Raw genomic sequence first — 126,325 nt, 5'->3', positions numbered from 1 at the left:
GTGCATTAATGTCACCTTTTTCAAAGAACAAAACCAAGACAGTGCATGAACTCACATGAAATGAATCACCTGCAAATCAGTGTGACTTCTGCTGTTGTTATTGAGAGACCAGTGCAGATATGCGTGGCTTCACCTTGGCAAGTGCTCCTCTTATGTTATTTTCACAGCAAAGTCTGTTTCTGTTGTTTTCTACATAGCTTAAAGAAGTGTTCCTTTATTTTTGCCAGTGCCAGGCTAGAGTTGCTCAACTTGACATTGCAAATCCTGCAGAACACTGACTCCCATCACGTTCCGTTATACAGTATATGTAAATTCACGTTGCACATATTCGTCCGACCACTTTCTTTTTTTGCTCAACATAGTTTCTATTAATTAAAATATTAGGAAAGCAATCAGATGTCAATTGGTGATGACATGCTCCCCTTAGCCATCACTGGCTGCAGGTGATCACGTGACACTACATAGATTAGTTTACCTCTGCTACAGGGGATTTTGCGCACTCAGTAGTCGATTTATGCCTGTCATGATGGTACGTCATCTGATTGCTTTCTTAATATTTTAAGAAGAAGAAGAAGAAAGTATGACAGTAGCCGGTGATGGCTAAGGGGGGCGTGTCATCACCAATTGACACAATGTGTCAAACGTACACAGTGATTCGTGTATGTTTGGCAAAAACATACACGAACATCGTGTCGGGTGTTTTGTCTTGACCTCCATCTCCGCCGAACCCCTGAGACCGACTCACCGAAACCCCTAGAGTTCGATCTAACCCAGATTAAGAACCACTGCTCTATAGGTTCCTTTTCTGTCTACTTTCCCTCGTCTCCTTTGTGCTCTGATTCCTTTCCCTACTTAACCTCACATATGTTCATTCCTATTTCCTATTTTTTTCTTCTTTTTATCTTTTCCTTCCTTCCTTCCTTCCTTCCTTCCTTCCTTCCTTCCTTCCTTCCTTCCTTCCTTCCTTCCTTCCTTCCTTCCTTCCTTCCTTCCTTCCTTCCTTCCTTCCTTCCTTCCTTCCTTCCATCCTTCTCAGTTCTCAGATAGCTTCTCCTATCAGCTCCAACACTAGTAGAGAGATTATTCGTCATACATAATGTCAGTACCTTTCTCCAACACTCACCTGCGGGTCCCAGGTTTCAGCGCCATCCTAGAAGGACTAACGAGAGAAGTCGTCCGAGATCAGCCCGAGGACATTCCTGAATATGCCGCACAGTATTTTCAAGCTCTTCTCAAAGAAAGAGAAGACAGTGGCGTTGATGCCGCAGAGTAGGAAGCAAAACTGGAAGATAGATTCTACAACAACAATGCATTCAAGGCTACTGGGACATGTCCTGATGAAGAACTTGGAAAACAAGCAACTTGTCAGAGTGACGAGCAACCTTGTCAAATGTTCCATCAGAAACCAGAAGGATTACAAAGACAGGGAGAGGATGGACCAGAGAAAAAGAAAAGAAACTAGGGAAATTCCAAGAAGTGAAAGGAAAATATTAATAAACTCGGTATATTACTCCTATTCCTCCTTTCATCCTTCCTTCCTTCCTTTCTTCCTACCTTCCTTTCTTATCCATTCTTCCTTTGATTCAAGACCTTTCTAATGTATATTCCTTTATCCGTTGTATTCCAAACTCTGTTCACCTCTTCACTTATTTTTGTTCTTGTCTCTCTTCATTCCTGTCTCGTGCCCTTTATAATTCCTTCAGCCCTGTGTGTGTGTTTTTTGTTTGTGTCTGATGGAAGTAAACTGTACCTTGCAACATTTTCAATGCAGTGAAACAACCAAAACTACAGTAAGACATGACATTTTAAATGTTGTTAGATAATAAAGCACCATGACGACAGCAAGTACCCCCAGGAAAATCTGATTACAGAAGTGCATGGCGTGAAGGAGTCCAGGGATTATCTGTCAAGTTGCTTGTACATACAGCATTTTAATGAGGCTCTTCACTTCTGATCTCTGTTTTCTGATCAGTGAAGCCAAACAGCAAAATTAAACATGATATAATCCAATACTGATTGATTTTAATCAAGATAATGTCCTTACTTGTCTCATTACAGTTTCGGTTGCAGAAAATGTGGATGCTGGATGCCCGTATGAAGAAAAATCACATTCAATAGTGTGAACATAATGGTACTGAATTTGTGTCCTTTTAAACAAAAGATCCACACAGTAAAGTAAAAACAGAGTTAGAATAAGGTCATTATGTTTTGCTCAGTGCTGATGGACAAATGAGTCATTGGTGTGAGACTGAGCATTTTAGCATGAATGAGTTAAAGATTAAGATCAAAGATTCAATCCACTTTATTGATCCTCATGTCTTTACGTACACTCATCATGTACTGTACATTCGCATATATACACTGCATATATATATATACATACATACAGTATATATATACAGTATATCAGTATATATATATATATGTATGTGTGTATGTATGTATATATATATATATATATATATATATATATATATATATATATATATATATATATATATATAAAATCACTGCACACAACGATGTGTACAGGCCCCTGAAACACAACACACTTGGGGCCTGTAGGGATGCAATTAGTAACAGCAGTACAGGGGACTGTCTGGTCATAGGGCGTCTGCTCTACTCCTGAGTTCAGACCCTACAGAGTCTTTACATTTCAAGGATATTCTTCTGGTCTGTCAAGCATCTTTCAGAGTAAGCACAAACGTCATCGCAAAAAGGTTGGAATTCCAGCAACATATTCACTCCGTTTATCTGATTTATGATGCTATAAGTGTTCATATTAGCTACTGCTCTTCATTCAGTATTGTATCAAAATGACAACTTCGTCCACAGTTCTGCATACTAGAGTCTCTTGAGAGGAGGTGAAGCTACTGCTGAGGAAGAATTATGTCTTCAGAAATGGTTCTAGAAATCATGGGGGTTTACATGCCCAATTACGGTGCTTTTTTTTATTTTTAGTGCCTGTATTTTTTTTTATCAGATTTTAATTTGCGGCAGGTGTTGAGAAGGTCCTGAAACAACATTTGGATCATGTTGAGGAATAAATGGGAACATTTTTAGTTATTTATTAGAAAGAAAAATGTAATATTTTCAAATATTTTTCATAGTAATATATTTTTTATTTATGTGTACAAGTAGAGGTCAGTTATGTGTTGAGAGATTAAGAGTAAGATTAAAGGAATAAAGTTTATAAATGATGTGGATGACCAAAACCTGCTTGAAAAAAGGGTTGAAGACCATAGTTTCAGTATATTGTTTTGTGTGCTATGTTTATTTTATAATTAGGTTTAAACATTTTTGAGGCCTCAGTATTTTTTTGAATTGTGACTACAGTACAGCAGCCACTGTGAATGAGAGGAATGAGTCCTGCAGCAAAATCCACAAGTGCATGTGCACTCAAGATGGAAATCTAGGCAAACCATGATCCTGTCTTTGTTCCATGAATAAAAAATGGAACGCCTCTGTATAAAAATAGGATTTTTTTAATTTGATGGTATAGATAAAACAGTGACTATGGAACACTCCTGTAACTATTTTAAATCCAAATGCAAATGGACTTTGTCCTACTGTGCCCTATAAATGCATATATATTTTAAATAAATTTTTACATGAAAAGAAAACATGATTAATTTTTTAAGAAATACTGGTTTAGTTGGTTTAGTTGCACAATTTGAAATAAGAGCCTTCCAGCCTTTGCTAAGATAACTGACACTGACATATTGCTGTGTGTATTAACGTTTGACCTCTTGCACATTCAGTGCCACAGAGAAACTCTGGAGAGAGAAGCTGTTCCATCCAGTCATGATGTCTCTGTTAACTTTTAAACCTGCCTTCCCCATGGCTTCCATCACCTGTCATTTCAGTGCAAAATCACTGCAACACTTTCCCATTCCAATGCCCCCCAGTTCATCACACCCAGTGGATGCTGAATACACCCATGACAGTCTACTTCTCATCACATCCTGTCCCCACCATCACCACAATCATATGCTCCACTGAGGGATTTCCTGGCATCTTCTGCCATCTTGATATATTATGACATCAGGATGGGTTCTAATTGCCTAACAGTCATTTCCATCTTTATTGTGCCAGCAAAAATATCCTTCATTCACTCAGCATGAGGTCTAGCTTGAATGAAATATTATTGTTATTTTCTCCACCACCACGTTTGTGTATCTCAGTTGGGAGATATGGGCTTCCTGCTGTTGCCATGGCAAGGATGAACATTACAGCGCATTTCACGGAGGCAAATTTCACAGACGTGTGTATGTCTATTAATGAGATGTAATCCCCGCAGTCACATATCACATCGGATGTGCTTCCTTTAGTGACCGTAAAAACCACTGTGAGTTACCTGTTCACACAAGTAGGAACAAGCAACAAGATGAAGAATCAACTCAAATATATCAAGTGGCAATAAATGCCTCAGCACATTTTTATTTCAGATATCAAAAAAATATGATTTGTGCTGTCATAGTGTTTGCTGACAAAAATTTATTATCAGGAAGAGTGAGGGATAAATTTCATGATGTTCTCATCTCTCTTGTTCCTCATTTCCTGCCATCTCCACCGTTATTTTTTTTTAAAGACAGAAGGAAAAAGTAGAAGGTCCGCTAAAAATGACGGCAATAACTGGAGTTCTTGTTATGTTTTTTTTGACACATTATGTACACACCTGCAGAAAGAGAGGTATGCCTGTACAATAGCATAATAAAAGACTTTCGGCTGTTAGACTTCCATCAAAATGAGGCCCAAATTATAACTGAATATAGCAAACGATGAAAAATCTGATCACGGACAAAATCTTCTGTGTATCGTTGAGGACTCTGTAACCTTCCCCAAATTAATTATTTTGATCACTTTTGCAAAGGGCACTGTCACTTTAACTCTGCTTTACATTACATGTACCAAACATACTTCCTGTATTCCATCTAACACAGTATTACATCCCACGAAGCTTTGATGCATTGTAATTGTCAGTGTTTGTGTGTTCGTCCGTCCACAAAATATCTTCACAACTGTTGCAGATAGAAAGATAAAACAAAAACCACATTACCCGGGCAACAAAGGGGATGAAAATGAGATGATGACCTTTACAAAACTAGGTCAAGGTCAAATTTCAACTTTTGTACACTCAGGAACCAGATAAGATAGAAAGATGAGGGAGAAGGCCGGTGTTAGTAAGACCATAGAGCAAAGGTAGTGCTTTGATCTGTGATAAGATAGAAAGACGAAACATTCAGGGAGGCAAGGGGATGAAAATTAGATCACAACCTTGACATTGAAAAACTAGGTCAAGGTCACATTTTCACTTTTCTACCATTTAGGCTCACATCTCTGAAACCTCATGACAAATACAATGCACCAACTACATGTTGGATCGTGGGTCTTCTATTACCCGGACCTATGAAAGTAGGTAAAATTTTGAATTCAGGGGTGTCGCTAGATGTTGCAGTCTGCCTAGTTTCTTTGAGTTGTCACCAAAATCATGTAATCATCTCATTCTGCTCTGTCTGGAGTAGCTAATTAAGTGTTATTGAGTCATTTACACAATTTGAATCCAGCACAATGTGTAAATTACACTTTTATTGTATTATTGTATTACACTCTTATTAATGTATTTTCTTTTGTCCAAAACAAATATGATTCCTCAGACTGTCAAATGTCCAGGACCAAATTGATTAGGACTTTCTGACCGTTGTTAAAAAACTTATAAGCAGACACACATGGCACTACATGATTTCTCAAAGATACTCAGAACCATATATTTAATCATAAAATACTTACTCATATAGACGTGATTATTCATTGTATTTGATCTGGGGATAAATAAAACAACTTCCTCCAAACATTTTGCATCCAGGACAAAGGTTCAAATTGAAGCAACAACAAAAAAAACGTAATCAAGAAAGAAGAGCACAGAAAAGAGAATTAGTGAAGACCATCAGACTGTGTCAAATAGCATCTAGCAGACAGCAGAACCTCTACATATGCAACTGGAAATAATGATTCATCTTCAACATTGTCCTCCTCACACCTCATCTTTGTCTGCAGTGAGGCGTTCAGACTATCTGCCATCCCGACCACTGATTGGGACGTTGAGATTTCCGAGCTTCATGTGTGGAAATGGCTGGCTATTTCCATTATACAAAAGGCTCGTGCTTCAGGACTACAAGCTGTCTTGATCAAGCAATTCATCCAGGAGTCAGGGTCCTTGGCTGGAATTGCATTGCTATTTATCAAACAAGACACCCATTGATTGGGCATGTCTTCTGTAGCATATGGAAGCCAGAACTCAGGCATGAGTGAACCCTTGTTATGTCCATCTGACCAGCTAGCACTCACTTTCACTAGGAACTTTAATCAATCCCTGAAACAGTGTAAGATACCCTCCTACTTCAAATGCTCTATCATCATCCCAGTGCCCCAGAAGTCCTCCATCACAGGACTAAAAGATTGCAGACGTCATGCAAAAGTCACTAAAGAACACAGAGATGACAGTGGACTTTAGCAAGATCAGGTCTGCAGAGACGACCATCAGTGCTGACCTTCCCTCCATCCAGGATGTTTACCAGTTTGGGATCAGGAATCAGGCAGCTAACATCTCAGCAGACCTTAAACATCCTGGCTACAACCTCTTTAAACTGCTCCCCTCTCGTCGGCCTTATAGAACCCTCTCAGATAAAACCATTCAACACAGCTTCTTTCCTCAGGCTGCCAGTCTGATGAACTAATAAAGACTTATGGACTGCAACTTTGTGACATAAAACTGTGTAATAACTGCTATGCGCTGTTTTTGCACTTTCCAATCTAAACCGCTGCCAGAACATCATATACCTCACTGCAATACTATTTTTTTAAAGTGCATCATTTATTGCATTTTTTTTATCTTTACTCCATTTTTTGTTATCTTGAAATTCCCAACACCTTACACTTTGTGAGCGAGTTAAACCGGAGCAAATTCCATGACTCTGTCCACAAACCTGGCCTATAAAGCTGATTGCGATTCTGATTCTGATTCTGATGTCAGTTGTGCTTTTCTCCCATCTCCTTCTTTACGATCCAACAGTGTGCCGTTTACATTGATTGTAGTCGTAGCATACTACATGTGAAAATATTATTGGACGTTACTGCTTACAGACATAGCAAAACTCTTCAGCAGTTACCACCCCTGCCAAATGTACATTTAGAGCAATTATGAGGGGGGGGAGGGGTGATGCCATGTCTCATCCAGCAAACAGCCCATTATAGGTCATGGCCAGTCATCCACGTGAGCACTCGAAAGAGACAAACAGCATCAGCCTTTCCCCGTCTCCAGAGATATTAATTTGTCATGTGTCAGAATCCCATTTCTGCAGTGCTTCCAACAAGTGTAAACAAGTGCAGGAACTTACTGGTTCTGTGGAGCAGACCATCGACTTCAATCTGTATAAACTCTTTGTCTTTTGTACTCTAAATATTGTCAAACAAATTGAGAATTGCCCGAGGGAGTCACATATTGCTCCTCTTCCTCTTCTTCCAGGAAAATGAAATAATTTCTTTCCTTCAGGAGGATTTTGGTAAAAGAGAGATTCAGCCGGCTTCTCCCCAGCTCAAAGGTAATGATTACACGTGATTGATAAACAGAGATGTGAAATGTATGATTATCACTTGCATTTGGTGATGCACACAACACATCATGAGTGATGATACATTTGGTAAACAGGAGTTTTAGATCTATCAACTAACAATAAGTTGTGAACCTCCTGAGGCATTCTCTGCTGCGTCTGATGCTCTGGTGGTTTTTCTTTTGCATGCTCCAGTAAAGCCCAGAAGGCTATAAGCTGTTATTACAGCTTGGAGTTTTCTTCTGTGTAAACAACCTTCCACAAACAAACAGTCACCTTGAATATAAAGAAAGATTTCTTTTCTTTATGTCAGTGTATTGTGGATTTCTGTCTTTTATATATCCTGTTTCCTTTTCATATGTATAACATTTTTTTTCATATCAGTCACAACTTTTATGTGAGAATGAAAGTGTTAAAAAATAAAGTTGTAAAAGAAGCGAGAGAAGAATTTTTCATATCGCTCAAAGGCAATATAAATTTTTTTTATCAACATGGGCTCTGCTGTGCTTGTAGCCATTCATTCATTCATCTTTTTCTGCTTTGTCTGCTTTCGCCTCCCCATGAAAAAGGTTCCAGCAAATCCTGAAACCAGGTATCCATAAATGCAGCAACGATGAGCCGTCAAAGCTCAGGACAGCTTTCATGTATTTCTATTGTTGATTAAATGAAGGTCTTCCATCAAAAGAGACGTTTCAACATCTTTCTGTGTCAATCTATGTTTGATTTAGAACACATGCTGGCAGCAGAGGTGCAAAAAATCAGAACACCAAACATGTACATACTTATTATTCCACAAGTATGGTCATGTTTAACAAAAAAAAAAAGCTATTCAAAATGTATTTATTTTTTACCAGAAAATAAGCTGTTCAGTGGCTTTAAGATAGACAACTCTGAGAAAAAAAGATTCATCTCTTGCGTCCCGCTGGAATAGTTATTGTAGATATTGACGTTGTGTTATTACGAGAACAATCATTTATTTTTTAAGGAGTAATAATTTTAAGCTCCATGTATGGCAGACAAAGCTTTTGTCAATATAACAGGTGATGATGTCAATAGGCCAGTCAATGTAGCCTTCAGCAACACAAGTGATTGATTTTTAAGGCCTGATGAGCATCACCATCCAGTCACTGCTCCTCAGTGTAATGAATGAACAATCAAATCTGGTTTTAGCTTCTTTCTAATTGCACCAGCAATTTTTAATATTTCATGAACAACGACTTTTAACAGGTCATGTTATTCAAGAAAAGATTATAACCAACAAGAATGTTTGCTTTGGGACCAAGAAAAGACCAAACAAAACATTGGGAGTAGTTTAGCTTATATTTATAGCAAATAATGAAGTAAAGCGGTTGAACCGAGTGTTCGGTGAGTGGGGGTTGGAAAACCGGCAGGAAGGAGTTGGCTAGTGGAGACAATGAAGCAGGAAAGTTGCTGGAGATAGGTAGAAGACCCTGGAGAACAGAAAAATAGGTGTTAGCAGCAAACAAAGAAGCTGGTGGTGAAAAGTGGATGTTCTGCTCCAGAAAGAGGACAGAAAAACGCTGGAAACACAAGGGATGAAAACACATGTGGATACAACAAAAGAATCATGGGAATGCTGATTACTCTAATTTGGAGTCTGTCCATATTTGTAGCTTTTCACTGCCGCAATTTAAGGTCTTTGAGTCCACTGTAAAATTACTGCAGAATCTCTGCTGCTTTTTTCACCACTTTTCAGCTGGTACTTGGTTCTGCAAATGAATTCTTCTGTTGTGCTTACGCTAGCACTCAGATGGCTATTCAAAACACAGCTTTTAAATCAACAATGAAAACTGGTATTGTAATATAGTTATAATATAAAAATTTATACAAGCTTTGAAAATTCCTAAATCAAACCAGAATTACCACTAGGGTGTTAATTAAAACACATAAAACGGCCCATTAATTCTAACAAATAAAGATAAGACTCTCAGAGGTGGAGAAGCAGCTGAGTGAGACAGGAAACATGTCTGGAATGATCTCAGTTTGGAAGAGCAAATGAATTAAGCAACAATTATTGTTTTTTGCGCCAAATGAAGTGTGAAAATATGTCTGTGAAAAGGCTTATTGTAGTGCTGTAGTCATAAATATCACTAATTGCAATCTTTCTATTAATGTAGCTGTTATATATGTCCGTTTTACTGGATACCCATCTCTCTCTCTCTCTCTCTTTCTCTCTCTCTCTCCCTCTCTCTTTTGCTCTTTTGCTTCCTCTCACTCTTCGAGTAGAGACCTGCTCTTTGCGGGGACAATTATCACATCTTTATTGATTTAGAGCTGCACAAATAAAACTGACATCATGAAACGTCAGAGAGATTGTCACTGTGATCTTGTTGCTGCCCTCAGCAGCAACAACATAAAAATGCCCCCATGGAGACCAGATGCTAGTGGCAGCGGTGACTGATGCCCTGTTGAGAAGAAGAAGAAGAAGTTGGTGAATCTGCAAAGACAGGGCAGTGATGCAAGATAAAGGGTGGGTACGGCACCATCATAAAAGAAATAAAACTACACAGATAATCGTATAAAGACAGCAGCAGAGTAATAGGCCAACAATGGGGATTTGTCACTGAGCTGCTGGATAGATGTGACCAGCTGTTTCATCCAGGCAGACAGACAACACTTGGCAAGTGACTGGACAGCAGGGGTTAAACTAAGGCATTTTCACCGTGACAACGATGCTTCTTCAGGACTCAGGACAGGGATCCTAACAGGGGTGAATTAATTAGTCAGAAAAGGAGAATGCATCATGATTTTCTATGTGAAAAGGGTTTTTTTTTTTGGCCACTGAGATTCTACATAACCTGCAGCTCTGATTGAGGCCACCTTAGCCCAGTGCTATTAAAACACACACTGTCTATAATCAGTTCATATTACTTTAAATACATGGATTACAACTGCCTAAAAAAACACATTTCAATGACTTGATATGATCTCCAAATTTAAAATCAAAAAAGTATGCTAAGGATAAAATCATGCAGCAAATCAGTGTTTAATTTTCATGGTAATATATAAACTGACTTCATTCCACAGCAGTCAGTCACATCGCATGTGCAGAAAAGAAAGCTGCTGAGAATTCAAACCAATAGATTGACAAAATGATGCATGCCACCGTATCAGATTAGATTTATTGCATGATAGAACAACTAACTGAAATTTTCTTGGCACACGTTTTCACTTCATCTCAGTTTTTTGATCCATTTGCAACTATCTTTGTTCCAGGCCACAAACTGTTCACCAACTCCAGTGTGACAAACCCTCCTTTTATATTATCCGCTGATTCACTGAGTTTTTACGAGTATGTCACTCATCTTCTGATGTCTCTTTGAAATCAGCATACCATTTGCTCAAAGCAAATGCTGGGTTTACAGCCAGCTGCCCGCTCAAACTTAATATTGCATCTGCTTTTTACTATTCCCTCAGACGTATAATTATTGTCACTTCATTGCTGTTGTGTAAAATTTCTTTTGTTGCATTTGACTGGAAAATCTGTCTTCAGCATCAGACTGACACTTCTGGCATCCTTGTTCATTTTGTCGCACTTATCACTTGACAGTTCTTGATATGCCATCTGACATTTTCTACACACACACACACACACACACACACACAAACACACGTGCACACACAGATGCAAACTGTACTCAACATGCATCCTGTGTCTCCTCAGATTTTACAGCTTGATGGAATAATGGCTTCTAATTAATAACCTTTAGAACAGTTTGTGTCCTGACATGAAGCCGGACTGTTGCAGAGCAGGAAGGATGTTAATTAAAATGAACTCAGCATTTCATTATATAATTCAGTTTAATGTTTAGGTTGACAACAACAACTCATCACACAGTTCCAGAGGGAGGCCTGTATATCCAGGGTTACGTTCTGAAAATGTTACCCTGAATGGTTTCAGAGGACCGGAACCCTCGATAAGCCTTTTAGTCAAGGACTAATGCAATCTGTGTATTTTTATTCTGGCACACAGCAAATCTTTCTAATGTATTTTGTAACCTTTTTTCAGGAAAAGAAAAAAAATCTTGCCAATTAAATGCACTTAACCCTCTGGCGGAAATACCGCCTGCCTTTTGGCCCTCATTAGGCTAGATTGGATGAGTATTCAAACAAGCCCCCACCATCCTCAAAAAATAGAACTTTGGGAACTTTGCTACAACTTAAACACTTGATTTAACAAATTTATATCAGGAAAAAGTTGGTGAAGACTTGCGCAGTGCACACTTGTCTTTATAAACTTTTCCTTCTTCTTTTTTGTTCACGGTTTAAAGAAGGTCTTTATTTCCATTTAGGGAAAGATTTAAAGGAATAGTTTTAACGGTGAGAAGATTGATATCACTTTCAGTCATTAAAGTGGTATTGATCTTCTCTTCTGATGCCTGCAAGAAAGTGATTAAGCATATTACGTACAAGGTCAAACTACTCCTGGCAGTATTCTGTGGAAACTTTGAAAGACTGGCAGGAAAAACCTCGACTGGATGGAATGATTTGACCTTTTGGGATGTCAGCTGCGCCCTGTCATCACCAAGTCCTCAACCTCAGCATTGCTTCTGTAGCTGAATGGGAGCAAAACCTAATACATACATTAGAGTGGAGAAAGAAGTATAATATCACAATAATTTTTGTTGTGTAATGTTGATACGGTTAAAATGTAAAATCAACATGTTGCATTTAATCTGGTGAAGGTTAGTCAAGTTTTTTTTCATGCTGGGGCCACATATTGAACATTCATGCTCATTTACTATAATGTCCTCCTATGAGCACTTTGTTTTCATTTGCATTCACAAATTGAATTTCCTCCTGAGTCTCGCCACTGACTCCTTTCTATTTACCAAGGTTAAAGAATGATAATAAGCCACCCCTCCCTTTGACGGGAGGTTTGTAAACGTCTCCTCCGAAGCCTATTGCACCCTTGTTGAATCATATGTGTTGAAATTGCCAACACACCTTCTTTCCACTTAGGAACTGACAAGCATCTTTGTTGAGCTGAAACACAAATAACCTTTACTGATGGATGACTTTGCGGGGGAGATAAACTGAGGAAATTGGCAGTTGGGTCTCAGAATCAATTCAGATGATGTACGTAGCTAACGGTCTAAGCGGTCTTAAACATCTCCTCACATCCATGGACTTAGAATATTGAAGTGTTAATGTCACTTAATCTATGATCACTCTATGCCGCTATCATTAAGATTTAGGCGCCGTTTACACCTCTATTATGGCGCTAATGGTATTGCTGCTCCAGGCAGAAAATTCAAACAAATGCCAAACGTGTCCTCTGCACTAAAAAATCATCATCTGTCTCCTGTTTTAGACTGACTGAAATCACAGTACAGTGCGCGTGCATTCGGTCATCAATGCTCGCGACTTCACCTCATTGCGGATTTTTGGTAGTCAGTCACGTGGTACCATGTGCTCATTTTATTGGCCGACGGCATCTGGAAGTGCGCTCAGTTCCGTGAGTCTTGGACTTACGTGAGACACAAAGGTGCTTTAAACAGTTGTTAAGAGTGTGGGAAAAGGTAATACAGATAGAAGGTGGTTTACAATCAGTATGGGGAGGGTCACAAATGTTTAAATTACCGTAAATAATAAGATAAATTGTTTGTTGGTTGATTGCGGAATTCTTTAATCGCGTGTGACTCCTGGAACGCATTAACTGCAAAGAACGAGTGCACACTGTATTGACGTTGGTGGCGATGAATCTGTGGCTGACCTAAAGGTCTTTCTATTTTTCTGGAAATTAAAATTTTCACCACTGAACAACTTCCCACAAACAAACTCCTACAATGAGAACACAATAATGAAACAACTGTGCAACGTCATGCCTCAAATATTGTAACTATAGCGCAGCGATTTAATAAGCCCTTCGATCAAAAATACTGCAGGAGGCTGCAATGAATAAACTTTTATTTAGTAATCCTGCATTGTTTCCGTGCATTATAACCCCCGATGCATCAGTCACAAGTCTGTGCTGCCTTGGTCTTTGCATTAAAGGTAAAGACAAATGATGAATTTCCGTTGCTTTAATATTCGGGTTTATTGGTTGGTATGACAGGGTTAGGGTTCAGTTAATGGGGACAGTGCACATCAAACTCAATTTACAGATCTCCAGAGGCGTTATAATGAGAAGTCTCCTTTCTCCTTTATTTCACAACCATCGACTGTTCCCAATTATGCTGGAATAAATCCACCAGAAATGACTCCTGTGTGAGTTACTGGCTCAGACTATATTTATAGCTTACCAACGATGAGCAGCGATATTGTCCACTTCATACAGATGAATCATTTTAAGTATTTAGACCAAGGCAGATGATGGGCAGTGACCGCAGCAATAAAACTGCTTGGTTTCCAGAAATGTGTCAAAAGGGACAAAATCCAGTTCCCACACTGAAATATTAACATTTGATTTTATGGTTTAGTCTGGTTTAAATTTGACATTTAGAAAATATGCCCATCATATACTGTAGTTTCCCAATACAAAAAATTGAAGGTACTGCAACTTTAGTTAAAACTTTAGCTTCTCATGCTTTTTGTAAAATCTAAGTAAGGGTTATTGTGCTGAAATAAGGCTTAAAAAATCAGCACTTTTTAACTTTCTTCCTCAAACAATTGACTTTATCACAAATTCTTGTTTAGCATGCTGGGATTTAACATTTATGAACTTTTTTCATGTTTAAATTCACACGACATCATGTGTTTAAGACAGTAATGCTTGACATGAAAAAGTTACCCACACCAGTATAGAAAGTTAGTCTGGAGTGGCTTGCTATTGTAAAAGAGCATCATCTCCTCCGGTCTATTGAATTGCTACACAGGTAGCCACATTAGTAGTCCAACAAATATTATTAGTTTCCCCCAAAAGGCACAAACACCACAGCCTGGCTTTATAAGTCAAGGTTACACAAAGCAGACGACCATCTAACTGCCACTCAGATTATCATACCCGTGAGCTGTGCCAGCTGCTGCTGTGGAGAAGCAGCTGCTGTGAATTTAAAACACCTTGCTATAATTTGGCAAATAAAATGTATCACCACACCTGGATTCGTAAAAAATACTCAAATTAGAAAGAAATACATTATTTTAAGATGATGATGTCTGTTTTCCCGATACGAAATATTAATTCTACGAAGCAAAAACAGTTTACCAGCTTGTAAAAACCGCTGAACGCCACTGAGTTATTTCTCATTGAGGTTTGTGCTCCTTCTAACAAAAGCTCCTGATCGCTCCTCAACTTGACTTGCTGTTTTTCTCCACAGTTCTTGAGTTAGATGTAATCAAGGACAAGCAATCAAACCCAAGTAATCAGCCCCCAGAATGGCAGATGTTTTTTTGTGTTTGGGTTGTTTGTTTGTTTTTATGGAGCACAAACTTTAAATGTGAAATAACAGAGTGGAGTCGAGCAGAAGGAGAAGTTCAATGGTGAAGATAAAAAAGATAATGAGACCATCACATCTTAAGAGACAAGGACCTAACCCCGCATGACAAAGAAGTTGGAAAACTTCCAGCAACATAGCTATCAGGAGATGAGGAAGAGGACAGAAGTTGTTCAAAGTTTCAAGAGCAAAACCTGTAAGACTTTCAAGGTGAAATCAAACAATCAAAAGCTATTTTTTGCAGCAGAATGTACGGCAGAAGAAGGGCAGCCAGCAACTCCATCATTGGACGGACAGACGGACGGAAGGACGGACGGACGGATAGACAGACAGATGGAGAAGGAGCTCCACTGTCTGTCCAGTGTGTGGTGGAGAGTGTGATCGGGGTTATCTATGATGGATAACAGATTGTTCAGAGTACTGCTCTCCACCACAGACTCCACAGTGTCCGGTTTACAGCCAATCACAGAGCCAGTCTTCCCGATCAGCTTTTTGAGTCTGTGGGTGTCGCTGGCAGACCATAACAACGAAGACACTAGCCAGACACTACAGACAAGTTTTGCCGGACCAAAACTGTTCTTTGTTGGAAAAAAAAGTCTGGGAGGCAAAGTTCAAAAAGTGCTGTATGAGAAAAACTCAGCTAAGGGATGATAAAAAAAATAAAGAACAGACAGATGTGGGATTGAAATCGAAAAAAAGAAAGTGGAAGCACATAAATAAAGGTTAATTCTAGTCAATACATTCGTGATAAATTATGTATTTAAATCATTTGAAAGGGAAAGGTTATAGGAAAGAAAGAAGATTAAAAAAAAGGTTAAAAAAAAAATCTAAGATCTCCCCCCTATGTGTGATCCTTGGCTTTTAGCATTCACTCCACAGTTTAATTTAAAAAAAAACAAGAATTTAAAGTTCATCAGTTCTGGATCATTACAGTAACTGCTTCTGGTATAAAATGTGCTGGCTGTACATTATGCAGAATTTGTGCTGAGTAAGAGAAATGTTCTTTACAGCTCTGTGACATTTGGGTCAGGTTATAGGCTGAAGCCATCAGGGACAGAGTTATTTTGTTGAAAGCATTGCATTAAATTACAAGGATGCAAAAACAAAGTGAGAAGAAGAGCACGCCATAATCGGTGTTCCAGAGTTCAATGACCTCTGGTACGTCTGGCAGCCAAAACAAAGTCATCTCTATGTGAAAAAAACAACTCCTCATAGTAGTATTGTGTGTACAAACACACACACACACACACACACACACACACACACACACACACACACACACGGTAGATACACATGGATGCACAAAGACTGACTGTGTTCCAGGAATAAAGCTTCAGGGTAACTCCCCTAATCCCCTACACAACCAATTTTGAGACATGAGGGTAATGAACCCCAAAGGATGCTGAATCATTTTATTGATTAACAAACACTCACACACACACACACACACACACACACACATACACACACACACACACATAGATGAACTACTCAACCTCGGTGCCCCTGACCTGTTTTACACGTTTTTTGGTACCTTTTATTTTTGTCTTTATGTACCACATAAAAAATGTTTGACATTTCCATGCTGGGTCTCTTTTTCTTCAGTATAACTTCATCTATATGAAGAGATTTCTCTATAACTTACTTCATTGACATATTGGGCCAAAATATATACAAACAATGAAAGTTGAATTGAAAATTGAATTGTATTTATTTCAATACAAACCACACACATCCTTGCTGAACTGTTTTGGAACTTCAAAAAACTAAATATAGGTTGCTAACATGAATATGTAAAGGTAAAATTGAACAAAAAACAATACTATCTATAAATATTTAAAATAAAAACATATATTTTCATTGGCACTTTTCACACAAATTTTAGCTGCAACTCTTCAAAACAGATTGCAAACTAGTCCAGCTGATGGTGTGGCTGAGCCAGTGGAGATCTGGACCTGCTCTGACACCCTCCCCCCCATGTCCTCTCTGAGTAGGGGGTCCACTCTCCTCATATCTGAATACAGACACATGAAGATAGCATTTGAAAAAAAAAATTGACTGTTGAATTCAAATAGCTTCTCTTCACTTATCATTTCAGCCTTGATATATATAAACCTACATAATACAGGACTAGATAATAAATAAAACGCATGTAAAGTGGGTTTATAAAATTTACAATACAGAATAAACACAAAAAAAAGCTGTAAATATTAATGCTTAGTTTTGTCTTACCACTCATCAATGGCGATTCATCACTCACATCATCTTGTCATGAGGATAAAATCTCAATATCGCCGTCTTCCTTGGCATAAAACAGCTTTAAAAAGCTTTTAAAACACTATGTGATCCGATCACGGCCCCCTGATTATCGGGCTACCCATGATTTAATCTTCTAAGATTTTTGTTTGCTTGCTGATAGGATACACATAAAGGTGTGTAGTACTCATTATCCATAATCCCATTTTGCGTAAAAAAAATAGTTTCATTCCAGGAAAGCTCTCAAAATTATTTCAATTATGATATTTCTGGCAATCAGAGGCTACGAAACCAAAATCTTAAATTTATGATTTATCCAGTCATACTTTTCAGAGAGACAAATGAACCGAGTTGGATGAAGGCACTCATGTGTAACAGTCTTTGAGACTCATCGCAAAGTTGCTGAACATAGTTGAACTTTTTTTCTGACTGATGCAGGTTCTTTTTACAGACTGCAAATTGATCCATTCCCTGGGTTTGAAAGCATCTGTGTTTCTTTCCTTATGTAGATGAATAACAGCCATCAAATGCACTTTGAGGACCTTGTGTACAAAGTGGCTCTTTCCTGATTGGGCCAGTGGGGGTTACCTGCTCCAATGTCTTGTATCTGGCTTCAGTGAGTGATTTGTCATTTTGCAACTTCCTTTGCAGAAACTGTTTCCCTAATGAAGTAGATTTGTACTAAATTAGTTTGTTCTGATATGAAGAGGATACTGTATTGAAAACTAAGGTAGCCACGCTGGTTAAAACCTCAGCCCAGACTCCCAATGGACTTTCAGTCGTTGTGCTGCCAGCAGCCTCCTCACAACTGCCTCTCCTTCCTCTCCCTCTGCTCTGAGTGGGCAGACAGGACTCAGACTCAGATCATCCCTCCGGTTTTAATTAGGCCTTGTAATTATAGCGGAAGTGATTTACACAAAGCTTGCCCTCAGGTGGCTGAAATGGAAGAATAACGGAGCCCCTAACTCAATACCTTGTTCCATTTTGATGAGAACACCGAAGAAGAGTGTTCAATTTCCTCATGGGATGATTGATAAGGTTGTGTGGAGATACCAGTTCCTGTTTTATATAACACCCTTTTCCGAATGAAAATCAAGTAGCATGCCTGAATTGCATCATCGGACTTGCTGATCTCAACCTTTCAAGACCAGTTTGTTCAAACCTTTAATTTTGTTAATGAGTTAGACTTGCTGATCGCTTTGCACAGTCCACATCACCAACATGCATCCCAGTAAAACAGCTCATTTCACCAACAAAAACCCGTCATACATGTTTCAAAGCAAACAAATCAATTCCTTCACAACACTTAAGTTCAGTGTGTTAACAAAGTCACTGCTGACACACTGAACTACACACTAACAACAGAGCTCACTACACAGAAGAAGACATCTATTTTTCTAGATAAATGAGAAATAGGATCTTTTTATACTAAATGAACACACTAAAGTATACTAAATTCAATGTATGTTGTACTCAGGGTGCAAGTTGTTGGGGGATGGGAGGGAGAAAAGCCACGCAGACGTAGGGAGAGAATACAAACTTCGCACAGAAAGGACTCAAACCCAGAACCTTCTTGCTGTGAGATGACAGCACTACCCGCTGCACCACCGCGGCGCCCACTTGACCAATAATTAACATCAAATTGTAAAAAATTCGAAGTTCATCGTGCAGTGATCAAAAACTGTTAATGCCTCTGGCAGAAACATAATCCCTAGTTATACCTGAACATCAAATATCCCCAGGAGACCCAGTGCATCATTTGGCTCCAGAAGTTCACAGAGAGGTGGATGAAAGAAGGATGAAATACAGCAGATGATGCCCCAGCAGGAAAGCTGAAAAGACCACATGAATTCCGACATCAGAGAAAACTGTTCAGGTAGCCTTGTATTTGCTGAGTTATTTCAACATGACTAAGAAATCATAATCTATGGGGTGTTAATGTTCACATTAGGCTAAATCCTCTTTTCATGTTCACGTGATTATCCCTTATCCATGGTCCTGAAGCCCAACTAAGCCATCTTCCATGTTGTGGTTGACACTAAAGCATTAAATGTTTCATGTCTTTTTAAGTTTGGGATAAATATGAATGGTCACAGGTACCTTACCCTTTACCTATAAAAGAATAAGCCTTTAATGATTTTTAAAAACACAAAAAACAAACACCTAATACATAAATAGAATCTTTGTATGTTGAGGAACATCCATACTCATTTTACTCTAGGAAAGAAAGAAAGTATATTTTATTGATTGGCATCACATTTTATGTCTTCTCCGGCAATGCATCATGGGAAGAGTCTTAGACTATCTGATCCCATGGTTCAGGAGAAATATTTCTAAAACCTGCATCAGGGTATCATGGTGTGTCTTCCTCTGTTTCCTCCGTCTGCCAACCTGTCTCCTCTGATTCATATTTAATGAAAACCTTCAGAAGCTGCCCTCTTTTTTCTGCTTGTTACAGTAATGAGGCTAAAACAGGTCACCTCATAGAAGAAGATTTGATTTGATTTTTAAAATCACGTTTATTCACAAAAGCCAAATTACAAGATAATCACATTGACACAAATTCCATCTCAAAAACAGGAGAAGAAGAAGATTTTAGATTTTTACCAAAACACTTTAATTACACCCAAAACATTTTACAATTTTACAATATATGAAGGTGCTAAAGTGCTTCAAAAATACTAAAAGACCCATAAATAAAAATAAATGCAATTTAAAGTGCATTATACTTTAAGTGCATTACATCAGGAAATTTGCAAAAGTGAGTTGATCATCAATTAAAGTGCATAGAAGGAGAAGGAGAAGAAGAAGAAGCTATTTGGGTAGTGTGTAAAGCTTTCTGTCCATATTTTGCTCCTGACAATCATTTCCACAGGTATCTATCATTGTCAGAGGTTCCAGGTAAAGATTGGGAGACCTGCAGCAAGGGATGGGGAGATGTGAGCGAAAGAAGAGGGTAAAAACATAATGGACAGGAAGAGAGGGCTGAGAAAGAGATGTACTAATACGTCCCGCACTGCAGTTGGTAAGACAGACACAAGTATTGCCATGGAAACCAAAAAGAGTATGAGTCATGGGTAAGAGCATTAGGAGAGGGAACAGAGATTGAATGAGAACCAAATGAATATCAGAGGTACTATAAAATGAGTCAGAAGACAACCACAGTCATTTTCTTGTGGCAATAGTCATCTAACAAACTAATGTTTGTTAGATGAAAATATTAAATTATATTATTCACCTTTTATAGGAAGGCAAAAGATTGCCATGGCCGTGAGGTTCGAGGTCAGTCATTTTGTGTTATATTTTGTTGGTTTGGTGTCATATCTTGCATTTCCCATTTCATGTGTTATTTTTTAAAAATCCAATTGGATCCGCTGATTGAGGATATGCTTACAGTTCAGATAATTCTCGTTCTCTCTGGTCATTGATTTTCTGTCTGTTAGTTTACCTCCCTTATGTCTTTTCCCTTGTTTTGCCCTTTAATTCTCCCTCCATCGTGATTTTATGATTTTTTCCACCTGGCCCCTCCCTATGCCACCAGTTTGCCACCATCTCATTTCTCATTGTATTTATGCTGTGTTTTTTTTCCAATTCTGTTCACTTTCAGTTGCACTGAGATGGCTTGTCTTGTCTATTTACCATGGGTTTTTTCCCCCTGAAAGTAACATCCTGCAATTTTGTGTTGTGCTTTGCCTTTGAATTGTAGTTATTTGACCTTTGGGTTTTTTTAGACTTTTTTGACATAAGAAGTTTGATTTCAGTCATTAGATCTCTCAGCTGTAGGTCCCTGCCCTCTCCCCTCATGTGTTCTGCAAGCATTTTACAGATAAAAATATTAATACTCTTTTAATTTATGCATCAAAGTTGACTACCAGACCCTTCTAAGGTTTAAATGATGCAAAAATGGGTAGCTTCACTATGTGATACACCACACCGTTGTAAAATGTTTTTATGCAAGGTGTCCATCACATATCTGAGGGGGCTTCATGCACTGTTCATTCTGATTGTCATGATCCTGAAACCCTGACTATGAGCAGTTAATTTGAAGATCACACTCACAATATTTCTAGTAGTCATTTGTTAAAAATGGGACAAGTAGAAGGTAGATTTTTCATCATTTACTGATATGCTGCAGAGCAGGTTTCACTTCATTTCTCATATTTCTATATGTATTGGCAAACTGTCGAAACCTTTTACACTTCAGAGTGCTACTTTTGTGCCGCAGCTCCAACCAGATGTGTGTGTGTATGCTCACGCATTGACACATGAGCTTTATTCGACATCCCATCTCTCATTTAGGCTCTCAGTCAAGCCTCCTTAAAACTACATTGCATTATTCATCTTCACTGCTGCAAATTCATTATTCATTGGATCTGCCAAACGATAATATTCACCAGCAGTTTTCCAAGTCAATGAGGCCTTCCATCTGCTCATGGCTGATTTCCCAGTTTGGATGATAACCATTAGAGATAAACGTCTCCAGCTTCTCGACTAATTAAAACCCCGATTTCCAGATGCACAACGTGGTGTGGATGTAATGATTTTTTGGCAAATACAGCTTTTGTAAGGTAAACTTGTTTCATTGTGACTCTACAACAATCAAAAACATGGATAGATTACAATTTCTTTCTGTTGTACTGTATCCAGTAATCCTTCGTTACTCACGGTTAATGCGTTCCAGGACCACCCCAGAAAAAAATTAATCTGCGTTATAGCGAATTTAAAACTTTATGAATCCTCGACATACTAATATTAAACCACCTTCTATCTGTATTACCTTTTCCCACACTCTTATAGACTGTTTAAATCACTTTTGTGTTTGACAGAAGTGTGTTGCGTTCCGTGAGTCTCAGAACCTGCGCACTTCTGGATGCTATCAGCCAATAGCTGACAGGATCCGGTAACACATGACTACCTGCTAAAAATCCGCAATGTAGTGAAGCCACACATCTTGAAGTGCAAACAAGCGAGGGATGTCAAAATTTTCAGATGTGGTTCATTCCTGTAAAAAAATACTTATTTCACCACTTACACTGTCATAATTTGGATTCATGAATAGCATTTTATAAGAGGGGAAAATGTATTGTCTTTTATGTGCTAATAGCCCATGAGAATGATTGTCACTCACCTGCTTAAGTTGTGCGAAAAGTACTTGTATATTAACAGGATCTATTTTTGAAGAATTATTTGAAGAATTTCCATATCATAGAAAAAAAAAGAGATGAAGGGAAGCTAAGCTCCTTCACCTCAGAGTCCAGAGATTTGTGAGGATGTGCAGGCAGAGGATTTGACTTGGCTCAAATGGAGTCTAATGACACTTTATAACACTAGGGGAGGTCAGAGCATCAGCTCCAGTCAACAACTCTAGTCAAGCTCCCTGTTTCAAAGAACTCAGGGGAGCCTCAGTGGAGAAGTCTACAGGACACTGTGATCTGTTTAGCATACATCATGCCAGATAACACATTTTAAGCTTTACGTGTTTCACTTAAGTTTTCACATTTGTTTTAGACATACAAGGGAAAGGTACTCCACTCACAAAAACTTTTTTTTGTGACTGTGAACTTTTTCTTTCCTTTTTTTGTTTTTGTTTTTTTTTTCTTTTTACTTTTCCTAAATAGCGGTCACATAGAAGCAGATTAACAACTGATGCCTTTCCAGACCCAACCCTCATGATTCTGGGTTTGGGACACTTCCAACATTCCTTTTCTTGATTATTAGTTTATCTTGATTTATTAGGGTTAAACTCATTGGATGCTCGATCTTTACGGCTCCAAAATCCACATGAGATAAGATAAATAAAAGCTAAATAAATCTGTTATTTACACACCATCTAATAATATGAGACTTCCATTTGGCCCTAGGAACAAATGCTGCTGTGAATGGTAATGTGAGTAAGAGCAGTGTCTTCTATAACATGCTGATTGAACTTCATTGTCTGTGGGAAGATTGTAATGGGTTTTCTGAGAGACTGTAAGTACTATAGACGCAGGTATCCTTGGAGGACTAAAGACGAAGTCTACTGAATTTTAGTTAGGTCAAGATAAAGTGTTTGTTTGGCTCACAAGATGTAAGAAGTGTAGTTCAAGACTGGATGACACAGAGTCATTATTTTAAGGGCTGTTCTCTATGCAGCAAAGGGCTGAGTATGAAAATGTTTTCTTAATGGACTTGAAATGTTGAGAGAAGAGTGGTGTGAAGAGAAGTTTTCAAAAGCATGGAGTCCGTCAACCTCACTAAGGGAAGCACTTCTTCAAGCAAATATGACCCCACTTCTTACCAGCTCTCAAATGCATTTGAGAGCTGGTGACTAATTGTTCATTTGAATATTTCTTTTTAAAATGCACTCATAAGTTTAAAAACACACCACTGTGTTTCATTTGTAAATTTTCTCAGATGGGTGATTTCTTCATAAAACTTCAACCTCAACCTCCTCTGGTACAACCCAAGGGCTGATGCTCTCCTGTGGGAATGTACATCACACTTAAGTCAACCTATGGAGGATTCTCACACTGTCACTGTCAAGTTCTTTTTACAGCTCTGTCATTATAAGGGGTGTCGTAGGTTCTTAATTTATCCAGTGAAGGTGTCACCCCACTCCATGGTTACAGATTCATTTCTTCGTGCCTTGATTACATCTTTGAGGTGAAATGGATGATCCAGACCCAAGTTCTTAGTGAATATTCACCTAAGGCAGCAGTTCTTTGAGGTCAACAACTTGAAAGAATTCAAAGAAATCTAAAGTGTGTTCCAAAGGAAATTTCTCCACAGGACTGAAAATTAGTCTGCTTTGTCACAGACGTCTCATAGTCATGCCAGTATCAAGAACACCCATCATGGTGCAGCCTAGTGACAAGTAATTAGCCATTCAGCCAACTGATGATAGTTGGACCCAATCACCAGCACACCGATACTTCCATCTAAAGTGTATTTCTTTCAGTTTGAGTATACAGTTCAAATTCATTATAAAAATCTTGCATATTTTTAGATGTTGATTTTCAGATGCTCATGTTCTGACAATTTACGATTCATCAAAAAATGTCAACACAAATTGGCAGTGTCATAGATGGGAAGAGCATTACTATATGCCTTTGTGATATTAGCTATTCTACAGCTACAATAATTATGGTTCAATAGTATATTGAAATCATCCCTGTATTATGTTACTGAATCATTTTTAATACACTTTGTGAGGCGAGACAAATGAGGTGTCAAAAAGGATTTGGTCATGATTAGATTTCAGTGGTGTTGTCATGTCACCTGAACACTGTGATTAAACAGTTATTACATTAACCACATTAATTATCTGATGGTTTGAGATCTTATCATGTCCTGTATTTCCAGACTGTAATGTATAGAATTCAAAGCAAATTTTAGCCCAATTCTCACTTACTGCTTGAAAAACTTCCATAGCTATAACCACTTATTTTTTCAAAACATCTTAAAATGGAAATATTATTTTGTCGGGGTAAGGAAGGCATATCCTTGGCTCCCCAAGATAAACAATGGGGGAGCCAGGGATGGCTTCTTCTTTGCCTAATTCCTGCTTACTTAAGAGCCACAGTTGTACAGAATGATTATGCATCTCTTGACCTTTTCATGTGAGAATCAGGGAGACACTTTGATGTATTCAGGAAACCAGAGTTGATCCATGGCATTTCATACCCCTTTTAATGAACCAACAGCAACACGGGTCATACACTTGTTTTCATCCCTATTTATCTAGCAGTAGTTATTCATCCTCCTCATGCAGCTCAGTTTGATTGCTACTTCAAGTGCCAAGGTACTGAACATTTACATGCATGTCTGATGCATGAGGTTCAGAATTTAAATGCATTAACACCTCCAAACCAGGACACATCCATCTAAATACATCCTTTCTGTCATTTGTGGATTTGATGTGCCATTTTAGAAGATCCACTTCGATCATGCAATCATAGGTAGACTTAAAAATATTCTGATTTGTCATTATGCTGTTACTGTGAGTGTGTGTGTTGATGAGTGTGTGTGTGTGTGTGTGTGAGAGAGAGAGAGAGAGAGAGAGAGAGAGAGAGAGAGAGAGAGAGAGGGATGGAGCAGAGTTTGGCTGCCCCCCTGTGTAGGAAATATAGTTTGGAGAAGTTTCTCCTTGTTCATGATGCAGATGCATCCAGAGTGAATCCTTTGATTTTTAAAACTGAGATAGTCAAATACAAAAGTAAATCATTTTTGAGTGTGACGAAGTGAAGAGATCAAATTCAAGACAAAATGGTCTTCCTAACACTCTTCTTTTTCTTTCGGCGTTTCCCTTCATGGGTCGCCACAGCGAATTGATTGCCTCCATCTAACCCTGTCTTCTGCATCTTCCTCTCTCACACCAACTACCTTCATGTCCTCTTTCACTATGGGCTTCCTAACACTAGTGCATACAAATATCTGGTAATGTACTGTATAGCATGAATGGATGGATGGATGGATGGATGGATGGATGGATGGATGGATGGATGGATGGATGGATGGATGATAGAAAGCTAAACACTTAAGTGTTTCACATCATTACTGACATCATTTCAGAGTGAATTCTATAAAATCGTAGGAGTAAACACTCACTTTTCTCCTATGAACCAATCAGACCCCTCAGGTCATGTGGGATAGCTTTTCTTTCTGATCCAGGAATTAAAGTTTTATGTTCTAGCTCAATGAATTGCTTGGTCTACATGTAGAAACAATATTGTAACTCTCATCCAAAGGGAAGAAAATTAATAAAATTGTCTCCAAATATAAAAAACAATCACATGTGGGATTAATTCAATTCTTTGTAAAATTATGTCTTCAAGTGTATTCCTCATTCATGTATTCATTCAGTTTCTGTACCACTTCCTCCAGTTTCGCTGGTCACGGGGGTTGCTGGAGCCTATCCGAGTGGACCTACTGACATGGGAGGAGAGGGGGGGTTCTCCTAACACACTGCCTATGCATAACGGCAATTGTATTCTACTGTATTACAGTGATCTATTGTTACATTGAATGACACAACTCTATCCCTAGAGTACAACCACAGTTGTATTTTTGTATTATTAAATGAAGACAAGTCCAGATGTTCTGGACAGATTTGGCAAGTCCTATTCTTTATTCAAAGTCAAAGTCAGCTTTAGTACCAAATGTACCACATATGCACGACACACAGCACAGATGAAATTGCAGTCCTCTCTGACCCATGGTAAACAGGCAGTACAACAAGCAGTACAACACAGACAGTACATCAGACAGTACAGCAAGAAGTATTAGACGAAACACGAGGGGTGGTAAACATCTCTATACACTTCTTAATTAATAGGGGAAGTGACGTGTGCGGTGTCCCTGAGTTGATGGGGGGAGAGAGAGATAGGTAGTCAGGTGCTGGGGAGAGGGCAGGGCAGTGTGAGGGTAGAGTTCAACATTATTCATACATTTATAATATTTTTGTCAGATCAGAATAGCCTTATGGCTCTAGACCAAGGTCCTTAATACAGCAACAGTAGTCTAAAAGTAAGTGGTAGGAAGGCAGTGTTAAGATATTGAAACTGGCCTGATATGGTTCTGAATGAATTACAGTATTCGGAAAAACATACTCACATAGGACATTAACATACTTTCGGGATAAACAATGGACATCTAAAAAAAAAGGAATATACATTTGAAGAAAAATCTATTTCCATAATTAGGACATTTTTATAACAGGCTCATTTCCCCATATATAGCAGTACAGTATAAAGGTCCTGATGGATGCTTTGGAACGTACTTTACTCTTAACCCGGAGGAGTAACGCGTCCGCATCTCCTCACCAACCTCAGCCGAGAGGCAGCGGCGGCAGCGCGCATGCGCGGTGCATCCAGGGGCTCGGCGGCGTTCGGTGCTGAAGTGGGGCGGATGGCTGAAAAACAGCGTCGATGGACGTTTCACCGCGGGATTCCCCATCAGCGATGCCGTTAGACACGTGTCTGGACATTACATTTTCACATCTATCATCGTAAGAAACTGACAAACCAACAGAAAGGGGTAAGACGCCGATTATTTCTCACAAGCGCTTCACACGGTCCGGCTAACATACGCTAGCACGACGCTAGCTGCTCCTCAGCTGATACCACCTCATCTCGCTGGGAGAGATAGCCGATTCCACACTGGTGGCTAGCGCTAGCAAGCAAAAAGTGGGTGGTATTTGAATTGTGAAAAATGTCGGTGCGGCAGTCGGAGCTCTGCAACTCTTACTCTTAATGGCGTTATCACCCTGTGGTGCCAGCTGAAAGCGGGATCTGCTCTGCTGTGCCCGGAGGGCTGCAGCTGCAGGGCTCAGATGTTTAGGACAGCTGCTAGAGAAACAACTCTAGACAGACAGCCCAGCAGCTAGCCGCGGAGCTAACACCACAGAGAGGCTGGGGACAGAGAGGGTTCCTGTATTTTATCTGACAGTATGATCGGGCCTTCAAGAAGATGCAGCAAATCAACGAATGCATGAACATGCAAACTTCCAACACTTTACAGGTGATCTTGCAGCAGCTTTGAATGATCGTGCTGTTACGAATTGGAGAGATACTTATCATATACACAGCCGAGGTAGCATCCACTCTACAGACTTTCTGTTGCAGCTCTTTTTTTTTTCTTTCTCTTCTGAATATTTCACCTATAAATCTATCTTATAAATCTATATTTAAGAAATTGAATCTCTAGTCTCAACTGTCCAGGAGCAGTTAAACAACATAAAATGATTTCTGATTGCTGTGGTACATTGTCATTACCTTACAACAATGCACAATACTGTAATACTGTATGTCAGAAACCTGCCAGCAGAATGGGGCAAAACAGCAACTCTATTTCCCCTCTTGATGCAGTAGCATTAACAGTTTTCAATGATGAAATCCTCAAATGTTTTATCTTTGACTGTAATTGCAAAACCAAAGGATTTTCCATTTGCAAGTGATATGAAATTAGAAAGAAATCTCAAATGAAAGCTCTAACTAAGTGAACAAGCTGCTTTATTTTTTGGGGAAAAAAAACAACCTCAAAACTTTTTGTCCTTCGTCTGTGACCACCAGGCTTCTTGTTGGATGTCGACCCGTATTTTTGCACACAGCTATGAAAAGTCATTCATTACAGACGAAAGATATTAAAAGAACACTTTTGTTGTAAAACCAGTTTAAACAGGCATAACCAGATATTGAACCGCAGCTGAAGAAGTGAATGGTTTTACATTATTGCAGTATTAATCCTGTGTTCTTTCTTATAAGGGACAGATAGTAAATCCATGTCAGGTCTTAGTTTTGATGTTTGCCACAATTTCTCTCCCATGTTTGAGAAAAAAACTACATTCAATTCTCAAGCAAGGCATCCCAGAAATAAAACAGACTACACTTTCAAATCCATCGCGTGGGACTGTTACATGTGAATGAACGTCTGTTATGTAAAAGCGCACTGCCAAAGGAGTTCACACTGAGCTGAGCAAGCCTATCACCACCAGAGAAGTCCATCTGTATTTCACAGAAAGCCAGAGATCTGGAATCTGGTTTGCTGATGTTCAAAATAAATAAAGCGAAAGCAAGTAACTAAAAGACAAAATGACTGAAATATACCTCTACTTTGAAAGCTACAGGTTTTGTGCCATTATGTCTTCAATTGTGACTATATACTGTATGTATATTTAATGAATTGTATATAATACAGGTAGTCCTCAACATACAAACATTTGGTTTACGAACATTCGGAAATACGAACAAACATGTGCCGCCATATCCAACTACTGTTCTGCAGTTCCCCTTTTTTACCACAGCTCCTGCCAAGCAGCACTGCTGCGTTCACGCATCTCCAGCGCTCAGCTCCCTCTTATTGTTTTTCATTGTCTCTGAGCATCTCAGCACATCAGATTTTGTACCTTGAATAATCTATTTATCATAGATAATAAAGCAAAGTCAAGTGACGATAGTGGTAGTGGTGAAGATCTGTCTGATGACAACTCTGACTCTGACCCACAATAACCCCCCTCCCTCCTATTCCTTCACTCTAAAGGTGTGGTACATGCTAAAGCGCCGTACTGCGGATCAAACAACAGCCGACTCTGGCTGTTGTTTGATGTGCTTAAAAAACTGGTCGAAAGTTCTTTGAAGAGTTTTTTTTTTTCTTCTTGTCTTCAAGGATTCATTTATAAGGAGCAAAAGTTTACCGTGCGTGGATTAATCTGAATTCAAAACAATCAGGTGAAACACGAGTGACGCTTAACGGTAGATGTTGGAACAATGCATACGCATTTTAATCTGATTATATGTTTTTATTCTGATTTATTGTACAGTAACATATTATGTGCCTGTAACGGTTTTCTAGTGATTTTAAGAGTCCAACATTTGTGATAGACCGATGATAAATGGAGTAAAGTGACGTAAACTTGATCATTAGTTTTTGTCTTCTTCTTTTTTTTTAATGACGTATAGTCGAAAACAACTTAATTTGAAATGAAGGGTACTTGTATTTTATTTTTTGTGTTGATTTTAGGTCATGTTATTGTTTTTGGTAATTGTTAGTGTATAGTACGATTGTGTTTAGTGTAGAAATGGCATTTAAATTTCTTCAAATGGTGATTATAGATTGAAATTTTAGAAATAACAACTTACGAACAATTTAACTTAAGAGCAGCCTCTCTGAACCGATTGCGGTTTGTTTGTTTTTTCTCATAGTCCATATTCTCTCCCTCTGTCCATCATCTGAATTCTTTTCATGTGTTCACATTTTGTGGAAGCTTGGATACTTTTTTCACTGCCATCTTGTGGACATAAAAAAGACGCATTGACGTGTGTGGGCATTGAATGTTGGAGCAGACGTGTCTATTTTCACATATGAATGGAGTATAAATAAGCCATAACGTAGCAGCGTCAGTCTGATGTGAAATTGACATTTGACTCAAGCAGTGCTTCATAAATTACAAGATAAGATGTCCAAAATCCTTATTAGAGGTGCACCAATAGCACTATCATTTTTGAATGTTGGTCAAACAACAGGCTCGGTATTTATGAGAAGACCAGTGTTTATGAAATAATAGCCTCATTCAAAATGAAAATAGTTACATCTTAAAGGTCGGATGTTCCTCAGCTCTTGTCATTCACGTGCAAGGAATGTAAGTGAACTGCATAGAACGGTTTCTCTGACATGCTCTAATGGGCATGCATAATGTATAAGAAATAATTTCCATAAAATCACATTACTAGCATAAAAATTATATCAAATTGTACTGTTAGAATAATATATGACATTTTATAGAGAGTTTGTACAGTTTTTCCAGACCTGATAAATTTGATCCAGTTGCAGATTTTTATCTGCATGTGTGACCAAAATGTCATGCGCTGGTGCTGTATAGTTTCTCTAGCTTCCACAAGGGGGAGACAAAGTTCCAAGTCAATGGTTGAGAGGATGAATCTTGTGTGTCTCGTGGAACGTTTTAGCTGTTTACATTCAAAGTTTCACATTTAAGTATGGTAACCTCTTCCTGTCTTCCTTCTCTGGTCAGTACTCAAACTAAACGACCAATCAAAGGAAATAATCAGCCTATCATATCAGAGGTCTGAAAGGTCATCACAAATGTAGGCTGTGCAACCGACGGATGTGTTCTTACGTGTAGAGTTTCCCAGTGTTTAATATGAATTGCTATTCTGGTAATAGACCAGATTGGTTGAGTTGTGATTTTGAATGTAAAATCTTTCTCGTCTGCTCTTCAGATGCTGTACTTGGACCGCTCCCTGTCCTCACAAGCCCACAAATGACCACTTCACCAAAATCCTAGGCGACGACAGCAAGTGAAGCAAAAAGAAGCAGAAAAGTAAAAAGGACAGATGGTGGTAACATTTCTCCTCAGCCTCCAAACTGCTTTGTGTCTGTCGATCAGGGATGGTGAGAACAGAAACCTTTGTTCACTGTGGTGAAAAGAACATTCTTGCCTTGCCCTGCACCTCCAGTGAGCTGAACAGGCGCTCAGACAGTACACCAGTCAGTCATTCCATCAACCAGCCTGCTATCGTCCAGCAACCTATTACCTCACGCCATGACTGCTCATCTGACCGGTTTTTAGGAACTCACTAATTCATGGTATGTTTTGCTTCCAGTATGGCTTTAATGGTTTGTTATGATCTGGTGAAGGCTTTGCCTTTTCCAGTTCACACTATTTAAATAGGATAGGACAAAGACATTTGTAGCTCTGTCCTAATGATGCAACGTATGGCAATGTAAAAACAATTTGGTCAACCTGTCCCCATATAACTCGGATATCTATTGGGTTCTTTTTGGTTACCTTCACTGATGATGATGATGATTGTCATGTTAATGTCCATGGGTCAATGTCAAGGATCACTGGTAACTGTCAGATAGTCTCTGCATGGGACAGGTCATGACTGAAGCTGAAATGTTCGATCCTAAAAATAGGTAAAATGTGTAAACACACACACACAAATTGAAACCGGGACAAACTTTCATCAGGTATGTTTTGAATGGTCGGACTCTGAGCTATCCACAGTATGAAGCACCTCAAAGATTTAAGTGCAAAGCCTAAAGCATCAACGGCAAGCTGAATAAAAACCAATATTGAAGTCATATTCAACCGCAGTTTGAGAATCTGATTGGGCTATTTGTCTCACGTGTTGGAACACAGCCGGCGGCCCCCAGCAGCTGTGTGCTCTGCCATGGTTTATGGTGAACGCCATAATTAGATTTTTAGTCTGTGTGTAGTTACTCTTTCGACGGATGCTTGAAATTATTCACCGGTCGTCCCCTGGCTAATAAACCATTAGTGAAGCCAGGTGGGTTCAGCTTTAGAGAATATACACGATTGGATGAATAGATCGTCTTTCCAACAGCTTTAATATAACGGTCAGTTCTGGAAACGTGGAAAAATGTCATTTGAACACTTCGAATAAACACATTTGCACGGTTTATTTCATTACCTTTGTGTCTTTGTATTTCCACTCCATATTTGCATGTCGTGTAAATGCAGCCTTCGCCTCTGGGTTCAGAACAAAGCCGTACCCTTCCTGGATTTTCCATGGTAGCTGAATAACTGATGGCCACTCCGCTGGTCGGGCAACATCATTTGCATATCAGGCAGGCCGTCTCAGCCTTGCTGTGGATGTCTATCATCATTGTCGTAAATGTGTATGCAGAGTAGAGGGAACCAGAAAGAGGAGAGAAGACTCATCTTTTGGTACACAGTTATTTTTATTTGGAGTTTTTAGTATTTATTGGGTTAAATTTAAACCATGACTCTAGAGGTAAGAGTTCTGCTTCATTCATTGCACTTTTTATTACCAGACTGCATGTCTTAAGTTTATCTTTTTTCACAGTGTTCTTGTGGGAGATAAGACATAGACATCCCAAATTTAAACCCTATTAATTTGTATTATCGCTAGCTTCATGCAGGATCTTATTTCCTGGTGTATGTTTTGGATGCAGCACCTTTCACAGAGCTCTTACAGTGGCAGAAGGACTAGCCAGTCCATTTAGCTCACAATGAGCCAGCCAAGTGCCTTCTATTTTGAGAAAGACGAAAATCGCATTAGCAGACTGTACTCCGTTCAGAAGCGTCGTTTCAGGCAGTTGTAACCTTTTTACCTGCAAGGTCAAAGCCGTTGGTGTATTCACCTTCAAAAGCGTCTCCAAACCCAGTCAATCACTGATGTCGGATCGTCCACCGTCATGGGGTGACAATCAGGGTTTCTCATGAAGGAACTCTTGGAAAGGACAAGTTGTTTTTGCTCTTCTTCCAAATGTCTAAATGTTGGCAGCAGCAGGAGCAGCATAGGAAGCTTTTAATATAATGGGTTCTCTTATGTACTGTCTGGAGTGTAACATCCTGAGTTCACATCACATTAACAGGAGATCTCCTCGTTCAGTAGTCGGTGAGCAGGCTGGTGACGATTCATCAGGGCAGTTCATGAATGAATGACCGAATAGCTAGAGTCCTTTGGCCTGGCTTGGCTTGGCTGGCGTCACCATAGTAGGGTTACTGACTTTGCGTTTAGCACTGCCTGACTCTTTGCGTGACCCATCACTCGGTTCGGTCCAGCTTAATGCATTACGATAGCCGGCTCTTCAACGCCTCGAGCCAAAGCAGATGTAACAGGTCTTGAATAGCCTCTCTGTCCAGCAACTGAACACTTGATTCTATCACTTCCTTTTTCACGTATTCTCCAACAGATAAAGCTTTATAAAGCCACACTACCCTGGTTTAGAACGCAAGTTTCAATGAGGGCTGCACTATCCATGTCCATATTTTTTTATATTAGAGGAGCTGAGTGGAGCTTTATGAAATGACACACAAGTCCATTCTTTTGTGCGCAGATTTTAGTTCAAAAGTTTTTAAAAATTTGAGACAAATTCACATTGTAATTAATGTGTAACTTGATAACTGGTTAATGATTTCATTTCAGTAATTTTTCAAACAAGTAATAGGAGAGTAAATTGAAGACCTGAGTTTGAGGTGAACTAAAAGATTACCCTAATCTCTAAAAGAATTTTAAAAATGTGTATTTATGTGTTTGTTTTTAAATATTTGTTTATCTGTTTATCAAAGGTCTTTCCAATTTAGAATATAGTGTATTTTAATTATGACATCAAGTATGATATTTTGTTAGAACCCACAGGCAATCTAGACTAAAGGAGCACTTGGGTCCAGACGAGTTGCGTCGACGTGAAGTCATTAGGATAAATCATCTGGGAATGAAGAGAATCCAAAGAGCCTTGGATGCTCATAGTCCCCAGAGAATGTATCCTGATTAATTTTAAACTAGCGCTCTTACTGGACATGTTGCATGTGCGTGACTTTGTGTCATTATTACACATGGGCTTCTACAGAAGGCGAAGTGTAGATGCTGTTCTGCCGTCTGTCGAGCCCATGTGTTTCAATCTATAGGACCCTAATGATGAATAATGTAAGAGACTATGGCTGACACTGCATTCACTGGTATATTATTATTCCATCAGCTCTATTTAACTGACTTATTTTTTTCATCTCCGTGTGTCCACTTTGAAGCCCTGGAGTGTGAGTGGAGTGGAGATGAGAAAAAGGCAGGCAGCACATATCGAGGCCCCACCCCAGGCCCCTGGACAGCCCCGACCCAACACCTGCTGCCTCTGCTGGTGCGGCTGCTGCAAGTGTCTTTGGTAAGAAAATACTGTACTATAAAAATATATACTCGGTAGGGACAGCCAGATATCGCCCAGGGTGGTTGTCAGGTGGACTGTAGCTCAGGATAAAAGTCCTCTATTTAAAACAGCCGATGTGGAATAGTCTTTTTTATTTCTAATGATTAGCCTCCGGAGTATATGATCCAAACCAGCTCTATAACAGCACACTGTACACTATATAAGTTATATAAACTAAAAAGAAATTGCTGCATTCCTGCCTATTTAAATCATTACATCATTTCTGTTTTATTTATTATCTGATTCTGAACAATGTTTTTTTGGGGGGAATATTACCGAATGCTCTCTGCTAAATCTGTCTGAGTCATTCTTCAAACATGTCAAGATGCACATGTGTACCTTCTTAAAGCGTCCGCTCTGGCCGGTAACAGAATCCATTACCCCCAAATTGAAACTCCCAAGCTGGCAAAATATTGGTGCCGTGTTATGAGGATGCCGCTAATAAAGCTGTATATACATTGGATTCACATTTATTATTATATTTAGAAAAAAAGAAATTTTTGTGCTGGTTTTGTCGTTTTATTTAGTTGTATTTATCCGCTACAGATGACATTATACGTCAGGAAACCAGACTTCCAGGGTACCAAAACATAGCAGGGTGGGGGGAGTGAATGAATCATTGTATTCAGCTACTGAATGGTGAATGTGCTGTTTCTCTCACCACTCCATCTGAAGTGGCGGCAGCTTGTGGACTTGGCCTGCAGTGAGTGCCCTGCTGTGTGTTTTTCAATCAGATGCTGGTGTCAGATCTCCAGAATGAGCTGTCTCCAGTCTGTGTTTATTTATTTTAGTGTTCAGGATGTAATGGGATGGAGTGGGATTGGGGGGAGAGGGGTTAGGGAGGTCGTTTCAACGCAAGTTAGTTTTGAGTTGCATGTGAATCATTGAACCAATGGGTCAAGCAGTATAGGTGGTGTTTTATGGACGCTGATTAGTTGCTTTCTATTTCCACCCACACATCAAAACAGCTATGAAAAAACCCCAGAATTCTTATCCCATTTCTGCCACACAATAGGGACTTTGACAAGAGACAGCTTGAGGAGGCAAAGTGAAGACATAAAAATAGTCTGCTCAGAGGGGGTGGCATCGTGGGCACACCCAGTTTGACTGGGCTTCATTAAACAGAAAGTCATGAGTGTTTCAGAACGGTTTTAAATAGAGCGGTGTGCTTCTATCACATTTCTAAATGTGACAACATTTCCTATAGACCGTAAATGAAAGCTCACATTGATGCAGCTAGATGGTGGGTGCAAATGGATTGATATGTGGGATGTATTTTCATTACTAATGTACAAGTAAACCTAAACCCTCAGACGTAGCTCTATATTAAAAACCCTTTTTGCCTTAACATCTCACTGTGCTGTATTGAACTGTCTGGCCAAACACCAGCATCCAGGGAAGCTTCGCAGGGACCTTCACACAAGAAAAAAAGAGGTCTTCAGAATCCACTTAGAGACATGTGTGGCTGATGCTTTGTTGGTAAGCATTTCTGAAGTCACAGGATCCTCTGCTAGTTGGGCCGGCTTGCCCCCAAATGCTTCATACTGGTAGTTAAAAACTTAGATCTCCAACAAGAAAATCAGCCAGGCCAGGAGAGGAAAAAAATAGATATCAGAGAGGGGAAAGGGGAAGACAAGAGGAAGAGAAATGGTGGGTCAGACAGAGATGAAGACAAGAAGGTGTAGAGGCCATAGAAAAGCAGTCAAGAAAATAGCTAAATATGGCTATTGTGGTTAAATATGGCTACTTGAAACAGATTTTTTGATTTATTTCCATTTTTAAAGTTAAAGCTGATAATTTTAGGGCAGCATGGTGGTGCAGTGGGTATCACTGTTGCTTCACAACAAGATGGTCCTTGGTTGGATTCCACTTGGTTGAGTGTGAGTGGGGTTTGTCTTTCCGTATGGCCCTCCAAATGAACTGGCGACATGTCCAGGGTGTGCCCTGCCTCTCGTCCGCAGTCAGCTGGGAATCAGATAAGCGGCTTAAGAGGATTTGATTTCTGATTGTCTTGTATTCAAGGAGATGAATGAATGAGAAGTGTCCGTCGCACTAAGGTGACCCCTTTGTTGTTTGTTCCCTCCATTTTGACTGTAACTGATGAATTAATGTGCATCATGTCAGATTGAATTATTGTAACATTGCATCAACCTACTTACATTACATTAATTCTTGTACTATTTACTATGATTAAAAGATTTTTTGTTGAAAAATGTTAACTATGCAATAATTGAAATTCATCTGCTTCTGTTCAATAAGAATAGAAAAAACTGTTTGAGAGAATATTAACGCTGGATAGAAAAAAGTTTCATTGTGACATAGTGACGGAATGTTAGAATTAGAATCGAGTGACCATCCATTTTGCTTTTTTAATATTTAACAATAGAGATGTGGTATATTTAACAAAACTAACCTTTCTATCAAAACTTCATTGTAACATTTAATATAGACATCACTCACAGATCATACATTTATAATATACTGTACATTAACAGAGTTGCTCCATAGCATTAGCTGCCTCTTGCTGGTGAGCCTTGTCATCATTGCTGGTTGGTTCTTCAGTCTACTCAGAGCCTCTTTCAGCTTCATCATAATGACACACAGGACACACATACTGTGACTGAATTTATATGAATTATTAGCATTAAAATGAACTCTATTCTGAAAGCAGGTGTTTTAGACTTAAGTTGCACCATAAGGCTTCATTTACTCAGCAGCATGCTAGTTTTCTGTCTGTTGGATAATCTGACTGCGCTGATACATTCTTTTATTGTTCTTGAGTGCAAAAATAGTTGCAGAATTTTAAAAATGATGCTGTGAACCTTTTGGTCGGTTTTGGCAAAGGCAAATTTTTTTTCCCCCAAAAGGGAATGTGGTGGTAATTTATGCGTGCTCTATAAGTCAGACAAATATAGACAACATCCAGTTACCGTGACCCCTGAGCGTGACGTCTTTAGAGCCATCAGACCCCTGGAGCTCTTCTGGAGCTACAGAAGTCCGGCTACTTCAAACATACAGAATCTCACATACTCTGTATCCTCCATCATGCAACTGCACAGTGTTTAGCATGACTGACATGTAAATTGTGAACAGCTTTACATAAAGTAAATGTGGCTTCAATCACTACTTTCTGCTGTGCGCATTTTGTAAGTTACAGAGTGAAGTTGATTCATCTGAACATTCTTGAGGATTAGCTCCAAACATCCTTAATAATAGAGGAAGTTAGGTACTTGATTACTTATTTTATAATCAATTTATTCTTGTAGTCTCACCTCAAATGTGTAAATAACATTCACTACATTGATTCTGGTTTGACTACAACTCACCCTCTACAAATTCATGTAGTTATCAAAATGATATTAGTTATAAGTACTTGAAATGTAATGTTTATGATAGGTTATTGTTTTTTCTTATCTCCAATGAAGGACTGAAGACAGGCTGGAGAGGAGTGAACGACAGACCTGCACCAAGATGGACAGTATTGAGACTGCAGAAGAACAGTACGCTTGTTTGTGTCATCAATATTTATGCTTATGTGACTATAATCATCCTCAGTCACGTGTATGTCTTTATTTTTTTAGACATCCCAGTCTAGAAGATGTTCTATCGTGGTCACGGAGCTTTGAGTTGATGCTGCGATCGCTGGAGGGCCGAGAGGTCTTCAGGGAGTTCTTGCGCTCGGAGTACAGTGAGGACAATCTCCTCTTCTGGTTGGCCTGTGAAGATCTGAAAAAGGAGACAAATTCTGCGGTGGTGGATGAGAAAGCCAGAATCATATACGAAGATTATGTGTCCATATTATCACCCAAAGAGGTACCCAAAAGTTATTTTTCGCTTCGAGTCTGTGCGTAAAATAAACTGAACGTATCAGTAAATTAACAGAGATACACACAAGACTCACATCCACAAAAATACAACATGCAATAGCCTTGGTAGCAGCGTTGCTCTCAGGATGTCAGCATTAGTGTGACATTCAGGTCTGTGAACCGCTGTGGTTTATAACTTGTATTTGATTTCCTTAACCAGGTCAGTCTGGACTCTCGGGTAAGAGAAGGAATAAACCAGACTATAGCAGAGCCCAGCAACCTGATGTACGAGGAGGCCCAGTTCCAGATCTACACCCTGATGCACCGCGACTCCTTCCCCCGTTTCCTCAACTCCTCTGTTTACAGAGACCTCCTGGCCAACAGGAGGCGCGTCTGCCTCGACACCTAGTCCCTCCACCCTCTGTCATCGCCATCGTACGCCAACAAGACTACTACTTAAACTTCAAATACTACTATGGTGCCAGAAGTTGGGTTTGGTAAATCTCTTTTGATAGAAAAGACTGAATGACATCCAAGATAGCTGGTTGTTTTTTATTTATATTTTTTAAGAAATTTATATCCAGTTCACCACTGGAGCCAGGTCGGCCTTTGCTGGTTGGTTATTGGTCATTTGAAGACCATTAATGCTGGCTGGCAATAGCAAGTAGTGCTATTGGTAACAGCTGACTGGCCAGCCCATGTGTCAGCCAAAGGCAGCCATCCTGATGGCCAGCTGTTGGTTAACTATGGTCAAGGACTTCTCAGGCAGTGAGGACAGAAACAGAGAGAGACAAAAAGGATGAGCCAATAGTTCATGTACTGTAATATTTAGACCTCTACCTTAACTTTAATTTCCGCTGATGTTTCTCATTCTCATTTTCTCACCATTCCACAGATATACTTTATAATGTTTTCCTTTGAGTTTCTTTACTGTGCAAACACAACACCAAGCTGTTTGTGGGAGTTGTGGCATCTGCCCATTGAACTAGTAGAAGAACTGGCTCTGCATGGAACTCTCTCTCTACAGTAGCTAGACGTAAGCTGCAAACTGCAACCGTTTTCAACATCGAGATGCATTAAGACAGGGAAACTGTCTCTCTCTTATTTTCCATGTTCAGAGAAGGGAAAATGTACACTAGTGTCAATTTAAAGCTTACTGCAGTTTTTCTATTATGGCCTCTGAATCAAAAGGCAGTAGGTTTTTACCCATCCATCCAACCTGTCCGTCTATCCGTCCGTCCCGTTCAAGCACTTTTCTTCTTAAGGTTTCTTTAAGTGGGAGAAGTAAGGGCTAGAATTGTGGTTGGGCAGCTACATGTGTTATTATTACGTATGAACTCTACTCTCCACTGAGAAAATCACAATGCCTTTACATGTAAGAAAAGGCAGCACAAGTGCTGGTTTTCTTGAAAGCAACCAGTTTGTCCAACAATCCCCTTCTTCCCATCTTTTTCACAGCCTGACAAGCACAGGTGCCCAGTGTGGTGAAGGGGGGGAGGGGGGTGCCAAAAAACATTACTCAAAATCATCTTCATTTTTTTTTATTTATTTCTTAACAGAAAAAAGAGGGTAAGCCTGCTTGTGTTGGACGATGAAATTTGCGTGGAAAAAAATCACAGGTACAGCCGGCACCAATATCATTTCACCCCTGGCCTCTTTTCTCTACGGTTGTAGCTTAGATGCTGTATTTTATGGTAGATGACAGTCCCTGGTGTGGATATCAAATGTCAATCTGCAATTTTGTGACCTGAGTGCCAAATTCAATGTCAGTGAAGCTGTGAAGAGATAACAACTGTGACTTGTCACCAGACGGTACATTTTGGTACACGTCTATCTCTTCAGCAGACGAAGCTAGGACAGTGTTTGGTAGTTCAGTTTGTTGCCAACCATTGGAAAAGTATTTTATTTATATATTGTTTACCAGAGATAGTGAATGGGGTTGGTCAGATAATGCTAAACAGCAAATGTGATGGGCTAGTAAAGAACTTTGAATTACCACAAGCCAAGCCTTTCTGCGACACTAAGTGTCAGCATGCTGAAGGCAAGTGGTTCGCATGCTAGTGCTGGCCACGCCAATCTGCCCCCGCCACCCCCACCCCCCCACTGCCATCCCTTACACAACTCTGGTTTGTTTTTTTCAAACCTGACTTTGACAGCATGCGATGATAACAGCAATGTGTGTACGTGTTTGGTACAGTTTGGTACACACTTCACTGGCAACAAAAAAAAAAAATGTAAAAAAAATAAAAAAATCAAATGTCCCACTAACATTTCGAAAGCATATAGAAGGACATTTTATGACAGTGTGAACATTTTGAACATGAGTTTTGTTCTTGGATGTGCAGTAGAAAGTGCATGAGTGCAGTGGATGTTTTCTGTTTTAATGAACCGGGCCTCCACGTTTATTCGTTATGTCACATGATAGAAAGAAGACGTCTCGCATTAGGAGTCTTTAAGTGTCAATGAAAGGTGCCGCCACTCATTGATAAATGTAGGCATCATTGTGCCATCTTCTTTAACTTGAAGTAATTGTGCCAAGTTTGGCTCAAATTAAATGGACGAGTAGAGTTTTCAGGATGTCTAGTTAGACTACTGAAGTGCAATTGGATGTCGTCAGTGATTATAGATCCCACTCTGCTAGATTGTTTTTTAATTGTCCGAAGGTTATGTAGTGAATTACTAAACATGGGCACTTTGTGGGATATTAGAAATATTTCAATGCATTTGCAAGTTTTTACAGATTTATTTTCACTTGCAACAAAAAACTAGGTGAAGCTACCAGTTCAAAACCATCAACTCATCAGTAATATGAGTATGTTTGCTTTGTTGGAAATATTCTATCTTAAATCTATGGCAATACAGTTCTCTTCTATAGTTGACATTGACTGGCTGCTTTAATGAAGAGCTGAGCATGCATGCTCTCAGTTAGATCAGAAGCAGAGGAAGACAGGCTAATTATCCAAATCTGGTAGTGAATCATCAATGTCACGCTCGCATTCAATTTCCAGGAAATGCAAGCATTCCAGATGCTGTATTTGAATAACTTTGTTTGATTTATTTGAGTCAATCAAAGAATGCCCGTTTCTCACAAAGGCCCTGTTCCCCTTTGCAGACGAGTCAAGCTGCATCGGGGGGACAGTCACAGTACAGTTGTTTCCTGGATGCTGAGTCTGTACAGACACAAGAATGTTTCACTAAGAACCAGAAGTCATGGTGCGTTTTGAAAAAAAGTTTACATTTATTAATTGTAAGATGTCTTTTACCTTATTAAATACTTGTAACGGTGGAGAGCTAGTTGTCCACAGCTTGAGCAGAGATACCAGCGGGTTTTTTCAGGCTTGTAAGAAACTCTGCCCCTCACACACTCTGTTAGCACTTCACAGGGTTTACAGGACAGACTCACAACCCCCAGTAACAGTGTTTTACAGGGAGGACAGCAATTTGCAGAAGGATTCCCACTTTCATTCTCTCCTATCAATTTATAGTGACTTTGACACAGAGGGGAGGAAAGTCCACATTTGTTTCTTTTTAGTTACTGCATTTAAATTGTGGGGTTTAACATGTGACGATGATGTGAAGTCATGCGGTGTCATCGCTGGGTTTAGATTTTTGTCTTTTAAATTTCAATAGGTACCAAGTGAGTGTGCTGTAGACAATAGCAGTGGTTTTGTTGTCTGAAAACAAGGTTAGAGCTGAAGTTTCTGGGGCAGAGGAGATTTGCGAAGCTCCGGCCTTACTGATGCGGTTTTTTTGTTATTTTATTTATATACATACATATATAATATCAACAACAAACGTCTCTCTAGGCTTTTCACTACCTCTCATGTTGGTTAATTTATTTCACATCTAGTTGTCAATGTTTAAAGTGGTTTTTTTTTTTTTTTTTTTTTGGTTTGTTTGTTTTTATTTAGATGTACTTGAAGCCCTAACACTGTAAACAAAAATGTGCACAGATAAATGACTATGTATACGACAGGAGGAGGGGTTAAAGAGAGCTCATCTTAGTCAAAAAAAATTTTTTGTTTGTATGTGTTTGTTTATAATTGTGTTCAGCTGAACTAGATTTTACATCTCTGTAAAGAATTCAGGAATCCACTGTCTAAGGGCTAATCCCATTTTTGCCTATGCAAATCTGTTACTGTGGGTGAGCTGGGAAAGGGCGAGCTACCGCACCTTTCATCTATTTAAGATGGACTATGGTTTACATTGCCCCTTGCTGATATTCTTCAATCTTATTCAGCAAAAATGTACATTTATTTTTGTTTCTATAGAATATATAGATATATAATTATATATATATATATATATATATATACACACACACACACAAACATGAAAAAATAGCGTATGCCTTCATGATGGTGATAAAGAAACATTGCTGAAAACAAATAAATGTGTTATTTGACATTATGTGGCGTGTGCTGGAGTCTTGGTGAGATGATGTAGGTAATTGAACTGGTGGTTGAACGACAGAAGAAAAATCATTTCTCATGCTACAACACCAGTAGCTCATCCTGTGCAGTATTTCCTTACTGAGGGGATAAAAAAAACAAAAACTTTATTTAAGGAGCAACCACTTTATGATGTTATGCTACACGTATTGTTTTGCAGTCCCAGCCTGTGAGTTAACGAAGGTATCTGAACCACACAGGACTTCTTCTGTCGTCTTTAATTTTGCTGTTCAGTCATTTCAGACAATGTCCCGTAAGACAAACAAAGGCCTTTGTTTCCGCATGTGACAATTAAGGTATAAGAGAAAATGATAAAGCATATAAGAGTAGCACAAGTAGCGCAGAGTGTAGTCATAAAGTCACAAACTTTGGGTTTTTTTTCTTTTCACAGCAAGATGTTTGTTAAATTTGCTGACATGAGCTGCTACAATCTAATAGTCACACCATACCATGTGAAGCAGCAGTGTGACAACATCTGTGAGTAAATGCTTAATAGAGCAAAATTGCATTTTACTGTTAGTTCATTATCACTATTTGTTTTTACAGTCAGAATGTGTTGTTGCTTAATTCAAAAGTTACCGTCTCACTTGAGGGGCTGACTTGAAAACCTGGAAATAACTCAATCACATTTATAAACAATAATTAAAGGTACACTTTCCATGAAGTAGTAAACATGATGATTATATATTTGTGTTACTTGTGAGTGGGCTCTGCACAGCTATTATGAATTTGTAAGCAAATGAGTGCAGAACCATGTAATCGGCATACTGTAGCAACTTCACTTTCTAGTCTTCGACTACTTGTTCAGCGTCCAGTCGAGTTATGACGATGTTAATACAACAGCAGTGATGCAGAATTCATCAGATAAGGGTGTTTTTTTTACAACATGCTACACTCAAATGATGCAGGACGTAAGACCAGTCAGTAATGAGTTAAAAGACCATTCTTTCTCAAGTTTTATGAATTATTTTGCTTTTGTACACAAAAAAAAATCCCCCAAGAATGAGAATAGGAGAGTTGATGTATAGATTTTCTGACAGTTCCTCTTGGTGCATCATGGGTAAAGATACGGGATTATTTACTGATGATGTTTTCAAACCTGCTTTGTGTTTTCTCTCAATATCATTCGGTGCCTCTGCTTCATAACAGACCTCAAGATCACTTTGTGTTGTTGTTCTCTTGGGCTCTCACTTCCTTCTTCTTAACATTGTTAATAGCTGTAAAAAAAAAAAAAAAATCACACTGATGTTCCTGCTACACGAACACTGTCACTCTTATATTATCTCTTCTGAACCACATCCAGAGGTGTTTGTGCTACTTGAGGAAGGAGCTTATGCTTGTTCAGGCACTGGTAAAAGTTGGCTTTCAACAATTTTAGGCAATCACTTTTCTCTTTATTGATTTCGATGCCTAAAACCTCTTGGTTTTTGTCATGCCTTTGTAGACCGGCGTGGAGAGATGAGCCACAAGTGAAAATAAAGAATTTTACTGTCACTTTAGGTGACTAAGAAACTGTCATTTTTTCTATTGAGCATGCTTTTTGCTAAGTAAACTAAATAATTCAGTTATTTGCTATAAACAATACTGTATGAGTATGTATTCAAGTACTGCAGTATGCAGACAATTAAAAATTTTAGAAACTCTTTTGAGAGGTTCCTATTTTTCTCCTAGTACGTGTCTCACTATTATTGACAGATATGATTTCTTACTTGTTTTCAGTGTCTTATTAATTGCCAGAATAACTAAATGACCCTGTTTGTGCTACTAAATATAGACTCTGGTTGGTTATTTCTAAGTGCATGAATTCAGATTCAATTTTACTAGGTCAGTACTCGTTGAATGATTTTTTTAATCAAGAGTATGGACAGTTGGGCTAAACTTTTCACTATTGTTTCCTGGTTGCTCGACAGCTTATAATGTGAGATCCTTACTGTTTTATGAACAAAGAGGCAGTTTAGATTTTAGCTTTTTCTTTCTTTGACGTTTGCCTCAGCAGGGCTCAGTGGCTTTTCTTGCAGAGCGACACGTTTCCACCAAATGTGACCTCTAGTTTTTCAGATCTAGAAAAGACCGCCAAAGTACAGTTGAGCTTCCTCCAATATCTTAGAGCGCTCCTGCCTGCTCAATGATCAGACTGACTTTTCATAACGACTTTGAATAGTGTGCAGGTGGATATTTAATCATTTATCTTTAGGCACTGTCTGAGGTGCCCTGATCTCCAGGAATCCCTCAAGTGTAGCACTGAAAAGACTGTTATTAGTCTTGACGAAACACTGTCCACCACTGTAGAGCACCACAGGGACTCAACTCATCTCATTTTATGGGCATGTGGATCTCTGATTAAAGACAAAACTAGAACAATGGTGAACAGTTTGCTGTTGGCAAATTATCGCTAAAAATATGATTGTGTTTGGGAGTTGTTACATCTGCCATTTTAAGAAATTCTGTAATTCACATTCTAGCCCAGAGTTAGATGAGAGCACTGAGCTAGCTGCTAAGACTAACACAATGGAGTCACTATCAGGATTCCTTTTGCTTTTGAAGCAGATTTATACTGTTTTGTTTTCATGTAAATGTAATACTTTTTTTTTTTTAATTTCACATCAGTCATATGGATTATCATCACTTTCTGATGCAGTTTATAGACATAGGAAGTAGTGGACAGCTGATTGGCTGCTGGCTAAAGCATCATATCTTCAGCTAATTCTCAGCAAATGACTAAGCCGATTTCACACATGTCAAGTGGCCTTTTGAATGAATTATTTCAAATCATTTGTTTTTTGGAAAGAAGTAAATACATTGCTGATAGGAATTAGCCTGGAGGAGTGACCAATGCTACTGAATCACAACAGGGCTTATTTATAGGATAGCATGTGCCAAAATGACCTATCCTACCTTCTGTTTCAGTACAAAGGGGTTAAAAATAAAAAAAAAATTATTTAAAACCACATGTATCATTGAGCTTTGGTTAGCTGTCTCTTCACATTGCTCATCATTGGTTTGTGTCATTTCTCTGAATCATCCATAAACGTCTTTATGATCATGTAACCAACAGACCCGAAGACCTTTCAGGCGGGCACTGAACATTTCTGACCGATGTGGATCACACACCACCACATCAGATCCAACTGAAATTGTAAATTGTCTCACAAAAAAAAAGAAAAAGTTCACCTCTCTACTGTAACGGCAAATTTACTTGAGTCATTATTTTATGTTGAATCTCAACACCTTCGATCCATCAGCATCAACGTTCATGAGTTGCCGTCACCTCAACGACGTGTTCAGTTGTATGTTTTTATCTACAGTTCAGTCTCTGTCTTTGTTTACATGATGACATCTTGTATTGAGATAAAACTCCAATCTGTGTTTACTGCCCTTGGATATCTGTAATTTAAATAGTGCTGCTAGAGGAAGAAATCTAAATGTAACAACTTACAATAAATACTTAATAGATTTTTGCCAGGTGTGTTTTTCTTATCCAGCAGATACACTGTAAATACACTGAAATCCCATAAGTAAAAATAGAAATGTGTCTCTTATTTGGTCAATCAACTATGCCTGGAATATTATTTTTTGGTGAAAACTGCCTCAGACACAAGCATATTAATACACACGATATGCAATGCAGTGTTAACTTACTGAAGTGCACTGGAATGTTAAAGCTAGACTGACCTGACAGGCCAAGTGATTGAGGGTCCCGATACAATCTCAGACATAGGATTGTCTTATCAGCGTCTGAAAATCATCGTGTGAACATTTAGTTTTTCATTACTAATGCACTTCTCACTATGAAGTGTTTTTTATTGAAGAAAAAAAAAAACAGATCACACAGTAAAGAGTCATTATTGATATTATTACTACTACTGTTATCAGTTTTTTTAATAAAACATAAAACAAAACTTCCATTTCCAATTGTTGAAAGTAAAAATATTCCCTTGTGAAATATTTCCAGATCGACTACAATTTGTGCAAACATTTCTTAATTGATGTATAGGCAACCACTGATAGTGGCAATTACCTCTGTTTTTCTTTGAAAGTCACCATCTTTCTGATGTCTTTGTGAAATTTTGGATTTGTCACAATTGCAGTGAATTTGCTTGAGATGTTCTTGTTCCCATCAGAGCTGATCTTTTAACCAGGTTTAAATCATAGCCGTGAACAACTGCAGCCTCCCAAAGCAACAAGCATTGCTTTAGGGTCTTCGTCTTGTTAGCAGACACTTGACAAATGGTGTCAATATGCTGAGAATGACATTCAATAAGGCAGCATAAGCCAGAAATTCTGAATTATGAGATGGCCGGGGCAACTTCCACCACCCTCCAGTTTCAAGCAGTAAAAAATAAAACAATTAAATATGTATGAAGTTTGTTTTTATTTATTCAGTTACCACTTGATGCTTTCTCCCAAACTGAAAGTATGAATAAAAGCTTCTGTCGACTAAGTTTCTAGGTAAATATGAATATTTTATTTGTTTGCTTTAAAGGTAGTCAACTGTAAATAAATTGAGTCTAAAAAACATTAAAACCTTGTAAAATCTCTCCATGTCAACAGGAATGAGCTTAGGAATAAAAATATTTTGCAAATTTGCAAAGGTGGCAAGTAGCTTTCATTCAACGACATCAGCGTTTTGTTGAGCCCAAAAATGTGCAGAAATGTAATGTATGTAGCAACAGTCTCAACATACAGTATGTATGAAGCTGCCGTCAGAAACATTAAACCAAACCTGAACTTCAGAACAAACCAAGAGTACAAAGAGGTGACTTCATTTAAAAATGTTTTTATTTCATCAACTGCGTTTTCAGACTTCTTTTCATTCAGACAACTGAGTGAGACCACAAGAGAACAAGAGGAGGCAGGTCTGTGTTTGTGGGTGTTGTGTGTATAGTCTCATCTGTGTATGTGGATGCATATGGGCACTTTCGTGTATGTGTGGTTGTGTGGGTGTCATGTTTTTTCTTTCAGACAGTCTTCTGATCTGTCACCTCTGGAGCTGCTGAGGCAGATTCTGATTCCTCCTGGGTCTCGTCTAGTCCTTGACTGCAGCCCAGGTCACTGGGCTGTACGGCCTCCTTTACGGAGATGGCGGCGTTGGAACAGGACAGGTCTATGCTCTCGTATGGCTCTGACGTCCACTGTGAGGGATAACCAGAGAGAGGAGGAGGCGCATCAGAAGAGCATTAGCCGACTGCGTATTCCTCATTTTTATTTTCCCATTCTGGATGGATAAAATTATTGATTCTTTTATGTTTGGTGTCTTTTTAAACTCCATTCACATCATATCTGCTGTTTCATAACAAATTCTACTGCTAGATTTGACTAAATTTGACTTCACAGGTGTCATGTCTGAAACTGTCAAGTCTTTTAAGTCTAAATTCTCTCCAGTGTGGCATAAAAGCTACAGCAATGACTAAATCTTGAAGTTGATATTCTCACACTGGATTTATAGAATATTTTGTGTTTATTAGGGCTGCAGATGTACTGTAATTAATCTGTTATTTTATACCCTCTTGCCCTCTCAATTATAAGCTGCAGCAACAATGTGAGCAACAGTGTCATCATGACCTGAGGGGGATGCATAAGGTCAGCTTGTGCTACATCCAAAGTACAGTTTTTAAAACAAAACCACACTGCCAAAACTCATTAGCACAATTTATGTTCTTCGTTTAGGCAATGCGAAAATATAGGCTATTTCTAGGTGTGTGTGTGTGTGTGTGTGTGTGTCTGTGTGTGTGTGTGTGTGTGTTCTTTGGTATCAAAAGTTTTTCAACTCTGAAGTCAAGCTATTAACTTTTAATAAATCTTACCCATTTAAATTCTTAAAGAGTAATTTTAATTTTTATTCATTGTAAATATAAACTTTTTGATTTATTCCTTACTTGTGTAGCCCTGCTGCTGGACCTGTGTGAGGGTCCCATGGCAATGTTGACGCTGGACGATGATTGTGTGTCTGTGGTGTTTCCCCCTTCTGCAGCAGAAAGCCCAGAGATAACCAGGCCACTGGAGAAACTACGTTTCCCAAACAGCAAGCTTAGAGTGGATGAAGAGGAGGAGACCTGGGCAGAGGCACCACAAAAGAAAAAAAAAGTAGTTCTAGCCTACAGTGCTGCTCATTTGAGCAGAAACAACATCCAGCAGTTGTGTCTAAGACTAACTAACCGTCAAAAGCAAAAAGAAAAGGGTATCCATGCAGATGAACTTGCAAACACCACTCTGGATTCCAGCCCTAACCACTCCACCGTGCCATTTACTCCCTAAATCTGCTTGAAATTAAATGTGTTGCAACATGGAAGCAGTATTTTCATTTGATGTGAATGCAACTGTCTGTACATTGTGTTCTTTGACTATAAACTGTGATGTGTTGCCGGCAGAAATTGTGGAAGTGTATCACCTGGCTGGAGCGCTGCTGATGCTGCGACGCCTGCAGCTGTGAGCTGATCCCACCTGCTCCCGAAAGACGAGGGACCTGACGACAGACATCAGTCTTCAAACAAAACACTTACAGATGAGCTGAAAGGGCTGAAAAAGACTGTGTGTCCGTTGGTGTGATTACCTGGGAAAATATGGAGGCAATGGATGTGTTGAAGGACAGCTGACTGTTGGACAGGCGCTGAACAAGCCCATTGGTAGAGCCAGAGTCCAGAATGGGCCCCGACTGGCTGCTGACGGGGGGCCGCTGACTCTGAGGCTGAACTGATCGGCTGCGGTACTCTCTCCTGGCTGGAGAAACACACCCAGTAATACAAATGTTAGCAACGCAATATTAAAATAGAAACAATTCCAATTAAATTGCAAGACTTAACGTCTGTCCGCAACAAATACTGCAATCATGAGCTCTTTAGAAAACTGTTAAAAAGTACATAATATCATGTTACCGTCAATAAAAACATACGATATCAATCATGCCAGTGTTTTGAATTCAGATGAGTTGACTCTATATGCTATATTAAAAAATAAAATGTACTTGGTTGTAAACTTAAAATAGATTTAAATTAATCACATATTATTGAAAACGAATTCATAAATAAAGTACACAACAGAATGGGGAATGGCTACTTATGGTTTACACAAACACACACACAGTATGTGTTTTTAAGGCTGGAGAATGTTGTACAATTAAAAATAAAATTACATGATTGCTGTTTAACTTCACTTATACCGTACGCAATTATCTTTTTAGTTTCTGTATTCTTACCAATCATTGGATGTGATATTACCATTTTTTTTTGTATTATTGGAGGTTTATTTAATCTGATAAATTAAACTGTGTATACTGGACCTGTGTTGTGGTGTCTGTGGCTGTGTGTCCTGGCTCTGCGCTGGTAGAGGCTCAGGCTGTTGGATGTGACGGAAGATGGGCGGTTGTGGCTCAGTGAGGACGACCCTCCGGCGCCGCAGTCCACGTCGTCCATGTTCACGCCGCTGTTACAGCTGGTCAGGTTGTCCTTACGCACCCTGAAGAACACACACACGGATGCATTCATTCATGCCCTCATCAGAGCAAGAGACAATAATTCAGATTTGTGACTGAGAGCAGCTTACACACACACACACACACACACACAAACACACACACACACACACACACACACACACACACACATACAGACACACACACATTAGCTGGACTGCAAAGGTTAATGTAAAGCATGTAGAATAAGCTAAACTAGGGGTAACGTATACCGGAGAGACTGAGAGACAAAACGAAGGAATAGAGGGAGATACAGGAAGCAAGTGGAGGATGCGAACTGAGCCAGAGGTACCACCGTGTGTGCTCTCCACCCCCTCTGTATTTGAGAGTGTATTAAATTGGCAGAGGAAATATTTCCAGAGCACGACTACCACAGAGTCAATATTGTTAAATCCACAGAGCGGTGTTTGCTGAGCAGACAGAGCATTGAACCACTGTGTGAACATCATCCAGAGTGAATGATCCCAAACATGACCATGAATACAGGAACATTTAGGCTTTACCATCATTATCACAATGAACCATCACAATATCAATGATGCATTTGAGCAGCTTTGGAATATATTTAAAATATACAATTACACTGTGAAGTCATCTCTCGACACGTGCCATTTTGTCTATCCTGATATGTCTCCATCAAGCCAATAACCCTGAGCTTAAATTAATTAAAACCATAGCATCCGAGGCTAGATGACTGTAAGTCGTCTTTACGGTAAGTGTACACTCTAAACATAGCCAAACAAATTAAACTTATCCATCAGAGGTTGATGGTTGTTCCAGGAATTGAACCCACAATCTTCCTTTTACAGTAACACCATTTTACAGACTGAAACTACATAAAAAGTAGTGAGATAGTCTCTTTTTTTTCTCTCGGTGAAGATTTTAATTTGAAGGTCGCTTGGTGAGTTTGTTACACTGGAGGAAATTGAAAATGACAGCAATGGGCAGCGGTGTTGATCGAGGTGTCAAAAACAAGTTTTTTCAAATGGCTAACAAGATCATTTATTGTCAACTGACCGTAACCACTTAGAGCAGAGCCAAGAACGAATGACATCCAGGCTTAAAGCCCCTCCTCCAATGCTGCGGAGTGTCCGGTGTGTTCCTGCATACGATGTCGTTAGAGGTGACACATACCTACGAAACAGGGATATATACGTTAATATTTAATGTCGATTCTTGTCCCTCTCTATGCATGCAGCGAATGACGTACATGGGGTAGCCCAGCGGCTGGTCGCAGGATGAGTTCACCATGTTCCTCAGTGCTTGCTTTGAGTTCTGGATGCTGCCACGTTCAGGGTTCCGGTTCCTTAAAAACACCAACTCTTGCTGCTGGCCTGCCCACAGTCCTCGAACGCACTCCTTATTTATCTGCAGTGATACCAAAGAAGACCTTAGTATCAGAGAATATTGAATAATTCATGTTTTACACAAAATGTACATACATACAAACATAAACACACATTTCAGCCCCCAAAAAAACAGATAGAGAAGTCCTCTGACCTTGATGACCTTGAAGCTGAGGTGGCGTTTGTACAGCATGATGATCTTGTACTCGTCCGTGCCATCATCAATCATGTGTCTGAGCGTGAGCAGCGTGTCACGGCTGGATAGCACCGCCTTACGCCAGGCCGGGTCACTCTCGTGGCAGATCACCAGGCTGCTGCGGTAGTTTGTGATGGCTTCGTACAAGATAGACGCCTCCTCAGTCTCCTCCAGGCAGGTGAAATGATCCTGAGAGGGCAGGAAAGATCGGGTTTCATTTCACAAAGTCACTGTGTATATATTGCTAACTAACATTATCAAATAAATACATTTGATTCAAAAGTATTAAACATATAAACACAAAGTCTGTCAAACTTGGAGAAGGGGGAAAAAGGATATCAAAAGACTTACAAGACTAGATTTAGAGAAAACTGCATTTAAAACCACACGAGTTGTATTAAAAAATTAAAAAAACCTGAATATTTATGAGCAAGAGAGGAAACAAGGACGCATATGGGAACAGAATGTGAGGACACATGCTCTACCTGGTGCAATCTGAGGCTCATTCTGACTGCAGGGGCCACCACCTTCTGCAGGAGGTCCAGGTCTGCAAAAACCCACTCATCTTTGGTGGCGATGCGAAAGTCGCCTTTAAACAGGGTGTTGAAACCATACAGAAATGATTCCAGGCTTAGTCGTAGAGGCCATGAAATAGATGGATAAAAAGGCAGATGTAAGAAAAAGAAATGACTTTCGAATATAAAGCACTCAAAACAAAACTGAAATCTGAAGGGAGCGCAGTTAAAGATTCAGGGTACTGATGCCCCCTGCTGGTACATCTGTCAAACTGCAGGACAGTTTTTACTGAATGTTTTTTTCAGTACAATAACAAACACTAAAAGCGTACGATAAACTGTAATTCTGCATTGATAGGAATAAACAAACACTAAACTTTTCTGAACGCTTGAAATTCACATTTTAGATAAACAGTGAAGGCTGATTTCCTTTTAGCGCATTAGATAATTGATACTTAGACGGGAAAAATTCCAGAAATGAAAAACACAACATTTATATACAGAAAATAGATCATGTTGATCACTTAGACTTCATAATAAATTAGAAAACATCATTTTAAAGCACACTCGATAGCATTCAAGGAACACAAACCTCCATCGAGGCCACTCAGTGGTCCTATTATGTTAAAATAGTCCAATGACAGTTTGAGTGGTACTCAGCTCAGAAAATATTTCAACCAATTTCAGCCATATTCCCTAAATCTCCTTTAGTTGCTCTTTGGTTTGAACAACATTTAGTACCTGTTAGACATGTTGTGTGATGCCGTGCCAAGAGATCTCCGACCAAGGACAGAGAGTGCGTAACAAAGGGTCACCAGAGGAGAGTCTTCATCACTGTCCACAGGCTGCACACAAAATACAAACACAGACAAGGACAAAATGACGAGGCTGATAGAACTAATATACAAATAATTACAAACATAACACGATGCATTCACAGTGATAAAAGCATGTGCTCTACTTGTGGCTGTATGACAGTTTGAGTCAGAATTAAAGTTTAATTTTTTTTGTATTGCAACGTTTGTTTTTCATTTAAATTTACTCAATAAATACTAACAGTGGAACTGAAATGTAGCCCAAAACAAAGTCAATGATCAGTTCATTAGTCAAGCAGTCACACTGTTCTAGAATCTCAATGTGACACTAAACTGAGTATTTTCAGTCTTTGTGCAATTAAGAGGCAGTGTGAATGTGAAATTGAAATTGCAATAAACAGCAGATCATGATCTCTCATGTACCGTCTCCTGTTTCCCGGCACAGTACTGGATCCACTCCAGGTAGACATTACAAAAGCTGGCTCGAGTCACCCCCTGCAGGCAGTGCACGTAGTCTTCATCGATCTTCACGCTGAACACCTGAGGGTCACGCTCAATGTGGTGCCACTTGGTGTAGGACTGCAGCGTCTCCTGGATGGTGGCATCCTTGAGCCAGGTGGACAGTTTGGGGGAGTGAACCAGGTAGTAGATGATGCTCTGAGGAGGAAGGAAAGAAACAAAGAAAGAAAAAGAAAGAAATTACAGCGTTCTAGTTAGTAGCACACATTGAGGTCACTGCTGGCAAGATACCATTTGTAATGATCATTAATTCATGATACTCTTCATCTGAAGTTCAAAACATTTAACCTTTTGAATGGAAAATCTTTAGGGCCATATGACACAAGATGATTATTTTTAGTTTTCTGGAAAATAAAGGACAGATTGTGCACCAGGTGTATTTCCATGCTAAAAGCTCTTACTGTCAACCTGCTAAACACTTTTCAGACACACCAAAAATACAGATTGTGATCTCAGGAAAGATTGTGTTGCTGTTTGTTTAAAAACTAGATGAAATCGGTCCAGGTTTCCCTGGAATTAGTGACAATTTGGAGTTCTCCGGCGTGAGAAATGCCTCTTAGTCAATGCTAACAGCAGAAAATGGAAGTTTTTCTCTAGGCTACAAAATATACAGACATTTTTCCACTCTGTAGACTAAACAGAGTGGGGTATTTTCACAATAAAATCTTTATCTTTTTTTACCTTTTTATTTATTTTTTGTTGACATATTATTCAAAAACGTGCTCATAATTTTAAAGAAACACAAAAACTAATCCAGAATTCACATCCAAAGGAGTCAGTCAAAGGAATAAAATAAATAGCTTTGAATACTTTAATATCATTTACTCAAAAGTGAATACTTGTTTAAATTGCTCACAAAAAAAATATAAAATTTCATAAAATAATAAATAAAAAAAGGAGCTTACCTTCAGATAGTAGGTGATGAGTAGCTTTCTTAGATCGTACACCTGGAGCATTGTGGCAGCGTTGTTCTCACTGATGCTGTAACCCTCCAGCAGGTATTTAGTGGCCATCACTTCCCAGGCCAGCCAGCGCAGGTTGAAGGCCGCATTGCATGACAGCATGTGAGGCAGGTGACCCGGCTCGCAGCAACAGCATGCATCGTCTTCCTCTACGCCCTCGGTGATGGCCTCCACCTCTCGCTGCTGACAGTAAGTGCCTGAGAGAGATAGAGAAGAAGGGTCAGACATAAAAGCAGCTGGTCTTGCATTCAAAGGAAGGAACAGTCAGTCAAACTGTACCTCTAAACTCCAAACCCCTCAGCTGGAAAGTGACCAACCCATTACCAATCTCGATCAGGTGGACCAGAGCATTGAGGTAGTCAGAAGCTAGAATGAAACAGTCTCCGGCGCTGTAGTTGCCCCATCGGCCCAGCATGAGATCACCACAGAGTGAATGTTGCAGTGAGCGAGTTAGGTACTCATAAAAGATGGAGTTTAGGTTGCTGTCATCACACCCTGCGTGGGAAAGAGAGCAGGAAAGAGTAGAGACGGAACAACGGATGTCGAGAAAGAACAGGAATTCTAATTTCTTCCCTTATTGATTTGAACCAAAAGAAGTAGGCTTCTATGTTTTGAGTGTATATGAGCATTTCCAGTATAACTACAATATATCCAACATATATTAGTCTGTAAATGATGGCAGCAAATAACTCACCTGTCTCCTTGTCCACTTGGGACACTAATCTGCTGTTAGAGTTGTCGATGCGTTTTGTGCTAGAGAAGATAGGAGACAGTCAAAACCACATGTTCAGACCAAGTCAAGACGTACCCTTTATGCTGTGATGATGTGCTCCCAAGCGTTTGGTAGATGAAACAGAGTTTGAGTGCTTCCATCTAACAGCTAACAGCATGTTGCAGTAATAGCTTAGAACAGAGGTGTCAAACTCATTTTAACCAAGGGGCCACATCAGAATAATGGCTGTCATCAAAGGGCCAGATGTAACTTATAAATGTAACTAATGTAATTCAATGCAATGTAAAATAAATGTAACTACTCCTTAATATTAAATAACTCTGAATTTATTACTTATTCAAGTTACTAACATTAAAGTCGCACAGATTTTTTTTTTGTTTGTTTCTCTGTTATAACATAAATCCTTTTAATTTGTCAGGTTATGTGGACACCCACATAAGTCCATCAATCAAGGATCAAACTATCCCACAATTAATGCATTGTGGGAAATATAGTGTTGCTCAAAGAACACTTTTGACTCTGACCCTTTATGCTCTTGCGGGCCACATAAAATGATGTGGCGGGCCACATTTGGCCCCCGGGCCTTGAGTTTGACACGTGTGGCTTAGAAGGAACAGAGGGTCAAGTTTTGTAAGAGTGAAATAGATCAAGAATACATGCATGTCTGTTTTTGTTTTCTAAAGAAACAATTCAACCATTTCCTAAACCATCTGGACACAACAGTACTTTGTAAATGTAACTCAAACATGATGAACTTCACATGTTTAGGACTGTTTTCAGACATGGATTAACATATACAGTATTTGATGCTCTAGTCAGTATTTACACTGACTACAATTTGGCTTTATCGCACAGATGAACAATACAAAGCTAACTGACAACCCCGTCTTACTTGTAGTTACGCTCCCAAAACTTGATGGGCCGAGGGTAGGAGGAAATGAAGATGGCACTTCCCAAAAAGGGAGCCAGTGGCGTATAGAAGACAGTGGTGAGCAGAGTCTGGAGGAGCAGCATGGCCGAATCTGGAAGCACGCAAGACAGTCAAGGAAATAACATCAATAGCTGTCAATCACACACGTGGACCGGTACCCAAAGCTTTGAGGAAGGATACGAGGTACAGCGAAAGGCTGAGCAAAGGCATGAAAGGCACTGCCCCAGGCGATCTGCCAGGGAGCGATGTAAACAAGGATGAAATGGAGCTTCAGCAACAGCTCACGCATCTGAAACATCACAGCGAGTCACAGCAGAATGAAGAGTTCTCTGTCGCATCTCTTCACTACAACTAAGTCCTGTAAGTTAAATCTCTTTCCACTAAGTATAAAGTGACACATCTACGAAACAGAAAGAGAACGAGGAAACACTACACTTTGTTTTCATTGATGGAGTATAAATGCAAGTATAAAGAGACAGTTGTGAGTAAAGTTGCAGAAGACTGAGTTTTAATTTTCCCTCATAGTTGCAATTCTCATTTGTGCCATGAATAAATACTGAAATTTTAAAAAATGCTAAAAATTCTCAAGTATCAAAAGTTGTTCTATAGTTTGAAAGAATTGTAACCTTGGCAATGACAAAATTCAAAAAGCCAAAGTCACACCAGTTTTTTTTGGTAAGCTAATATATTACTATTAGCTCTCTCACATTAAGTCTCCGGATATGATCAAACTCTGTTGTCTGACCTTGTGAAAGACAATAGACATGACAAAGAAGTCCAGCAAGAAGCTCTCTGAGGCGTGGGGGCAGTCGAAGTGGAAAAACACAAGTGTGAAGAGCAGAGTGAGGAACTGGAAGCTGGGGTCGCAAAAAGAGGAACGCAGGAGCTTCAGTCCAGCGATGGTCGTCAGGAAAACGTCACAGCTGGAGGAGCAAATGAACATTTAGACCATCGAGAAAAGATTCTCCAAACACGCATGCACAGTAATGAACAGGCGCCACTCACTGGATTCCCAGCTTCTTGCGATGACTGAGGTCAAAGCCATCATTAGTGAGTGCACTCAGCACGATGGCAGGATACACCACGTATTTCTCAAAGCACAGGAGGCCCACATATAGTCGCTCAAACCACATCAGCACAGCGTCCTCTGAAACACCAGAACGGAAAAAAAACAACAAAACTTGACGATGAAAACTCGATATACGACTGAAATGACTGATAAATCTGCAGGTTTGCTGACCTCTTGGTTCAAACTGATGATATTCCTTCGTCTTGAGGACCGGATGGGAGATCCACAACCAAGGATGATGTTTTCTCAGCTGGGGGATCAGGTAGTGAGTTACAAACCCCACCGTCCCCGCCAGAGCGTACAGCACGATGGTCACAAAGGGCTAGGAACATCACCGGAGTTAGCAATCCCACAGAATGTGATCAGAAGCCAATGGCAGCATTTAGTAAAAAGAAAAGAGGTGAGAATTTCACCTTGAGAGACAGGAACACAGTACTCGCAGTGATGGCGAAGGTGAGGATGTAGGCGAGGGAGCACACAACGAGATCCGACAGCAGGATCTCCTTCTGCGGGGCGGGGAAAAAAAATGGAGAGTGGCAATCGTGAATAAGCAGCACTGACAGGAAACACATTTATTCATCAGCCGTATTTGTTTGCGAGATTACTACATCTAATCATTTTCAGGGTCAAAGCAGCGTGAGAAGATTTAGGATTCACAACTACCATTAAGGTGATAAACATAGTGGGAGGCATGTTTTCACTGATGGATAATTATGTATAATCACAGATAATTCCACCTCTGAGGTATTCAAAGTGTAATGTGTGTTGATTATCTGATAATAATTATTGTGAGCTGCGATTGAGAAAAATAAAAAGCTTTTTGATTTATGCCACTAAGGCTGTTAATATCCTACAACATTACTTATCTTTTCTCATCATGATCCAACTGAACTATTATTTGAGATTATTTCTGTGCAATCCTCTTTAGTCACCATAGAGTTCTGCAACTTGGCAGGCAGCGGGTCCTTACTCTCCGAGTCGTCCTCCTCCTCTTCCTCAGTCTGTACCAAAGTGGGCATGATCTTTGATCTGATCAGAGACCTGCCAATAAAAATGTCACACATGTAGGATGAGAGGGTCTTATAAAGTAAAAAAAAAAAAAATCCAAAAAGATGAAAATGGAAAAATTTACCAGTTAACTAAAATGTGTTATTTCCTTACTGCAAAAACACGTGACTAATGGAGATCATCATTAACAAATGTTATTTCAACTGCTTGAGCAGAAGGAATCGGGCTGAAAAGGAAAATATATGATGATTTATTTCTACTCTTTGTTCATATTAAAATAAGAAGTATTAAAAAACAGGGGGTTCTTTGTCCTCCCATGAATATACGTATCTCTTTCTTCCATGTATTGTTCCAAAAGTTACGCGCATGCTAATACAAATATGCTCAAACACACATGCACACACACACACACACACACACACAGACACACACAGACACACACAAACAGGTGCTCACATTAGCACACAGGGGTCGCTGCTCTGTCGACTGAGGTGGTAGGAGAAGACAACCAACAGGCCACAGAAGCCAGAGAACAAAGCTGGGGTGTGCTGCTCATCCCACGGCTCCTGCACACACACACACGCACGCACGCACGCACACACACACACACACACACACACACACACACACACACACACACACACACACACCAGTGAGCCAACCAGAATGTGGTGTGTTAGGTTTTTCGTAATCTAAGCCCTTCTTCCTCCGGCTGTGATCTAGGACCTGTTCAAAGATGATGAGCAACAATATTAAAGATATTTTGCAAAACCTATAAGCTGTTTATTTCTTTTGTAGACTTCCTACCTTTTCTGTTTTGTTTTACATCAGTTCATTTGTACCTTGAGCGCTCCGAAGCAGAAGCCGTAGAGCAGAGACAAAGCCAACAGACTGCGTAGGATGCTGTAGATTGCAGAGATGAGACTCGTCGCCGCTGATACACACACATTAGAGAGATGATGGGTGCATGTCAAACAAAGAAAAACTCATTAATTCACCAGCTCTTAAAGGTGTTGAAAACTTATTTTGACAATCTGATTCATGGTTATAATGACACCTTCTGCAAAGGCTGAAATGTTTACAGACATTCCACATGAGAGATTTCCTCATCTCTCATTTCTCTGGGCTTTGTTGCAGAAAGTCCCATCATGCTTTAATTACAATCGTGATAACTAGTTACATAACTCAAATTAGATCAAACCACACTCTCAAGTCTGGAAAAGCAGGTGAGCTGATTTTCAGAATCCTCAATACCTAATGAGTCACATTTCAATTTTGTGATGAATATTTAATTTTTAATATTGACAGACACGTTTTCAAGAATTTAAACCACAAATAAGGGCTTATGGGGGAAAAAAAACAACATTTAAATGAGCTTCTACCCAAGATCAAGATTTGCTGATGAGGTCAAAATGATATAAAGAGTTTCACTGACCTGTCCCTCCAAAAAGGTGTATGTCGATCTGCTCCAGCAGGTAGATGGTGAAGGTGTTGATCTGAGGGAAAAGGCCAACCAGGAATGTGATTGGGAAGCAGTAGGTAAAACCTGTTCAATGTATTAAACAAAAGAACATTTCTCAGCAAATTCATGTTTTAAAATGGGTGAAAATATTCAATAGCTGAAAAAAAAATGTTGGCATCTGGATGTTAACCATCTGTACCCACCCACTAGAAGGTCTCGTGTCAAGAGCAGTACATCGTGGCAGACGATGGTGATGCCGTACAGAGTGGAGACCGGTAGGTCCTTCATCCTCAGCAGTTGCTCTAGGAGCCAGATCAGAGTACAGAAGATGCAGAAGTAGGCAGCTCGGCTGTAGGCCACCAGCTGGTTGTGGCCCTGGAGACACGCATACGAACACACACGCTGGTCACGATGATCAATGAACCATTACAGGTCCACATGAGTGAAGTCAATATGTTGTTGAAGTAACATCTGGTCAAACATGTGATATCCCTCTAATATTGAGAACAGCAGCATACAACCTAAGAGTTCTGGAGTTAGTTTTGTCTTTAATTGGTAATATAGCTGCAGTAACTGTGACGATACACTCACATGTGTTGGTGAGGCAGCATCTGGTTGAACGCTCTGGGGAAAAAAAATCACAGTCATCAAAATTCATGAATCATAATTTCTGAGTAAATATGACAAAAATACAAACAGTTGTGTGGCGTCTTCAGCAGAGGGGAAGAGCGTGAGAACTGTCTGCAATCACTCCATCACTGCTACATATTGTGAGCTGGCATGGCATCCAGACTTATAGAGATTTTTTTTAATGATAGGTCGAGTTACTTGTGATATCCTTCAGAAGAGAGTTCCTTACCTTCAGTAATGAATATTGGCAGCTGGCAATTACAAGGCAGAACTGGAAGACCCAGAAGTCTTTGAAGCAGCCGTGGTTGAGAAGCACAAATCCCAGAAAGGCAACCAGGAAAGCCATGAACACCGCCAGTAGGTTCTCCAGAACATCCTGGTTCCTAGATGAAAGCAGTATAAACAGTTTATAGCACATAAAGTGACTTATAGTACACGATTTCACACAAAGGGCATCATAGCCATACAAAAGAGATAGCATTAAAGAGAATGAGGCTTGAACCAGAAAAACAGCTCCTAAAACAACAAAAAATTACCAAAGATTCCACTGATTTGAGTGATAATTGTCCAAATAAATCAGGTGATATTGATTAATATTGATTCTGAAAAAAACAACAACAACAAAACACAAAACCCAGAGGGATAAAATGAAATTATTAAATAGTCTATAAATCTAAAACACACCACGGTCTAAATGAAAGAGTGTGATATAGGTGAGAGTGTGATAATGATTTATATTACCTGTCCAAGAGGGCGAGCAGTGTGAGCCGGTCATATAAAATGTTGATCCACCTCCCTGGATAAAGTTTGAGTTTGTAATAAATTTTCCTGGTCGGTTTCTCCTGAGTGGAAGTCTCAGATGACTCATCCAAAGAGTCCTCTTCCTGACATACAAACATGCACACACACACAGAGAAAAAAATTCTTGTAGCAACAGGAAAGTGAATACACTAACACAAGAAACCGATGTCAGGTGTTGTATGTAAATATGATTTCCCATGAGGGATAATTCAACACCCTTCCAGGATCCTTTTAAATACAGTCACAACATGTTTTTGTGATGTGTCTGCTTTCAGAAAGTGGAGCATTAATGATTCAGCAGAGAGGTTGTTTCAGCTTCGGTGACCGGGGTAGCTTATGTCACCCCTGCTGGTCTGCATTCAGCAACTATGTTCACTAATTCAGGACGGATCAGCAGGCGACTGCTTCACATCAACAAGGTTTTCTCCCTACCATATAGTTTGATGGAAATGAAACACTGATTAACATGTTGCTGGATTATAATTTATGTCACCTGCTGTGGAAAAACAATATTTAACAATTATGTGTGCAGTTAACACTTTTTAAAAAACTGTTCCTGAGAACTTTGTTGATGAATGATTCATGAATTTTTGCCATATTTGGCAGCTGATATTCATAAAATTAGTAAGTTTATTTTATGATGTAAATCATTTAAGTATTTCTAAACATTTAAAATAATCTACTTAAAGGTACAATTTTCTGTTTTTGTTGAAACAGGAAGAAAAAAACATTTATGTTACATGTTTCTCAAGAAATCATCCTTTTAGTTCTTGATATTAAATATTTATGCTTATTTATTATTTGCATAGCCTGTCAAGATTTTGAAACTATTATTTACATCTGTGTTTGCTTGCTAACAGACTTGTTCTCCTCCTTTGTGGGCACACAGCAACATGTCTTGGCGTGTTACCACCACCGGCTGTTGATCAGTAGAGCATGAAATCATCAGGTATCATGTCACCTACTGTACATGCCAAAACTCACAGGGTACCATTAAGTAGCTCTTCAAGCATGGCAATCACTATAAGTATAGCTTCACAACAAACATACATCTTTTTGTCCTCTGTGTCATGTGAGTCATAGTGGTACACTTAGCTTCTGTACATCTAAACAGGGCAGGGAATAAAAGCTGAAAGCAAGCAGATACCTGAAAAATCTCAGGGTGCGTCCTCCTCGGTCGAAGCCTGTGTGCAGGGATGATCCGTCGCTGAAAAGGGCAGTCAGCGTGACCACCCACCAGACCATCCTGACATTCTGAGTTTGAAGAAGTTGACAGCAGGTCGCTGATCACACACAGACACACACAGATGAATCAGGCTTCTCTCCTAATTATGTGGAATCAATTACACAGTCAGCAATAATAGTTCCGGGGGGGGGTGCGAAAAGGCAGAAGAAGTGGAAATTGCATGTGGCAGAAAAGGAAATAAAGAACAAAAGAGTTGGAAGCTGTGAAACATGCTGTGTAATAATTAGAAAATCACTGACACCCAATTTGCAATTGAAGATATAAAATATATCAGATGTCTACACAGATAATATCCTCATTTTGAATTTGATGTCAGCAACATATTTCATAAAAATGGAAAGTTTGCTTCCATTTTACACAAGGTCCAAACATTTTTAAGTTACAGGGTTTTAAAAAGAAATAATTTAGTGGATATAAAGGGAGATATGATGAAGGAAGGAGGTGAAATAAAAAATCTGAGAGCAGTACCACATGTTGCCGGTGATGAGCTCTGCTCCTAGCGGCAGATTGAGAGCTCTCTCTGCATACAGCTTTCGAGGTCTGTCTCCTGGTGAGACAAACACCAGGATAAGTAAGTAATGCAGCTGACATTTAGCTGGTGAGTTGTGGGAATGCTTTGACATTGAAGATGAACATTCAAGACTCCATCATGGAGAAACTCCACAAAAATGCAATTTGATCGAAAACCTTTTGAGCTGAATCGAAGTTTAACCCATCAACTGTCAGCAGGATATCCCAGTACAAACATATTTGTCAATATGCTTACTATGTACGGTATGAAATGTGTAGGCCTCTTCTTTGTTGGTAGCCTCGGGCCGACAGATGACCTGCAACATGGAGCTCTCTGACTGGGAGGTTTGTGAGGGCAGAGAATCGTAGTCTGGGTCCTTCTCCCTGTCTGTCTGTGGACTACACACACAAAACACAATCATCTGGATGTCCTGGATGAATCTATAGATGTATGTAACAACTATCAATGTTGTGAAAATCAAGCTTCCTATTTTGAGTGAGCGATGGGAGTGCACTGATGTACCTGTCAGGGGAGACTATTGGGATTTGTGTGGGCGGTACAGCCTGTAGTGTGTCAGCAGGTAGACTGGTGGGTGGTTTGGGTTTCTCTGATCTGCTGTCTGCGTTCGACTCTGTTATCATCTCATCTGGTCTGACAGCCACTATCCCTAACAACAGATCAGAAACAGATTTTTTTTTTAGCCACAATTAAATGGAAACACCCCAAACCACTATTCTTTGCCACTTTTAAAACCTTTAAAGCTGAATAAATTCCCCTTCGCTGACAAACATTTTTCTCTGGAGTGGGTAGACACTGAAAACAGAGGAAAATTACTGAAAAAATGGGAGTGATGTCCATCAGGTGAAACAAACAGCTGCAGTAAAATTAACTGGGTTAATAATAAAGGATATTGATGCCCAGTCTGGATTTTTGCAATTTTAGCTTCAAGCAATGCTTGTCAGCTTGTTCCACAAGGAGAATTTATTGCAGCTCACGATTTGTACAGGCATTTATCTGCCTATACGAATCATTTAGATAATCGAGGTGATAACACTGGAACACACCTTCTTGCTGAGATTCAACGTCCTCTGCAGATCTTTGACCCTCTTTGCCATCTGGTCCCTCGTCTTCAGGCGTGATGGAGATACCTGCTCTCGTACTCAGAGACCCCAACAATGAGACAAACTCCAAGAAGTTGGATTCGTTTGGAATCTGCCCCTCCTTCGCTTCCAGATCTGACTTAGAACTCGTCATGGTGGCCTGATAAAGAGACAAATCTGTCTGTGTGTTTGTGATGACCAGTGGATGGAGATCATTTTGATAGGCATACATCAGAAAGAGAAACAGAGCTGAACTGCCAACATACTGTGTTATGTGAGCGAACTGAAAGCAGTACAGCATCTTTCCCACTGTCCATGCTCAGCCCGCGGATGTGAGTCCTTCCGCCGGGCCCATAGCGGGCCAAAGTTGGCGGCAGACGCAGGAAACCTTGCAAATCCAGAGTATCCACGTCATTTGGCTGGGGATGGACATCGATACCTGAAGAGCTGTTGTCGTTGGTCAGCTGCAGGCTTGGGGTGCTGCCATCGTTCACCTGCAGGTCCGCTGGAACTGGACTCTCCAGCATGGTGAACTCAGAGACAACTGTTTCTTTACACAGATGAAACTCTTCACTTTGGCTTGTTGTCTTCTTCAGGGTGGGGTTGTCATCTGAGCCGGACATGCAATCTCCGTCTTCGACCTCTGGCTTCTCCTCCTCAGGGGAGTCAAAGGTTATGACGGGGATCTTGATGTGACACTCTCTTGATTCCTTCTGAGCCTTGTGGGGGCACAAAACAAAACGCGGTGTTGTATTTTACACATGGAACACAATCACAATACACTAATAAAAACAGAAAGAGCAAAGCTGTCTGATTCTGTTATTCATTGATTGTGCAGATGAGATTAATGGAGACTTGATACACACTACTGGGATTTTTGGAAGTTGAGAAGCCATTACAAAAAGTGAGGAGTGAATTCCCAAACGTAGATGTAATAGATGATGTGTATCCTATTTCAGTCCTATGACACCCTGGTGACCTTATTACAATATCATAGCCAGACTTACTTAAATCCCACAAATATGTATTTCAAATTGTGAATAAAAATGAAATTTGAAACAAACACATTTAAAACTTTGGGTTTTAAAGTCTAGAATAACTCTTACCTGAGCATTTTCTAGAAGACTCTGTTTGACGCTCTCCTCCAGCTGAGCAGCAGTCTGGGGGTCGCAGCTCATAGTGATGATGATCTTGACCGTGTCGCTGTCGTTCAGCTGAGCAGACGCCGGCCCAGGGCCTGAGTTGTCGACCAGTACCACTTTGATCTCATCAGAACAGAACTCCTCTTCCTCAGGTTCAGCCTGAGAGACAACATGAGGCAATGAGAAGACTTCTACAAGATGGACAAAAGCAACTGTTTCATTCCTTTCTCTACCTGTAGAGGAGGCTCTGGGACGTTGATGACATCATCCTGCCGACTCTCCAGTGAGTTATTGTTGGCATCTGGGGACTCTTTGTGCCCCTCACTCTCCTCCTCGCTCTCATCTTCACTTCCCTTGGATGGAGGCAGACCCTCATCAGCTGTTTCTGTGTCTGCAGCGTCTTTATCCTCACTGTCTTTCTCCTCCTCCTTTTTTCGCTGCTCCAAGTCTTTCTCTGTTGTTTCTTCCTGCTCTGATCGCTCTCTGTCAGTCACCAGCAAAGAACCGTAGATATTCACCCCCTCTGTCAGAGAAGCAGTTTGAAATACTTCAACATCCATTTTTTCTGTCCCACTAATAGGCAGCATCTCGTCTCGTTCGGCTCCAGAAGGGGGCCTCTGCTGGGCCTGCAGCAGGGGAGCAGCTTGGTCGGGATTGGGGCTGGAGAGGTCGTCTGGAGAGGGTTCTGGGTTTATCTGTGATGCTCCATCCACAGGTTTTTCCTCTACAGCACCCTCACCTCGCCCTGGAATAAAATTATACACACACATTTCTGTGTGAATGAAGGAGCTAATTTTTTTATCTGCTTTGCCTAAGAAGTCTTGGTTAGTATTAGAGAAAAGAACCAGTGGCATCCATTTGTGACTGACAAAAAACTGGACACTGGAATGGTTTAACCAATGATGACATTAGACGTTTCATCTATGTTCATCCTGTTTCATGATCACATGTTCACAAGTTGATGCCTGACTGAAATAATTCTGAATGTTATGTAAAATATCAGAAGCTAAAATGTCTGAAAAAAATTTTTGTGACAGACTATAAAGTAAAATGTTACCCAATGCTGACATATCCCAGAAAAAATTACACCACACCAAAAATAAAACACAAAATGTACTTGGATGTTTTTTCTCTAAAGCCTTTAAAGCCTTCTTCTCTAAAATTAAACCCTTTGTCTCGTAGTCTGGCATTTCTTTTTTTTTATGTCTGAAGTTATTACGTCTGATAGACACATCTTCTACCCTAAGGTCCTCTGAATCGTTGGTGAATTTTTTCATTAGATTATCCTCATCTCTGCTAAAAGCATTAGTAATCACATACAAGAAAAAACATTAACCTTGAAATGTGGCTAGATAGTTAATTCCATGAAAGAAAAGAAAATCTCTCAATCTGAGCAGCTAACTAGAAGCTTAATATAATATTTTAAAAGAACGGGTTAGGCTGATTCAGAGAGGATTATCATGGCTAATTTTCTCTTTACTTTTCTGTTTATCTATCCCTCTCTCTCTGACTGTCTCTATCTATCCATCCATCCATCCATCCATCCATCCATCCGTCCATCCCTCCATCTATCACTTTCTGCTCCTGTACTTCACAATACATCATATTATATGTCTTTACCTCACTTCTTTATCATGTAATAAACTTTAATTACAGCTACAGAACAGTAGATTTTTAAGAAATGTTTCAAAAAATAAAAAATGGCTTGGTTAGTTATGTTTAATAATGATGATTGTGGCAATGTTTACGAATGTGACTACAGATAAAACTATTTCCTAGTACTTCTAAGTCAGGTTTATGGTCACCACCGGTAGCCAGAAATGCTTCAGCACCTCTTAGAGTCTCTAAAACTTTACAGGAGAGATACGATAGACGGTCTTGGAAAATATAGTCCCTACCTTGGCGTTTTCATTATGGTGCTAAATGTTCCATAATTGAGTCAGATTGGGATCACAGGTAGATATTACACAGGTATTTTTAATTAGTCAGCACTATTATGTCATAAGTCAGCCGATGATGCTAAGAGTCACGTATTTGTAATGACAAAAAACATTTTTTTACGTTGGCATATGTCTGAATGTGTTGTCACTCAAATTTTGGACCTGTAGAAAGACTATCAAGATAGAAGCAGACATCTTTGATGTATGACAGGTCGTTAGATCTACAGTAATATAAAGTCTATCACAGTGAAACTGCATACATCTTTATGGAAGCATATTTGCGATATTGCTCTGCTCATTTATCCAGATTGTTAACAGTCATCATGTTAGTCCAAGAAAAAGCACCATCACCTTCCACAGTTTTCACCGCCTCATCGGACTTTGAGCAGTTCTGCATGGAAGAGAATTCAGAGGCATGTGGTAAAAATTAGGACAAGATGTGGATTGACATTTTACATTCATATTGCTCAACGTTTTAATGTCACTAACCACCCCGATCAATCCCAGGTCAGTCTCAGTCTGTTTCACGGTCACCTGGATCACCGAACTGTGACGCTTCCGAGTCAGCATTGACATCGCAACACTGTCAGGGACCGTGCTGCTCTTTCTACAGGACAAAGAGACAGGTGTTAATGGAAAGAGTAAATCAAGAGAACACAAGAAATGGAGTTTATGGACGTTGTGTTTAGAATACTTAAGTAAAGTGCATCAGAGAAGCACCAGTAAAAATAATTGTGTCTGGAGTTGCTGTTTCATCTCTCCACAAGCACTTCAAACTGATTCCATTAAAAAAAAAAACCCAGTCATGCAGAGGACAGGACGTGATGTATTGTCTTTTATTAGTCTTCATGCATATCAAGTGATTCAGAGTGAAGTGTTGACTGAATACCAGTGACCTGCCCTGATTATCTTGCTAACCAAAGCTATACTGGCTTCTTGAAATGAAGTGGAAAGCGTCTGCATCCCACTCTGAACCACTTGATTAAGGATCCGATGAGATTTCAAAGAAAAAGAGAACTGGGGAAAAGAACACATTCAGACAGATAAGGATGAGACTAAAAATAACATTAAAAAGAGGATGGCAAATATGGAAAGGCACTTTTGCATAAATGGTATCATTCTAAAGGGAAGTTTGAAGCCTGAAAATACAATTTGATATTAATAACTGAGTTGTGCAATTAAGGATTTATCCCTTTGACCTAGATCTTGTAATGATTAACCTACCAGGGAAGGAACTCAAAGCACAGAAAAAAAGACTGTTCACCTGATGTTGGCAGGCAGGCAGGAGTCTGAGGCGTTACTTTTCTTCTCTGGAGCTTTGCTGAGGTCAGAGAGGCTACTGCGGATCACCGCTTCACCCTCATCAAACATCAGGTGCAGCCGATAGTTGGCTAGCTTGATGAAGATGAAGAAGATTGTGATGGAGGTGCAGTAGATGCTCAAAGCCATGGTGGTTGGGGGAAGGGCCTGCAGACAGGAGAAAAGAAAATATTCAGATCGACATCCCCATTGTTTCAACCGGAACAGGGTTTGATCTCCTGACGTAGCATCCATTGAGACACTAATGTTTCTTTTTCAGTGTATGTAGATATGATGTTTATTGATTCCATGGGAAAGAATGACCTGCAGGAAAGACCAGGAACATTAAAGACAAACCATCTACTGTATATCATGTGATAAATGAGCCACTTAGCCACAGTTGTTGCTTTGTCAGATATAGGCATGTCTGCAATCCCACTTCCAATCTTCTTTATTTCTAGTGATGAAAATAAGTCCTGCATTTATCTATTGGAGCCCCTATGTTGTTTTTAACATTTTATCCCTCTGTCTCTCCCCAAATCCAGCATCTCTTAATCAAACATTCCTGTATCACCTATTCTTGTGTTTATCTCTGTTGTAAAGCACTTTGTAGCATTACTTAAATACTACACAAAGAAATGCTTTTATTATTACTCCTGTCAACGTTGTAGTATTAATCTACAGACCGGTGCTATGCGTTCTTATCTGATTGTTCCTCAACTTTGCACAATCATCTGTCATGCAGTGTTTGATTGTGACCTTCAGAATTAATGTTAATACAAGCTAAAAATTAAAAAAAAAAATCTGTCCTTGAAAGCTGGTGTTGTTTTTAAAATGAAAGTGGTCGTTTTAAGTTTGTGAAACTCGCCTTCTCCTTCATGTTTGTGTAGCTCTAGAGTTATTATTCCCAGAGATGTAACTCGCACAGTATCTCTTAACCTGAGGATACATAGCTTTGTGGCTGCCTGAACACACAGTAGACAAGCAATTATCCCAAATGTACTGAGACTGAGGAACAGAAGTTTACTCTTACCACATCATAAATAAGGCTTCCGCACTCTATGCGTGCCACCTTTTGCTATTGATTATTTAAAACAAGGGTTATCATCTGTGACATATATTTGCAGTTGATATATGTCTAATCCTATATGGATGTTCCAAATTAAGAATATGAATGGAGCCTGCGCTGCACCTGTATTCAAGAGTGTTGACATGAAACTGCCACAACCAGGAGCGGTCATGCGTTCCGTCACCGCAGGCAAGGAAAAAACACATACTGCGACAGTGCTGTTTAACTAGTATTTTACTCAGCAGCTCACAGACAAAATGGATGTTAGATTCATGCAAAATCAGGACACGCTTATCTGATAATTAATAAAAAGGCGCATGATTTTTAAAAAAAAAAAAAATACAGGTGCCGTGAGGACCTCATATCTCCGTTGCGGCCTTGAACATCATACTCCCTAACGGGGGAAAAACAACTCACCAGATGGAGAGACATTGGCAACATGAGGAGAAATAACCACAGATAAAGATGGCAAGAGTTGTTGAATTTGTTCTGGTCCGGGTCGTGGTACCATCCCCCGGTTAGGGATGCCCATACCCCCTGACGCAGGGTCTGCACAACGTGGGAGCCCATGTCTCCTCCGGTCCAACGCGCTCTGCACAGGTTGTCCGGACGGATGATGCCACTGCTGCTAGACTACAATGAAATGATTCTCTATTGCATTCTGTGTCTACGCGTCCATGTTGAGGCGACGCAGCGCGTCTCCTGAGCCCTCTCTTTCACACCCCATCAGCCGATTTCCGCGTCGTCCTCTCATCTGACTTTTCCCATCCCAATGTCGATCTACCCATCGCTGCGGCCGCGGTCCTCATCTCGTCCTGCTCGTTTCCGTCTCCTGCACAGATGCGCAACTCTGATCGCCTCCCCTCCCTTCCCACCCCCTCCCCTCTGCTTCCCCTTCCTTCATCTCCTTATATATGACTGAATGACTTCCACAGTCAGTATTTATCTGCGATCGCAAGACGTGTGCGGGTGAAATCAATCACATCGCCATGTAGCAATGTCTATCGAACGCATGTTTTGTGTCGCATGTTTTGTACTTATATCATATATAGGGCTTGAATGCCTAGATGTAATGAATTTACACATGTATATATACACGCTGTCCTTTACAATGTTATGTGGAAATGTAGCTGAATCCGTGGTTTTGACAGACATACTGTAGCTGGATTATTTTTTATTATTTGTAGCTTTTTCTATATATTAATATATATTATTGTCATTGTCATTACTGTCATTATCTGATTGCATGTGTGTGATCAGTCTTCATTTGACCTGGTACAATCAGGGCTACTTACGTGTGTGTGTGTGTGTGTGTGTGCGTGTGTGTGTGTGTGTGTGTGTGTGTGTGTGCGTGTGTGTGTGTTAATGACGTTGTGGTAGTACGTTTCCCATCATTTCCCTGAAGGCGCGCTCTCCCCACACATTCCCATAGTAGCTCCTCCCCCCCCCCCTCCCTTGGCTTGTATCTGTCACGTGTCTTAAAATCCACCAATCAGAGAGCGAAGGAGCCAGCAGCGAGCAGCCGCTGTTCCAGATCAGTGGTACAGTCGCTGCTTGGTCCAGCTTAGTCTGGCGGCGATGGGGGTTGTTTTGATTAAAGTGGACGGATTTTTTTCTCAAATTATAATGAAGGAATCTTTGCAGTAAATCCAGGATGTTGGACGTGCTTTCTACGTGGTCAAACGATTGCTGTTATTCACCTCCCCGACGGAGAAATAAACTTGGAAACAACCGAATCTTAAAAGCTGAGGGGAGCAACTTTTCAAACTCCCCGACTAGTCAAAAGGCTGATCTATGCTAAGCTAACCCGATAGCAGACGCTTGAAATTCCTGTTAAAAGTTCACATAGGAGCTACTGGAGTTTACATTTCGGGATTCGGAGACTCGGTGCTATTTACCGACGACTTTCAAAGAGAAACGAGTTGGTCTTGACTCGCTTGACATTACCCGAGCGGATGGTGCAGGTGCACCTCCCACAGCACCTGCGGTAACTTGGGAACTAGCTCCATCGATGGATAGCTAACTTTAGCTAGTTCGCGTTAGCATTCAACAGACACTAACTCATGAAGTTTTTTCTGACATTCGAGTTTGCTTAAGTTTAATACACCAATTTATAACTTTGTATTGGTATTAACTCGTCAGCCCATGAGGCGGTGACACCAGCTAACACCAGCAGCGTCGCCGGCTACTTACTGACTCTCGTAGTGGCGACGTGGATAACGTTCCGGGGTTGTGTACGTCCTCTATCCCGCAGGACTTTGGACGCGGCTTCATTCTTCCGTGGACCTGCGCAGGGACTCCCAGTTCTGACCAGCTCGTCTCCTACATGTGACAGCATGAGGTTTTTAAAAAGTATTTGTCCCGGTTTAAAGTTGTAATTTAGTTCTGAAAGCTCTGCACCCTATGGTGCCGCTACGGCGACCTAGAAATGAATGTCTCGCAGGCCGCTTTCCCAAACGGTGAAGGGCGGTCGGGCGGCACCGGGACCGTAGATCATGCTTGGACGGATTCGCCCACGATTCGGGCCTGGGCTCACTCTGCCCCGCTGTGCCCGACGCGGTCCCTGTGGACAGCTGCGTACGACTACGAGGCGAGCGGCGAGGACGAGCTCAGCCTCAGGCGAGGGGACGTGGTGGAGGTTCTGTCGAAGGACGCAGCGATCTCTGGGGACGAAGGTTGGTGGACGGGGAAAATCAACCACCGGGTCGGGATCTTCCCCTCCAACTATGTCACCTATCAGCCCGCTATTTACCGGCTACCCGCTACAAGTGGTTCGGTGGGTGTACCGGAGCGAGTTCCGAGCTCGCCCGTCCAGATCCCTTTCAGTGAACTGGTGCTGGAGGAGATCATAGGCGTTGGTGGATTTGGAAAAGTTTACCGGGGCACATGGAAAGATCAGGAGGTTGCAGTGAAAGCGGCACGGCAAGACCCAGACGAGGATATTACAGCCACCGCCGGCAGTGTTAAACAAGAAGCCAAACTTTTCTCCATGCTGCAGCACCCCAACATTATTAAACTGGAAGGAGTATGTTTGGAGGAGCCCAACCTGTGCCTGGTTATGGAGTATGCCCGAGGCGGGACACTGAACCGGGCACTGACCGGAAGACGCATCCCTCCACACATTCTGGTCAACTGGGCTGTGCAGATCGCTCGCGGGATGCACTACCTGCACGAGGAGGCCGTGGTACCCATAATCCACCGAGACCTCAAGTCTAGCAACAGTAAGCTGTGTGTGTGTGTGTGTGTGTGTGTGTGTGTGTGTGTGTGTTAGAACCTTTTACACCTGCAAGCAGCTAATATTTAGTTATTTAAATTCAACTTTTGTCACTGCATATAACTGTCATCCTGTTATTTGAGTCCTATATATTTTATCTTATAGAGGCATTTAATGGTAGCCAAAACATTTTCAAGAGGATTAAAAACATGCAAACGTTTTAAAACACTGCATTAACAATATATTAAAAATATTTTTTAAAGGACTGGCTTTAATTTTTGGGTTTGTTGTAGTTACAATATTCTGACTTTTAGTCTTGAGTCTTAATATTACATTAGTGACATGTTGACCTCGTATATTTTGGTTAATAGGAAATCATATTTTTGACAATATTGGCTAAGCTGTGGTGAGAAGTGACTCATTTATAAACACCAGTGGTACAGTCCAGTCCTTTGCTTAGGAAGGATTTAAAGAAGTGTGATGGGTGTGTGGGAGTATGAAGTGGCGGTGGGGGATATTATCGAGAGGATGTGAGATAAAGTCAGAGTTTGCTCAGCTGGGCTAACTGCTAGTCCCCTCATCCCTTAAAACACACACACACGCACGCACGCACAGACACACACACACACACACACACACACACACACACACACACACAGATTTTCCCAGCCCCCTCTCCACCCCAAGCTGAAATGTTGTTCAAATAAAGTCAGTGATTTCACCAAACATAACCAGACACACTGAGTCCACATTGTCAGGGCATGCGCTTGACCAACCAGAGATAATGGTAGAGGTCACAGGATAAAAAAAAGTCAGACAGAGAACTTATCCAGGTTATAATAACAGAAAGTACTTCACTCTGCTGTCTGTAATGTAGGACCTGTAAGGACTGCCATTCAGAAAGAATTTTCTGCTGCAGGCATGCATGTTTTCAAGTGCTAGTTCCTCCATAGACTTGTAATCAACAGGTCAGGAAACTTTAGTTTCCTAAAACTAAATAATGAATGGATAGGACTTGATGAGAAAGCTAGTCTGAGTCTCATATCCACTGATGCAGGCTACCTACTTCAGCTAAGCTGTGTCTGTTGGTGAAACAAGACTCCAAACATTATTTACCCCGTTGTGACCAGAAACTGTTATTACACCAAGACCATATGGGGATTAAGTGTACCATACTGTGTCCAGCTGTGAAAGGGAATGTTTGAATGTGAAGACTATACATGTGAATGTCCTTTGACAGATACAGATGTTTTTCTGTAGTTTGAGCATAAAACACACATTCATGCTTCTCAAACACCCATTTGTCAAGTTCTCATTATATGTATTCGGAAAGCATCAGGGATCATGGAGGCAGGACATCAGTGCTCATAACAAACAGCAACCCTCGTACATTCACACAAAAGAAAGTGAGCGTACCTTTAAAAGAGCCCACAAACAATCATACAGTATTTAGAGGATGTTTGTAATGCAATAATAGACTGAACAATTTAACCCTTAGTCTTATTTGCAATGCAAGTTTTCCAACAAGTACAATTTGAGGATTTAGCTGCTGCTAGACAGGTTCAGCTAATTGAATGTTTGAATGTAAACACACAGAAGCAGACTCCCCCATGAAGCACAATGCTGTGAACACAAGTCAATTTTGCTTATCTTACCATTTCCCTGTGACATAGACACAGCATATGCTTTATAGCTAGAATTTCTAACAAAACATATGATTTAAAAGGTTATTATTGTAATTATGAGCTTCAGTGATATCTGGGAGCTCAACCCTCTACTTGAAGACCATAGGCTAGTGAATGATAATTTTTTTAAAATAAGTGGTGTTTTGATTTCCATTACACTAAAGCCCACTACTAATCTGTTAAATTCAAAGTTTGGCAAAGAAATATATTGAAATCAGCAATTTTTCAAGTGTGTAGTTGCAGGCCGTTGATCCTTCCAGGGTTAGTAGTCTGGACATCTGTAGTCAATAAACATCTTTTGTCTAAATAAAGTGGGGATGAAACAAGCTGTTCATGTTTACTTTTGAACAGGACAAACACACAAATGGCATCCTGTGGTGTGTTGGATTGTTTTCACCACAAAAGAAAGCTATAATATGCGGCTTAGAGAAACTGTTGCATCTGCTCGTATGGGTCTGTTGTGTGTTTGGCTTGGTACTGTATTTGTGTGTTAGTCGGAAAAGATGAGACGAGTGAGTATAATCTATGTAAGATAGAAAGAATTTTCATGCATTGCCATTACTGTACTTGTTATTAAGGAACTTTTTATACACTCTATAAGAATGTGTCATCTGTTTTAACTGTACATTATATTTTCAAGTTGTTTAACACCAATATAAATGCAGCCAGGGTAAACCAGGACATGAACAGGTACATACAACACATTTAACTTCTCCATCATCACGCAGCTACTCAGCCTGCCATTTTTCAACTTCCAGTGTACACATGCTCCACGCAGACAAACATGCAGCTATTTGGTCAGTGATTATCCTGTAAAGTAATATGTTGGAAGTCAGCAAGATTGGTTCAATCTCTTTTGTGTTTTTCAACCTAATCTGTAAAATCCCAGCCTGCAGCGAGGAATGTTGCTAATGAGGGATAAAAGCTTAACATACGTTTGCACAATGGACTGGTCAAGCAGCGGTTGCTAGGCTACTGTGGCCAGAAGAATGGTGAGGACTCTGAGGGTCTCAAAGCCCTCGTTTTGTTTTGTTCCGTTCATATTTAATCTCCCAGAGAGCAGCGGTACTCTTTTATTGCCACAAACTGAGGGGGTTTCCCTTCTTACTTCGTTATTTTTCTCCTTACTTACCTTCCCCCCTTGTTCCTTTCTGCGCCCTTTTTCTTATTATTTAGTCATGTCTACCCTTTGTACACAACAGGTGGCTTAAACTTGAAAAGATAATACTGGAGTTACTTTGGCTTTTACAAAAATAACGATCAGATTTCCTCAACTTTCAAAAATACAGATTTTATTCTGTTAAACATTAATCTTTGCAACCTATGTAATCAATGTTTGTAACAATGTGTGTATTAATAGTGTTTGTTCAGGGTAGTGGTTTTGCGTCGGAAGTATGACCCCTACGTTGTTCTGAAAAAGGCCTTTAGTTTGGTTGGATGAATTATATCAGGCTCTGACACTAATCTGTCACACTGGAGGGGATTTTTATTTGTATTTATTATTAATTCATGTCTTTCCTGGCATTTATACATGACATAACTTTTGGATATTTTGTTGTTTTCCATCCGTCTTGGATTTGAGTGTTTTTAATTACAGTCTTTGCACTCACTCTTTCGTCGCTTGCTGCGTTGAATGCTTTACCTCAAGCAAGGAGTGGTACTCTTCATGAAGGAGAAGATAAGAGCGAGAAATCTCACTGAAACCTGGCCCCGAGCCAGTATGTAAAACCCATGCTGTGTATGCCAGGTATGTGTGTGCTTGAACGCCACTGAAACTGATGGAACGTTTGGACTGTGTACAACAGCATTCTCCTATTCGTTGGAAATTGTTGCTGGACTTCATCACACTTCTCTGGGTGCCCTTCCCTCTTCGTTTCTCTGTTTCTCTTCTATCCAATCATCTGTTTGAACCTCTGGCACTTTTTCATCTGCAAGTACAGAATTCTTTCATGCTAGTAAACAGCAATGAGCTCAGATCATAAGTAGAGAGCAGATGTGTTTTTAAAAAGTAGTCTTGTTTATCAGTAACAACTGCAGAGACACGCATGTTTTATTCTGATGTCTTCAGAATTAAGAGTCTTCCACTATGAAAAGATACTGAATGGACATAATTTTGTTTGCAGTATGGGATCCTCTGTGAACCATGGGTACGACATTGCAAAAAAAGGCCTCAATGTCTGTTTTAATTACTAGTCAAAACAAGTTCACCAAAGTAGAGAAAAGAGTTAGGGTTGATGTAGGTAAGAGAACCATTTATTTCCTTTTCTGATTTGTCTGGTATTCCAATGAGTGAAATGGAATTCCAGAGGAAAAGTTACCAAAGATAGGCTAGGTGTTGCAGGAAAACTTTTCTGAAGCTTCCAACAATTGCCCCAAGTGACAGAGACAGTTACTGCCTGTCTTTTCTCTGAGAAGAGAATGGGTAGAGGAGAGAGAGGAGGAGTGGAGATGCTTTCTCTGTGTGTTTTTTTATGACCTCTCCCTGACTGCACCTATTGTTGCTGGGCAGGGTGAAAAGGAAAAGGGCCCACAGCTGACAAGACCTGCCCTCTGAATCAATCAGTACCCTTTGGAACTGCAAAGGAGCACATTGATGCTAACATAGCAAATTTCACTAGCCTTACTTGTTTTACATTTATTGTTTTAATTCAATCAGTTAAGAATTACTTCGAGCTGAAACAGATACAAACTAGGGGAGGAAGAGGACACATAAAGAGAAAGTAACCCGGAGAGATGTGACCATGATAGATGGATTTAGCCAGCCATTAGCCCTGATCCTTTTCCCATCAGCCAAAATGCCTGGGGGCACTCTCATTTCAACAGGGAGAGCCAGGCCCGTCGGGGAATGTTTAGCAGCCGTTTTGTGTTTACTACAGGAAGTCCTCCTGCTCTCATGCGTGGTCTGTTGGCACAGTTACCAAAAAACTGCCATGTCAAGTTAGGAGGATGCCTTTTACAGGATTATCTTAAAATGGACTGCTACAAGAGTAGATTAGTACGCCATTTTTTGCAAGTTGTGCCAAGTTGTTAGCATCATAAGGTGTGCAGCTTCATGAAGTAATGTTGCTGGTTAGAGTGAGATTAGAAGATTTAATTGGTGGTTTTGCTGAGTTTTGAACTGCCAGGAAGGAGGCCTAGAGGAAGACCAAAGAGGAGGTTTATGGATGTAGTGAAAGAGGACATGAAGGTAGTTGGTGTGAGAGAAGAGGATGCAGAAGACAGGGTTAGATGGAGGCAACTGATTTGCTGTAGCAACCCCTGAAGGGAAAAGCCGAGAGGAAAAGAAGAAGAATTGATGGTTTTTAATCCATGTTTAATTGCAGCTTTGCAGTTTGCTTTTGTTTCTCTTTGCTGTCCATGTTTTAGGTTTATCTTATGCTTGAAATACCACAGGTGTGAATGTAAACCCTGTCAGATTCAAAGGGCTAAATATTCCAATGGTCGCTTACTCAAATGACCAGTAATAATTACTGTCTAACTATGTCTGTAAAATATTACTGAAATACACAGGGTGGGTTCTGTAGCTTTTGTTTTCTTATTCTAAACCTAATCATGCTTGTGAAAGTTCAGCGTTTTGGTTTTTTAAAAAGGATTTTAAGTTTACAGAATAAAAACCATGTTCATGTTTACAGAAAATTATGGGATTTTTTTCTATTTACCTTGAGGGGGAGAAAGCAATGGGAAGAAGCGTGGGACCTGCTTTGAAGGCAGCAGCTCTACTTCTGAGCTTCCCTCTGTTCCACCATGAAAGATGGGTCTGCCTGAAGGTCCACTGTTGGAAAGGGGAATTAAATGGGGTAGGACAGAGGGTGGGGTCTGCCTGGGAGGCACATCCATCTCCAATTGCGTTGCACTGTTGTCTGCTTCAAAACATTTTCTTTTCAAAAGAATGAGAAAATATAGACTCCAAGAAATCAGAAGATGCAAGGAAAACAAAGTCCGACCTGAATTATAACTGATTCAAACACAAGAGGCTTGTATGTTTGAAAGTGTCGGCAGATATTCAAGATGTTGTTGGCATGTTCAGAATGGCATTACAGATTTAAATCAGCCGTAAAATAACCGGAACCATTTATCACATGAACAGGTTTTAGAGATCACGTCTGCCTTATGCCACTGTCAGATCCAGTGATCTGGCAGGCAAGGTGATAGCTGTGGGCAATACACAGCTGCTTTCGGTAATTTACTGCAAATGCAAGCATTGGGCCACATCCAAGTATTAGTCAACATCTTGTTGCTATTTCCATTTATTATCCTTGCCAAATATTCCACTGCCAGATAAGGTGGTAAGGAGCATTTTGTACTGTTGTATTTATAAAAAAACATACTTAAGAAAGGACCCTGACCCAATATTACAATAAATTCTAGATTGCGAATTGACATCTATTAGCTGTAACCTTGGACTGTTTCACTTGCACTGTATATGATTGAATTTACTGACATTGCCTATTTAAATGTGACTAAAATCATGATACTGATAGCCGTCAACATACGAATGCAATTGATTTCCGAGTGCTTATTTGTAAGTTGAATTCTTCATTGGTTGTTTTTAAATTTCAACATATAATCGCTATTTGAGGTAATTTAAATACTATTATTACCTTAAATACAAAAATATTATTCCATAAGACTTATCAGAAACAATAACAGGACATAAAAACAACACATATTAAAATTAAAATACAGGTCGTTTTGAGTTCAGTCATTCTCGATAATAAATTGGTTTTCAAAAAAATAGACTGAAAAATAATAAAGTTTACTTATTTTACTGAATTTCATGACTGTCCGCTACAAATATTGGACTCATAAAGTCACTAGAATATTGTTAAAAGCGCATAATATCATGTTACTATACAATAAATAAGAATAAAATCACATAACATTAAAATGCATACATATAGTCCCAATATCTACTGTTAAGCGTCACTCATGATTCACGCACTTGTTTTGAATTCAGATTAATTTATGCATGGTAAACTTTTGCTATATTTATAGTTTTACTTATAATTTAATCTTTGAGGAAAAGAAGAAAATACTTCAAAGAACTTTCAAACAGTTTTTTAAGCACATCCAACAACAACAGCCAGGGTCAAACTGTTGGTGTTGAAGATCCACCGTACAGTACTTTAGCATGTGACATGTGGCTTACCTTTAGAGCAAAGGAAGAGGATGAGGAGGGGGGAGTTATTTTTGGTCAGAGGCAGAGTTGTCATCAGAAAGATGGTCACCACTACCACTATCTTCATGAACCTCTCTTTGAAAACCATAGAAATTACAACGGGGTGAAGAGGTCGTGGGAGATGTACTTCAAAGAGAAGCTGATGTCATTAGTGAAAAGGAGTCTCTCTTTTACCACCTCTTCCTCATGATTGGTCAGATGGTAAAATTATGTTTAAATATGTTTTTTGTCATTCACAATGTCGAAATCCGTCTGTGGTAATTAGTTTATGTACTAAATATTCTGATAATTAATCGACTAATCAAATACAAATTAGTGTGTGCCCAGCAACACTAATGTAACAGAAATGACAGAAAAGGTGGTAGATCTTTTAACTGAAGAACTGCAGTGTTGTCAATGCAACAGTGCAAAATTGTAATTAAAAGCAAAACAAGTTTAAATAATTAAAGCATATTAATTGAGCTAATGAGATGGAGGGTTGAAACCTGGTTCTGTATTACAACCGTTTCTAAACATCAAATTTTCATTGGAATCATTAAGATGTCTATATTTAGATTGTACTTGTTCCTAAACATATATAACTAATGCTCCCGGCGTCTAGTTTCCTCCTCACAGGTTAGATAAGTACTGAGAGGCGGGCTTCGCCATGGGGTGCAGTTTGCAGCACTTACAAGTGTGGCTTTATATTTCCCAGAATAATGCTGAGTCAGCACAGAGCAACACCTGTTTCAAAGTAGTTTCTGACAGGAAAGGAGCTGACATTATTAAACACCATCACTTGGATGGCGTTCTGCATCTGTCTCCCCCACCTTTGTTCTCCTCAGTCAGGTGAATTAAAATTGAAAAAAGTTTAGAAAACATAATGGGTTCATAATTCCTCTTGAGAGTTTTCTGTTTTTCTCTACCTGCCTCTGCTTCTCAGGTTGATATTTTAAAGTTAAATATCTAATAGCCTTTACCCTAAAAACAGTAATGTCCAATGTTGCATCAACGGTGATTACCTTCAAGATCAGCAAACATGAACATAGGTAAAAGAGAACATAGATGATGGTAGTAAGCATAGTTTGATGAGTATTAAATAATAAATTGCAACACTGCATGGCTTTTAATCTCGAGGACATGAGAAACATGTTAAACATCGGAAATATTATCGTCTAAATATTCTTTAATGGCGATGAGTAAACTTTTGTTAATCATGCGACAGAATTTCAGGTTTAGTAGGCAAGGCTTTGTAATACAGTGCACCTTTGTGCATCAACAGTCGTGACTTCACCTCATCGCGGATCTTTGTCGGCAGTCACGTGATACCGTACGCGCATTCTATTGGCTGACTGCATCCAGAAGTGCGCTACGTTCCGTGAGTCTCGAACTTCCGTGAGACACTAAAGTCCTTTAAACAGTCAATAAGAGTGTGGGACACGGTAATACAGATAGAAGGTGGTTTAATATCAATATGGGGAGGGTTCATAAACAATTAAATCACCGTAAAAATAAGATAAATAACAAATTTGATTGCGGAACTCGTTATTTGTGTGTGGATCCTACAACGCATTAACCACGAATAACAAGGGTGCACTGTATTTTCATTTTATTGGTTGCTGTTGGACTCAAACAACACGGCTGTCTGATGTTCATGTTTTGTTTTGTTTTTTATAGTGCAACGTCATCATGGAGTCATGTAGACAGGAGCTAGGTCTTTTATCAGAAATTCCTAGAGGGCTGACATAGAAGTATCATGGAGCTACAAAGAAAGTATTTGGCACGATATTCTATAGGCCAATCTATGTAGGCAGGTTTATCCCCAAACCACTGTTCCTCTGGGTTGTGTAACTAACCCACCATAAGTCATTATTTAAACCCACAGAGCCTGCTGGGAGGAATCTATGGAATCACTGACAGAAGACTTGAAGACAGGAAGTAAGAGCATTATCACTGGTCTAGTGTAACCTGTTTGTAATGGAATTCCTATTGTTGCAACCTGGGTAGAGGATCCCCTCTGTGCCCTGGGCTAGTAATGGCACCAATACCCCTGTTATTGGTGAAGACCCACTCGAGTCACACTATGGTTAAAGTGATGCTTGAAATGGTTCAAAATACAAGACAAATGTGGTAATTCATGCCTTCATTTTAGATTATTTAAGCTTGTTAGTGCAGTTAACAGTAGATGGATAGCCCTGTTAAATGGCTTGCTTTGGTTGGTCCCAAGGTCTTTGGATTTTTAACCACACTGTTCTGGAATTCAATGGTTATCCTCACCACTTTGACTGTTGTCAGTAGATCTGGTCCAGACTTGAAACATTTTTTCAGCTGGGTTACACACATGCATTGTACATAAATGTCAGGGAGGTGTGTGTGTGTGTGTGTGTGTGTGTGTGTGTGTGTGTGTGTGTGTGTGTGTGTGTGTGTGTGTGTGTTAGTAGATTACTGCTGTAGAGAAACAAATCCAAGGTCGTCGAGCGATAACAGTGACTGTGCAACCCATAAATACACTCGGGTGTATGAATCCTTACAATGAAGTGAGTTTAAAGTGTGTGTGCTGAATTTCTGAGGTTGTGTAGAATCCACACAGCAGATGGGACGTGTTGACACTGACCTGCAGTGGTGGGACAGCATGTAAATAATAAAAAGGGACAGTTTGTAATGTGAGGAGTTTTTGGCAGGGGCTAAAACAAATGTTGAAATGAATCCTGAAAGGATCAAACACTCATTGGTAACTTATATTTGCAGCGGTGTATCAGCACACAAAGTAATATTATTCTTGTTGAAATAAAACACAAGAAAACTACTGCCTCTTGTACTCGGACCTTGTTGGTATATCTGAACACCACGTTTAGCCCTCTGTGTATTAATGAAACATTTTGCCAGGGATGGGTTTAATATCTATCCATTTTGATGCAATACATAATCCATATTTTTGGTTCAGACTTCAGTTTTTCTGTTTCCACACCACATGGCTGATCATCAGCAGAGCTACATATAGTGTATATCAGCCTGAAAATTAAAAAAATTAATTGGCTAGTCTTGCTATTAGCTTACAGGGCTTTTCAAATGAAAAAAAGAATAGGAGAATTTATATTGTGGATTATTTTTGTAATTAAATGTATTGACATACTAGTGCATCAGGTGCATCAGTCATGCAATGCCACCTGCATCTATTATCATCAGTGCGTGTTGTGGTAATTACCCCGCTTCATACACAGCGTCCGATTGGGAAACACTCACTTGGAATTGTCAGTATCAAACAGCCACGGTTCACTTCTAACTCACCCTCTTTTTTCCAATACCATAATAATTTTTTTCCCACACTAGAGCCAGTATTCTGTATTTTTTTTCAGTTATCAATATTGGTGTGATAAAGCAAGGCTCTGATGCAGCATCCTCTGCATTTTCGGATAGTCTTGGAGCAATATGTCAGTCCATAACATGGTCAGAGGAAGAGGTGACGATGTCGCTTATTAGTTTGGTGGCACGGTGCCCGTGTTGGTCGAGTTGGAAATGATGTCACAGTATGTTTGTGGGGCATCACCATGGTGACCAGCTACACCAAAGGGGGCGTTGCAGCTGTGGAGTAAACAAGGCCACACAAACAAAAACACACGATGAGACGAGTAGAGGCCAGGCAAGCCAGAACAGTTATGGCTTACCAACAACTAGTAATCATGATCTCAAAAGTGATGAATAATTTAGAACCATTGATGTAATGGGGTAAAAAAAAAAAAAATGCTACATTTGATTTAAAAATCTAATGGAACATTTTAGATGGGGTTGGCTCCAGCTCCCCAATGATCCAAAACAGGATAAGCACTTATGAAATGCAATGAGAATGATGACATGTGAAATTTAGATTCTCAAAGACTGTAAACTCAAACTGTACTTAGTTACACTGGCTATTCTGAAATAAATGAATAAAACTTTTTTTTTCTTTCTGTTCCCTCAATCACTTTTGATGACAACCTCTTTGCCTCGTGTATCTTCCCCGTCCCCTTTGTTTTTCAGTTTTATTACTTGAAAAGATTGAAAATGACGACATCGGGAGGAAGACCCTGAAAATAACAGATTTCGGTCTGGCCAGGGAATGGCACAAAACCACGAAAATGTCAGCTGCGGGCACTTATTCCTGGATGGCCCCCGAGGTCATCAAGTCATCTCTCTTCTCCAAAGGCAGTGACGTCTGGGGGTATAAGAAAATAATAGTACACAACACATAGACCTAAAATTATAAAATGTGTTCTGATCATCTGTCTGAAATCCTTTATTTCACCCACCAGTTATGGCGTCTTGCTGTGGGAGCTGCTAACTGGGGAGGTTCCATACCGTGGAATCGATGGCCTGGCTGTGGCTTACGGTGTGGCAGTCAACAAGTTAACTCTACCTATCCCCTCCACTTGCCCTGAACCCTTTGCCAAGCTCATGGAAGGTGAATCAACAAAAGTCATCGCACCAATCGGATACATCATTGTTTACTGCCAGACTTCAACAGAGACAGAACAATAAATGATTATAAAAGAAGGTGGATGTTTTTTACAACATGACACTGATTTAATGTGTCCAGAGTGCTGGGACCAGGACCCCCATGTGCGTCCCTCCTTTTCCTGCATCCTGGATCAGCTGTCTGCTATCGAGGAGGCAGTGATGGCCACCATGCCCCAGGACTCCTTCCACAGCATGCAGGACGACTGGCGTGTGGAGATCCAGGAGATGTTTGATGAGCTGAGGACCAAAGAGAAGGTAAAGCAGAATGAGGAGGAGGGCAACAGACCTCCTGTCTTTTATGTACAGTGCGCATTTGCGCACCAACGCTCACGACTTTACCTCATCGTGGATTTTTGGTAGGCAGTCACGTGATACCGTACGCGCATTCTATTGGCTGACGGCATTCTCATGTGCCCTCTGCTCTGTGAATCACAGACTTTCGTGAGACACAAAAGTGCTTTAAACAGTCAATAAGAGTGTGGGAAAAGGTAACACAGATAGAAGGTGGTTTAATATCAGTATAGGCAGAGTTCATAAACGTTTAAATTACTGTAAATAATAAGATAAATAGTTTGATTATTACAGATAGTCTTTACACTACTGTTTAATTGTTTTCAGTAAACAAGCTAAACATGTGTTTTACAAAAACAAAGGCATTACTGCTGTTGTTTTAGTGGGCATGCCGTTGTTAATATGATTCCTGAATTCATCTGCCAGTGCTGCAACAGGTGGAGATTTAATTAGTATTTACAGAAACAGCATCAGCTCAGGGTTGGGTTGGTTTATGTTGGACTGAATGGAAACACTCTACAGTTGGGTTTTTGGTGTGTTTTTTTGGCTTATGGTGAAATATTTTCCTAGCATTAGTACATCTAGTTGTAATTATCAATTATGTTTAACCTTTTTTCATAAGATGTACGTTTGTTTTGTGTAGCGTAAATTAGTCTAAACTCTTGAGCTGAGCTTCTCCAACTCTCTGTGACAAAACCACACAGTGCTTACTTTTATTTATTACAAGCATAAGTCAAGATATAACAAAAACATGGTTAACCTTTGTGAACTGGCTAATATTTTCCCATAGCAAATTTCGCAGGATTACTTACTGTGTCAGCAGATTTCCTGTAAACGTCCCACAGTAATCTGTCTGGGTGGGTGGCTGAAGCAGCTTTACTGTAAAGCAGCTTTATGGAAGTCATCCAGTATGGATTACTATTACTCAGCTGAGAATAATAGAGAAAATAGAGTGGATAGAGATGAACAGTCTCTTACTGTGGATTATTACGTAATGTGTCATTGGACTGGAGCCTCAAAAACTAACTTGAACTGTCTAATACTAGACTGCCCTCCCCACTGACTTACAGATATGTCTCCAGAAGCCTTTCTTTTGTCAAACATGAAAAGAATGCCTGTCTGCTAAAAACTATGCGTTTATATATTGATGCCGGTCTTCTGGTTCTTCCAGGAGCTACGTTCCAGAGAGGAGGAGCTGACACGGGCTGCCCTCCAACAGAAGTCTCAGGAGGAACTGCTGAAGCGTCGCGAGCAGCAGCTGGCAGAGCGGGAGATCAACGTGCTGGAGAGGGAGCTCAACATCCTCATCTTCCAGCTCAACAAAGATAAGCCCAATGTGAAGAAGAGGAAAGGGAAATTCAAACGTTCCCGCCTTAAACTGAAGGATGGAAACCGTATCAGCCTGCCGTCAGGTGAGCAAAGAGTATATAAAGTTATAAACTGCTTTTGTGATGAATTTTTTGAAGGTGGAATGTTTCATATGTAAATGTCTGTCTGTATGTTGCATACATACATACATATTGTAGACTTCCAGCATAAGATCACGGTGCAGGCGTCGCCTTCCATGGACAAGAGACGAAGCCTTCATAGCACCAGCTCTTCCCCTCCCAGCAGTCCCACGCTCATTCCCCGACTACGAGCCATTCAGCGTAAGTTCAGCTGTTTGAAAGTACAATAAAGAAATCGGGTTTGGAAACCGGGCCCATTGGGACAGTGATAAGGACTGTGTGAACAAAAATCTAAGAGTGACCGGCAGTCATTCTTAGATTCAGCCAGTTGTTGGCCAGTTGTTGGAACAGTTCGGTAATGTGGTTAGTTTTGCACTAATGCCTCTGCAGTAACTGGAACAAATGCTGATATTCAGAAAGAGGAGTCAGATTGGTGCACTGAATCAATTTTATTTGTTTATGTCTATGATAAACAGATTAATATGGATCAAGATTCTGTACAGTGGTTTAATAATTTTTGTTGTCACTTTAAAAAAAGACACAAGGCAGATGTCAGCTTTCGTTTTACTAGACAGTGGGAATAACAGACACAACTCCATCAGTGACCCACATTTACTTTTTCAGTTAAACAATTCCCTCTCAAAAATCCCATTTCAAATTAATTTTATGTGTTGATTCATAAATAACAAGTAAAAAATTTCCTCAAAAGGCGATGGAAGTGATGGAAGTGTCTAAACTCTTGATGTATTTTATGAAGTGCTCCATACACTCATGTGAGTCAGAGATAACGTTTTGTTTCCCTCCTCAGTGATTTCCCGTGTGCAGAAAGGCAGTTTGCATGTTTACCAACAGGAGGTCGATCTGACCAGCGAGCTCGCAGCAAACTGTGGGCTCAGAGGCAAAGGCAAGCTATCTTTTACCCGCGTACAGCGTGGCTGTTGAGGCGGTGTAATAGCAGGTGTACACATGATGTTTGGCTAACTTTGAAAATGGAGAGGGTTCTCACCAGCTTCGGGTATGTGAATTATAACAATACGTTGGTGCTTAATTCAGGCTAGAACTGCTGCACATGGTCTCTTTTCAACCTGGAAACAAGTGACTACGATGAGGCTGATGCCGCAGTCTTGGGCCGGTTCGCCATTTATTCCATTTGTATTTTTAGCCTAAATAATTGACTCCTTTAAAAACTTTCTAGTGTGTAATTCTGGCCCAAGCCTGTTGCCCTCACTTCTTGGGTGGATTCTACCTTTCTGATGAGTAACTGACACTTATGACTGACTGGCTTTTATAACAATGACCTGTAGGGCTTTTAAATCTGTTCTGTGACTTTTTGGTTTGGGAAAACTGATATACACTCCTGACCAGTTGAAAAATGCAAAAATTTTCATTTTTCACTGCTGTTTCTTAAAGAAGGTTCTTAGTAGTGCTTCAACATGCAAAAAGAAAAAATGATAGTGTGACAAAAAATATTTCAGTAAGCAATTTATTGCAAAAAACCATTAAACTATTCATCACTTTCAGACCACATCTTAAAAGAAACCCAAACTCAAAATTACACTGAATCCACATTTTTGTAAAGATTTGGGCTTTTAAATCTTGTTGTTTTAAATGTTTGATAAAGCTGATGAACAGCTTATTTCATTTTAATGGTTGTTTGTTTTTTTGTCTCACTCATATTCTTCCCTTTTGCATTTTGAAGCACTACTTACAACCGTCTTAAGATCCAACAGTGCAAAATGTGAATTCTTGCAATATTTCAACTGCTCTCAAAATTTTGATTAGGAGTGTATATTATGGTGGCATTTTGTGCTCTTAAAAGGTTGAATTATTACAGCACTGTGAATTTCGAGAACGGGAACATCAGTCCAACACAGAATGACTTTAAATGTGGAAGAAGCAGTTGTGTGGTTATTTACACTCCTCACCAGCTGACTGCAGTCGTATTATTCTGCAGTAAAACCTGTGGTCTTTTTGTCCTCAGTGACTCAAGATGAGAGCAATCGTACGTGGGGCCGCAGCTCCCTCTTCAGGCCGGAGGAGTTTGATGACGTGAAAAAGGGAATCAAAAAGAAAGGAAGGACCTGGGGCCCCAGTTCAGTCCAGAGCAAAGAAAGGCCTGCTGCTGCCGAGAGGTAGAGTTTAAAAATCACTGATAATCATACTGTAGATGATCAATGATTGTGAGGGTTGAGTTTTACATGCATTTTATTTTTTTAACAACTTGTGTTATTGCCAAGCACTGATGCTGAGCTAAATCTAAATCTGACCTTTAACACCCTCTCATGTTTTCTATGGCCCTCAGGGTGCGTCCTCTGTCAGATGGCAGTAACCCCTGGTCCACCAGCTTGGTTAAGTCCCAGAAGTCTGTCCCTCTTGCTGCCCTGTTTGCTGAACAAGGTAGCCTGAAAATCTATGGAGTGGATGATTAAAAATGTGAATTTGTGTTCCTCATTCAGTCATCTTCTTGATGACAGGGGGATCGTTATTGTCTCGTCTTCAGTTGCTTATCCAAAGTATGGGTAACGGCTTCTGTTGGGTGAGGTGGGGTACACCTTGGATGATGCGCCAGCTCATCGTAGGGCCACACGGAAAATGGATAACCATTCTCGCTCATACTTGCACCTGTGGCAAGTTTACAGCAACTAATTCTTAGATAGAAAGATACCTTCCTTATAATCCTGGAGGAAGTTGTGAGTTGCACTTATTGGTGACGTGAAGAAGTCAAGTGTGGAACACGGAGAGAACCCACGCAGACACGGGGAGAACATACAAACTATGCAAAGAAACTCTCCAGGTGGAATGAAACCCAGGAGCTTCTTGGTGCGAGACAACGGTGCATCGGATGCCCGATATTTGTTCTTTTGATATTTAAAGTTACTATTATCAATAACGCTAAGTAAAGATGTCATTTATGTGTGAGCACTGAGGCTTGTTTTTGTATATATCATCTGCTTCTTCTTCTGTGTTTCCAGCGGGGGCAGGTAAAGACGAGGGACTCTCACAGGAATGTGACAGCAGCTCCAAGCCAAAGCAGCTCAAGTTCCCCAACCAGGTGTACATCGATCTACCTCTGTGGAGGGACGACCAGCAGCCTCAGAGCCCCGGTGGGCACTGTGGGCCGGGAGACGCAGGGGTTGGGACGGGGGGTCAGTGCGGCCCGCAAGAGACCGCAGACGACCCCTACACCACCACGTCAACTTCGTCCACCTCCACCACCCCACAGCTCACCCCCACCAACAGCCTGAAGCGGACGACGGCTCGCCGGAAGACCGACTCGGTCTTGTACGGCTGCGGATCGCTGCTAGCTTCGGTCGTGCTCGGTTACGACATCAGGGAGGCGCTCAAAAACTCGGCCCCCGGTGATGACGGCGAGCCCCCGCGCGAGGAGAAAGAGAAGAAGAAGAAGGAGGGCCTGTTTCAGCGTGCGACCAGGTTCCGCCGCAGCACTTCACCACCAAGCGGCCGCTCCCGCAAAGAGGAGGCGACGTCAAACCAGACCTCCACCCAACCGGCCAATCTCATCTCCATGTCGGCCATTATGGAATGCAACTCCACCAAGTGTCTCTTACAGTCCGAGGTGGGGATATTAGAGTCCAGCCCTGGGAAGGTCGAAGCAGCGGCCGCCGGTCATCACGCAGACCCATCCAAGCCCAGTCCAGCAGCCTGCACAGACAGCCAGTGTAACCGGACTAACAAACAGACACCAGTGCAAACCCAAAGTCAGCCACCAGAGCAGAGCAAGCTGAGCAATCAGAACACAGGAACACGCTTACGCAGAAAGAAATACACCAACCACAATAGTAAGTACCTTAGTTAGTGAATGGGGGGGGGGGACAGTCTGAAATCATGTTCACGCCCCTAAAACGTCTGTCCGGTTTGTTTCCAGCCAATGGCCCGCCTGCTGTGCCCCCCCCAGCGACACAGAAGAAACAGGACAAGGAGCATGGCGTGTCTGAGAAGCCTCCGGGTGGGGAGGCCTTTTCCAGACCGCGACCGGTGTCGTTCAGGGCCAAACCCCACGCCTGGGCCCTGCTGCGGGGACGCAACAAGAGCTACTCCCTGGGCCACTACTCCGGAGAGAAAACGGCACAAAACCTGAGTGTGGTGCTGTCCTCGGAGGTGGGGGTGGGCTGCTCCCTGCTGGACATGGACACAGAGGGCCAGAAACGAGACTGTACCGTTCCCCTCTGCCGTATTCAGAGTTCCCCCGGCCGGCCCTCCGTCTTCGAGCTGGAGAAAGAGTTCCTCTCCTGAACAGGGATCTGCTGTGGTCAAAGTTCATCTTTACCCAATCTAGAGGGTTCCAGATTCAGAACATACAGAATTTTGTTTGCTTTTGGCCTAAAACTCCAGGAGGGTTTTAAAACCAGGCTGCCTTTTCTGGGTTTCTTTTTGTTTGTTTGTTTATTTGTTTATTTCTTCCCTCTCTCAAAGTTCTATCACATAGAACCCAGTTTTGTTTTGTTTTTAGTTCTAGAACATAGTGATGTCAGTGTTCTAGAACACAATTGATTCCAGAGGGCTTCTGTCACATCCGTTCTCATCTCCGTTTGAGAACAAGCTGCCGTGTCTCATTGAAGAACAAACTAACGTGTGTTTCTGAAGCCTTAGAACCTGAGCGCTGGATCAGCGGCTCTCGGAGCTCGACTGCCACTCATCCCTCTCAATCCCCTCTTTGTCGCCCTCTTCCTTTCTTGTTCTGTCGGTGCAGCTAAACGTTGACCGCAGCTGCAGATTTTGCAACACAGTACCCTCACCTTTTTATTTATATATATATTTTTATAGGTAATTTAATATGAAGAGACTTGAACCTCACCGTAGCGACCAACAGGACATACATTCCATGTCTGCTTCAAAATTGTACGATCATGCTTTTAGGTTTAGGTTTTGTTTTTGTTTGTTTTTTTGCTTTTTTTATTGACTTGAGAATCATGCATGCTTGTACCCATAAAATGTTGAACAAAAAAAGTAACTGTACTTTGTCTGTAAATATGTCTTTATATTCATTATCAGCTTAATGCTGGTAGTCGTTTTGTATTACATACAGTGCCTTGTGAAAGTATTGGCCTCCCACAAGAACTTTTTGAAATTTTGCCACATTTCAGGGTTCAAACTTAAAGCAAATATTTTTCATGAATCAAAAAAATGTGAGACACAATCGTGAAGTGGAACCAAATTTATTCAACATTTTATATTGTGTTAACAAATAAAACACTGAAAAGTAGGATGTGCGAAAATATTGGCCCCCTGTTCTCTCAGCTCAGCTAAACGACTCCAGAAGTTCCCTGATGACTTCTGAATGATCCAATGTTGACCTAAATGACAACAATGACAGAGTGCACCGCTGTGTCATTTGGTCACACATGTGCACATCCTACTTTTCAGTTTTTTTTATTTTAAACACAATATAAAATGTTGAATAAATTTGGTTCCACAATCACGATTGTGTCTCACATGTTGTTGATTCTGTTTTATTATCCTTAAGTTTGAAGCCTGAAATGTGGCAAAATATCAACAAGTTTTTGGGTGGCCAATACTTTCGCATGGCACTGTATATACTGTTTATGAGTGTTTTAAAAGTCAACGCTGCTGCAGTACAGATTGGTTTCCTGTAGCAGGGATATAAGTGTGTTTCCTGGCTGCCCTGAAGGTTTTTAGAGATGCAGGTAGAAAAACACTGGAAGTCCTGCAAAGCAGATGTGTAACCTTTTCACTTAAATGTTGGATCAAATTTTGATTTTGTTGCTAATATGGATTTTTCTAAGAGTATTTATAGGAGCGTTATATTTCATATTTTCAATACACTGCGACAGAGTGGGGGGGAGGCGGCATTTCAGCCACATGTCCCATATTAGTGAATTTATATCTAATCCCTGATGAGGCGTCCGATCGGCTGAAGCTGGAATGTCTCAGTTGCAGTTTCAGACTGAAGCCGTGAAAAAGATTACGAGCCACATGAAAGTATATCTTAAGACACCGTTTGGAACATTTTGTTCTAAAAATGGAAACCAGACAAACCCATAAATGTTTCCCATGATATCTAATGCATGTCCTTATTTTTATTTAATTCTCTCAGTTATGCAAACAAATGTTCTCTTTTTCTTAAAGCTCAACTCTTTTCCGCTGCATCTCAGATCGAACCTAAAAGTGAATTCCCATCACATTGTGTTACGTTGAATTGGTTTGACATTTAGTTTAGTCACTTTTTCTTAGTGTATTTCTAATTGTACTGTTTTATAAGTAAATTGTTTCCCGCTGTTGCCAAAATTTCCTGTGAATGAACCTCAGTTGGTCTGAGGCAGACATCGTTCACCTGGCACGACGATACTGTAAACTTTAGACTTTGTAGGATTAACAGTGATCCATTATCCCATTTGTAATCACTGATCGATAATTACCCACCCCCCTGCTTTTTTAGCCAATCTTACTTCAGTTTGTCTTTCGTAAGAAAGAAATTCATAAGAAAATGTGTCAAACTGTTGAATGACAAGAGCTACTTCTAGCAAGAGATGAATTCCCAGATGGTTTGAATATGGATTTCTGATGTGTAATCTGTGGCATCTTGTTATGACGTTGAACATGAAGTATGACCACGACTGTTAAACCAACACTGTAAGGCCTTAAATATCATCAATCCCTCAAAGGTGCAGGTTAACCAAGGTATCAGTCAAATGACCGTGATGAACTTAAGGTACTTTTTTATCTATTGTGCTGTTCTGGTGCTGAACATTCCACTGTGACAGCAAGCATTCCTCTACATGAGACAAACAGCAATAAGAATATATGTGACACTGACTGGTGACACAGATTCTTCTGTCTACGGGACCAAATTGGACTCTCCCTTCTCTAAGGTCTCTGTCTTCAGGACCAAAAACCCTTAAATGAACGAGCTGCTAGTGACGAGATCTCACAAGGAAAACTGTGTGACGACTCCGACAACCTCAGAGACGCAGTGAAGATCCGTTTCTGAAACACCCACATTAAGGACAAGGCTTCCTTTAAAATTACTGATCATCTCTGTCACCATGAACGTGTCAGATTTAGCTTTGAGTACATTTGTTATCATTACAGTATTGTTTAATTCACACCTGATTGATCAAGAGTATCAAGTTTATTGACGTTTTGAATAAAGACAAGATTAAGACTGACGTTGCCTTTGTGTTCTTTGGAAGCTGAAAATCAGGTTTCTTCCATGTCAGTAATTAACATCATTTATAAAATGTGCCGTACCGCATTCAAATTAAGAGATGTTTATCCATTATGTCAGTAAGGCAATAATCCTGAGATAGTTTCACCTTCATAACATGATCCTTTGACCTTGAAAATCAGCCGCGAGTCTTTGGGATCACCTTTGTGGCACAACTTATTTTATATTCATTCCAGAAAAAGTTTTTTAATTATGCTGGTTTTACTTCAGAAGAAAAGAAAAAAAACCCCCATCTGAGTCATGTTTATGTGAGATTCACTGACATTACATCATGAGAGAGCTACTTAAGGTCAGTTGAAGGACAACTGTTCATGTAGTGTGTCTGAAACAAAAGTCTAATAATAAGCAACCAAACGTAAATCATAAAAGGATAGACCAAAGGCCCTGTCCCCAGATATCTCTGCGTTCATCAAAGGATGACTATTCCAATTTAAACTTTTTTTTTTAACCCTCTTCTTGCTCCTTCTTATCAAATCCTTGATGCGGTTAGTGGTAAAGTGCATCACTCATTGGTACAGATGGCGGAGTGTGTCTAAGGGAAGGAAAGACAAACAGCATAAAGAAGAAAAAAATGAATGAAAGCACAACGAATGACATTGTCACCACATAACACATCCTTCACAGATCTAAAAATAGTGAGAGTGGGTGGAGCGTACAGAGACAATTATCATCATTGTAAAGGCGAAGATTTCCCCTCTGGGAGTTTCATTTTCCCTCCCTCCTCCTGTGTCAGAGCCTCTGGCGGTTGTTTTGTGACACCTGATACCTGACGTCTCATTTGGTAACCTTTTGTTACAGCTGAAAGGTTACCTTTCGCTCATTAACGATACCATCCAGAAGAGGCACGATCGCACAAAGCAGACACTTGTAACATTGTCCAGGATGACACTGCCTGCCGCTGCATTAAACTTACTTATGAAACAAATTGGAAAAAAACAACAACAAAAAAACAATAAAAACTGGAAACAACTCACCAGTCCATTAAACTAAATTAAATTAAGGTTAATAATCTTGTTAAATTAGGCTAGCAATATTATATAAAGTGAATGTAAAGAAAACAATCAACCCAAATTTGATGAATCTTTCTTTGAAAAAAAGCTCTAGAACCAATGGATAAAAATCTGTTTGTGCTGCGATCAGTTCGACGGATGCTGATGCATAAGTTAAATTTCTGTCAGGTTATTTTATCACCATGGGAAACTTCAGAGTACATGAGTGTGTACTTTCACACCTGCTTCCTCAGAGAGTAGTGACACACTTGATGGAGCTGCGGGTTCCAAGCTTGGCCTGGAGGGGGGCGAGGATCTGGGCTTGGAAGCAGTATTTGGCCTTGTGGTTGAGCCCTTTGAGTGTCAGCTTGTTCAAACAGCACTCCATCTCAAACACCTCCTGAAGACAAGACAGGGCCAGGAAATGTTTGATATCACGATGCACAGTTGTGTTTGTAATGGCAAGCTGAGCCCAAAAGGTAGATTTATGTGCTACTGCTGTTCCTCTCTGTTATCATTCTTTTTTTCTTCTTCCCGTCTTCCTCTTCTGCATCCTCCCTCATATTCTTCCTCTTTTGTATTGCAGAAGCAGTAGGATCTTTTTTAATGTCCTGTTTTTCTTCAATGTAAGACTGTTACTGCATGAATTAATGTGCTGTGCGGCATCTTGGTTCTAATAAAGAATAAAAACTGGAATGCTAAATGATAGATGGAGCGGGTGTGTCTACCTCCTCTCCACTAGTGTGTTTCAGGTAGATCTTGTAGATCAGACTGCCATGCAGCTTCAGGACTGTGGGTTTGGGGGGTTTCATATGAACCACGATCTCCTGCTCTCTGACGGTCAGCTTCAGGACAGGAGGGCTGATTTGGGCTGCAGACATGGGCAAATGGATTATTTTGATTTTCCTAGAACCTCTCTCTTCTGTGTTGCTACATCAAATAGGGGAAGCAAGTAGAAAGAGGATGAGGAAGAAGAAAAGGAGGCAAAGGAGAGGTGCATGAGCACTCACTGTTCCAGGAAGGGCTGAATCTCTGGGATATGGACCAGGCTGATTTGTTGGGGGGCAGGGATGCCCTAACTCTAGCGTAGTACCACTCTCTGGGTTCAGAGGTGACCTGGCTCAGGTCACACTGGAGGCTTTGGATCCCCTGACAGCCGTCCACATCGAACCACTGACGTTCTCCATAACTGAGAGGCCAACATGCAAACACACACACACACACACACACACACACAAACACACACACACATGGAAAACAATCCAGGGGGCAGTCTTTCTGAGACTGTATATTGAAGAAATGTTTCAAATTCTGTGTTTAAATGACAAAATCTACAGGATGAAAGTATTTCTTATCTTCAACGCGTCTTCCTGACAGATGTCAAAGAAATATTCTTGTGTAAGTACAGACACAATCTACAATCAAACATCCTTCATTCAATAGGAGTATTTGTTTCTGAAAGACACATAAGTAAACATGTAATTCTATATTTATATTATTGGTCACAGTCTAATAATGTTGTCCCAGATTAATTGTGTTTGATCTAATTCCATCATTAGATTGTAAATTATTTGTTGATTATATTTGGTTTGCTACTCTGAATGTTCAAAGTGAAGTAACTGAACTCTTCTGAAGTAGAAATATGCAAAGTAGCAGAAGATGAAAAGAGCGAAGTACAGCAGAAAAAGCGTTTAACACTTTCCTCACTGGAAGCCAATGGTTTGGCAGCCTATGATATGAATCACCCATTCGCCCTGAGTCAATCTGGCAGCTCAAAACTCACAAATATGTAAACATTTGTCCTATTGTCATAAATTTAATAAGAATTGATAGTGACTTACTAGTACTAGTTTAGAATTAAGCTTTTATAGTAAAAGTCTTCAACATATATATGAACGCATAGGTACACAAGTAAAATCTAATCCAAAATTACATTTTTAATCAATTCTGAGACTTTTTCCTTATGGTACGCTTTAAGCCTGTTACACATGATGTCTTACATCTTCCACTGGGCGTAATAGTGCAGGGAGGTGCTGTTGTTCGGTGGGGTCCAGCGTAGGATGTTTTTATAATCCACAGAGTCAAATCTCACCTTTGTGGGCGGAGGAAGTGTCACTGGATTTGGAGTCATTGAGTATTGATCAGTAAGAATATCAGTTGAATTCAGTCGCAGGTTAGTAAAATAATAATGGAGAGGTAAAAAGTTACAAACAAGACCCAGAATCAGAAAACTTTAATAAATGAAGACAGTGGATCACGTTACTGAAACACTGCTGGTACTTTATTGCGGAACACACGTCATCCTCTCAGAGCTAACAGAAAAAAACACTTTCAGTGTGAAAATGCATTTCATGATATATTAGTATGATTTAGAGAAAGAAAATCTACCATCAGTGGTTTTAAAATATTCTACCATAAAATACTTCATTCTGTTGCTTCTCAGTTTTGTTTTGTTTTTGTCTTTTCTGTATTTTCTACTACAGAATCTAATATTTAGAACACCTGCTGGTTTTTCATTAAAAAACAATCGGGTTGATTTTGACTTCATAAACTCAACATGAGATTAGATGAGCATTGAGAAAAAAGTCTGTATTGAAGGTGTTATAATGAGAACTCTACATGACATGAGGTTAAACCTACCTTGGACGGTGACTCCCAGGTTCCCCAGCAGCACGACTCCCAGCAGCAGACGGGTCATGGTGGTGATTTTGTCGGATGACAGGCGACAAACACAACAAGCCGCACTAAGCTGATGCTGGGGTGGTGGTGGTGGTGGGACGACGCCACCTTTAACATGCCATCAACTTCCTCCTTCAACTCATGTATGGGCCATATATGGTATTTCTTTCACAACATAGCAAAACAAGGATACTGAGGCAGTCAACACAGGGCTCTACTAATCTGTGCTGTACCTCAAATGGCACACATAGCGATTGCATTCACTGATCACACAGCTGCAAGAAGTGTAGATTCAGTTTCATGTTTAATTCGGTGTCTTGGAAATGGATGAGAGAAAAAGGAATGATGAAAAATGTGGAAAAAGTTTTACTGATTTTCTCGCAAGACTAAGCAGACATTTGAAGCCTACACCTAAATTAAAATCAATAGAAGAAAATAGATTTCCACTTCAACAGGCCTCTTGACTTTGGATACAAGGAAAAATCTTACGTACTAATACGCCAAATAAATTATGGCTATACAGTACATCTCAGACTTTGAGAGCTATTTTAGATAGTATTTCTCTTTAACCATTTCTTTGTTCTCTTTAGAAGATCTTCTCGAACGCCTGCTTCTCAACAACTGTGTAGAATGTGATAATTATCAGTTTAGTGGAATCATGAGACATTGTGAATCTCAGTGAGTCGAAATGGTTGAAAATGTAGCTAGAAGCCAGAATGAACAGTACAGAAAAATGAACACATGGGTGGAAAATTCATGTAGCAAATAGACAATTGTGCCGTTTGGCCAGAACTAGACAACAGATGGGACAGTAACAAACTATTGGGCGGTTGAAGAGAAGCTGAAAAACATTCAAGCAGGTGATGAAATATCTTCTTTTAATAAGAAATTTTATTTAATTTACAGGCGTAACAACATGATAAAATAGCTACAAGTGATGAGTGCATGTTAAATTTTGTGGATTAAAGTCAGAAATATTAGATTTACTCTTATATGTCTGAAGGGGCACCAGACATCCTGGTCGACTGCAGATTACCAGAAAACCTTACAAATCCATTAACAGCTGAAAATCCCCATCCGATTCAGTGAAGTGTGTTAGTGACTTGTTACTGGAAACAAAAAAGGTCTCCCCTCCAGCGAGGAGGAAGGAAAGATAACATTCATCTGTGCAAACACACAAACAAAGAGGTCTCCCTTCAGACCAGTTTCAGAGGAAGTGAGTTGCTCAATCGACACTGGACATTATGACACAAGCTGCTTCCTCACGCTTTCATCTGTGGCTCGGATTTTGAATAGCGGTTCAGCTTCACTGCAGTAACTTAAATGTCAATTTGCTTATTGCTTACATTTAAAATACCAACTTCCCTTCGTTTAATAGGTGGCGTTTCAGTTCACCTTTGGCGGTAACATCACATTTGAGGCATTAAGTTTACAGCAAAATTCACATCCACTTCAGTTTACATTTATCACTTCTTGTTTTAATCAAATAAAAGAAAAGAAAACACAAACAGAAACAGGCAGAAAGTTTGTTCTTAACAGACTTGCTCCAAAACACAGCAGGTATTGATGAAGACACAGAGATAAATACCATGATGTTAATGATAGCTAGGTAGCAGTGACCCAGAGAATGAAGTGCTTGGATGTTTTTCATCTAAAAGAAAAGCACCATTTCACCTTTTCAATTTATTTTTTCAAATTAACTACAAATAATTCACACATTGAAATCTGAATATCAAAAAATAGAAAAATCTTCCTAAAACGAAACAAAATTAAACATTTAATCCATATGTGCAAAACAGGTACTCATTTCATGAGTAAAAACTTTAGTTCTCAAACTGCGTATTAAAAAACTTGGCAAAATGAATGTTATGTTTCTGACAAATTTTGAACCAACAGCTGGTTACATAAATATACGTTAACAAATGTAATTCAAACACACACCCTGCTCTCAGCTTGTGGTTCAGACATTACCAATAGGTAATTTTTTCCATCTCTTGCTTCCTCCTGAACATCCAGCAGGTCAGAGAAGAGCAGGAATCATCAGAGATCCTCTGCTTTGATAGTGACCACCTCACTATTTTAGTGGTCCCACCAGTCTCCCCAATTACCTGATTTGACTAAAGGTGCATGAGCTATCATCAGTTTCACTGTTTAAACAGCAGTGCCAATACGCAAGAGGACGTGCAGCTTTCCTGCAGTAACAAATCTAATGATTACAGTATTCTGTCTCACACATTGTGTCCTAAGTGCACTGATGCATTTTTGTTTTCCACAAAAGCAGAGTATACTTTTTTTTAAGACATGCCTGCATATTATTACTGGTGCTGTTATTGTCACAGAACATTAAAGCACAAATAAAAAACCACCTGTGAAGGCTTCACTTTGGCGAAGACTACAGGCTGTACATGGAGTCAGGATCGGCTCTCTTCAATTTTGGCAACGGATGAGTTCTTGCGAAGCGACAGCTAATTCAGAGCCTCCTGTACACTTTACTATTTTCAGCATGCATGTCAGACAAAAGCCGGATGAATATAAAGTACACTTGGTGGTAAGGTGCAAAATCGATTGCAGGTCGCAGGGGTTGAAACACAAGCGAAATGTGACCGACTAATTCAGCCCGTTTTATCTTCTAACTACTGGAAACGGCTTAGAAGTCACGCATTTCACAAAGGCTGTCCATTGTACTAACTTAACAACAGATAACTGATACAATGGAGAGCAAAGTTACTGATTCTGCATTAACTTGGCATCAAGGAGGTCAGACTGAACTGAAACCTCATACACAAATTGAATCCGTCGCTATCAGTTTTAACAACCTTTGTCACTGCAAAAGGAAATTGCGTTGCTTAAGAAATGTTAATCACGTGTTACGCACAAAACATTTGACTCTTTTTAGCTCCTTTCACGGTAGCCTTCTGTCTCCTCGTCTGGCGACAACTGGACCAGCACCACACGTTTTTCATAATTGGAAGCTCCTCCGTAGCTCTGGGTCTCATCTTCACCGATGCTACTGAGGTCTGCCTCGGTGGAAGAACGACGAGTGGGTGATTCTTTGCATTCCTTCTCTTTGGGTGTCAGAAGAGGTGTGGGTGACTTAGGCTCCACCTCTGGCACCTGGACTGGCTCTTGAACTGTCCCAGAGGTCCACTGTCTCAGTCGACTCGTGAACATCTTCGCAGATACAAAAAAAGATATTAAAGCATTCAAGCATATTTTAATTATGTGTATTTGAAAGAGGCTCGTAAAGGGAAGCTCAAGTTGAACCTACATACCATAGATCTTGGTAAAGGACTAGAGGATTTGGTCTTTTTCTTGTACACGATGAAGAAGACAAAAGCAAGTACACCACAGATCAAGAGGAAGGCCACAATGATGGGGATGTAGATGAGCTCTAGAGGATACAGAAGTAGAACGAGCATGTCTGAGTTAACAAGCCGAATCAACCAGGATCAATGACGACTCTTCTGCTGGCGATGACACCTTCAGCCTGTCGTATCTTTATAACATTTAGTGATTGGTTGGTATTTTATCAACCTAAATCAAGTGGTTACAAATCAGGTTTCAGCTTCAGTCCTGAGAATGAAAATCCAAGAAACCATATTTCCCTGCAAGCAAAATAAAAACAATTACATTCCACTTGTACGCAACTGTTTGGTTCATGCGTTGTGTTGGTGCAGTACTCCTGTGTGGCTTTAACGGCGATTTTCTCCAGCTCTCCCTTCACTTTCAGACAATGCTTCTCTTGGCCGGGATCAGCTGCCAGCTTTCCTTTACACACACTCTCTTCACAGCTGAACCTCTGAGGGAGCATCTTCTGTACAAACACACAAACAAACAAACTGATTCATTCCAAATCTAGAGGACGTACCTTTTCAAAATTCCTTTTTTAATCTGAATACCCTCTTTCAAAAAGTTTTTGCAAATGTTATTCGGGACAAATGCGGCACAATCTGACCTGGTTGATGACCACAACGTCGTACGTAAATTCAGGCAGCGGTTTTCTGATGTTTGCATTGAGGTTCTTCTTCTGATGTCTTCTGTTTCGGCTGGCTGGCAAGTTGTGGTTGTACAACAAGCCCGGATGATTGAAGAGAAAGAAGACTTCGCCATCCTGTTGTGCAGTGACATTCACAGATGGAAAGTCGACAAAACCTGGACATGGTCACAAACACGTCATCAAGCGAAGGCACACTGGACAACAAACCTTTACACAGAACACACAAGAAAGATGAATCTAAATTGGTCTCTGTTCTGACAGAACAGTTTAGATTCCTTTTCACTTAATATTTGGGTTGTTTCTCCCAAAGTGAAATCAAATCTCTGAAATCAATAGAACTGGCATGTCACCACCATCCACACATCATTATGCACGACTCTGCTTTTAAAGACACTACTCCATCGCTTAGACCAGTGTAGCAGTCGCCTTTATAAAATGTTTTTTCACTGTTTAAGAAAAAAGATCAATCAGGAAATTTAACCTAATCCCTTCCAAAAATAAGTGATAAATGATAATCACTACTCACATTTCTGATTGGCCTGGGAGTCTTTGAAATAGCTGAAAGTGATTTCCTCAGGAGGAGCTTCTGTGGAACTATCATTTCCAATCACGGCATTTACAGTAACAAAGTAGTCGTCCTTGGGATCGGACAGAAATGAAATGTCCGCTTGGAGAGTTGGTGATTCCACAATAATGGGTTCATAAGTCCTGGGAAGAGAAATAAAATCAAAGTAAAATTACATTTAAACATATCTAATAAGTGGTCAGCTGCACATGTAAACAGCTACATTAAACTGTGCTTAGTTAAAGGAATAACAAAGAAAACCAAAACGTAGCTAGGTAATTATCCCAGTATGTTTCACTATATCTTCAAACGTATGAACCCTTAAAGCTCTGAGCACGTAATGGTTGCAGTTTAAAGCGCCTTTCTTACAGACACGCAGCAGTTCATGTTCACATAAGAATAGTCATTTATAACTAACCGTAATACTGTCAAAATGTTGACTTTGAATTTAAGTCCTTGCATCTGACGGTTGTAACTCCACTCCAGCGTGTTCTTCATATTGTGGCAATGAAGGGTCACATTGGTTGGCGGTTCCACTGTGGAAAAAGAAATAGATCTATTACACTGTAAATAATCTAAGTTTAAATTGTGAAAAAATATTGAACCAATGATTGTTATGTAGCAGGCATGTTCACCCAGAATCTCACAAACATTTGTCTTGAAGTACCTGAACAGATCAGTTGGAGGATGTTTTAGTGCAGTGATTCTGCCACTAATGGACGCCAGAGCATAACAGAATGTGTGATGTCTAACCTCAGGACAAAAAAATAATTCACTCCAGTGGAACAAAAGCACAGACTGTTCTCCTTTCACCCCCTACCCAGGGGTAAACTATGCTAACTTCAGCAATGTGGCTAACCATTACAAGACAACTAAATTCTTCTTTATTGCAGTGTTGTTCATGAATGTGAACCCCATTTATTTCCATCTATTCTGTGTTGTAGATGCTGAGTTTGTGTAAAATAAAGCAACCAAAAAAAGCCACTTACTACTTTCAAACTGAAATTTTAGATATTTTCCTAATGAAACACTAAAATATATGCCGTATTACTGTATACTCACAATAAGAATGTTTATCCCTGTTCTTGTTTACTGAACCAATAATGATAATTATTACTTTTGATTATTCATCATACAGTCAACAAGTAAGTTTGTATTCATGAAGCTGACATATTTCATGTAGACACTGTGGAACTGGATCTCTTCAATATAAATGGAGTCAAAGTGTCTGAGACTCACTCAGACTGAGTATCAGATTATAAAGTCACACTAAGGCCCCCTCCACACGATGACGGATTTTTTGAAAACACAACTTTTCTGTTGCGTTTACGCCTTCCGTCAACACGACAACGCAGATATCCGGAACGAAAACGCAACTTTTTGAAAACGCTGGCCGAGGTGGATTTTTTTTTTTAAAACGCTGGGTCTGCGTTGTCGTGTGGACGGTGTATCCGCAACTTTTTAAAAACGCCAACGTCTTGCCTGCGACGAAAAACGCTGTGACGTCATATTTATGGGCTTGTGTGTACAAACATGCTGGATGTACGAACCTTGTTGATGGCAGCATTCTTGCAGGCGTTTTGTGACAACAAAACACGGAGGATTCCTATCGGATAATATTTAACTCAATACTGCCACCACATGGTTAGGCATGCTTATATCGGTCTTCGAAAACACACTGATGCGCTTACGTGTGGATGGAGATTTTTTTGAAAACGTTGTCGTGTGGACGCGAATCGTTTTCGATGCGTTTTCAAAAAGTTGCGTTTTCAAAAGAATCCGTCATGGTAGCGAGGGAGAGAGAGAGAGAGAGACAGAAACTTCTCTCGACTAAAACAATGAAAAAGAAAACCTGACAGACTTGTGGATGAAGTAGAAGATTTAGAAACAGATGTGCTCTAGAGGTGATAACCACAACAATAAAGTCAGTCCCTTCACCACAAAGTGGCGGTTTGAGACGATTTAAACACAACCTGAAACTGAAAAACACATGCTGGAATAGGAACCAATGAAATATATCAAAACATCTTTGACAAATATTCAAATAAACAACCTATTTAATACAGTATGTAAAAAAAAAGCAAGTAAATGTGTTTATAAAAGTGAAGATCATCCCCTTGTGATGTGAAAAAACAACAGCAGTAGACAAGATTTGTGCAAAGTAAGCAAAAACCTCTCAGACGTAGAAATAGAAAGAAAATGTTGTCTGTAAAAAAAGATTTGGATGTAATACCAATAGATTCCCCTACAGGAGAAGCTCCTAGTGCACTGTGTCCATTAAATGCATATCTGTTTAACTTCTGCGGGGTTTGATTCCTGGCTGTGCTTCTACATAAGGACTGTTGTCTTCTTTATCATGAAAATGCAAACAAAGAATCTTGAGTAACACTGGAAAGTACAAAGAGGAAATAATGAGGGGGAAAAAACATTTTCAGCCATATTTGACTGATTAAGTACACACATCTGAGATGTTGAAGGCGGTATTTATCATTTAGCCTGTTAGAGCTTTCTGGGGGGGGGGGGGTTCATGGTGGTGCAGGAGATAACCAGAAATGATCCAGTCCTTAGATCACCTTTATCTAACTAAACTTTGTATAACAGTCCTATATGATTGATGCTCACATCCCTTTATTAACCTGCTGTGTCCCAGAAAAATTCTTATATTTGAATGAATGAATGAATGAATGACAGCAATTAATGAAGACAATGGGAAAGAATCTACAATTTCAAATCTACAGAATCAGTTAATTAGTCAGAAAAGGAGTCAATTCAGTTTAGAAATGAGATGCAAATTATTTAATATTTTCTTTTACAACACACAACTCACATATATAGATTATATTTTGTCATTTACTCCCAATGGTTAACTGAACATTAGTGATGGAGGCCTGTGCTGCAGTAGCGCCTCACTGCTAACAAGCTGCTCACAATCAATCTGCACAGCAATGCATGACATTAACCAGGCGCAGCTTCACATTAAATATGTTGGTTACACGTTACATCATGAAAACTATCCCGAAAGACACACAATCAATACGTTTTATTGATGAAGTGGAAGGACAGCTCTGATAGCGGGCATGCTAATCAACTAGCTGGAATTTCCCTTCAGGAAAATATGTCCCCTCACCTGACATCAAGCAACCACACAGATTATTGAGACTGACATCCACAATGAAGGAAAGATTTTGATAATTGTGCGAGAAATTCTGATTTATATAAGAATCTGGGGTCTGGGAGCGCAGGAAGAGGAATCATGTAGCACAGCCTGATGTTAGTTCGTCCATGGTGGGTCAACGAGGCTAACTTACCGTAGACGGCTAACGCGACAGCCTGGATGCAGGTGAGAAACAGGATAACATCATGGAATCTGGAGAGCTCCATTCCCAAAAGACAAACCATTGCTGGTTGTTTGTCCTGAAATATGTCCAAATTTGTACCCAAAACAGGGATCGTAGTCACCAAATGTTTATTTCGAAACAGAAAAAGGGGAACAGCGTCACGCTTCCCAGCACACCCTGCTCCGTTCTGGATCCGTAGGACACATGAAGTACTTCCGGCTAAACCTCGTAACAATTCCCTCTCCAAAAACCAAGCACAATACTTGACATAACACTGCATATGATTTGTATTTTGTGTTCACAAAATATAAAAAAAATATATACATTACTGCGTTGCATTAAATGTCACAGTGTACTTCTAAGATTTGCGGGTTTCACAGTTTTTAACCAACCATTCGCGGTCCGGTAAAAAAAAAAACATGTCCGGTCCCGTGAACGCAGCACGCCATCGCGGGAGTTTCTGGTTTCTCACGAAAGAAACTCAAGGACACAAATTATGCGTATAAATAAATAGTTTTAATTATAATTGATTGTTTACAGTTTTTTTAAATATATATTGTGTGTTTGTGCATCCGTTCGTCCGTCCGTTCGTCCACCAAATATCTTCAAAACAAATAGAAAGATGAAAGCAAAAAGCACATTACTGTACTCGGGCGGCAAAGGGGATGACCTTGACCTTGAGAAAACTAGGTCAAGGTCAAATTTCAACTTTTCTACACTCAGGAACCGGATAAAATAGAAAGACGAGAGAGAAGGCTGGTGTGAATGAGACCGTAGATCAAAGCTTGTGCTTTGATCTATGAAAGTAGGTCAGGGTAAAATTTTGGATTCAGGGGTGTTGTGGGATGTTGCATCTCTGACTGCCTTGGTTCTAGTTGTACTTCTTTTTATCCTGCAATAGCACTTCTTTCTGTGATCTGACTGGTTTTAAAACATCCTTCAAAATAAAGGCTCGGAAATGTTGATGTATTTCTATGTTGCCACAATCGAACCACCAGATGGCAGCAAATACATTTAAATGACAGCCCGAGCGTCGAACGGAGTTGCAGCGCTGAACCCACGTGTGTTCCTCCGAATTGTGAGGTTAGACCTGATGACGATAAACGCGCGCAACAAGTTAGAAACTGGTGAGGAATGTTCTGTTCACAGCTGAGTCACACTTTAACATTTGCAAGGGAAATGATCCTCCTGTCTCATGACCTCACGTGTAGATGGATGATAATACTGTCATTTAATGGATTAAACGGTTGCGTTTCATACAGTTCGGTGTGTGTGTGTGTGTGTGTGTGTGTGTGTGTGTGTGTGTGTGTGTGTGTGTGTGTGTGTTGGGGGGGGCGTGATCGGTCATTTGAAAGGATAAATGTATCTTTTTAAAGATAGTCGTTCTACATTGGTCATTATGGGATACAGCTGTGTCTGTGAGGGTTACAATAATGACAGCAATCCCGTTTGAAGACGACACGGCGGCAAACACTCGCGCTGAATGTGTGCGTGCGTGTGTGTGTGTGTGTGTGTGTGTGTGTGCGTGTGTGTGTGTGTGTGTGTGTGTGTGTGTGTGTGTGTGTGTGTGTGTGTGTGTGTGTGTGTGTGCGTGTGCGTGTGTTGACTGTGCGTCTGACACCTGCTAAAGTGCTCTTATTTGCATGACAAACAAACACACACCCGGTCTTGTGAAGCGCTCCGTGAATGCAAACTGATGGGGTGTGTTGACCCCCGCACCTGAGAGGTCAGGCACAAACCGGTGACGGAAGAACCGACGATCAAGTCCGCGAATGTTCCAACGCGTCATCCTGGAGCTCGGGGTGAACCTTAAACCTTCATTTATGATGGTTTAAACGAAAAAACTATTTAAAATAAATAAATAAAGCAATCATTTCCATGTTTGAGACTGACACTCGCGGTTTAGACAAACAGACCTCCATGAATGCGCACAGTAAATATTTACGTCGGCCTAAACAGGTGGAGAGGATGGGACTAAATTGAATTGATTTTAGGCGGCTCGTCCCTCCCCCGCTCCCCTCCAAGTGATCCTTTAACCACGCTGCCGCCGTCTCCTCACCGGCAGTTCAGCAGTAAAACATTTTTACAATCAGACGTTATTGTTCGCCGCCTCCTTGTGGGAGAAGCGCCCATGTTCATTTTTTAAAAGGGCAAATCAGCCATAATTCAGTTCATAAACTGCAGTGCGCACGGGAGAAATGCCTGGATGAATATTCATTAGAGTCCGCCAGAACTGCCACGCTCGGTGATTCATTGGGCATATGGAAATATCACTCACTTTAATTGCCCCTAAACTGACTCAACATAATGTTGTCATTAGATAATTATTACTTATTTGTGATACTAATGGTACGGTATGGCGCGCAGTGCCGAAATTCCACGTAGATGATTGAAATTACAGCTCTTTTTATTCACGGGACGACCGAGGATCTGATGGATCTGTTGTGTGTGCGTGTGTTAACGAGATTCGATCCATCTATTAGAGCCCAAAACAAGCACAGACACACGAACGGTCCAGATATTTCAACGTGGTTTTATTTCATCTGAATCTCTAGATTCTCAGATTATAAAAATACAAACAAAACAAAAACAGAAAATTTGTTTTTGTTTCCATGAACTATTTTTATTCCATGTTTAGCTTCTTACACCATTACACTGTTTGAGTCAAATTAATTTAGAAAAAAACAACAACAAACACAAATAAACAAATTAAACATGCTTAATGCAATTAATTGATAGTATTTTTGTGCATGAGACAAGAAATACGGTAGTTTAAAACAGAATGCATGGATAATATTTTGTGATTACAAATATAATATTAAATGTGTAAATTATTCAAACTGACCAGTACACGCCTTGAAGAAATTTAACTGGAAACTGCATAAAGAAATGAATTAATTTAAGAGATTCAACACATTGATCATTTTCAGTTCAATATTAATCAAACATTGAGATACATTTGGGTGGAAAAGCAAGAACAAGAAAAGGGAAACTGTTTTTTGCTTCCTTGCAAATTGTGTTGTCAGTTCCGGGATTACTGATCTGTTCAAATACATTGCAGGCCTGTTTAATTCTAAATTACTTAACGGGCCATTTGAGAAGTGTCAGGGATTTACTGAACTTTATGAATTCACAGCTGTGACATTTATTCAATCACACGCAATAAATGTCAGATTTCCAACATTTACCTAAATCCTGACTAAAAACTCTTGTGTGCTCCTGACACCGGGGGCTGTGGCATTTTTAAAATAAACTACTGTTGTATTATGAATGTCAAATCCCTCCCCGCTTGTCACAGTCTGCACAGCACAACACGGTTTGGAGTTGTTTTATTGAGGCAGCAGCAGTTTGAAACAACAACTATGACAAAACAGGCCCACAAAACAGAGGGAGAGAGAGAACAGGCAGAGACAAATAATGATGTGTGTATGGGTTGGAGTGTGCACGTGGGCGTGTGCGTGTGTGTGTGCATCTGTGAGAGAGTGTGAGGGAGCTAATAAAGTAATGTGATGGATGATCTCCTTTCTCCCAGAGGGACCAGCACCATGTAAATTGGACCACACAATGCATTATGGATAAGGCAGTTGAGATTATAGCTTGTTAATGTGTCCCTCCCTCATCCCATGCCTCTCCTCTCTCTCCTTTTTTTTCTTGCATCTCTCTCTCCCTCTCTCTCTCTCCCTCTCTCTCTCCATCCCTCTGCTCCGGCTCAGGCAGTGACATGGTCACCTCATTGTCAGGGCGCGTGGGTCTTTTAGATGCAGATGGAGAGGGAGAGGAGATGTACTGATCTGCCAAGCTTAGTGGAGTGTGTGTGTGTGTGTATGTGTGTGTGTGTGTGTGTGTGTGTGTGTGTGTGTGTGTGTGTGTGTGTGTGTGTGTGTGTGTGTGTGTGTGTGTTCATTGCAGGACTCGCTTTCCATTAAAGGACAGAAACCTGTACCCTATAAGACACATTTTCAGGTTTTATCTTAGTTTGTGGTTACAGTGACAAAAACAAGTGAACTGTGTGTGTGTGTGTGTGTGTGTGTGTGTGTGTGTGTGTGTGTGTGTGTGTGTGTGTGTGTGTGTGTGTGTGTGCGTGCGTGCGCGTAAGCCAGCTAACCGGGCAGCCAGATGAAACAGTCTATCAGCAGGGGCCAGGGCTGTGGACATATGTCTCCTCCCTCCCTCACCCACCTCACACCCCGCCCTGTCCTCCTCAGAGGGTGCCAACCTCCCAACCCCCCCCACCCCCACCCCACGACCTCCGTCCACCTCACGTAGTCCCACATTCCCTCTCCCCCCTCCACCTCGGAGGCCTGTCCAGGGACCCGTCAGGCCATCTGTTGAAGCTGGTCTAGAGGAAACGCTAGTGTAGTGAGGCTGCTGCTAACTAGCGGGGGCGTTTGGTGCGTTTGTGTGTCACAGCATCCCAAGATAGATGTCTCCTGGTATGTTTCTCCAATAAAAGCAAACTGTTGTGTAGTCATGGGACACTTTTACTTTATGCGTTTAGTCTTGGAGTCTTAGACAAATAGCACATCATTTATTATTTCATGCACAAAAAGAATTATTAACCATTAAATAATATTTCTTCTTATGGCCCAATCAGATGGAAGCTCATACCAGTCTAAGGTCTGAAAAAGCATCATGATCATTTTCATGTAAAAGCAAATTAGCAACGCAACTCGGTCGCACGAGCAACATTGAAATATTTATCACTTCCCACACGGCACGAGTCTGAAAGTTGAGAGCCGTTAGATGGAAGGGAACACACTACTCAGTGTGTCATGTGCACACAGAAAAAGAAAAGTCACACACCCCATGAATGAGAAGAACTCCTTATTGGCTTGAATGCTGATCTTAGTCACCTTGAGCTGAAATGACATGAAGTTAATGAGTTCAAGAATGTCATCAGAAAGACAAAGACTGGATAACTGCACCCAAATATTGTTAAAGACAACTGATAAATAGACTAAATTGTTAATTTTTGGTCATTAATTTTATGGGAATTGACCATTGAGTATCCAGCGAATGATTTCTGCAATGTTTTGACTCAGAAACCCTCAGTGCCAGTTGATAATGGTTATAATGGGGGTTTAGATCACACAGCATGGTTCACGACTCGCTACGTGTGTGTGTGTGTGTGTGTGTGTGTGTGTGTGTGTGCACTCGCTCACCGGACCCTCTGTGGTAGTGAGTGGGTGGCTGCCTCCACCCATTACAACGGGTCATCTGTCTCCCATGGAAAGTTTTCATGGCTGTGGAGCGGATTAGGAGCAGGCAGAGAGAGGAGAAGACAGACTTGGGGGGGAGATTACCGGGCAGACGAGAAGCACGAAGGAGAGCATCACAAAAAGAAGACATTAACATCTAAACATCAGCATTTGTTTGTGGTATGTCGCTGACACTCATCCAGGGTGTCTGGGTTTACAGTGAGTACAAATGCAGGAACAAGTGAATGGCGGCGTCTCATCACGAGTGGTCTGTTCAACAAAGAATGACGAAGAGAAGGTCCAAGGAGAAGAGAGAGGAGAGTGTCAGGTTAAAGAGAAATGATCCTAATTGTTGATGGTGTAATTATACCGTATAGGAGTTTAGAGCTAAGCTTCCATTCAACTGTCATGTTAAATCCATGCAAACTTACATCATGCTTTTTCTTTCCAAAATTGATGTGGAGACGTGATGGGATCACACTTACGTTAGATACGGCCTGTCTTGGTGACTTCAGGGTAAAGTATATAATTATATATGTCTAAAATAGTTTAGACCTTTATTTTATATTTGCTGATGTCAGCGCGGTGTAAGGATTGTGACGACGGTTAGACCTCCTCCACATGTAATCAAGCAGATCCGATCACATATTGATCGTGATCCATTCGCACCCTTTGTCAACATGCACTGTTCATACAGGTGTTAGTGGAGTCAAAAGTGTAAGCATGCAAAAGGAGGCATTTTTTAAAAATTCTATGGTTTATAGTGAAAATGAAACTTTCTACTGATATTTTTAAGGATCTATAGATGAGAAATATCAATAGATAAGGTTGATTGATCTTCCTACCCCACCTTGTTATTGGCAAACTTTTTAAGTTATTTCTGCTCACCTCTTATAGAAACCATTGGCTGGTGGATAATCACTAAGGTAACTTTTAGGTACAAATGGTAAATATTAAAGTTTAAGGCAGAAATTAGATCTAGAAACATTTTTTTAAGTTAAAAGATTGTTCAGAATATCCCTGTTGTGCGTGACGCAGTCATAGCAGTGATATAGAGCCAACTTTCCTTTGTGTGTCTTCAACACTTTCTCAATGTGTGAGACACTTTAGAAACACCTGTCAACATCGCCATATCACAGTCACTGTAAAACGAAAAGTGATAAAACAGATGAGCTTAAAGTGTCATCATGTCCCATCTATATTTAAAATGAATTGCTGCCATGATATTCAGAGATGCTTTAAAGAGAATATATGACTTTCTTTATGGAATGTTTACTTCACATCTTAGTGGCTTTCTGAATGGAGCCTGAAGGTAATTAAGACTTTAAGTGAACCAATCATTAAACCAGACAAAGTTTCTCATTTACAATCAGAGATTGAACTTTAGTCTTAACTGCATGCATGCGCACACACACACACACACACACACACACACACACACACACACACACACACACACGCACAAGGAATACCAGCCGCCAGTTGGTCTTAAAGAGGCAAATTCCTCCACAGCATTTTCTCAACATCATAAAGCATCTGCCATTAAAGAGATGTTTTTTCAATCCGTCTGCTCCCCCTGACATTCCCAGATAAAGTTGGCATTAGGTTGATTTGGGGGAATTTGCACACCATATGCTGCCGTGTCAAACACCTACATTTAACCGGGATATCGCTCAGCATTCCCTAATAGCAGCATCATTGGAGCTTGTTTATCTAATGCGCCTGTTAATGTTATTTATTGGGAGTCTGCCCACTATCTGGTTCCTCCATGCATGCTAAGGAGACAGACATAAGATATGCAAATGCTAACGTCGGCCCAACTTCTCGGCAGTAAAACAGAGCATTTGCATTTGATGTAGCACATAATAAACTGGTTATTAGCATTTTAAATGCGTCAAACAAACTTGAAAAATGTTGCCTGTGCTGGTGTGGTTTTTATTATTGCCGCCTTGAGTTAAAACACACATACACTTGCCACACGTGCCTTCAAACGCATACAGAAAAATGTGGATGAGCAGACACATAAATATAAGACTGCTGTACACAGGAAGAAACTGATGTCACAAGGCAAAGAGACACAGATGAGACAGCCGGATGATGTGTTGGATGAAGTTGTTTCTTTAGTCCATCTCTTTTTCTCTCCATACCATAAACTCAGAGCATTAGATGTGCAGATGATTCATCACCTTTACAAGCCATCCTTCAAGCCCCAGAAAAGAAGGTCTGGTTTCAGCTTCGATGAGCGACGCTGAACAGTATGAATGACCAGTATCTGCTGCTGTCTCTGTGCGCAGGGCCTCCCATCCCTTCAGCAATGAGTCACAGCATCGCTGACCTCTAAGACAGAATGAAACACAATGACCAATGCCTGACACTTTGTTGAATACCAAAAAAAAAAAGTCAAGGATTATTTCTGCAAATATGTGATTTAGTGCATCCTCCTTGTTAGCCATAGACACTCTGTCAGGCAGGCAAGGATCCCAGACGGTCACTACATCCACCCTTAAGAAAAACAGGAAAATAAAATGTGTATGAAAGATGTGAAAGGAATCCCAAATTAACCCAACGGTAAGAAAGATGGTGGAGATAAATATGGAGGCTAAAATCCACATAACACAGTGTAAAAGACAACCATGAGATCTCCTGGAAATCAATACAGAAGAATAGAATACTCATTGTGGAATACTGCCTTCGCTGGCTGAAATAGAAGCACAAGATGATTTTATCAACTAAGAGGAAACCTCTATCTCCTTCCAATGCGTCTGCATTAAATGGTAGTACAAACTTTGTAGGACCGACACTATCAAAAACTTGATTACCCATAAAACCAGCCAGAAATTCAGAAACTTTCATGTAATTTTGTTGAGAACCTGTGGCACCAGATGGGTGATGTTACGCTACGATCGTTTGGTCCAGTTTGAAGGATCATCTGCGACTGATGAAGGCATTTTGTTAATACAACCAGCCAGATGGACGTCCCTGTGTTTCAGGTGATTTTTTTTTTTTCTGTGTATTTCCTCAAAAAAAAGTGCTGTTTGATGTTAATATTCTACTTGAATAAAATATTATTAATTTTCTTTGCGCCAAAAGTAGAAAAGGTAAATACCAAAGCTACTCTATTACATTTAATTACAAATAACGTATAAGAATCATTCCAAGTTTCCATGCGTTTTTACACACTTTTGTCATTTATGTATAAAAATCCTGTAATCAAGAAAATTTGGCATCATCTTGATTAAACCAGACTGGAAAAAGAAACTATTTCAAATCTGTGAGGAGCGAGGAAGAGACTGCAACCTTCTTCCAAAAAAATGCATAACATGCATGTAAATCACATTACAGTATCTTCATTGCTAGAAGTCACTGGAACAGAGGGGTCACCAACATCAGAGCCCATATTCAGGTAGTGGCAGTGAATGAAAATTCTGATGAAAGTGTAGAAAGCTGATGTCAGGGTTCTGGTGTTGCTGAGAAAATTTCAGTCTGGGTGGGAAACGGCGAGCACAGAGGAGCAGAGTTCTCTGAATTACTTTTTCATTGGCGGTTAATGATGTGATAATCTCCCAGTACAGTAACCGGGCCTCACGCCCTGCAGCTGACAACACTTTTTTCCTTTAGTGTGTTTGCGGTCTCAATGATGCCAGTTATTTAATGACGTTTCTGCTTTAGTGGATGCGCCTGCTTTACAACCCAGTCTGTGATTATCTTGTTAAACTCAGATAGATGGACACAAACACACACACACATGTGAGCCAGACCCCATCTGAACCTTCCTCTCTACATGTAACCCCACACACACACACACACACACACACACACACCCAGGCCGTCACGCTGGCTTAAATCCTACATGTTAATCTCTCCCCTTCTCTCTCTCTCTTTCTCTCAAACACACAAACATACTCGCTTTCATTCTCAGCTCGCCCAGAGCCCTGCTTCATTTTCTGGTCATGTGAACCCATTGGCGAGGGGCGAAGCAGACACAAAGTGACACAGGGAGCGGCATGGAGGGGTGTTGGTTGGGGTGGTGGTGGGGGGGTCTGGGGCTGCAGCCTGAAAAGAGGCAATGGGAGGTGTCCCATTGTCCCACACTGAAAGGGACAGTTAAAAAGAGTACCTTGCCGCAAAAGCTGGTGGGCCGGGCCGAAGGCTGGTTAAGTGCTGGTGGTTCGTCTAACTTTCTGTGTGTGTTTGCGTGTGTGTGTGTGTGTGTGTGTGTGTGTGTGTGTGTGTGTGTGTGTGTGTGTGTGTGTGTGTGTGTGTGTGTGTGTGTCTTTGTACACTTGTTTCTGTGTACGTTTACTGAGGAGGAGGAGAGGAAGGAGGAGGAGAAGGAAGAGTATGACTGATGACTGAAGTTACTGGATAATAATGGAAATTACACGAGTTGAAAGAATTGTCTGAAATTTCAGCTAAAATTCTTAAATTTGGATTTTCCTGTATTACTGTTTTGTCTTTACAAGCACAACAGCAACACAGATGTAACAGAGGGACAGATGAGACATCTTGTTGATATTAATAAAAATACACACAACAGCACGTAAGTTAAGTACAAATTACTTCTTTGTACAAGAAGACAATATAGTGATCTCAGATTGATCTTTAATGTCAACTTGAAGCCTTGTTTCCACTTCAGTGACATCAAATTTCCCTAAAATGACCCTGAACATGCTCATACCTGAAAAGGCATGAACCAATTTTGTAACCTGCTTATTATAATGGGGCAAAGCTCCCATCCAGACACAAATCACCTGGACTAGTGACGACGCGTAGTTTCAAGTGGTTCGAAAACATCATTATGACTTGTTCATTTAAGATAAAAACCAAAGTGTAAAACATGCTCAAAAAAATTTTAGGGTCTTTTGCAGCCGCCGGTGAATCAAGCAGTTTGAAAAAAAGATTCAAAATTCATCTGAAACTGATTTCACACAGCATTACCGACGTGTCTTCACACATCTCCAGTAGCTGTGCATCAAAATGAAAATGAATAACAGAGAACATCACTGCTGCTGTCATCACGCTCCGGGAAGCTTTTTAGAAGCCAGATTTACATCTGAGCCTGTTCAGACAGGCAGATTTGGAAACATGAAGGTAAAATTTTTCTTCAATGATGATTTGACTTGTTCTTGTCTAATTAACGCCAAGAACAAAAAAAAAAACATCACAAAAACTAATTAGGACCTCAATATTCATGTTGGTGGAGATGGTTGTGAGGTTTGTAATTAATGAGCTTTAAATTGTTTGATCGTCTGTTTAATTAAAGGTTTGCTATAATGTGAAGGTTTGTTTACCTCATGCAAAAGGGAAAAAGAAATATTATTGATATTCTCTTTAACTCAAAAGTTACCCAAAGAAAGGAGGAATGACAAGACTTTAAAAGTCCAAAATGTTGAGTAGAATATTTGAGTTTCTGAAGAGGAAAAGAAGGAAAGCGTGCAAACATGGTGGGAGGAGATGAGTTGAATTGTTTTTAAGATAATGAAAGAAAGACCCTAAATACAAGCAGCGGCCACTCATCCTGCAAACGGAGATGATTTTGTTCCTGTCTTTACTTTAAACTTAAACTCCATAATATAAAATGAACACAAAGGTGCGGCTTGAAATGAAAAGATATTTGGTGAGACGCTGCTAAACACTGACTGAAACTTTCTGTAGATTTCACATTTATTTCTAACACTGTGTGAGTGCAGTTTTTTTAATATAATAATTTAAAGCACCCTTGACCTCTGAGACTGTGACCTTGACCTTGTAGTTTATATCGTCTGCTTTTAATCATGCTTTTATCTCAGAGATGTTCAACTGAGAGTATTTATGTCCCAAAGTTAGAATGACAGTCACTGCCGGCGACTGTCTTCGCATACTGAGGGATGCTTCTATTGAACGTTTACTGCTTCTCGCTTAATGGAGGGGGTCTGACCCGGCCCACCCAGAAGGGAGAGGAGACTGGTTGCTTCTGGAGAGCATCGGTTCACCTCTCTGATGTATTAAAACCTTAAATGAATGCGTCTTTTGTGAGAAGGATCTGATTGCCTCCCCTGTGCTGCGACTTATCTGAGCTAAAAATAGGATTGCTTGAAAATTTTATGGAAAATATACAGTATTAATGATGATGACTCAAAGACATTGTTCAGAAATGTTTTATCCCAAATTCACAGGATGTAAACCCATCAGATGACAGCTTTCATGTCTGGCAGGAAACGCAAAACTATGGTGACGTGAAAGCTGTTTCTCATTTTTACTTCCTGTCTTTCTGGGGTCGTTCTTGAAGAGACACGAGAGAAATCAGTGGAAATGAAATGAATAACAGGCTAAGAAAAGAGATGCTCATGTGATATTTGATGGTTTTCCATATAATAGTACAAAATTAAACCTTCACTGATGAATTATAAATATTTTATAAAGAGTACACAAACCTTTTTATAAAAAATGACAAACCCAGAAATCAATTCTGAATCACCTGATTCAATAAGAACTCTTAAGCATGTGTGAACTCTGTCTCAAAGAAGTGATCTGCAATCCATTTAAAAGTTTATTAGATCAGATAAATTCATTGACGGTGTAACAAGGTTTATATGGTTACAGCAACAAGCTGTAATTTGTAACTTTCACAAACATGGTTCAACTCCAAAGAACTGCAGTGTGTGGTTATATCTGTATATTTTACGTCATTGTGTTTTACTACTTTATCTTCATTTTTGCTTTATGGATTGTACCACACAGGACTATTTGACCCACTGACATAAAAAAAAAAAATCACATTAACATGGAGTTGAAACCGAAAGGGAGTAAATTCTGACCTGGTGACTTTTATAGTGTGTAAGAAAACTGTTCTTTTTTTAGCCCAAGAAACTGATCTGAGAGGCGCCGTGAACTCTAGGTAGACAGAAAGCAAAAGACGTGTGAGGAAAGAAGCAAGTCAGAAGATAGGAGAGTGTGAGATGAGAGAAGCAAAGAGATAAAAAGAAAAAATATGAACAGAGGAATAAAGGAGAAGCAGGGAGCTCACGCACTGAGAAAAAGCACATTAGAGGCAACCTGCTGCGACAGTAGTGAGGGGAATAGTGAGTGACTGCCTCCATTTAGACCAGTGTCGTCGTAGTGGGGAGCTATGGCCCCAGCTGGATACACACACACTTTTTTAAAAAAAATGCGGGTCCCCCCCTCCAAAAAAAAGAAAGAAAAAGAAAAATACATATAAAGCAAAGCAAAAGGAATCCATTCTGAATTATGTGATCATGCAGAAATTTACACCTGACACCCCCCCCCCCCAAACACACACACATACACACACTTCTCCCTCACTCTCTCACCTTACTCTCTCTGTCCCTCACATTCACACATTTCTCCACATTGGCCGGATTATGAACAATTTCTCTTGGGTTGTGCGAGGCTGCCCCCACACACAAAGAAACACTTGGGGACGGGATTAGTAGGCTTACAGCGGATTCACATATGTCCAGTTCAAGCAATTGGTATTCAAAGCTTTACACTTTCAAATGCCACCAAGAGAGAGCAAAGGCGAGCAGCGCTTTTCTTTGCATTGGCAGCACCTTTATGAGAAGGACTCTTTTGCTGGGCCAACAATGAGGCCGTGAATACACATTTTTACTGTTCTACCAGGGGGATCTCATCGGCGAGGGGTATAGAGCATGGAGAAGAGTTTGGGACCCACTTTATTATGGCCATTTGAGGGGTGGGTGGATGTGCAGGCGACTGGATGGAGGGACAGACAGACTGTGGTGGTGGTCAGCCCTCAGCTTACCTCCACATGTTATTGTTGGTGGCTCATTCCTCCACTCCACCTCCACAACACAGATCTGGAGGAGACTCTTCAGAGTGGAGAGAGACTCTCAGCGGCTCAATGTAGACAATATTGAGTCAATTTACGGCATTCTTCCAATTTTTTAATACGGCAATATCTTTAAAGATCTGTCTGTTCACTACGGATCAATAAAATGTGTTTTATAGATAAATGTTTTATGTCACTTATGTTTAGTTGAATTATTTTGTAGAAAAAAAAATTTAGTGGTGGGTGTTGTAAGTTTTTGTTTATTCTTTTCCTCTTGTGCATTTCGCTGTTTGTAATAATCCCCAAATCTCTTCATAAATTATTTATATTTCCATTAATTAATGTTTTCTGTGAATTTTAGGCAAACGCAATTCTATTGGAATTCTATTATTAAAATATTGAAATGATGTTATAGTGATTCGTTTTTTGTTTCTTGTTTTATTAAAGTCACATTTTTAATAGTGGTTAAATTTAGTGAAATTTATTTCATTCGCTTTAATTAAATAAAGCATTTCCTCTTTCATTTGAGGGATAAAATATACTAAATCTTAAACTATTAGATATACGAAAAACAATTAAGATTAAAAATTTTATAAATAAAAAATGATGTATCTGAATGAAAAGTTTGATGAAGGTTAACTGTGACGCCCACATGCTGCCATATGGCCAGCAGAGCGCCGAGTGTCGGAGAGGGGACGTTACCTCTGTCCCCGCGGAGGCCGCGCACCCCCGCGGCCGCAGGAGTCGCTGAATGGGAAAACAATTTCCCTTCCCATTCTTCCTCATTCCCTCAGGCAACCAGCGGCCGAACTGCGGAGGCTTTAAAAAATGTGACTCTCATTTAATAAACGCAAAAGTGACGAATGTGTGGGACAGACGGGAAATCTCCCCAAACTCAAAATTTAATTGGATATTTGACAAATTAACAATTTTATTTAAAAAAAATAAAAAATCAACAACAACAAAAAAATCAATGACAACGTTTGAGTGTGAATTTTAGAGCCAAGACATTCAACAAAGAGGGTTTTTATAAATAAGGTATCCTCAGAATAAACTTCTACAACATGCATAGCTTTTGCGTCTTCCAAATAAATCTGAGAAGAGCAACTTTCTGATCTGCGAAAAGAGGAAAAACAGTGAAGAGGAAAAATAAAAGAATAATGATGAAGGGGGGGGGGTGTGGAGGACAAGAAGTAAACAATGAGACAAGAGAGGACAAGCGATAGAAAAGAAGGACAGGAGGAGAGAGGAGCGCGCTGCGCCCCCCGACAGAGTCCTGACAATGGCAGCGAATGGTTGCGCACCGCGGTCACCGGGACAGTCAAAGCACACCGCCCCCTTTCTGACGGGCACGTCATCCTCCTAACTAGACGTTATGAACAGGACCGCTTTTGTCTGCCACATGTATAAATACCCACTATCAGTGTCCTCCTCACCGCAGAGATAAAGAGACAGAAAGGAGAGAAAGTCAACAGAGGCAAAGTGGCCACTGATGTGATTAGAGGGGCAGAAGCGTGGGACAGGAGGGCATCAGACGACACCAGGTGACTTGGGTAACTAAAGGAGAGAGAGGGAGGGAGATAGAGAGAAGGTAAAAAAAAAAAAGACAGGAGAGATTGAAAGTGAGGAAGGGAAAGAGAGAGAGAGAGGAACCAGCAGCGACCTCCTACCACCAACATCAGAAGCGGAACCCATAAAATGACTTCAGACTCCAATCCAAGCAGCAGAGCCTCTTCCCCGGACATGGACGACATGTTTCTCCGAGACCACCACCCGCACCTCAGTCATCACCACCACATCGGCTCCTCCGTGTCCTCATCCACGCAGGGCGGCGAGCCGCAGCGCCACCAGAAGATGAGCGGCGGCGAGCACCTGCGGTCCGGAGACGGCAAGTCCGCTTCAGTGGGAAGCAGCAGAGACAGCAACAACAACAAGTTCAAACTGAAGAAACAAGTGACAGAGGAGGAAATGTACCACCTCCGTTTAAAGATAAACGGCCGAGAGAGGAAGCGCATGCACGACCTGAACCTGGCCATGGACGGCCTGCGGGAGGTGATGCCCTACGCCCACGGGCCCTCGGTGCGGAAGTTGTCCAAAATCGCCACACTTCTTCTTGCCAGGAACTACATCCTGATGCTCAACAGCTCCTTGGACGAGATGAAGCGCCTGGTGGGAGAGATTTACGGAGGTCAGCACTCTGCTTTCCACTGCGGCACCGTGGCGCACACAACCGGTGGACACTCCGGGGGCCCCGCCGCTGCAGCCGCCGCCGCCGCAGCGCACCAGGTTCATCCGCTGCTCGGGAGCGCACTGTCCTCCTCCACCTCCTCCACTCTGTCGAGCGCACTGCCGGGGCTCACATCCATCCGTGCACCCCACTCCCTGATGAAGAGCTCCCCAGCTGCGCCCCCGGCCCTGCAGCTGGGCTCCGGCTTCCAGCACTGGGCCGGACTGCCGTGTCCCTGCACCATCTGCCAGGTGCCCCCTCCTCCACACATCCCGGTCACCTCCACCGGCCTCACAAGATTAACCGTGGAGACCAAGGACGGGATGAAATGATAGTTGGTAACAGACGCACAGAGACTGACAGATGTAACGATACCTGTAAATAGAGAGATCAGGGAATGAGGGCAAATTCGGCCTCTGGTGCATGTTGTTGTTTAGTCTGTTTTCTTGTTCTGCGTATGAGAAAAAATGTTATTTCCCTCCTTGTAACAAGGACTTATGAATACAGGTGATTTTGCCAATTAATGGTAAAAAAACAAAAACAAAAGTTGGGTGTAATGAGAGAAGATGCCACCAGCCTCTGGTGTTCCACTGGACTTGAGTCTAAAACCACAATGTGAAAAGAAGGAGGCTGAATGAATATCTGGATTTCATTTTACGTTTCATTTGTAAGCGTCATTTTGTGAAAACGAAGAATGCTCTCTGTGCCTTGTACCAAGGATTTAAACTTGAGTTCTATATATAATGACAAAACTATGTTTGGTTAAAATTACTCTGCTACAGCCGGTTTTGTTTTTCTAAATATACAGTAAGTTTTTTTGAATTATTTTGTGGCTCATCTTCTCTCCACATGTGCTCTGATTTCAATTTTTTTTAATTTTTATGTATCTTTTTTTTTTTTTTGCATGATGGTATCACAGCATGATTGTTATTGCTGAACTGAATTTGTTATGCCCAGAGACCCCGTGTCTTTATTTTTGTACATTGTCGATGACTGATGAAATATTTATTATCTCCCAGTGTCTCTGGATGAAATTTCAATAAAACTGAAATTATGGATCATTTCTACTGTATTTCCCACTCTTTAACAATATAGAATATCAACAGCAACAACAACAACAACAACAACAACAACAAAAAACACTTAAAACATTTTTTTTTAAAATTCTATTTCAAAATCCTTTTTAGTTTTGGTAAATGTATTTTATAATGCCTTTTTTTTTTAGTGCATACAAATGCAAAGCACACATAGACCCTAAAACAAATAAAAAGTTTTATTCCAAACTAAACCATCTCTGTAAATACATCCCTCTTTGAAACAAACACAATTAATTTGTATTTGATAATATTTCTATAATTTATATGGTGTCTGGTCTATAATTTTGTTTAATAGCCTTTCTACACAAAATAAAATAATTCGGCAATGACAAAGCTGTCAGATATATTTTAGAATTTAGGATTTTAAAAAGAAATTTGTGAAAATTTTTACCTTCCAAAATATCAAACAGTAAAAACAAAAAATGACACAGAAAATACATCACTCTCAGAAAACTGAGCTAACTGATTATTGTAGTGGTAGATCTGCCTGAACTATTGACATCTTTCCTGTTTGTACATGAAATATCTAAATAAATGAGTTTAATCTACTTAATGAGATTAATAATTATACAGTGCTGAAAATAAACGATAGGAAACCATATGTTGATTATCTCAAGCACAAGACTTTTTTTTTTTTTTTTTTTACAATTTACAAACATTTTCAAACTCTAAAAAGTGATTTAATATCATTTAGTGACTTTGTTTCACGCTCTCTTTTTTGCATCCACAGCCCCCGTTGTACACTGAAATGTTATCATAAAGTAATTTAATACACACACACACACACACACACACACACACACACACACACACACACACACACACACACACACACACACACACACACACACACACACACACACACACACACACACACACACAGTTATACAGCATTTATTTAACATTTCCAAGTTCACACCAAAGCTTAAGAAGGAGAAAAGGGGGCTGAAATGGGGGGAGCGGGCTGCACTGAGCCCAACAGCGCCCCGGAAGGATCCGCCTTGGGGAGCACAGAGCAGTTTGTACCCCGGGTCCCTTGGGTGTTTCCACGTCTCATCTCTGCAGTGACAGAATGTATGTTTGTGGAGATTACAAGTTAATTGTTCATGGGGGACCAAGAGGAGAAATCACATCACAGAAAGGCGTCGGGATTACAGGCTACTAAATGCAGAAGATTATAGATTCAGCCCCCCTCCTCAGCCTCGCTGCATGCAAATGAGTGTGTGGATTAAAAAATAAATAAATAAGGAAAGAAAGACCAAAAAAGAAAAGGAGATGAAATCCTTTGTAACTTATTTGGAAGGAGGAAAACACAAATTCTGTGGCTAAGTTGAGAAAGAGTGAAAGAGTTCATTTTACACTTCTTCTTTTTTGTCTTTAGGAATGAGTACAGCCTGCCTGTCCCTCACAGGCTGCCAGATGGGATGTAAATGGCTGGGTAGCAGCAATGGCCTTTTAACCACACAACACTGAGTAGGATGTTGTCAAGGGAAGCTGGCGGTTTGCGAGTTAATAGTCATGAGTTGGGGTAATTACTTAAGGTTTATTATGCACTGGTTTCAAAGGAAATGGACTCTTCAATGGGTCGAGAAATACTTCTTAATTCTGGCTAATTAGGAGCCGAGTAAAGCAGAGACAACTGCTGCTCCTGGCATCAAGCACTGTTACATTGGGGGGAAGAGTGGGGGGGCATTTGTAAGTAAGCCACAAAATAATGCACAAAAACAATCATGCACATGCAAATAACCTGCACAACATGCAAACAAGAGCTGATGCATATTAAAGAGCTGGATGTAAATCACCAATTGCTTGGTTTTACTTGGGGAGTGTAAATGTGGTCAGTGAACATGTGATAACGGGAGATTTTTTTAAAATAAAGTTTTGCACTCTGTGAAAAGTTTTCTTTTCATTTCAAAGGAGAAAATGTCTACAATTAATAACATTTACAAAAAAATCAGTGAATTATGCACTTCCTGTCACTGTGACTATCGTAATGGTAGAGCTTATCCTGTTTTATAAATATTGTCATTGGACTTATAATTTATTTTACCTAATCATGTAAATCCCACTGAGATTGAAATCCATCCTTTTTGTGAAGGACGAAAAAGTGGAAGTGAAATGAAAAACAGGAAAATATTGATTTGTAGATTAAAATATTAAGCAGGGACTGGAAAAGAGCAGCAGGCAGCTGTAGGAAAACAAGCCAAAGATGCAGACAAGTTTTGTTGACAGGACTTTCAGCACCCGTTGATTTGACCAATTAATGAGAAAAAGCTTTAATCTGGAGGTTTCCTGTACAGTGATTCCAACTTTTAAAAGTCTGAGCAACAAATTCCCAAAAATAAATGGAAGATTGATCACATGGGAATAAATAAGTTTTTACTGTTTAATCAAATGTAGTTAGAGACCTGTCACAGTAAACACCAAGTAGAAAACGACATAGGGACAATTAAAACCAGGAAATCGAAAGGTCATGATAATGGGCATAAAGTGGGACAGACATAAATAATAAACTTAAAATAAAATTGTTAAAACTGTCGAAAAAGATCGCACAAATGCTGAATACGACATCGAAGAGAAACCACAAAGTAAAAAAACTTGACTTGAAGAATGTCTCCTTCAGAACACACACCTGTTACTACTGTCTTAAACGTCTCTCTCGCTCTCGCTCTCTCTCTTACACTAGCACACACTCACAAACACATATACACACACACACAAACGCGCGTGCACTCATATACACACACACACATAAACACACACAAACCCACACACATAAACACACATTCGGTCGAAGATGACTAAATGGTTTGAAGCGTCTTCAACTCCAGAGTTTCTCGTATTTCATTCTGAGGCCTCACGCTGTCGCTGCAGTGGGTCTGTGTGTGTGTGTGTGTGTGTGTGTGTGTGTGTGTGTGTGTGTATGTGTGTGTGAAGAGGTCTGCTGTTTGTTTATTCACTCGGTCAGTCAGTTGTCACAGTCCTGGTGCCTGAGGGCAGCAATTGAACATAAATTTCAGTTGAACAAGGGGCAGCAGCCGCATCAGCCCAGCTTCTACTAGAACAAAAGCAGTTGAGGGGATAAGTTATTGACCGGGCTGACAGCCTGAATGAGGCTGATTATAACTGCCTGGTTGTGCTCTGCGCACGTGTGTGCGTGTGTGTGTGTGTGTGTATGTGTGTGTCATAGTCATAGACTGTGAAGCAGGTGCAGAGGCCATTCCCTCTCTCTCGGCCCTCAGGGAAGCCTCGGGGGCCTCTGCCCTCCTGTCATCAGCTGATTCCACAAACTAATGTTGAACCCACATCGGCAAAACAGAAAGCATATTTCCATCATAAGAGAGCCTGGCCATTTCCATTAGTGACAGAGCTCATTTACATGTTAATTGTGCAGTTAAAGAGGTGGTGTTGACACCTCCCTTTGTCCACGCAGGGTCACGGGAAGTGAGAAGATGAGGTTGCAGAATGACGTCCATGTGCATTATGTTATCCGGCTGGTTCTATCATCTGTTATCATTAGACCTCCAAACACAGTGATAAAGATAAAGTTAGCTTAATGAGGTGCGATTATTCATACTGTAAGACTCAAATAAAGCCATTGTCTGAAACTGAGTTTTAATTGTATGCTTTATGTTGGTCTTTTTTTAACGTCATTTGTTATGTATAAACTTGTTATTGTTGAAAAAATACAAAGCCAGGGAGAACAAATTTCAATCTTAGAATACAATGTACCAATATTCCAGTACCAAAAATCTAGCACAGTCCTGCTTTGACATATTTTATTTGTTAAAGTAAATAGGTGTCAGATCATTTTCCAAAATCTCCTTTTAAATGATCATATCATTCATGTTATTGAGGTGTTCTATGTGATCAGTCAAGTCTAGGAAGCATTTTGATCAGCTGCAACATTAAACTGCTGTATCTCTGTTTAGACTATAACCCGTGATATGATTGGTTGATCGGTCGATTGGTTGATTGATCAGACAAAACACACCAACATTCACTTTCTTTTTAAACCATTATAAATTTTATATTCTCAAGTTTCTTGGTCAACTAGCAGTGACAGTAAATTAAAAATGTTTATTTATTGTTTTTTTAAAATAATAAAAATTTTATGGACATTTTTAATACTATTTTTTTAACATCGCATGAATTAAAAGTTGAATCAACTAAACTTAAAAATCTTGAAGTTCTAAATTTATTGAAACACAAGCAAAATGTGGGTGGCACGGTGAGGCAGTGGATAGCGCTGTCGCCTCACAGCTAGAAGGTTCCGGGTTCGAGTCCTTTCTGTGCAGAGTTTGTATGTTCTCTGTGTGGGTTCTCTGTGTGGGTTCTCTCCGGGTTCTTCCCACCTCCAAAAACAAACATGCACTTCAGGTGAATTGATTGGTTCCAAACTGCCTGTAGGTGTGAGTGTGTGCATGAGTGATTATTTGTCTTTCGTGTGGCTCCGCGGTGCACCGGCATCATACCCAGAGTGTTCCTTTCATCTTGCCTGTAAGTCAGCTGGGATAGGTTCCAGCAACCGTGACCCACAAGAGTGGAAGAAGCGGATAAAAAGATGACTGAATGCATGAAGAAGAAAAATGTACAAACTCTAAATTACTGCGTGAGAAAAATTACTAAAGCTCATTATTGTTGATAGTAAGCCTGTAAAACGAAAATAAAACACAGAAGCAACCTTCCTGACAAAATGGACATGCTGTGTTTACACAGCATGCAAAATATGCACAAGGATATAAATACACACTCTGACTTTCAATTCTATGAATTTTTATGAGGACTACAATACAGATACAGATACAGCCAGACAGAACGTGCCTGTGTGTGTGTGTGTGTGTGTGTGTGTGTGTGTGTGTGTGTGTGTGCCTGTGTGTGTGTGTGTGTGTGTCTGTGCTTCAGCAGTAATATCCTCCTACAGTGACTGACAGATGGCGTTCAGTGTTTGGCCGTAAATGTTCTCTCTGAGTGTTTGTCCGTGTGCCAGTCGCCTGTAGTTTAGAGACTCCCCGTGAGAGTGTAACTGTCCTGACACCGCTGAAAACCAACTGTCCTTGATTGTCAACCACGGATGAACCGCAGCATATGTGTGTGTGCGTGCCTGAATGTGTGTGAATATATATTTATGCGTGGGTGGATGTGTATGTGATGGCCTTCTGGAGAGAGTGGAGCAGGCCAGGGGAGCAGATGTTAATAGGAGAGATATGTCTATCTAAATCTCTGGCCACCACATGCTTCAAATCTGCCCAGAGGAACAAGTCTCTCAACAAAATGACAAGGGGAAAACAGAACTTTTTTCTTAAATATTAGCGATAGAAAGAGGCAAGTATTTAGTGTGTGTGTGTGTGTGTGTGTGTGTGTGTGTGTGTGTGTGTGTGTGTGCTCCAGCTCCAGACCTGGCACAGTGCTGGGAGACAGGCCCCTCGCAGCAGGGAGGGTTGAGCGACAAAGTGAAACATGGTCGTGAGGAGAGCGAG

General features: G+C 40.3%; 6 protein-coding genes across 7 annotated transcripts; 3 read left to right on the top strand and 3 right to left on the bottom strand.

The window, feature by feature from the left end:
- The first annotated feature begins 27,118 nt into the window (after nucleotides 1–27,118).
- On the top strand, nucleotides 27,119–44,350 carry rgs17 (regulator of G protein signaling 17). Its single transcript, XM_068328193.1, has 6 exons — nucleotides 27,119–27,277; nucleotides 30,976–31,342; nucleotides 34,278–34,408; nucleotides 37,876–37,950; nucleotides 38,032–38,263; nucleotides 38,477–44,350. The coding sequence occupies exons 2-6, from the start codon at nucleotides 31,340–31,342 to the stop codon at nucleotides 38,663–38,665; spliced, it is 630 nt and encodes a 209-aa protein (XP_068184294.1). The 5' UTR covers nucleotides 27,119–27,277; nucleotides 30,976–31,339; the 3' UTR covers nucleotides 38,666–44,350.
- Nucleotides 44,351–47,504: 3,154 nt separating this feature from the next.
- pcnx2 (pecanex 2) lies at nucleotides 47,505–70,229 on the bottom strand. Its single transcript, XM_068326821.1, has 40 exons — nucleotides 69,887–70,229; nucleotides 68,366–68,568; nucleotides 67,591–67,708; nucleotides 67,453–67,492; nucleotides 65,395–65,906; nucleotides 65,126–65,320; nucleotides 64,286–64,738; nucleotides 63,984–64,179; nucleotides 63,442–63,586; nucleotides 63,175–63,317; nucleotides 62,877–62,955; nucleotides 62,310–62,445; nucleotides 61,103–61,245; nucleotides 60,591–60,744; nucleotides 60,323–60,355; nucleotides 59,935–60,106; nucleotides 59,705–59,815; nucleotides 59,112–59,203; nucleotides 58,726–58,835; nucleotides 58,194–58,302; nucleotides 57,675–57,767; nucleotides 57,433–57,583; nucleotides 57,198–57,339; nucleotides 56,938–57,115; nucleotides 56,373–56,481; nucleotides 56,154–56,283; nucleotides 55,223–55,281; nucleotides 54,808–55,023; nucleotides 54,472–54,725; nucleotides 53,471–53,704; nucleotides 52,974–53,077; nucleotides 52,203–52,347; nucleotides 51,676–51,906; nucleotides 51,386–51,543; nucleotides 51,193–51,309; nucleotides 49,984–50,159; nucleotides 49,258–49,424; nucleotides 49,096–49,170; nucleotides 48,584–48,760; nucleotides 47,505–47,839 (listed from the first exon to the last, which is right to left on the bottom strand). The coding sequence occupies exons 1-40, from the start codon at nucleotides 70,037–70,039 to the stop codon at nucleotides 47,666–47,668; spliced, it is 6,387 nt and encodes a 2,128-aa protein (XP_068182922.1). The 5' UTR covers nucleotides 70,040–70,229; the 3' UTR covers nucleotides 47,505–47,665.
- Nucleotides 70,230–71,897: 1,668 nt separating this feature from the next.
- On the top strand, nucleotides 71,898–92,907 carry map3k21 (mitogen-activated protein kinase kinase kinase 21). Of its 2 annotated transcripts, XM_068326822.1 has the most exons (11): nucleotides 71,898–72,690; nucleotides 83,544–83,724; nucleotides 83,816–83,964; nucleotides 84,100–84,275; nucleotides 85,483–85,723; nucleotides 85,838–85,960; nucleotides 86,568–86,663; nucleotides 87,741–87,891; nucleotides 88,062–88,156; nucleotides 88,732–89,559; nucleotides 89,646–92,907. In XM_068326822.1, the coding sequence occupies exons 1-11, from the start codon at nucleotides 71,898–71,900 to the stop codon at nucleotides 90,011–90,013; spliced, it is 3,201 nt and encodes a 1,066-aa protein (XP_068182923.1). In that variant the 3' UTR covers nucleotides 90,014–92,907. The 2 variants fall into 2 exon arrangements, with proteins under 2 accessions (XP_068182923.1, XP_068182924.1); XM_068326823.1 differs by lacking the exon at nucleotides 86,568–86,663.
- Nucleotides 92,908–93,203: 296 nt separating this feature from the next.
- Nucleotides 93,204–96,702, bottom strand: il22ra2 (interleukin 22 receptor, alpha 2). Its single transcript, XM_068328112.1, has 6 exons — nucleotides 96,596–96,702; nucleotides 95,956–96,070; nucleotides 94,966–95,144; nucleotides 94,684–94,826; nucleotides 94,198–94,355; nucleotides 93,204–93,498 (listed from the first exon to the last, which is right to left on the bottom strand). Exons 1-5 carry the CDS (start codon nucleotides 96,651–96,653, stop codon nucleotides 94,206–94,208), a joined length of 645 nt encoding a protein of 214 aa, XP_068184213.1. The 5' UTR covers nucleotides 96,654–96,702; the 3' UTR covers nucleotides 93,204–93,498; nucleotides 94,198–94,205.
- Nucleotides 96,703–97,505: 803 nt separating this feature from the next.
- Nucleotides 97,506–104,712, bottom strand: gdf10b (growth differentiation factor 10b). Its single transcript, XM_068327169.1, has 7 exons — nucleotides 104,505–104,712; nucleotides 101,615–101,732; nucleotides 101,158–101,339; nucleotides 100,590–100,786; nucleotides 100,283–100,448; nucleotides 99,907–100,025; nucleotides 97,506–99,805 (listed from the first exon to the last, which is right to left on the bottom strand). Exons 1-7 carry the CDS (start codon nucleotides 104,593–104,595, stop codon nucleotides 99,527–99,529), a joined length of 1,152 nt encoding a protein of 383 aa, XP_068183270.1. The 5' UTR covers nucleotides 104,596–104,712; the 3' UTR covers nucleotides 97,506–99,526.
- A 14,507-nt stretch (nucleotides 104,713–119,219) lies between these two features.
- Nucleotides 119,220–120,080, top strand: olig3 (oligodendrocyte transcription factor 3). Its single transcript, XM_068328099.1, has one exon. The coding sequence runs from the start codon at nucleotides 119,220–119,222 to the stop codon at nucleotides 120,078–120,080; it is 861 nt and encodes a 286-aa protein (XP_068184200.1).
- Nucleotides 120,081–126,325: the final 6,245 nt, after the last annotated feature.

The sequence above is a fragment of the Antennarius striatus genome, chromosome 11 (genome assembly GCF_040054535.1).
Source record: "Antennarius striatus isolate MH-2024 chromosome 11, ASM4005453v1, whole genome shotgun sequence".
Classification (NCBI taxonomy): Eukaryota; Metazoa; Chordata; class Actinopteri; order Lophiiformes; family Antennariidae; genus Antennarius; species Antennarius striatus.
This window is presented reverse-complemented; position numbering and strand designations above follow the sequence as displayed.

Coding starts and splice junctions, on each gene's coding strand:
- rgs17 (XM_068328193.1), top strand. Junction 34,409..37,875: donor GGCTGCTGCAAGTGTCTTTG/GTAAGAAAATAC, acceptor TCTCCAATGAAG/GACTGAAGACAGGCTGGAGA. Junction 38,264..38,476: donor CCATATTATCACCCAAAGAG/GTACCCAAAAGT, acceptor TTCCTTAACCAG/GTCAGTCTGGACTCTCGGGT.
- pcnx2 (XM_068326821.1), bottom strand. CDS start 70,039: ATGGGCTCCCACGTTGTGCAGACCCTGCGTCAGGGGGTATGGGCATCC. Junction 64,739..65,125: donor GTCTTCTAGAAAATGCTCAG/GTAAGAGTTATT, acceptor TGCCCCCACAAG/GCTCAGAAGGAATCAAGAGA. Junction 64,180..64,285: donor CAGTTCGCTCACATAACACA/GTATGTTGGCAG, acceptor TCTCTTTATCAG/GCCACCATGACGAGTTCTAA.
- map3k21 (XM_068326822.1), top strand. CDS start 71,898: ATGAATGTCTCGCAGGCCGCTTTCCCAAACGGTGAAGGGCGGTCGGGC. Junction 72,691..83,543: donor AGACCTCAAGTCTAGCAACA/GTAAGCTGTGTG, acceptor TTTGTTTTTCAG/TTTTATTACTTGAAAAGATT. Junction 88,157..88,731: donor TGCCCTGTTTGCTGAACAAG/GTAGCCTGAAAA, acceptor CTGTGTTTCCAG/CGGGGGCAGGTAAAGACGAG.
- il22ra2 (XM_068328112.1), bottom strand. CDS start 96,653: ATGACCCGTCTGCTGCTGGGAGTCGTGCTGCTGGGGAACCTGGGAGTC. Junction 96,071..96,595: donor CCTGGGAGTCACCGTCCAAG/GTAGGTTTAACC, acceptor CTCCAAATCCAG/TGACACTTCCTCCGCCCACA. Junction 95,145..95,955: donor TATTACGCCCAGTGGAAGAT/GTAAGACATCAT, acceptor TTGGCCTCTCAG/TTATGGAGAACGTCAGTGGT.
- gdf10b (XM_068327169.1), bottom strand. CDS start 104,595: ATGGTTTGTCTTTTGGGAATGGAGCTCTCCAGATTCCATGATGTTATC. Junction 101,733..104,504: donor TGTCGCGTTAGCCGTCTACG/GTAAGTTAGCCT, acceptor CTTTTTCCACAG/TGGAACCGCCAACCAATGTG. Junction 99,806..99,906: donor GTCCTTTACCAAGATCTATG/GTATGTAGGTTC, acceptor GTATCTGCGAAG/ATGTTCACGAGTCGACTGAG.
- olig3 (XM_068328099.1), top strand. CDS start 119,220: ATGACTTCAGACTCCAATCCAAGCAGCAGAGCCTCTTCCCCGGACATG.